This window comes from Pezoporus flaviventris, unplaced genomic scaffold (genome assembly GCF_033815535.1).
Source record: "Pezoporus flaviventris isolate CSIRO_AGI_PZ_B2104156 unplaced genomic scaffold, CSIRO_AGI_Pfla_v1 ptg000031l, whole genome shotgun sequence".
Lineage (NCBI taxonomy): Eukaryota > Metazoa > Chordata > Aves > Psittaciformes > Psittacidae > Pezoporus > Pezoporus flaviventris.
The window spans coordinates 637,313-748,745 of record NW_026892579.1 but is presented as its reverse complement, the minus strand read 5'-3'; the positions used below and the strand labels follow the sequence as shown (position 1 = coordinate 748,745).

At 41.3% G+C, this 111,433-nt stretch overlaps 1 protein-coding gene across 2 annotated transcripts; it reads left to right on the top strand.

Moving 5' to 3' along the window:
- The first annotated feature begins 13,912 nt into the window (after positions 1 to 13,912).
- On the top strand, positions 13,913 to 72,484 carry RNF217 (ring finger protein 217). Of its 2 annotated transcripts, XM_061459997.1 has the most exons (7): positions 13,913 to 14,875; positions 47,786 to 48,019; positions 54,735 to 54,899; positions 61,164 to 61,365; positions 66,178 to 66,249; positions 68,361 to 68,430; positions 69,575 to 72,484. In XM_061459997.1, the coding sequence occupies exons 1-7, from the start codon at positions 14,216 to 14,218 to the stop codon at positions 69,603 to 69,605; spliced, it is 1,434 nt and encodes a 477-aa protein (XP_061315981.1). In that variant the 5' UTR covers positions 13,913 to 14,215; the 3' UTR covers positions 69,606 to 72,484. The 2 variants fall into 2 exon arrangements, with proteins under 2 accessions (XP_061315981.1, XP_061315982.1); XM_061459998.1 differs by having other exon boundaries at positions 68,361 to 72,484.
- The last annotated feature ends 38,949 nt before the right edge of the window (positions 72,485 to 111,433 follow it).

The following is a 111,433-nucleotide window of genomic DNA, read 5'->3' as shown; positions in this document are numbered from 1 at the left end:
TTAGCTTCAATGAGAAGTAATATGTGATTAAAGGTAAGTACATAATTTTGTGAATAAGAATTTTTTAATGACCCTTAAATCTACAGCAGTCTCATCAACATTATCTAAAGTGGTGGAACCAGAAATTATTTCTGGTAATCTGAGGCTAAATTACTTGAAAATTAAACTGTATGATGAGTAAGGGACAACGTTAACATGTAATTTTCTATACAAGTTAAAACTTAATTCTCTATACATGTTAATATAATTCTCTAACATGAATGTTAGAGATCTACAGTTTCCTCTCTTTCTGTCAGTCAAAACGGAACCTAAATCTTCACCTCACACACACAAAATCCTTAAGGGTCTTTATTACTGCTAAACTACTTGAAAATTGAACTTTATGATGAGCAAGGGACAATGATTCATGTTAGAGATCTCTAGTTCCCTCTCTTTCTGTCAGTCAAAACTGAACCTAAGTCTTCACCTTACACACACAAAATCCCTCAGGGCTTTTATTATTGCCCATTTTTATTACTTTATTTGTAGTTTTTATTTTCTTCTTAAAACTAGGTAGAAGTTACCTAGTAACTATATTTGCCCAGATCAAGATTTAATAAAACCCTCTTAAAAAAACTGATGGCCTCATAAAGTAGCAGTGAAACATGCAGAAATCGCATTTTTCATACAGTTAGGGTATACCATCAGTTTAACTGAGCAAATCCATACACAAAAACCCATGTAGCTTTAAAACATCCACAGCGCATGCTGTCGGCTCTCATCACCCTACATCTAAGTGTTGTATCCTGCAGCATCCCATCCACCAGAGCAGAGTCAGCGCAGACGGTAATGTCTCCCAGCACTGTTGAGTGAGTTGAGGGCTATGCATGGGCAGGTGGCCAAGTAGGTGATGCCCAGATTGGGGCAGCCACAGAGTCCTGGTCCCGTGTCCCAGCAGTGGGTAGAAAACACCCTGAATTCCAGACACAATAGTCAAGGTCCTGTATTTATGAGCAGTGAGACAACCTTTTCATAGTGCTGGCTTCTTATTCAGGTCAGATATTTTCAGGATGTTCACCATTTCCTTGTTGAAAGTAAAATGTGAGTAGAAAAAACCCTAATCTTACAACCTTTGATAACTTAACTCTCCATAATTATACTGGAGTTTCTGGGTTTTTTTGGTTTTTTTTTTCCTTTAAAATGTTAAGGCAGGACTAGTACTGTAGCTCTTGTCCTCTTTGTCTCCTTATCTCTAAGCTTTATGCACATTCTGAGATACAGAGATCTGTTAGTAAAACAAAAAGTTGCCACAGGAATTTTAAATTTATTCAGCATTTGGGTTTGTTTTTTTTTTTTTCAACAAAAAAAAAAAAAGAAAAAATAAAGAATATTTATACATTCAATATTTCTTGCCTTTGCCCTGGTATTCCACCTCTACCTTTTTTTCACGATGCACTCTGAAGAGAGGGGGAAAGAGCTGCACTACAGAATAAGAGGTCATTAGTATCTTTGGCTCTTCCTAATCTGAAATTTTAAATGGTTTTATTACTTTTATGGAGAAAATTTGCTTTTTTCCCCCAGAAACATCCTATTCTACAGCATTCTATTCCACAGGGTTGTACACTTTTACACTGGAAGTCTGACTTTGTTGTTCCCAACAGTATCTTTCTAGTAGCTCTTACCTTAAGAAAAAGTTGTTAGAGTTTCAGCCCAAATATCTTTAAGCAAGTCAAAAATGTTTATGAAATTAGATAAATTCAAGTATTTCTGGAAAGAGGAAAAACACTAAAAAATTAAGCAAGTAATAATTGCACAATCTCTTTGACTGGTATGACAAGGCATTGACCATTAGTTCTTTGTGTTTCTAAATTACTGCCATGTTGGAAATGCCAGACTAGGAAATTGGATCTGACTTTCCATATCCTGAGACTGGCAAAAGGCAGAATACAGCACCATCATTTGATTTCAGTAAACTTTACTTAATCACTGAATGCCTGCTGTATCCCTTCTATGTCCTTCTGAAAGACTGTACAAATGGCAGATACAGATGGAATGATATATGTGGAATTATGGGTTTGGAATAAAACATAAAATCTTGCTGTTTAGACAAACTCCTCTCTGAAGGCAGAGATACTTTAAAATAGTCTATGGTCCATTGTGCAACAGTAACAATGGTTCTGAGGCATGAAGGGGGATCTAAACCTAAATGCTCCCAAAGCTTAAAGCTCTTAACATACAGCATTTTGGATCAAAACTAATGCTACAACAGAAAATTGCTTTTGCTCTTAATCTTGTGATTTCTGATCAGATCCAGCTCTAAACACATGCGACCTGGCTGCCAGCTGAAGGAGCAGTCAGCCCTTGAAGGAGCGTATTCCTGGTTTGAAACCGCACGGACACTCACATGTATTGTGCTTTCTTAACAACTGCTCTGTTGCTTTTACTATCACATACATTTAATAAAATTGCTTTTTAGCATAAGCTGCATGTTTATTTTACAAAGAGCCCTAAGTTCATTAAAGATTTCCTTGCTAGTCAACTGATGTGTTTCACCAGTGATTTTGATTACAGATCTCAGAGCCAGCAGGGAAGCGGTTTCAGCCCTGTGGGTATTGACTTGATAGGTGAAGGAAAGCTCTCACACCGAGTTTTCATATATTGTTAATAATATAATCTAGAAAATATTAACCATAATACTATATATGTTCTAAATGCATTGTAAAGCAAAAGTTAAACCTTTCTATGTTTGGTTTCCTCTAGACTACAACCAAAGCTATTTGAATGCTTTAGGATTTGACCCTCCTGTCTGCAGTGGAGGGTTTTTTCCCCAGCCCAGAAAAGAACAGATTTAAAACACTTAAGGTGGTTCTTTACTTTGGTGCAGAGCTTAAAGATGATCAGTGGAGGAACAAAAAAATGTGAGTACTACAAGGAAAATCTGCAAATCAAAAATCCGTAGCAGACAACACCACAATCACTTAATATATGGCAATATATCAGCAAGGAGAATAATGTCCTGGAAACCTCCATGTTTAAAAATTGAGAAATAAAATTGAGAAACAAAGAGATCTGCACTGATAAAGTTACAGAAGTGGTGATTCAGGAAGCAAACCTGTGCAGGAGTGGAGGCAGGACTTCCAAAATACAGGGGCAGAGCAGGCAAGCTACTTGTTTTCCTCCTGAATTCTCTGCAACAGGATTTCCTCATCACACCATGTGGAGCCATGTAAATATGCCCCCTTTGGCTATGTGACAGGAATCATTTCCTCCACTGTGCTTGTGGGGAAGGAAAGCAAAAAAAGAGAGGTCAGGATCTTGGGGATTTGTATTAGCAGATAGCACTTAGTCAGGAAAGGGATAAAGATTACAGGGGAAGTGGTGCTATTGGTCTGTAATCCTTTTCTGTCACACATACTTTTAATATTAATCATAAGAAATATATATAAAAAATTAAGCTTTATCATTCTCCACTTTCAATTTGTAATCTATGCTTAATGCAGGGCATAAAGATTTCAAAATATACCTAGAAGAAGCCCACAAGCTGAAATTTTATTACCATCCAGAAATGTGAAAGTAAAAAATTATCTGCCCAAGTTTTCAAATGTTTCTGTGCGTATCTCCACCCCAAAGAAAGAAACATGGGAAAACAGGTGTTTAAAATCATGGGAACTGTATTGGCATATTCTTTGCTGTGGTCTCTCTGCTCTCACGTACTTAAATGCTGAATTACAGCTTAGATTAGATAGTCTACCTTCAGTATTACTTCACATGGTACCACACAACCAAGCAGAGTTAAAATGGTATGACTATGTGCCTAGGGCATTTTTTCCCTTTCTGAACTGAAAGTTCAAGACATCCGTTTTTAGCAGCCTAAGAACCATGGACCTTGACTAAATGAAAGCAAGGCAACAGCTGTGCTGGAATCCTTTATGTGCTGTAACCCCATTCACATGAACGCAGTTTTGCCAGTTCAAAGGCTTAAGCTTTCTTAACAAGAAAGTGGAAAGACTGCTCCAGTATAAAAGGATCCAATATACCTACATCCACACTAGGGACTGCATCCCCAGCAAAAAAAATCGCACTGCAAGCAAAGCTTTAACCTAGAAGCACATCAGGTTCCTTCACCGTCTGTTTGCAGGAGGTGCTGTGATTTTTCTTGATAACACTTCCGTGTATATCTCAGTACTCCAGCAGAGCTGGGACCCTAATCCATGCCTAACACAGTCACACAGAAAAAGCCCAGCCTCCTTCAGCAGAGCCATGCCTAAGCATGTGAAGGACTTGGCAGTCCTAGGGGAAAGGTCGGACTTGAAGATCTTAAAGGTCTTTCCCAACCTAGTTAATTCTATGATTTGCTAGTTAGTCACTGGCTTTTAGTCACCCTATTTGTTTCCACCCTGTTCATGAAATTATTGAGCAATGCCAGGACTCGCATTAATCCCTACTGAACTCTACTGGAAAGGGCCCCACCTGATGACCCTTTCCTACTGATAGATACTACTTAAACTCCGTTACCAGTTTTTCATGTATTTTACATGTGTGCTACTTCTGTTGCAATCTGATGTGGTTTAAAACAAGAATATCATGCACCATTAAGATAAACCCTACACCCATTTTTAAATACATGCATACTTAGTCAATTCTAGACATTTTAGACCAATTTCTTGTCCTGTTGATATGACTATGGAAGTCATATCTAGAAGTACATGATGTTAACATAACTGATAAATGATTTATTTTAAAACCTTCTTGTTCTGGGCATTGTTTCATTGGCATTGATGCAAGTTATACCAGTTTACCTTTGCTGGCTCTGAATTTCATCAATTTAATTTCACTGATTTAAAATCATGCTGTTAGTGCTGTGTTCAGATCAATCCTTAGCTTACAAAAATTTACCATGCATCTTACAGTTGTGTCCTGAAGGAACCACAGACAGATGTTTCCACTGGAAAACTGTAAGTATTCAATAAATGCACTTCAGTAGTATTGGCAGCATAAAGAAAGCCTACAGCCATTTCACATAGGAGCTGCTTAAACAGTAGTCTTCTAGTATTAGACCCTTTCACATGCAAAAAGTTCGTAAGTGATAAAAATATAAAATTTCTGATTGAAATTGTTGATCCTCCACAGTTGCTCTCTATTTTTAAAATCTCCCTCATAAGCAGATCAAACCACTCCAAGTAGCTGGTGAGGTCACACTAAGTCAAGCAATCACAAGTAGTCAAGTACCTCCTGATCTAATTAAAATAAAGAACAACCTTTAATGCAATTTTATTTAGTAATTTTTCTAAAATTTGACACTGTTGTGTAAAAGTGGCACTGCAGAGTATGATGATGAACATTTTCTCCATGAGTATAATTCAAATTTATCAGAGACTTAAAGTTATGCCAATGCTTTTTATTCTGGTGTTACACTGAGTGATTTAGATTTGGTTCTTGTCCTCATGAACAGAGATTCACGTAGCCATCACAGCTGTTGGCTTCCCAGCAGACACAGCATGTGAGTGCCTCCTTGGGAAGGCTCTTGTGATAACTTGGTGTCCTGGACTCAGCAGTAGAAGTCATTTTTCTCCTTCTCAGTAGCTGGTGCCATGCTGTGGTTTTGACTTTCAGCCTGGGAGCAGCGCTGATAACACCGATGTTTTTTGTTACTGCTCAGTAATGTTTAGTCTGACCAAGGACTTTCTGAGTCTCATGCTCTGCCAGGGAGGAGGTGAAGCAGCGAGGAAGCAGACAGGACACCTGACCCAAACTAACCAAAGAGGTATTCTATACCACAGCACATCATGCCCACTATATAAACTGGGGGCAGTTACCCAGAAAGGTTAGATCACTGCTGGAGTCAGAGTGGGTATCAGTCGGCAGGTGGTGAGCAGTTGTATTCCCTTCCCTTGTTATTTCCCTTATCATTATTATTATTGGTGGTAGAACAATGGTTTGTATTATACCTTAGTTACTGGATTGTTCTTATCTCAATCCGTGGGAGTTACATTCTTTTGATTCTCTTCCCCATCCCTCCAGGAGCCAGGGGAAGGAAAGGCAGGGCAGTTAGACAGAGGGCTGGGTGGCTGAGTTGCCGACTGGGCTTAAACCATGACACTTGGCATTTCTGAGATTTCTTTCTTATGTTGCTGATAAGCAATACCAGATCCAAAGCACAAACTGCAGGGCTTTTGCCACAGCCTTAGCTTGCTGGCAGTCTCAGATTCTACTCTGACAGCCTAAGGATTTTTTCCTTTCTGTCCAGGCAGTATCTTCAAATGTTGCATTTTTTTCCCCAGTTACGCTTCACTAGGATAAGAGATTTATGATGCCCTTTCATTACTCCAGGGATTGTTTCAACATCTCTTTTTCTAACTCCACCCAGCACTTAATCTGCACACCAAGCAACTAGCCTTATTGTTAGGTAAAACACACTAATGCTGCTTCTAAAATGACTACTAACCCCAACTTTTGTAGGGAGAGCGCAAACCATTTCTCACCTATATTTATCAAATTCCCATCTGAACTTTTCTTTACAAACAGTTTTCTCATGCAGTCTGTCGACTGCCCTGGCTGGCTTGCACTTTTTAATGTTATTATTTTGGGCCTGTTTTAAAACAAGACATGTTAGATAAGAGAATACAGGAAATGATTTCTAGGAACAGTTTTTTCAAGGTTACCGAGTGCTACATGGAAAAAGACATGTGATGTCGCATGCAGTCTTTTTACTGGCATGTGTACAAATATATGACTGGTTTCAGCTGTATACAGTCATTCCTAAGGCAAAATGCATGCCATCTAGCAACACTTTTTTGAATGTGTGCAATGCAGTTTTTAAGAAACAGCCTTTAGCTTAACTGTGGGGGCTCAAAGAATGCTCCAGGCAAACAAACAGCCCATAGCAAAATAGTTAAAATACCTTTCAAGGAAGTCATTTAACTGATTCTCTGTTAATTGCTGCGTCTTAGCAGCCCTTCAGACATGGCACCTGACACTGTGTTGTATCATATTAGATGTGTATTGCAGCAAGTAAACTGTTAAATTGCATCAACGCAGTTTGCTGCCTGTTTCGATTCCTGATGCTTCTCAATCCCCATTGCAGCCAAACTATCTATAATCAATACAACATATAGAATAATCAATATACCACTATTTTAATTTTGCAGAACCACAATTCAGCCTCCTTGTTTCATCCAACTGTGAAGACGCGCTCAGCATGATACATCTGCAATGAAGCTAGCCTCAGAGGCTGGAAAACACAGTGGGTTGCAAATTAGTCAAAGCCATAGAATTAATCTTTATTTTGGCCTGTGATGGTATGAAACTGGCACCATCTTACTCTGCATAATGACTTACTGAATATAAGCAGATATTACTACTTGTGTCAGTAATAAAACTAAATTTGTGGACAGGAATCAGATTTTATCATGGCTTTTCTTTTTTTGGTAGAATTGCCATGCATGTCCTACCAAATATTTGCTTTGGTACACTAAGAAAAATCCCACTGGAAATCTGGATATATATATTATCCAAACAAGGAAAAAAGTTTATATTCCTGCCTTCTTACACAAAGAGAATGTGAAGGTGGATTAAGTTCCTGGTGTTAGCTTATGCATATAAAACCCTCATAGCACACACATGCTATTCAGTAATGGTTACAGCCCAGCAGAGAAATTCCTGTGAATGCTGTGTGTTCCCTAGTCAAGCAATGTAAAATTAAGGAGATGTATCTGAACACACGATTTACTTTTAACTATAAAATGTGCTATTGATTAGCTAATTTCTCATGATGTGCTGGCTGTGGAAAGGACTCTGTTTTGCCTGTGATATGGCAAATCCTCAAGTATCAGCCCAGACTGGGGATTCACTGGGCCATGCAGTGCTGCAGCTGCAAACACTCTGTCACACACAGCTTGTAGTCTAAATAACTGAGACAAGCAAAAGGTAAAAGGGAAACAGAGGTATAACAGTATCTCATCCAAGGTCACATGGCTGGACAGTCAAAGAGCTGAGACTAGAAAGGGGGACCCCAAGCCCCCACTGCAGTGCCCTCTCCATGAGACCATGCTGCAGTCCATGCTTGGCTCACAAAAGCAGCATGATTTGTTACAGCAACTCCTTGCAGAAGTGGTAAGTCTCAACAGAGTCACCAAGCATGTAATGGGAGCCTCTGCTGATAACAGCGGGATTTGTTGAATTACAGATGCATAAGGAAGACTTCAAAATCATCCTGAAATTTGGCTTTAAGAAGCAAAGGAGCATAATTAAAAAATAGCTCATTTGAATAGTTTATGTATCCCCACTGCCTTATCATTTTAATTACTTGATTATTTTCTGAAATCCTTTTAAATTATTAACATTGAAAAAAACCAATCCTCTAGTACAAAATGATAAAAGCATAATTTGATAATCCTGTAATAAGGATCAACAATTGTTTTAACGAATGTTCAACTGCTTTTCAAGCCTGAAGCTAAGAAGGAAAAGATAGCAATTTGCACATCAGAGAATTACTCACAATATGTTTGAAAACATAGCTGCTAAGTCTTTATTTTACAAAATATTCTATTTGTGTGTCATTCTTCATAGTTAATTAAAACAATAATAACTATAAAATATATTTGCCCTTCAGGAGAATTACTCTTGCTGGGCTATTGTCAGGTAATCCTGTGGCCAGCTATTACTATAAAATAACTTCAAAGGCATATTAATAAAAATAATGCAGTAATGAAGGATTCTTTCTTTGGGAGAGTCTAAAAATGCTGATGTAGTTTGGAACGGTCTCATGCCTGTACTGCTGCTGGCGGTGGTAAATAACTTCAGCTTCCTCAGAATGACTCTATCGCATCCAGAATGTGCATTGAGGCATTTCATTCCAGGTTAATGCTGATATATTGTTTGGGTGTGGTTTTAAGATTAAGCTGCTTGTGCATCTAGCCCTCAATGACAAATGGGATTCAGCAAGATGAGGAACAGAAACATGGTCCTGAGTCTGTCTACAAAGCTAAAGGCTAAACACAGAGCACTGTGGTATTTTAGGAAGAAAAGATGTGATAGGAAAAAAGATGCTAAAAAAAAGTGAGGCAGGCAGAGAATAAAAAAAAAAACAACAAAAAAAACCAAACCAACGGTGTTAGAGGTACACAGAAGCATTAAGGAGGATGTATTGAGGTTGTAGGTACCCTTTAAAAGATGACGTCAGACATAAGATCTGTTCGGAAAGATCCATAAATTTTAGAAAAGCATTTTCTGTCCTTAGCCCAGATATGGTTACTAAGCACATATGTGGTCCAAAATGTTTGATTCATTTAGTCAATGCTCTCTCTGCTTAAAGAAACTCATATACATTAATATATCTATCTTGCAATTGCAGTGAATTGTGTCAATTGACTGTGGTGGCTCAAAGCTTTCTAATGAACACATATGCAAAAGCTATTTATTGGAATTTCTGGAGATATTTCAAGATACATAGTTATATTTTGAAGGTTGTTTCCATAGTGCTAGATAAAATAATGGCACTGTTTCCAAAATAAATACTGTAACAATGAAACTAGGCACATAATCCTGATTTAATTAGGATGTTCATAAGAAACTATTCTAGTGCATACCTTTTTCTAACCTGCCCTTTCTGGAGAACATACATGACTTTTTCACCTCACAAGATGAAGAGAGACCCAAGCAAATAACTATAGTTTCCTTCTAGCTGCAGGAACTATTCAAACCAAGTACTGTCAAGGATACTCTCTTTTGTAGGGTATAATTCAGATGCTAGGATGCTTTTCCTAGGTGAGTCATACAACTATGTCTTCTTTACCACCAAAATGCCCATGCATCCATCTAAATTCAGAATTGTAGATGAAGGAGAAGCTTTAAGAGTTCTGTTCTCATTGGGCGGTCCCAGGAAAATGTTATGACTGTTATACTACTGCTACAAGGTTTTGTCACAGAAGGTTATAGATTTTTTTTGTGCATTTTTCAATCCAGCATAGACAGTTTATGACTTCTGAAAGCAGAACCAAATCCAGAGTGTAAGTGGCATATACAGGATGTATTCTGGAGAATGTAAAATGACATATGTGGAGCATATAGAATAATGAGAATTACAAGTGTTGAGGGGAAAACATGAGAACTTGAATTTTTATTTCATTTTCAAGATAAATATAAATATTTGGTTAAAGACAATTCAGAAATGTGCTCAGAATACTTCTGCAATGGTAGGCAAAACAGAAAATGAAAATTCTAAATACTTTGAAAAAAAGCAGTAGTAAGGTAAAAAAACCAAGCCCCCCTAATTAATTTCTACACCCATTGACCCAGTATCATGCTGCCAGTTACCTACTGCTATACACAGGAAAATAAGAGTTCAAATTTCCTCAGAGGCCATCAGCATGAGCACAGAAGAATGAATGTTAATTACTCATCCTAAAAAATATTAATTATTTTTAGTACAAGTAATTTTCATGAAGTCTCAAGAACTACAGCCTTGGGAAATTGAGTCCTCCTTTTGTATGTGTATACACACACACACAAAGATATGTATAGATACATGTACACAGCTGACAAAGACAGTTTACCCTGCTTTAGCTCTGCTGTATTGCTAAAAGTATCCAACCAGTATTTAAATTTACCATAGAACTGCTTCAGGGATTGTGCATCGCAATTTGCTTATATGATATATAGCCTAGTACTTTCTTTTGCTGGAGTTTTATGTAAGCTTGTGCTCTTTGATTAAAGGAAAGAAAGGAAGGGAGGAAAGAAGGAACTGGGGGGAGGGAAAGGAAGGTTGGGAAGTCTCAGGCAATACTGTAAAATTTTGCAAAATAGGAAAAACTGAATTCATCAATGCAATAGCCACCACAACATCTTTGTTCAGTGTGAATAAAAAAAAAAAACAAACAACAACCAACCCTAAATTCATGCATTACCAGAACTGTAGCAGTCAATTACATTTATTTGTGAAAAAACAAGGGCCTGCCATGGATCTCAGCTGAGGAATTTAAGTCAGGCATGAGTAAAAGGACCATCCATAAACATACCTATTCAAACCAAACCCTCCAACAGTTTTAACAAGAAAGAAAAAAATGATGGACTTTGCCGCTTTCCCAGAGGTAAGCAAATCCAGGTTCTGGTGGATGATGGTGGACAGAGCTTTCCAAAACTGGGGATCCCTTACAGAGAATGAATCCCTGCCAGCTGGTTCCTCATACTTCATTTGCAGAGCTCAAATGTGTGAACCTCTGTGGAGCTCAATTTGGCAGTATATCACAGGGAGAAAAGTAATCTTTTAAGCAACTAGACTCCGTTCCACACAACTGTGCTCAAACACGATGAAGTTCTCATAAACCAAAGCATTTGGCAAGAAAAAGGTTTCTCTCTGTAGGGTAATTTTTTTAAATCTGTTATCTCATGCAAATCTGGTAATGCTGCTCTCTTCCATGAGTTTGTTTAAAGTCTAGATGTGCTCTACAGAGAGTATAAAATGTATCTAAAATTGCATTTTTAGAACAAAGGTTTTAGCAACAGACTCACTCTGGATGCAAATCTGACTCATGGTTTCTCAAAACCTGGGCAACAGCCAGCCTAGGATATATCGTCAGTTATCAGTCAGCTTGTTTGGGAACCACACATTCAGCTCTGTACAGGCTCCCTCTTCACACACCCAGGCAAATACCAGCAGTGTACTGAGCAACAGTACCAGAATCCCTTGCTGACCACTTGTTCTCTCACCAGCTTTTGTGGGAAACAGATCAGTGCCATGCAACATGTAGTGACAGGATGAGGGGAAAAGGCTTTAAACTGAAAAAGAGTAGATTTGGATTAGATATTGGGAAGAAATTCTTCACTGTGAGAGTGGTGAGGCACTGGAATAGGTTTCCCAGAAAAGCTGTGGCTGCCCCATCCCTGGTAGTGTTTAAGGCCAGACTGGGTGGGGCTTTGAGCAGCCTGGTCTAGTGGAAGGTCTCTGTCCATGCAGGGGTGCTGGAACTAGGTGATCTGTAAGGTATTTTCCAACCCAAACAATTCAGAAAGAATATACACAGAGTATAGCCAAGACTTGTTGCAAAGCATACATATGTCTAGCAGCCTTGTGGCAGGGAGTGCTGGGGCCCCTCAGGGGCTGCTAGCAGGACTTCACCACCCAGGGCTAGTCCCATTGTCCAAGCCAGAAGTAGGGTGATGTGGGGAACTGGGGCGAGCATGCCCCGTGAACAAGCTGTTCATGGTTGGCACCAGCAGGGGCTGTGGCTGGGTACAGGGAATTGTGTAACTCATATTTGCCTAATGCTTCCCCTCAGCTAAGCACAATTAGCATTCCCGGCCTGAATTCCCCAGGACTATTTTTCCCCTGCTGTGCTTTAGCACACACATTTCTGAACTAACACCTGAGTAATACTGCTTGCTCTTGCAACAACATTATCTTTCAAGATTTTTCTTTATGCTCCAGCTTCTTGAGTGGCAGCAGTGTAGGAAATTCTGATGTTCACTCATTAGAAGTTTTACACTTTGTATTTTCAAAGTAAGCTTTGGGAGCATACACTCTAGAGACTCAAACAACAAAAGCTGAATAAATGTATTGTTAAAAAGAAAGAATCCATCTACTTGATTTTCCTGCAGGGGTAACTACAGTCTTCACACTAACACAAATTCATTCACACTGACTTTCAGATCAGCTTGGGTCTGGAAGAAATACAGCATTTCCAAGCCAAAGAGCCCTCATGCCAGCAGATGTTGCAAGTTGCCACACAGAGAGCCTGGGGTACCTCGACTTCCAGCCTTGGGCAGGGCAGGCTCCCCTGTGGCTTTCCAGGGAGCTCAGCACCTTCCCAGAGCACATATGTACTCCAGTGCCATGCAAATCACTCCTAAACTGGGCTGGCCCCATTCAGTGTCTTTGACACCCTGTGCTCCAGAACAGATGGGGGGCTGCCGAGTTCAAGCATGGAGCCAGACAAATGCATAGAATGGCTCCAGATTCGATGGGGCCTTCACAAGCCAGAGGTGATCTCTCTGCCATCTCTCCACTTCCAGACATCCTCCTTACTCCAGTCAGCCCAGCCCCTTGCTTTCCCAAGCAGAGGAATTTATTAACTTCTGATTAACACTCTAGACAAAGGTCAGGATGGAAAAACTGCACAGTCCCCTCTTAAGTTACTCAGTTGCTGCAGGATCAGCTCTGTGACATCTGTCATGATGCAACTGATGATGTGAAAGTCTGGAGATACTGTCTCCAAGTAAACACACTGACGTGATGATGTAACTGATGATGTGAAAGTCTGGAGATTCTGTCTCCAAGCAAACACACTGACGTACACGCAGGCTCTCAGAGCAGAATGCACAAACATTTCTCTGATCCCCTTAACTACATGTACATGAACAACCAGATACCATTTTGTACCCATGTGGACCCACCTGGTTTTAGTTGTTTACTTTTGTGAATGTCACTGTATCGCCTCTTTTTAGCATGTAACTTACAGCGGCGCTGTCTCTGCTCGCTACGTCTAGTTTTTTGGGGGGACAGTTTTTAAGCAGATGCTCACAGTTTGCTCAGAGGGCATTACTCTCGGAGCACAAAAGCGTTATGAAGTTTAAACCGGTGTTTGCCTCCCAACACCCCCTCTTACTTCTCTCTCGGTGCGTTCGGGCAGCAGACGGCTTCAAGGGAACGGCGGCAAACGCTTTCCCCCGCAGGAGGGGGCAGAGAAGGAGGACAGGCGAACTCCGCGGCCGCAGATACCGGCACCCTGCGGCGGGGCGGGCCCAAACTCAGGGCCGGGCGGGGCCGGGCGGGCGGCACGCGGTGTTTACGGTTGAATGAGGGGCGAGGCCAAGGAGAGCTGCGTCAGAGCGGGCTGCAGGCGGGCAGCGGGCGGCCCCTGCAGACGGGGGGTGGTGACGCGAGGGGTGGGCCGGACTGCCGCAGGCGGGTGGCGGTGAACGCGAGGGGTGGGCCGGACTGGGGCGGCTGCGAGGCGCGGCTGGGCGCGCTGCCCCGCAGCACTAGCTGGGGCTGCCCGCGTCTTCCCCGGCATGGGGACCGGGCTCCGGCCGAGACCCTGCGGGCGGCGCTGACCTGAGCGGCACCCCCTGCTCCCTTTCTCTACCCCCGCAGTCCCGCGGGGCGTAGGCCTGGCGACGGCGGCTAGCGCCCGCGGGCGGGCGGCGCGGGGCTCGGTGCTGCGGGCCGCGGGGCTCGGGACCCGGAAGCAGAAGCGGGGCCGGGAGGCGGCTGGATGGGAAGGAGCGACGGCGGGCGGCGATGGGGGAACAACAGAGCTCTTTGAGTGCCCCGCGGGGGGCCGCCGCCACCACCGCGCCGCCGAGCCCGGCCGGGCGCCCTTGGGAGTTCAGCCCGGACGACCCGCCTCAGCCGCGAGAGGCTGTCCCGGGTGACGAGGCGGCCGAGCCGGGGCGAAGTGGGGAGCCGCCGCCGACCGCCGACCGGCAAGGGGCTGAAGAGGAGGAGGAGGAGGCTGTGGCCGGGCCGGAAGAGCAGCCGGCCGCGGAGGAGCCGGCGACTCTAGCGGAGGAGGGGCCGGGGCCGGAGAGGGGCAACGGCTGCCGCCGCCCCCCCCGGCGGCAACTGTACTGCACAGTCTACTGTGTGGAGAACGACAGGCCGGCGGCGGCCCCCGTCTCCACCCGCGGCGGCACGGACAGCGACAGCCCAGGTACGGGGCAGCCCCTGGTGCGGCGCGGGGTGGCGGCAGACGGCGACCCGCTGTCGGCGGGCGGCAGCATCGAGGTGGTGGACTTGTACCTGCTGCCCGAGCCCTTCTCCGGGCTGATCGCGGGCGAGTTCGGGCCGCTGCTGGTGCTGAGCTGCCGTGTGTGCCTGGAGGAGAAGCCCATCAAGCCCCTGTCGTGCTGCAAGAAGGCGGTGTGCGAGGACTGCCTAAGGAGGTACCTCAGCTCTCAGGTACGGCGCAGCAGGACTTCGTAAGTTGTGCTGAGGGGGGGAAACTGTTGAGGGGTGCAGGCGCAGCCCCAGCTCACCCTCCTGCTGCCGGTTGTCGGGCGTGAGTCTCCGGCAGCTTGGGCAGCGGACCTGAGCATCGCTCCGCGGCCTGCCCGTTCATCCCCGGTGGCGTGGCGTGGGGTAAGAGGAACCTTTCCCTTCCGATCGGAACGCGTTTGGCAGCCGCCTGCTTGCATGTGAGCTGTTAGTTTAACGACCATTTGTTCTTCAAGTGTTTGCGCCTTGTTACGTAGCCAGTTGGTTTAGTGGTGGCTTTTCTGCCTTGTCTTGTAAAGGTTTTTTTTTTTTTTCTTTAAATTATCAGATTATTGCTGTTACGTGGCTGGCACCAGTTTCCTTCAAAGAGGAGTGTAAGGAATGATAAGGAACAGAGTTTGGGAGGGTTAGCAGCCGTCTCTGAGGTGACTCCTGAAGTCAGGGGCTGGGGATTTTGGCTGTGCTGCCACTTGTACGTGCGGGTGTTCGCCGTGCCCTTGATGCAGCTGCTCGGCCTGTTCCTGTGAAAATATATCGCGTTTGGTGTTATGCCACTTATGTAGTATTAAAATAGTGGGGGGCTCTGTCTGACTCTTCGTGAAGGACCACGGTTACTACAGTAAACAAGAACTTCTTTGGGGGAGAAGAAGCAAAACCAAACACATTAACTTTTCCATCTTGGGCAGGTAGCTGCTCATCTTGGGTAAATAGCCACTCACGTATAGGCTGCTTATATCTTCATCACTGTTTTTCAGTCAGAACCGCTGTTTCAGACTGAAATGAGCAGCTTGAAAGCACAGTGCTGTCTCTGTCAGTGGTTTTAGTAGCCAGTTCAGCGTCCCAGTGCACTTGTGCAACGTTTTTTGCTGCTAGTGTAGGCATGCCCTAAACCTAAAGAGCAGTGGGACAAGTGTGGGTATGTGGGGAAAAACAAAGCCAAACAAACCCTTTGCTTATCACCTTTGTTATTCAGCAGAGACTTTTGGGGTGTGCTTGTTGGGGTTTGTTGATAGAATGATTTTTTTTTTTTACACCTGCTGGGGCTGGGACGTGTGCTGGGCAGTCTGTGCTCCCACTGGGATTTGTGTGTAGGGACAGGATGGATAGTTACAGCTACCTCAACACACTATAAATAGTTGTCAGGCTGCTCCGACCAGGGGACATTTCACTGCTTGGAAGTTGTACTTGCTGACTGAAGTGAAGCACGTGCTTCTCTCAGGGCATTGGTAGCCTATGTAGCATTTACTAGTGCTGGTTGCATTTGTTCTGGTTCATTGTAAACTCCCTGGTGTTTTTATGGACCACCTTCATTATGTTCAGATAACAGGAAGTGTTTAATGTGGGAGCTGATGGATAGAAGATGTAGAGTTGTGCTTTGTATGTTTCCTGTGAGGGTGAAACTCGGCAGCGCTTAATAAGCTTCTTCAGGGCTTCGTACACAGAGCCCAGAGTGGTTTGGCTTGTAGTTAAGTGGTGGACTGGAAACTCTCAGCAAGTTTTTAAGAGTATATTGTCTGTGCACTTTTGTGCCACCTTTGTACTTGCCACTGAAGTCATGTTTCAGAATATTGTCTTGCTTTGAAGCTGGAAATTGCAAAGTGGTGTGATGTCAGGGTGGTCTCTAGCTTCTGCAGGTTCCTCCAGCTTACAATGATGAGGTTATGTGATCCGATGGCTAAAGCCATACCAGAAAACTCTTCTGCCTGGTTTAGGCGGGCCTCCTGGGAATGATCCAGCAGCTTGGTGGCTGAAATAGCTGGTTGGCCTGGGAATCAGGTATATGCCGGTGGGGCTAGCATTGGCCAGCTGTGGGATGCGTATGCAGGGATGCCCTCTTCAGGGAGGCTGCTACTATTGCTGAACACTCTGCAAAGCTTATCCCAGCAGCTATTAAAAGGTCTGCTTGGCAGATAGCCATATGGGTACTTGTTTCTATACATAAAAGCTGGAGCAGGGATACTGATATGGAGGAGGGGATGTCTGCAGCAGAGATACTGATCTTGAGGAGGGAGATTCACAGAGCACTTCTGTGAGGATGTTATTCCAGATGCTGGTATGACCAGGCAGAATTTTAGTTGTTTGACAAATTTTTTCAAGGAAAAGGGAAACAAATAAGTAACAGTCCAATGTGTTCTTTCCCTATCTTCCTTTTTTGAAAAGAACAAGAAAGTGATATTTCTTTGAGAAGAACAAGAAGTGATGTATCCTTCCTTTGTGCACTGGAAGGATCCTGTGACTCATCCTGAGGAGAGAGGAAAGACTTCTCTATGCCAGTTATATTAGAGGAATTTCTGGGAAGGCTGTGTGAAAAGGCAGCATAGGATAGAAATAGTGGCCTTTCGTCTTTGAGACTTAGCACATTGTGTAGGGGAAAAAAAAAAAAATACCTGAAGTTCAAAAGGTGCAAATGTTGAAAAGCTGTTTCTGTTTGAAAATGTTAACAGATCTTACGTTTGGATACATTCAGCTTGATTTAGGGATGTACCTGAAATTGAAAACAAAACCAAACAAAACCCAAAGCAGCAAACAGCAGTATGCATTGTTTAGATCTTTCTTCAGAGAAGTAGCAATCTCTGCCCTTCATTTGAGAGGACATTGGCCAAATGTCTCTGGAGGAGTGGTCTTTCATGCTGAAAATATTGTGTATGTTGGCAGAAGTATAACACTTAAATAATTTGTGTATTCTTTCATGTCTGTGTGTGTTTTCCCACTGAAGAAAGCTGGATTGTTGATGATGGTTTCATTGTGATTTCTGAAATGATGCTTCATGGAGTAACAAAGTAAAACCCCTGTTGACTCACTCTACCCTCTTCTAAGCAAACATGGAATAGCATCAGAACTTCTGCATTGGAGCCCTTTATAGATCAGAAAATCAGCTGAAGTTTTAGGCATTGTTGAAAAGATTATCCAGGTGAAAATACTGCAACTGCAGAGTTCACTGTAGTGTTACACTGGCATGATGGAAAATGAGAGTAATTGATTTAGGAATGTTGCATTTGAAGGTCTTAGAGTTCAAATCCAGTCTTTCTTATCACTGGGCACCATGCTGCGTAATCTCTTTCAAAGATTTAATGGCTGGAGCAGAAGCTTAGCAGGTGAGCCTGGAGCGCTCAGGCTGATCTGAAGCTTGGCTTTTGGTAAATCATGTAATTTTACCTCTGCCTCAGTTTAGGCCAGGAGAAAGAATAGCTAATACTCGCAGACCCCTCAGGGCTTTTCAGGGTCTGATGACAGTTGTCTACCATTCACCAAAAAAAAAAATTCTATGACTTTATTCTTTGGACACAGAGAAATTGAAGGAGGGGTAGGTATAGGTGGTAGGTCAGCGTGAAGGAGGTGGTGGCTTTTGCACTTCAGGATCTGGTGTGGGTCCCAAAGAGCCTGTGTCAGGTCCCAGCAAGCTCTGTCTCTAGGAACTGATGCGGTCCATTTACAAATGTAAAATGGATAAGGCTGAAGAATGTGTTTGAAATGTCAGTGCTCTTCCAGGACCATGGTGCTCAGGGAGGCCATCTTCATGGGCTCTCAGGTGTGTGCCCAATGAGATTGGGGTCAGAAGGGTGGAAGAAGTGTCCCCTTCAGCTGGGAGCAGTGTGCTTCTATGCTTGTGCATCCAGCATACAAACTGGGGATGGGATTGATGAGGGGTATGATGGGGAGGGGTGGGCAGGTGTGATACTGCATTTTTATGTCCCTCACTTCCTATCTTCGTGTGCATTTAACACTGCACCAGACCCGAGTTATTCCAGAAGCTGTGTGCATGCATAGGTTTGTTAAATGAGTGATTCACTTCCTAACCTCTCCTGCCTGCTTGCATGTCTGAGTCAGAGGGAGTTTTGCTTTTTGTTTACTTGTGTGTCCGGGGCAGGGTATGTTTGGAAATTTCCTTTAAAAATAAACAAATAGGTATGGGAAGAATTTTGACTGAAGAAGAGAGGGAGAAGACCTAAAGTTTACCTAGGTTTTTATATGTAACTTGCACTGGACTGGTAAAGAGGCCAAGATTTAAATGTGTTCTCTCATCTCTGTAATCTACAAACCTGACTAGTGCTGTTCAGAACAATCTTGCTCCTCACTTTTTAGCAAGTATTGACTAGACCAAAATAATATGTGCTGTTTCCTAACATCTATAAAGTACACTGTGTTCTATAGTAAATATTTGAAGCCATATATAATTGTATCTGTACTTGTTTCACTTTTCTATGAAACTTTTACAGCCATTTTATAGGAAACTGGTTACTTTACTGCCTGCTTTTTCTTCATGCAAATTTGGAAACTTGATAATCCTGTTTTGACCCTATTTCATTAGTGATGCTTTATTTTTTAAATCTTACAATTCTCTTGGAGCAATCATTCTTATATTAAAGGGGTTAATTTAAAACAGCGTACTATATGCCTGATCAGATATTATGCTGCTTTAACTATAGGTAGGACCTCTAATGAGATTAGTGGCTATGAGTAAATGGGAGAGGAATGTTGGGGGCAGGGAAAGGCTGCATCCACTAGTGTTTGTGTATGGCTGGTTTTGGTGGGACTAAAATCCTGCCCTCCTCTCCTGAGCATGAAATGTGGAGATTGTCTTCCTTCTGCCCAGGACCCGTTACCAGTCTTCCTGTTTCAGTAGCTTGAGGTCTTGGTTTTGACCCTTTTTCTGTGCATTACCTCTTTCTGAAAGACCTGGAGAGAAAGAAGCAGCAGGCTGTTACAGTCAGAATTTTTGTGGTGAATGTGATTATAAAGCCATGTAGGGAAGAGAATTTGGGGGCAGTATGTATTGCCTAAAACTAGTACCAGCTTGGAACCAGTGACTGACACCTGTGTGCCTCTTCAGGTGTCTGATGGTATCATATAAATGATACACCTTCAAAGCTGTAGTCTGGTTGCTGATGAAAACCAGCCAGCAGAAGTATAGGCACCAAGGTCTGAATCATCTAATGGTTAATGAGCTGCATGTGCCCTGAGTCAGACCAGAGCTCAGAAGGCCCTCTGTCATTCAGTGAGGGAGAAACTTTGTGTTTGCAAGGTTATTAATACAAACCTGTGCTCTAATGCTAGCTAGCAAGTTACTAGGACGGCTGCAGAGTGACTGCCAGGAGGTGATGGCGCAATGAATGACCATCCTCCAGCTACACTGCAAGAACACAGATGTTTCCAAAGGACGAAAAGAGCTGCAGGAGAAGAGAATATATTACCTGCTAGATTACAGGGTTTCTAAACTGAACCAGCCACTTCAGCCACTGTAAGATGGCTGTGTTTCCCAAGTAGGAGGAGAAGGATGTGGCAGATAGACCCAGTCCATAAGCTGCAAGCAGCTTATAAGCTGCAGCAGCACCTAAACTTCACTGTCATTTTCAACAGCTTCTGAAAGCCTGTCCTGTTCTCCTGATGTGTTGCATGCAGTGCCAGTGCTGAAATATTGCTGCGTAGCCAGCTGCCCGGGGGTTTCTGTCAGTTCAGGATGACACTCAAATACCTTTAAGATTGTAAGCATTAAGGTTGACTAGGCTGCATGTAGCTGGCTTTTAGTCCCTCTTAAGTGTTTTGTGTGGTATATTTGTAGCCTGTGTAGAAATAGCTGCAGTGGATAGCTATGACTTCCTCTTGTTTGGATGAATCTGCCAGACGTAGAGCTGGAATATGTGATCATCGTTTCTTATTACGGGATAAAGGGGGGAAAGTGTGGCTGTTTTTATAGCTTAGATTTCCCTGAAAGCTCTGTTCTTTAAAATCAGAGATGTTGGAAATAGAAAAATGGTGTCACCTTTGAAAAGTTGCAGGGAGAGTTTCACTAATGGGGGGGAAGCCTGCATTACTGGGGTGAGGATAAATAGCATCATGAAATTGTTTATGTAGGTAGGAAGGGGTGAGAGTAAATGGCAAATCCTACAATGGTACCATGAATTTGTTGGTGTTAATAGTAAAGCTGATGGAAGGGGAAAAGACTTCCTATGAATGTGAAATTTCAGTTGGAGATGGAAAACTGATTTTGTTTTAGCTTTGGTTGAAATCCAATTTTGAACATTCAGACTTCTTGTGAAGTCAAAGCCCTTCTTGTCAGCTGCCTCGTGTAGCCAGTGTGTTACACCTTGCCAGTGTGTCGGTGGTGTTGGTGTTGGGTACCATGTCCAGGCTGAGCCACGAGTAGATTGTGGCGTGCCTTTGCTCCTGCTGCTCCCACCAGCTATTCCCAGGAGCTACCAGGCACAGGTCTGAACTCAGTCCAGGGATTTTAAAGTGAAATGAGTTGAAAATCAAACTGTTGGGTTTTAATTGCCCAAACAAAGAGAAATAAAGGAGTTAAATGGGTGTTGGGAAGGCCTTCAGCTCACCTCTGCCCCGTTTCTCTTTTTCTCCACCCAGAACAACTGTTCTTCCAACTGCTCTGGGGCCTCTTGGCCCTTCATTCCTCTCTTCTTCTTGTACAAATATCTTGCTTCCTGCTGTTTAAACCAGCCAGGCTCGAGGAAAGTGCGTATCTTACATGGCCAGGATGTGAGTACGTTGTCAAAATTATTGAGTTGTAAGGGATGTAATTTCTTCAAAAGAATTTAAACTGGTGAAGAAGGGCATTATTTACCCACCCACTTGTGCTGGTTATCAGACTTACAGTCTGCTTTAGCTCCTTACACTTACGTTTCTCTTGCTCGCTGTCTCTCTTTATTTTTTTTTTATAACTTGTATATAAGAAAGTCCTCTTCTAAAGGATTTTATTAGCCAAGTACCTGTCACTTTTTCTATATGAGAAAAAGTCATAAGTTTGTTGAATGAAAAAGAGGCTGTATAACTTTTGAGTCCATTTTTAAGTACTTGAAAAAATGTTTGGTATGGCAAAGAAATGAATTTTATTTGGAAGCTAAAGTGAACATAAAAATAACATTATTCCTGTTGAATAGCCAGTTATCGAGTGTATGTTGTTCCGCTATGGCACACGTACATTTATTGTATAGGTTAGTAGGCCTTGAGAGAGCAGTTGTTTAAAGTAAGTGAAATAGGAAAAGATTAGTATGAAAAACAAATTCAAAGCTTTACTCATAGAGAAGAAGACTTTAAGAATTTCAGTGCAGAGGTCAGAAGTTTAACAATAGTTTAAACCACATTTGGAACTGAACGTGAAGTGGTTTAGAGACCATATTTACCTCAGCAGTTACCTCACTGCTTCAATTCAAGATTGGTGTATATTTTCATTGACAAGCTTTTGGGGAAGTACGGTTGCTCCTGTTTATTATCTTAATTGTGAGACAGGCTGTGCCCTTCCTAGATTACAATTTCATGAAAAGATAACGAAATTTCTAAAGCTAGCCCACTTCCTTTTCCATACGAGCTTGCTAGTAGACTGTAGTGCACTTGTAAAACTACAAATGTCTGTTTTATAAGAAATACCAGATTGAAATAATAATAGCAAAAGTACCTTTCCCCTTCTGTGGACTCTTTCCCAGTGGTGTTTTTAAATACAGTATAAACTATATTGCATTTTGTATTAAAAAATAGAAGGAGCAAAGTTTAACTTTCTCAAGTCTAGTCATGCTGATGCTACTGTATTGTTTTCTACCACTGAGGTCATACGAATGGCAACAAAGGCAGGTGCCTCTCCAGTTTAATTGGCTTGGCTCCCTGATTTCACAGGAGTAGTGGTGCATCGGCTCAAGGGCTGTAGGATGGAGATATAAATGATCCTGCCCCTTTAGCTTGTAGGAAAGGGAAGTTCTGTCCAAATGGTTTCAGCTGTGATGTGACTCTGTGGGGTTACTAGCACAATACGAGGAAGGAAGAAGAGTGAGGAGAAGACTGGCGGAATGGGAAGGGCTTGATGATGCTGTAAGAATCTGTTTGTCCCAGAAGGTGGGCTTGCTTAGGATAAGCTTTCATTAAAAACAAAAAAAAACCCCAAAAAACACAGAATCATGAAGACTGGTGGCTTCCATGTGTCAGGTGGATCTTATGCCTCTGTTTAAACCTGCAGCTGAATACTGGCCAGTTTTTGTGGTAAATAGTGGCCAGAAAGTAAAACAGGACTACCTCTATTTCTGGCATTGGATGGGGGTAGGCAAGAAATAAATCTAACCTGAAAAAGGAAAAAAAAAATAACAAAAGGATTTTTAACACAGTTTAAAGTGTAGAATTTCCAGGAAAATAATGGGTTAGTGTTTTACTGGACTGCTGGCGGACTTTTGTACCCTATGGGCAGCAGAGAGGGGTGGAGTAGGTGTGTGCAGTGTGCTGTCTGTAATGTGATTACAGAGATGCTGTGAGAAATGCCACTTTCCTGAACAAACAAAAAGAAGTGCTTTACTGTTGTCAGTACTGTTGCTGCCATGTGGGAGCACAGAAATGGTGGGGGATGGCTTCCTAATGCTTTTGTCTATTTTAAAGTCACTTGCTATGCAAGTGTGCTTTGGGGAGAGGACACTTAATGTCTTTCCATTCCAGCACACCTGTGCAGTGCCAGGTATAATTTGTCTGCTTAGAAGTACTCCTTTAGAGGCCTTATGGAAGAAGTATGTAAACTCCTCACTGCTTTAGCAAGTGCGTGTGCAGCTGAATGGTGCAATAGTTTGGAAACTCTGCTTAGTTAACTTTATGGTATTAGCATGCAGATTAAAAAGGGGAGGGAATGTGCAACTTAAATGTTTTTTTTTGAATGGATGGATCCATGAAAGAGCAAATGTGCCACGTAGTGTTTAGATGCCAGTGTTGCATACCAACTACAGGATGTAGATGTTGGGACTCCAGGCAGAATTGTGGTGGTGGTAATATATTTTATTGTGGTAAATTAATCCTACTCAGATGAAGGCAGAAAATCACCAGTAAAAGACTGGGCAGTCTGTATCAATATTGTTGCTGTTAGTGACATATACAATGGCCATCTGTACCTCAAAGTGAGGCTGAAGGGAAAGACATTGTTAAATTTATATATATTTCAAAGTGCGCACGTATCTTGGTCGCCATTCCATAACTTGGAAAATGGACCCCGTTTTCGTCACGGAGGGGCAGTAAAAGTTAAGCAACCTCGGAAACTTTCATCCATTTGTATAATTGAAAATAGATTCAACCTCACTTCTGTTGTAGTTCTCAGTAATACTTAAAGAGTAATTTTCAAACTTCTGAAGATGCCTGTTCTTTCAAGGCATTATCTGGAGTTGCTAGTAATTTAAAATGAGTTACATCTTCCCAGTCTCTAATATTTAAACCTTCCTTGGAGTGAGTTCTGATGATTACTGGTGGATATTGCCAAGTGTGCTTGCCTCTGCACCAGGTATTTCATGTAAAGGCTTGATTTATTATTCTTTTTTTGGTGGTGTCTCTGATGCAGTTGATTAGTGTGCTGAAGGGTGGTGGTTTATGCCCAGCCAGGCATGGCTTTCTCTGCTCATGGCAGGGAAGTTGGAACTGGATGATCTTTAAGGTCCCTTCCAACCCAAACCATTCTATGGCTCTGCAAAAGGAGGAGGCTTATTCAGCTCCCTCAGCAAAGGCAGAAGAGGGTGAGCAAACTGATAAAAAAATCCTGCCTGAAGTATCCCAGAGTGTGGTGCTTCATGAGGACCTCACCCAAGCCAGGACAGGTAGTCAGATAGGGCCAAGCCAGCACTCCTGGTAAATTAAGGATCTAAAATGAGTTCTGAATCTCATTCTTTTTCTTCCTGTATTAGAAAAAGCAGACCTTGTCTAAAGCTTTAGACCAGTTTTTAGACAAGTTTAAAGCTGTAGAAGGTCTACAGGCATTTTAGCTAGCAGTGCTGCTGACCCCAACCTGCAACTTTTTCCCCGCCATTCATGCATTGTCTGATCTGCCAGCAGGAAAAAAAAAGAATAAATCAATCTTTTTTTTTCCCCTTTTTTTTGCCTTATCCAGTTCCTAATTGTCTCGTACATATTGTGTAAATGTTTATTCCACCATGAGGTGGTACTGAATGAAGTGTCCATGACAAGGCAGTGCCTTTGTTTTGACAGCTGTGACAACCTGTCAGAAGAAAACTATTGAAAAGGCAGAGTAAGGGAAGGGGACAGACCATGTTCCAGATGATAGCACATGTTGGTTTTCACTGGAGCTCAATGAAATCAAACCTGCAGTTTGGTCCTATTGCTCTATCATTTCCTCTTTCACAATCCAGATGGAAGTCACTGCTTGTCTAGTGCCTGAAGATGCTCGTCTAAGTGTCTGCACCAACAGGTCTTGGGTAGGCATAGTGGCATCGTCCAGAGTCTCTGAGCTGCTCACAGCACTGAGGTTCCCGGTCCAGCCCAGGCTGGTACCTAACTCTGCTGCCTGTGGCATTATTAAATAAGAAGTTCTTGACTAGCTGGAATTTTAAAGCATCCCCAAGTATTCTGTAACATGGAACAGATTATTCCTAAGGCAGTTTTACAAATTATTCATGTGAATATGCTTGCAGATGAGGAACCTCTATTTAGATCTTGCTTGTTTTAGCAGCTTTAATTTGCTGCAGCCAAAGAGTGCCAAGTATGATCATTATTTTCATGAAAGAGAAATTCTTTCTGCACCGGAGAGCTCTCAAAAGAGAACTCCTTACCTGTTTGAATAGCAAGTGAAGAGATGCAGAAGGTTATTTGGTTTCTACTGTGTGGGTTGTGGGAATTACTTTGGTTTGGGGGGTGTGTGTGTTTTTCTGCAAAGACACAAAATGCCTAAAGACTTTTGGGTTCAGACTTAAACGGGGGAAGTTTAGGTTAGATATAAGGAAGAAGTTCTTTACTGTGAGGGCACTGGAATGGATTGCCCAGGGAAGTTGTGAATGCTCCATCACTGGCAGTGTTGAAGGCCAGGTTGGATGGAGCCTTGGGTGATATGTTTTAGTGAGAGGTGTCCCTGCCTATGGCAGGGGGTTTGGAGCCAGATATCTTAAGGTCCTTTCCAACCCTAACTATTGTATGATTCTATGATTGTTATTAAATACTTAAAAATGCACAGCAGAACAAGGTGCAGCACTATTGTGGAAGAACTGGTGTGCATCATCTGAAGATCCTTCCTGGTGAAGGTTCTTTTTGAGCATGGTTATGTGGTCTCTTGTACAAGTACAAAAAAATAAAGTTGTTTTGAAGACGACAACCAAAATGAATTCATTACTATTCCAGTATATTCTTTTCCACTCTAATTGATTTTTTAATGTTTCTGTAGGTGTATTTTTTTACAATTTAGGTGCCTGTTTCTACAATGATGCAGATTTTTTTATTAAGCTGTATGTAACCCACATTTCTAGCATGTGCATTGTCATGAATGGGGTATAAATACAGCTTTCAGAAGCTAGAAGCATGTTTCTTGGTGAGGAGCATTGGGAGATTTGTTTACTCTGGTTTGAGGAAAAGAGAGGAGACTCAGGAGGGGGGTCCTCTGTCCTTGCCTCGGTAATGAGCTGGCACCAGATGGAAGTTTTCTGATATTAGCTTACCATCTAGCTTCTCTATTGAGTTCTGGTCTAGGAGAAATTTGTTTTATCAGAGCTTAAGGTGGAAAGAGAGAGTAAAGAAGAGGGGGTTTTATTATTATTTTAATTTTTCAAGTAGGAGCTTGCCCAACTGTTGGAACATTAGTAGGAGGCAAGATACCTGGGTTAATGATGACAGATGATGCAAATGTGTAATAATTATGGAACCACTAAAAAGGTGAATGCAATTTAAGGATGTAATCAAGAGACAAGAGCAATGAGGCTGTTGTATGTGGCAACCTTTATTTTGGATCTTGGGCAACAGCATTTAAGAAAAACAGCAGGAACCAGGGAGGACTGCAGTGAGAAAAGAGCTGTTGTGCACATGCAGAATCGTTTATTTTAACCTAAGGAGAACTGGGAGGAGAAAAGACTGCCCCCTTCAATTCAAGAAGGGTTAAGTTGAATAGGCAGCTCTAAAGGAGTTTTGGCACAACACAAACTATAAAAATTGCAATGGATCCAGTTAGGCTAAAAATCAGTGTGAGCCTGTATATTTAGGATATAAAGGTGAGACATAGGAGAGCCCTTCTAGTCTAGGAATTTGATAAGAACGGTGCAGTATCTGAGCAGTTCTCAAAGCCAGCACCTTTGGTGCTGTCACTGCTGTGTGGAACCATTATGCGCTGAATTTGTCCTGGTTGGATGGGAAGGCCACCTGCGCTTCTCAGAGTGCACTCTGTTGAGAAGCTTGAGTCCAGGGTGGAAATGGTAGAAGAGTTTATTGTCTGGTGTTACAATTTTTTTTTAATCATTGAAAGCAGCAAGGGATTTTCTAATATCCAGTGTGTACCTGCAAGCAATGCACTTCAAACCATACTTTGTGTCTGGCACTTTTTGGTTTGTAAGGAACCTGAAGTCAAATGCCTCATGCTGTTTTTAAGAGAAATGGCTTTAAAATAAATTTAAACCTGTGTTTTTGAGACTGTTTGGGGTTTTGGGGGTTGTTTGGTTTGGGGTTTTTTGTTGTTTTTTTTTTTTGGGGGGGGTGGCTGGTATTTTTGGTTTTAGTGTTTTGTGGTGTGATTGTTTTGTTTGGGTTTTGTTATTGTTTTTTTCTGTTAGACTGATCTGGCAGAATTGGAGCAGTTTCCAAGTGGTTCCCTCTGTCTGCTGGCAGAAGAGAGACTGGCTGCATGGCTGTTACCTGAGTTGACCTAGGCTGTAGAGGATGCCTTTGTGAAATAACTCTCCTGAGGAATTCATGCAGGCTGTTGTATAAAGAAACTCACAAGAGAAAGAACAATTAGCAGAGACAGGTGATTGTTCTAGTTTCCACAGACTGCTTTTACATGAAAACAATGAAAAGAACAGATGGTCAAGGTACCAAAGAAAATGTATGTAACACTGAAAAATAGTCGCTGAAATTTGGTGGTATGGGTGGTAGGGTTTGTTTAAATTTTTTTTTTGTGTGATATTATAGTTGGCAGCTTTATGAATGTGCTGTAAATTACTGGAAGGTGATAGCTGGTTGTTGAACTTCCTGGTCTTTCTGTTAGTCTTCAGTTTAGCTGAATGTTTCACTTGACAGGCTGCAGCATTGTCATTCTGAATTTATCTCCTGATGTCTTATTCTAAAGCTTTTTTTCTTTTTTTTTTTTTTCTCCAGTTTCTGATACCAATATCTGACAAGTTTTGTGGAAGGATTTTAGCATCCTTAAAGTACATATGTTGGTGGCCACGTAGTCTTTCGGTAGTTTGAGGTGGTTGCAAGGAGATTCATTTGGGAATTCGGTGGAATCCATCCTGGCTCTGTGCCTGGCCTGGTGTACATAGGGAGGGCTTTGCTACTGAGATGCAATGAGTGTTGTGTTTCTGTAGTCATCACAAAATATACTTGCAAGCTACCTGAGTAGACTTCTAGTATATGCAGAAGCTAGATCCACAGGGAAAATCAACAAATCTTACACAGAGGTAGAGGGTGGGTAGCCAAGCAAACATGTTTTCTGACTTGGGTGTGTTCACACTTTTGAAGACTGTGTAACATTAATGAACATTTTTATTCAATCCTTGTTAAGTTAGGTTTATTCCAGGCTAAACTGGTTTGCAAGGTTTTAGTTTCAGTTAGTGTCTCTGAGTTTACTAGTGAAGTCTGTCTGGGAACATAAATTTCATGCTAACTGATTTAATTTTTTAAATATTTTTGGTTCCAAAATCAATATTGGGCACTAGTCCAATCATAACAAGGCTACTTCTGAGTTTGAAAAAACCTTACACAAACATGAAGTCTGATATATGCTGACACCAGCAGGCATTGAAACATTAAAAGTATTTCTGGAATTCTGTGATTTTTTAAAGGAATCACTTCATGTATGTAAGCCGTGTGGAAAAATGGATGAGGACTATATCTGGAATATATCAAATAATATATATATTGTGTAACAGTCTGCTGAGATACTTGAAAATCACAGAAGTACTGCCCAAGGAATAAGAAAAAGCAGATGACATAAAGTAAATGGCTGGCTGATATATATTTCAGATGGGTTATAAAGCCTTTATATATGGCAGGAAGTTGAGCTTCTTCAAAAGGTATATGCTTATCTAATGAGTGCTGGAAAGATCCTGGAAAGTGACCTCTGTACCAGCTTCCAACTTTTGCTCTTTTTCTTCTTCCTTTTCCTGGATGAGCTTCCTTTCCACTTTCAGCTTTTTAAAATGGTATTTCCTTTCCATAGCGATCCTTTTGCGTACAATATTTGCAGTAGAGCTCTGCAAAGGTAGGTGTTTATACAAATTAGGTGTTTATACAAATTTAAGACTAACCTGGTCACATTATGGATTATTCATCAGTGCCATTAAAGTGAGAGTTTTGTAGTGGAAAAAGTCTAACAGCTGTTGTGTGCTGTGTGACTTGGGGGTGGGGAGAGGAATTGTTGCTCAGCCATGGACTCTTCTTATCTCTTTCATACTGTTGGAGTGTTTGTCTTGTTTTTCTTCTTGACAATGTATAATTGACAGGAGAGAAAGACTTGCTTGCTGGAGGATCATTGTAATCAGATGTCACATCCTTTTGTCTGTCCAGCTGCTTTCGAGCAAGTATGATCTGCATAGCAGATTTCTTAAGAGGCCAGCCTTTACAGTGGTGGTGTCACTCCATGGTGTTAAACTGAGACACTTAAGCCAAGGTTGAACTTTTATGACACATCAGTTACAGCTGGTTTAAGAAGCTCTTCACCATTACTTGCTATTCCTGTACACCTTTGGAGGGGCAGCTGAGCTGTATTCACAGCAGTGAAATTACACCTTTTTGTTGTGGTTTTTTTTTTTTTCCCTCTTTACTACAGCGTCGTGGGGAGCGTTGTTACTTGCGGCTTGCAGAAGTTCTGGACTAGCCTATGTTACACTTAATCAACTGTGATTTCAGCATGCTGATTTTGAAGATCAAGCTCAATAACCTGTGCTTCTACTATACAGATGTTTTTGGTGGTGAAGTGGATCAGTTGAAAGTTTAAAATCATAAAAGCCTGTAACAGAACATTATCTTACTGTTGCATTGATTGTTACAAAAAGATTTTTGGAAGACACCCCCTCCCTCAAGTAGCAAATGAGTTATTGATTTTGTTCTCCCATTTCTTGTCTCAGGCTCTAGAAGTGAGGAGAAGAGGGTGGAGTCTGCTTTTCCTCCTTTTTTTTTTCCCCTCCTGTCTTTTTCTTTGAACATAATTTGGTTGAGTGTAGGAAGGGCGTTGGGAAAAGGAGTTAGTTTCTCTCTGAAGCAGTAGAGTTGCTGTTCAGTGTTTCACAGGTGGCACTGTTATGTGTGATGGCATGGGAGAGGTTTGCTCAGTTGCAGCTTTCATGTATCAGTTAAACCTGTATGCTGTGTTGGAGGTAATAAGAAGTAGTTTGATTCTGCCTCGGTGTTCAAGTGCTTGTGCAGGAAGTGACTAATACAGCTGGGCAGGTAGGGCTGCACTAAAGAGACCAGAAAGAAAATGGGCTTTATTTAAAAAATTGCAGCTGACACAACCCAATTTAGACAATGTGTCACTAAAGAATTTAATCTTGCTTTTAGTCTTGCATACTATTGCTTCAAGTACAATAGTCTGTAGGGTTTAGGATTTAGAAAAGTTAACTGTATATTATCATGTCTTGGGTTGTACCACAGATCCATTAATTGTGCTAATACTACATGTTGCAAACCCAGCCAAACAGGAAACTGCTGCTCATAGCTTTTTCTATTAAACTGGAAAAATGCAGGATTAGGGTAGCTTATCAGTATTAGCTGTCCTATAGTGACCACAGTGGAAAAAACTTGAACTCATGCCTAATTGTAACACCAGATTAATCTATCTTAAAATATCCTATTTTCTCCAAAAAGTTGAGGCAAAGATGGTGGGGTTTGGTATGGTTTCATCTGAAATTAGTTGTAAACTTGTAAAAATCTAAAAATCCTTTTTTCTTGAAAACTGTAAATTGTTGAAATTTCCTTGAACCTGTAAATAATGTACCAAATGACGCTGGCTACTGTAACAACACAAATATTTATGATGATAACTAAACCTTCACACTGCAGTTAAACTACAGATTGTTCCATAAAAGAGGCAGTGTATATACTTTGCATAGCTTCATTGGATTTTTGTGTTTGGACTCTTGCTGTTAATTTCATTGTGAATTTACACACCTTAGGAAATACTCCTGGAATATGGGCATAATTGTGATGCTTCCAACTTAGTGGAAGTTAAATAAAACAGACCCAGTCCCTTCTCATGGGCTTTCCACTCCAGTTTTTTTTTTTTAATTGGTTGATTTTGTTGTGTTTTTTTTTTTTTTTTTGGGGGGGGGGTGTGTGTTTTGTTTTGTTTTTTTCTTCTTTCCACTTTTCTAGTTAGATCTCTTGAGCAGTTTCAGCTGGTTGGCCAGGGTTCCTTTGCTGTATTGCACTCAAATTTGTGGCTCAATGGGTTTTTACTTTCCAAGGGTCTCTTAAATGTACTTCTGTTGCGCAGTGTGTATGCAGTTTGTCTAGTCCCTTACAGGACATTAATCCACCACCTTCCATCATAAGATGCTTATTTGCTGTCATAGCTAAGGAGGAAAATTGTTAATGTCCCATACAAATTCAGGAAATACATTCTTTTTTTTTTCCCCTTAAGTATTCTCATGTATGTCTGTCTTCCTTTGTGTTTGTAAACATTATACAGAGTGAATCAAATGATACATGGTGAAAAACTGCAGTTAAACATGCAGTTAAATATTTTTTCATTGGCTGGTTTAACTCTTTAGTAATGCTGCCAGCATCAAGCTGTCTCAAGTCTTGTGAGACTTGAGCAAGATGCACTTTTTGTCCATCCTGGCTATTTTAGACCCCTGTAATACCCCGTGGTGGCATTTTCTGTGTGTGTACGTGTTCCTTTACTGCTGGCCAGGGGGAGTGGGTGAACCAAAATGTAGCAAGCACAGCGGGATGGGGTGGCAGAAGAATGAAGTTGAATGGGATAAGAAGCCTTGTCTGTGGATGCAGTGCCACAATGTGGTAGCTGAAGGCAGTCTGCGTACCCATGGCAGTCCTCTCAGGCTTCTGATGTGGAGGATGAAGAAGGATAAGAACAATCTGGTGTGAGGAGGCCTAGTGCAGAAGGACCAGAGATGTGGGAAGCAGGGGAGGGGAGAGACAGGGTATCTGCTAGCTGGAGCAGGCTGCCTGCATGCTACAGGGATCTGCTTGCTGTCTGCCTTCTGCCTAGGATGAAATTTCTCCTAGGCAAATCTCTAGCAGCTGAAGAGCATAAAATAACTGCCTAGTCCGGCTAGTGGTGAAGTTCAGATGTCAGGCTTTTTTCCTCTATAGATGTCAGTCAACTTCCAGCTTACTGAAAGTGCATAGAAGCTGATATTCTTTCATACATCTGGTTTTGAAGAGGATTATTACAGCTTTCATGAATCTAGGAGCTGTGAGATGAGAGACAATAATGCAATAATTAAGGTAGGAAAATGACTTTTTTTTTTTTGGCAGTATTAGAACCTTCCAAGGTAATTCTAGCAAAGTCCCCTAATTTAGACTTTTCACAGATGACCACTTACTGCAGTGACTCAGTTTCTGAACTCACCTTTGCACTCAGTCTCTAGAAGCTGTTCTTTATGATAATTCAGTGACATTAGGAAAAAGACATTCTTATTTGCAAGACATTCATATGTTGTAATGAGAAATGAAAACCTTTATTTAGAGGTTTAGTGCGCAGAAATTGCTGAGGTTGCACATTAAAAAATGCTTTTAAGATCTCTGTTTTATCATTCTTTCTTTGTGGTGAAAGACTTGCTAGCCTGTTCTGTCTTACTTAAAGCAGTTTTGTAAATGAGAAATCAAACAACTGCAACTTGCACAAAGCCATTTGTACTTTGGAGACTTGGCACACAAGGTACAGAGTATATGGCAATCAGCTCTGGTGTGGGGTTTCTTTTTTCTGATTTTAATGATGTTTACTGTTTTCCTGATGTATATGATTTCGTAAAACTACCTCCTGTATAAGTTGTTTCTTGTGCAAAACTTACATCATTGTTCTGCATGTGAAAGCATGAGATGTAACTGATCATTTGGGTGAATCCCTGATCAGCTGAAGTCTGCAGCGCTCTCACATACAGTTTGAGTAGAAGTCTTTTCTTTAGTCTTCTACAAGTCTTAGCAAACTTACATAAAAATGCTTGTATTGGGCATGTATTTCAGTAGAGGTTGAAGGCAGACTCCAGAGACCTCATTATTAAAAATGGCTTTATAATTAGGATGCCATATACATCACCATACAACAAAGGATTAATTTTTCCTTTAATAAAAGTTGTTTGATTAAATCTAATTGATTTCATAAAATGTTCTTAAACTTTCCCTTGACACTGACTTATCATTGCTTGAAAGTGACTTAAGCATTTAAGTGTAAGCATCCTTTCACTTTTTCAGATTTCTCATCTTTACCCGTGACCCAATTTTAAAAGATTAGTACAGATTTTAAGAGGTTTGTTTAGCTGCTTTATTTCTTGCTGTTTGCATAAATTGCCCCAGCCACAAATTAAGTTTGACAAAATAACAAAAAAAATAGTTTTTTGTATGTTCTTTCAGCTGTTTCACCTATATTATCTTCAATTTGTGCAGGCAACACATAGGGTATGGGAGGGAGGAAAGTCAAAGAGTGGCTTTCATTCAGTTAACCACTAAATTTCAGAGGTGTCATCTTAATGTTAGTATCATTAGTTATTTCATACGGGAAGTCTAGTAAGCCTTTGTAGGAAATGATGGAGTTGCACAGCCACACAGTGGGACATCAGCTGATCATGCAGGGCAGGTAGGAGCACCAGGGACTAGCTCTGGACGGATGCTTCTGTCATCATTCCCTGTCCAGTTGGGAATAAGAGTGTGTGAAGGTCACTGAGTCTGATCTCTTGCTGCTGAGGAAAGTGCTGAGACTTGATTTAACAAGTGCTGGAAATCTTGACCATTGGGGGAAGTCCTTTATTGGGACTGTCAACCTGGTTTTCTGTCTTGCTGGTGCTGCCAGAAATTCTTAGCTTTCATGATACTTCTGGTTCAAAAGCCTGTAGCATTTTGGATGGTGATATAGAATCAAAAGTAGGCACACGTGGACAAAAATTCCCAAATTGCTGAATTTATTAGGAAATTAACACAGCCCCATTTGTTCTCATGCGGTGATGGTTTGATTGTTTTAGTAAAATGCCAGTAGAATTCAGAACTCAGTTCTACATGCCACCCATTTTCCTTACTGCAGGCAGCATTTTGGTGTAAATGCTTAACAAAAACATTGCTTATCTTGGTGTTTGGGTGTGCTCTCCAAACCACAGAAGTCACAAAACCAAGTATTACTCCCTTTCTTTTGCACAGAAAATCGATATGCTTTGAGGCAGTGTTTTTTTTTTTTTTCTGTGCAGTTCTCAGCTGCAGCTCCCATTGTTTTGTACAGGTTAAAAGGAGACTGCAAGTTTGAAGCCTTCCCTGGATGAAGGTATTGGTCAGCAAGAGCAGTTCAGAGGGTAACCAGCCTGTGTATGTATGTTACTGAAGTGGAGGAAAGTAAGTGGATTCAGAAATTTTCAAAGAGAAGACTATTTAGTCGCCTCATATGTGAGGCTAGAAGATATTATGTTCCAGGATAAAACTGCAAGAGGGAAAAGATGTGAGTTGTGGGAAAAGCAGGGACCTCCTGGGAAGCTGAAGCGAGTGCCACCTCTTTGTTTTGCCTGAATTTTCCCTTCTTGTCATTTTCTTCCCAAACAAGCTAGAGGAATGGTGACTGCTTTCCCCTTTCCAAGGTGAACCCCTGCAGCTAGCCAGGTCTCTACAGAAGCGTGTATTGGTGGCAGGTGTTCATCAGTGATTGTTTAACCGTAAAGGGTATTTGCGATTTGCAGTTACTAGTTAGAATTATTTGCTCTTGAAAAGTTACTGCTCTTGGAGTATTTTTTCTAAAGACAAACAAAAAACCCCTAAGCCAACCAACCCCTCGCCCAAAAAAACCCCAAACCAGAAAACCACACAAAGCAAGACACCAACCAAACCCAAAAAAAAAACAACAAAACCCAACCAAACAAAACATAGTGTTTGGATAGACAAGTCAGTGGTATTTACTGTAATGTGGTGTGGTTCCATTTCAATGAAGGTTATCGGTAATGTGCTAAATCAGATACTTTTAAAAAGTTTTTGGCTCCTTGCTAACAAACATTTTATTTATTTTCTTGTCTTTTGTCACAAAAGCTGTCAATCTTCTCCTTTTGTTCTTTCAAAATCTGGACTTGGAAAGATGTGTGTCCTTGTGTACAACCCCTCTCAAATGTTCTCTGTTACTATGCTTTGTAATGATTCTTTTCTTCTCCTGTGCTGCTTCAGTTCCTCTCTCCCACTGAGGACTATATATGTTCTTTGAAAATAATTAATGAAACTAGAATTTCCTCAACTAGTACTGAGTTCAATTACTACTGGATTCTGTGGGTTCAGAAGTGGAGATGGGTATAGTTGACTTGATACTTCCCTCACCTCGCTTCACCTGCTCACTCTCTGGTCCCCTCGCTGCCATCCTTACTGGTGATGATGGTTGGAGAACACTGATACCTACTGGCAGGAAGAAAACTGCTTCTTTAAATGCTTAGTGTGGCAACCCAGTTTCTGGAGCCCTGCAACAGTTTAGTGCTGGCAGAAGTGATGTTTCAAGGTATCTAATAACCTTTTCATCACCTTACAAACCCTCACAGTCAAAAATCCTTTATTTTTGGTTTGGTTTGGTTAATTTTGGGGCCGGAGGGTTTAAACAAGTTTGAAATAATTTTGCTTATAAATGGTGATTTTCCTCTAATTGTAAACATTTTTTTTCCTACCATAACCATTTTGGAGTCCCTAGAGGTGGTATGTTAAGTTAATGATGTGTCCTGTTCATAGTTTATCTTCTATAGTAATTTTTTTCTTATAGTCAACTGATTTATAGTGTTTTGTAGCATGTGTGACAGTTGTTGGTAGAGTTCTCCTTGCTTCTTGGTCTGAACTTCCTGAGGGTACCTATTAACTTAGTTGTTTCATTCCAGGTAGTGCATTTCTTCATCTTAAAAAGCCTAGTTACTTCATAATTATTCCTTTGCTTTAGCTTGACTCTTCTCTCCTTCAGGGAGAGATCTGAGAGGAGAGCAGATATAGTGCCAACAGAAATGTAGAAAGTGTGAAAACCATCTGCAGGACCATGGGCAGATGCCAGATTCAGACCTGAAGCTCAGTGAAGAATTTCCATGTATGCCATTGTGCATTTTAAGTACTTGTACAGAATGGGAAAATATACGTTAGTACTCATACACCTAATAATCACCTAGCTATGCCAAAATACAGGCTGCTTTCTGAAGAGCTGTAATTCTAGGATATGGGTGTGGAAAACACTGATGCATGGACTTGCATGAAGAAGGAATCTGGTGCAGCCCTCCAATCCTCGTACTGTAGTTGCCATTAAGTTTTTACTGAGGGGAGCTGCTGAGCATATTTCAGACTTGTAGCTTCCTACAAGTAAACAAAGTTAATGTGAGAAGTACCTGAAGATCTGAAGGTGTAGATTGACATGACGGGTAAAGACAAGTCGTGGTCAGCTACCTCAGAGCCGCTCTCCTTGGCTCTGTATTTCCCACTTTTCTCTTGGGTTGTGATCTAGTGATCGTATGTCACTAGTGATCATAATTCAGCTGTCTGATCAATTGGAAAACTAATTTAAAAACACTTTAGTCTCCTGTTAGCCTGCTGAAGCTTCTCTCCTTGCAGCCTTGTGATTGCTCTGTGAAGCAGAGAGGGAGAAGAGAAAGCTATTTTGACTTCTTCCATAACTTTTTCGCCATTAGGCAGGGTACGGTCAGATAAGGCAGTCTTGGCTGACTGTGACCTGATGAAATGGTTGAAAGGCTTTGAGACCTGCGGAGGGATACCTGGACCAGCTGTTATGTGAGCCGTCTGGCTGGATTTGCATCCCACATCTTTCAGACCTATGTAGGTGTTTGATCACATGACTGGAGATCTGGGGCTAAACTCCCAGTGGTGCAGAGTAAGCCTGCCATAGCATCCAGGAAGAGAAGTCTGTGTGGGTAGAAGTTGTCTTTAGTCTTTATTTTAGGCCAGTCTGTCTAACCAGCCAAAAAGGATGGTTGCAAGAAACCGGATTCAATGATTACAACAGTTAGTTCCACCTTTCTTTTTGTATTCAGCACTTGCTGGGACTGTGATTATCATCAAAGAAGTGGAAGTGATCAAGAACAGGATGAGGCAGGGAAGATTTATTTTACCTTGTGTAGTGTTTGGTGTTTTTTTCCTCCTACATTCAAGTATTTCCAAAGCCTTGTCAGATCACAGCAGTATTTTTGTAACATTTGAATCTCTTCTTTGCTGTTAACACTGAAAATTTAGCCGGGAGTCTAACCTGAGGCATTTTAACTTACTCTGCCCCTATTCTTTGCTTCTGCCTCACAGCAAAAGCAGGCTGTCAGAGCCTGCATTGCAACAGGTTTGTCAAACCCATATCTATGTTTCAAACTAGTAAAGGGTTTGTAGTAAAGGTCATATTACATTGTTGTACTTTTTTTTTAACATAGGTTTACATGTACAAACAGCAGATGAATTAGCGTCTTTGGGGTTGTGTTGGTTTTTGTTGTGATTTTGTTTTGGTTTTTGAAGAGAATTTGGAACAAATGGTAAGTTGCAATGTCTTCTCTTGTGGCAAGTCTGGTGTAAAAATGAGCATTTTCGCAGCCTTACTCAGCTGATAGAACTACCTATATGAATTCAAATGAGCTTGCTTCACATTTTCTTTGCTTTATGAAAAAGTGGCATGTATTGTTCTGAATATATTGTTCTGAACACCGTTACGGTGTGTTTTTCCTGGTATAGAACATCTGCGTTGTCTTCCCCCCTTGTTTTGCTATTTCTCATGATTTTGTGATGTTGTAAAGGTTCTAGCTGCCTGTGACAAGCAATGTCTGTAGCAATTCATACACAAACGCTTTCAGTTAAAGTGAAGGCTGACTGCTTCAGTTGGGACACAATTCTGGCAGGCTCTCGGGGAGACGGACCTGGCAGTGTAACAATCCCCAAATTACAACCAGAGTTTGATCAGGAGGAGAATTAACTGACAGTTTGGCTGTTAAATACGCTGTTTAGGAATAACGGCATGCTAGCTGAGTGCAGGTCTACTGGATTGGATTAGATTAGTTGTGGGGCAGAATTTTTCTTTCCTCTTTCATAAGAGGATTTTTCTTCTGTGCCATAGTTTTTTCCTGAGGTATCTTACATAACAGTTTAACTGTTTGATGATGGGTAGTTTGCTCCTATATGGGGTGAAGCTTCTGTTTCACTTTCACTTCTGCTTCTCTGATTACAGATCAGAACCACTGCTTAAGCTTCTGCCTCAGCTCCCTGGAGAAGGCTGTGCTATTTGCACTTCCTGATTTTGTGCCTTTGCTTCCTGTTGTGGCTGTATCCGTCATTGTGTTAAATGTGCATTAAAACGAGTTTAAACTTAAATACATTATGAGAAATAGCTTCATAAAGGCATGAGAAGTTGGAGCTTTAGTATAGTATCTGGGGTTCGTCCAGATGATGGTATGTGGAAAGAAGCTTGGAAGTCCATTTTGCATTAGCCTTTCCAGGAATTACTTATCCCTGAAAATTAGTCAGTGTGCACACCTGTCAATTAAGCTATATAGAAGTTACCAATTTGTTTCACTTTGTGTAGCTTTAATAGCATAGCTTTTCACCAAAAGGAGCCTTGTTTATTGTGGATAGGTCTGGTAGGATGAGATAGGTCTCTTTTCAGGAAGCCAGAGCAAAATAACTAATTCAAGTCTTTGCTATTTTCTAACAACATGATTTCATTTAAAAAAATATTTAAATTACCTTGTTTGTTAGGGAAACCACATGAAGGTATTTTAATCTCGTATCTTCCACCTTGAACCTTAGAAATCAGGTATGTTACTATCACTCCTCAAAATCATCTGCCCATTAAAAAATACTCTTCAGGCTTTCTTCTGCTTTTGCTTGCACATGTTCAACTCTGCTGTTTCTTTATTAAATCTATCAAGTAAAGAGGGCACAATTTGGTTTCATGTCCAGTAGTCAGGAATGAAAATGCTACTAATACATGCATAAGAAAACTTGCCTACAGCCTCAGACCTAAAGATACGGTAACTAAATAGTTGTAGGTAGCTTTCTTAAGGAAAGCAGGACTCTTTAAGAATGGCTGTACAATGCCTGTCCTTTTTTCTAGAGGCCAGGCAATATAGATGATCAGAGTGGTGAAGAAAAAAGTTCTCACTATTTTTAAGTCATCATCCACGTCCATGGGAACTCTGTTCAGTTTTGTAGCCATTTTCTGGGATGGAGTAGTGAGACGTAAGAGAGCATACTTCTTTCCTACCTCCTTCTCTTGATTATGATAGCTTTTCTTTATTTCATGCTAAACGCTACTTTCAGTTGGGAAAATACTAAGCACCATGAAATGTTTCTGTAGGTAAACAGTAAAACGTAACAGCAGCCACTGCTGGTGAAACCAAAGGTTTGATTAACTATATTACTCATTATACCAGCTGGGCTTATCTTCCTTAGAGGCTCACTAATACAGATTACTGAATAGGGTTTGCAAATATATGGTGATTAGGGCCTTATTTTATTTGAAAGAGAATGCTGGTTGGCAAATGCACTCAAGCCTTTTCCAGCTTTTGTGTCTGGTTGGGATCCTGCCTGTTAAATAATAGAAGAACATAAATAGTTACAGAATAAATTGTCACTGTTGTTGATGGAGTTTGCTTGACTCCACCTGAATTATGAAGTGGTGTTTCTCAATGAAGATTGAGACTGTATTTTTACTCTTCGATAACTGCTTGTGGGTGCTAACTGTTTATCCATCTTTAAGAAAAGCAGGGGAAAGGATTTGGTTGTGATACTAATTACTGTTAATAGTTAACAGTATTATTCCGTTGGAATTGATCTGAATCTGGGTTAAGCCTGTCTGAACCCAGTAGAGGTTGGAGTTCGACTGTTCGGGGCTTTCTGCTGTAAGTGGAGAAAACATTTTTCAGCATTGCTTCTGTAAGAGAGTCATCACCTGATTAATATGCTTAGCTGGAAAGTGAAAATACGATTATTTTTTTTTTTACTGTTTTCTGAGGTATTTAAATGAATTGCAGTAAGCATTCACATGACTTTCCTGCTTTTGAGAAGTCGGGCATGTTTAAAGTGAGGGGTGCTGCCCCATGGCAGGGGGAAGGCTGTCCCATGCCTGCATCCCATCCCATTTGACCTGTTCACTCTGACCTGTTCACTCCTTGCCTTCCTTCAGCCTGGGCTCTTGCAGTTTCTCTGATTTACCAGAGTATTTGTATGGGCAGGATAGACCTGGATTAGGCTTGGCTGGTAACAAATTCAAACGCAGATGATGGTTTCTACAAGTTTTATGCTGACAGAAGGTAGCAGGCTGTTCCCCTCTGAATGTAAGGCTGTTGAGTAAAGAGTTAACTAATAGATTTTTAGCTCATTTATTTTACAGGAATCAGCTGTTTGAGTTGGCTTGTTTTAGTTCTGTGTTACTTAGCTGTGACATTTTTATTCCTGATGCATGAAGCCAAACAAACCATTACCTTACAGAGGGGTCTTGCTTCTTTGCTACTTGTATTTCCTAATGCTGCTGAGCCCCAGCGAGTGGATTCACTGCCTGGCCAGGTTATTTGAACATACGATAGTATGCACATGGTCTCGCGGCCCTTACTTCCTTTCTGTAATCCCTTCCCACACCTGCTTGGCTTTAATGTGGTCTTTTGGTCCCACTGCAAGGCAGGTGCAATTTCTTGTTTTCCACCCCAAAAAGGGCAGGTATGCAGCTTGGTCTGTTGTCCTCAAAGCTCTTTATTCATGAGCATCTTTGGGTCTTTTAGTGAAAGTGCTTTCTAAGGAATGGAAAAATTACCACATCCATACTTGGCTAGCACTGGTAATATGCACACCTTGACAAAATGAGAAAGCTCTTGTGCATTTCCTTGTTCCCTTTAATGCATGTTGAGAGACCTGTGTTTTTGGGTCAGATTTCTCCAAGGTTTGCAGTTTCTGCCACATTTCCTCCCAGGTTACCTTCCTCCACCGGGATTTCCCCCTCCCTCTGCCCCCACACATGGCCTGGAAGGAGAGATGAAAGATCTTTATCTTGCACGCTCCAGGGCTCCCAGGATTGTGAAAGCTTTCTGCCAGCCTCTCTCTCCCTCCAACTCTGGCATATTTCTTTGTCAGAGAGTGTCTCAGTTCAGTGGGCAGCCACCTGGGTGTAGAAGCCCTGATTTTGTACTGCCATGGGACTAACATTGCCTCTGCTGTAGGCTTTGGCTCACCATGGGTACCAAAGCACAGAGCACCTCCATATGTGCTGATGAAATGCACTAGGTTTGATGAGGAGGAGCAGGCAGGGGCATGAGTTAATGCAGCATAGTTTTTGTAAACCCATTACTGAGGCAAAATCGTTCTCTTTTTTTAGTTCACTTGGTGCTAGAGAAAGTAACAGGAGATGAAAGGGTAGAGGGGAGGAGCTTATTCAGGTTAATATTATGAAGAATTTTAGTATTACTTTGTTTTCCTACAAGTAGTGTTCTATAAATCCTGTCCCTTTGAACAGATAATAAAATCTGAATGTTCCTGTTGATATGAAGTCCATGTGAGCAGGTTAACGCCTAGTCCTGTGGAAGGAAGTGAAAAGGAGCAGAGCTTTATATCAGCATGTTGTCAAATCAGAAAGCAAATGGAGAGGTCTATAAGAAAAAAAGGTTTTGGTTGAGCTTAGGTGTATTCTGAAGAATATCTTGCTAGTTTATCCTCACAGGTTTTTTAGGAGACCCCTGTGTGTACCTGTGGAGGGGAAAAGAAGAGTTTGAACAGGAAACAGACACCATGGTTCAGGGTTTTGCTCAAGGCTGCAGAGGCCAGTTTTGCCAGTTAAGGTTTTGGTTAGTTTCTGGGACTGAAGCTGCTCTGGTTACTGCCCATGCAGGGGATGCTGGCTGTGGCCCTGGCTGTTGTATGGTTGTAGCGCCCATGGGGATGTGGATTTGTGTGAGGACCACTTTCGGGAGTGCCCTTGGAGTGTTACCGGTGAAGCTGGAATCTCAGCCTCTGGCTGACGTTGTGAAAACTGGATGAGCTGTGAGAATTTAAATTGATGTTGCATTTAAATGTGTTGTAAGGCATTCAGAAGACATGCTTTTGGAGCAGAAAGGTCAAACCTTTGATGTACTGGTGGTGGCTGGATTGAAATTATTTATGCTGTCATTCCCTCAAAAGCTTCTTGCTTTTCACTGCCTTTCTCCTGAAGGATGAGATACTAACATATTCTCTGAAGGCCCTGAGGCTTTGCTTCTTGCTGTGTCTTTTTTTTTAATGTTGACAATGTGATAATGCGAATCTCATTAACAGTGTGACTAGAAGAGGTGATGTCTGCCCAAGCCTGCAATGTTTGGGTCCAAGTAACTTCTCAGTGTCACACAGCAGGAACTGCTACGTCACTGTCACGACTTTATCCAGATGTGTGGTACCAATGTGAGAGAACAAAGCTGATCCTCAAAGGACATTCTGATGGATCCTTTCGCTGTTGGTCTATGTGAGCTTGTGGCACAGAAATCTGGTATTTTTTAATTTAGTGGAAGCCTCTGGTTGTACTTTTATTTATAATAAATGGCCATAATTTTAAATAAAACTGAAAATGGACGAGTCACAAATAGGTTTGTTGTTTTTTTTTTTTGTCTCTGTATGCCTGTCAGACACTGGTGCTGAGAGATGTTAGATTTCTTGGGCTACTTTGTATCCCTGAGGTGAGGAAAAGTGCGATTTCTGGGTTTTTTTTTTCCTTTTTTCTCCTTTACCCATCTTAAAGGTGCTGTTGACATTTGCCACCTTCTTTGAATTGCCTCAGTCACCTTCCTCATTCTCCACTGACTACAAAGAAAGACTGGCCATTCTAGTTGTTCTGATGGTCACTCAGATATTTCCTGATATAGCAGAAAATATGAATTAAAACTAAGAAAAAACCACAAGAAAACAAGACTAACAAACACTCCCCCCATCTCCTCCACCCCCAGTTATTAATGAAGTGCCAGTATGCAGGAAATCGTCATGATTTTGAGCTCTTTCTTGGATCCTTTTGAGGCCAGAAATATATGGGCTAGTGAAGCCCTTTACTCCTGAGCAGGGGAGCGATGGTTTTTGACTACGACGAGTTTTCAGGAGGTGTCTGGCAGAGAAGACAACTCTGGTGGGGCAGCTTAATGAGAAAGAGGTTCAGAAAGTAATTTATTGCAAGTCTGCTGTATTGAGAAATGAATTCAAGGGAAAAATACCCATGGAGTATGGTTTGTGAAGTAGTACACAACAGGCAAGAGCTTGTGTGAAGATGTCCAGCAGAGGAGGTGCCACACAAGAAAGCCAGTCTGTTTTCCTGTTTGGTGATGCATCTTAAGGAGTCCCTAATCTAATTATTGTTAGTTCTAGTTGTTCATTCTTGCTTGTCTTGCAGCACCATTTGACAGTAAGAAGGAAGGATGGATGGACTGAAAAAGAGAATCTGTTTCATAGGATTTCTTTTTTTTTTTCTTTTTTTTTTTTTAAAGTTGGTACTCAAACCACAAAAACAGTCACAGAACCACAACCTTAAGGGCAGGTGCAGAATGCTTAGTAAAAGTTTGCACTGACTTTGGTTTGCACTTGTTGAGTCATGTCTACTTGGATTTCATTTTGTTAGTACCTACCACTATGGAATCCTGAACCATGGTAAGCCCTTCAGGTATTTTCCATGGGTTGGTTGGTTGGTTTTTAGAAAACAAGTTCAAAATTGTGTTCTCTGCTTGCCAAACCTACAAGAAAAGTAATTTTTGCTGGTAAGTTGCAGATCAGTGAAGAATATTGCCAGTAAACTAGAGAGCAATTGGATTTTACCTTAAATAAAGGGAACTTTAATCCATTTGTTTCTTCCTCTGTAGAATATGAAGGTCCTGTAGACTGGACTGTCCCTTCACTTACATCTGTGCGTTTCCAAAATACTATTTTATTTATGTGTAAATAACATCCTTCGTAGTTTACAGGGAGAATTTGATGCACTGGTAGAAATTGAATTTCTCTACAGAGGTGAAGATTAGACAGGGCGCTGTTCACTTGCAGCATTAATGTGTGAGAATTAAGAACAATTCAGCATGTACATCTCTGAACTAAGAGTAAAGTTTTAGTTAAAAATAATACTCATTTGTGTTAAACTAGAATGACCTCTTTAAGGAATGTAGCTGTAGTACAGCTGCCCAGGTACACCCTGCACAGGTTAAATTATGTCTAGCTTGGGCCAGGCTAAATGACAGCTAAAAATCAGTGCTTCTCTGGTGTAGTTTGAACTTTGTTTTCTGTGTAACTAAGATTTCCTTTAAAAGAAAGCTCGGGGGGGGGGCAGAAATAGTTTTCTGACTTTAAGTACCATGCCATCTGTTTGTGTTTTCCATTGCTGGTACCACTGTGTTTTGGGGCAGTAAGGAGACTGGTGTAGAGTCTGGTGTGTGTGTTTCCCAGTGCCCTCTCATCTCCCATTTTTCAAATAAAATGTCAAGCACTGGGGGGATGAGGAGCATGTATGCGTTGCTCTCCTGATAGTTTGAATGTTAGCTTTCTGTAGGGTGAAAGTCACAAGAGCCTGCTTCCTGTCTATGAATTGGAAGCAGAGCTAGTCCCTCTTGAGATGCTTTACAGAATTGAAGCATATTTCAGCATAAGAACTAGATGCTACCTGACATTTAACACCATACTGCAGCTCAGCTGCTTTTAGACATATCTGAGTCGTTCCTCATGCTATGAAAATACACCATGCTGTTTTGTGCACTGAGAGTTCTGAAGTTCTCAATACACAGTGGTATTTTGAAATTCAAAGATTTCTTGAAACTCAGGGGTTTGACATTGTGATAAGCTGATACTAAAGGATAAGGCTCTTCGAAATAATAATTACAAAAATGTGGAAAAGAAGAAATCCGGTTATTTTACCTATGTTGTGTTTTTGGTGTGTTCGTTTTTTCTCTCTCATTCAGCAGCACCTCCTGGGTCTGCAGCAGTAGGTAGCCTAAGAGGCTACCTCTAAAGCTGTACTTAAATCAATTGCTGATGCTAGGGCACAAAGATGGACTGTTCAGTAAGACAAGACTCCATTGAAGTTACTGCTAATAAGCAACCCAGCTATGTTCACTTCAGTCCCATTCAAAACACAGGAAAAGGATCAATCTTTGCCAGACTTGAAAGGCTGAAATTATTACAGAGGATAAAAACGATTTACTTCAAGTGGGTGTAAAACATATTTTCAAAATAAATACTGAAACCACACTTGCCTCTTACAACATATTAATCACAATCTGTGTTGACATGAAATATAGAAAGTGTTCAGCTTTGTATTCCTTCATTTTATAAATGCAGGTTTATTCTAACTAGCATTTAACGTAAGAAGTGCTTCTTAAGCGCCAGCTTAGATGCCAGATACAATGTGCCTTCTCACTGTGAAGTGTTACTCCATTGTAGCTTAGTTTTCTTAGCAAAAGGGCTTGCCTCATAGTATTTCCTTAATGCTTAAAAGCCCCCAAACCCCTGAAGTAGTCATAGCTGGGATTAATACGACTTTTTGGTTTTGAACTGTTGTACGTACACTTTTTTAAAAAGAAGCAGTAGTGAAATAGCTTTTGATGCTTCTGTAGCAAATTGTTTTCTTGGTTTACTATGTTTAAGTGCTGTAGTGCTGGATTCATCATCTATTGCTTTATAAGCACAGCTCTCTAAGTACTGGGTGAGCCTTCTGACAAGAGTCACTCTAGTGGTGTCATATGCTTGAGTTCAGTGTTCACGTGCTGCTATAGGTGAAATAGTGTCCTGCAGGTATAAAATGTGGATGCTCCCCAGCATAGTTATGTAGCTTGTGGAGTTTTGTTTGTTGTTGTTTGTGGGTTCTTTGCTTGTTTGTTTGTTTTTGGTTTTTTTTGTTTGCTTTGTGGTGGAATTTGGGAGGGGTGTTTTTTTGTTTTTTTTGGGGGGTGATGGGGGTAACACCATAGTACCTTTGCGTGATACTCCTGTACTTACACTGGTCCATGTAAAAGCCAAACTGTTTGAGCCTGGCCTTGTTTGCACATGGTAGAGCTCTGCTCACGTTTTAGAGCTGGAAATTAAATTTGGGAAAGTTCCCTCCTAAAAATGGGTGTATTGCTGAGGGAGCTGCCTCTCCTCTGTACTGCAGGCAGATCTGCCTCCATCTTCACCTGCCTGCATCCTGAGCTGGGGCTGCTCACTGCACAGCAGCAGTGATTGCTTGTTGAGATGTTTGCCACTGTGTTCTGGTCTGGGGTGGGCTGCCACCATCCTCACCCTGCTTTTCTCCCTTTGTTCTGCTTATCTACATTACTGAGAGGACAAAGCTAATGCCATAGGATTTTTTTTATTATTATTATTTTTTTAAGTCAGATAAACCTTGGGTTTTATACCATTTTATGACTCTTCTAATCCTCTGACTCCTGACTAGATTATCATTCAGTTAGACCCCATATGGTTCCATTGCTGAGGTAGCAATGACAGGGTTGTGTTGGTTTAGTTTGTTTTTCTCCTGCTTTCTTACCTTAAATATAGTATTAGTGGGATCTATGTGTTTTCTTACACCATTGTGCAGCAGCAAGATCTGCATCCAAACCTGAGGTGTTCCTGTCACGTTTAGCGTGTTGTTTGGCAGATTCCCGTAATGGAGTATGTTAAGAGAATAAGCAGTCCACGGAGATCAAACTTGCCAACCTTGAAACAGTAATTCCTAGAAAGAGATGCTGATTGCACTATGGAATGCCTTTTTCTCTGCACAAAGATGCTCTGTAAGGAAGAAGTTGGGCTGGTGGTCAGCTGCACTTGTACAGTCAGTTTCATTCAAGATTACTTGAGGCAGACAAGAAAATGCTCAAGCTGGGTCCTTGCAGACTCTCAAAATCCAGCAGAGTTTGTTAGCTTGGGCTCAGTGCCAAGCAAATGCAACTCTGCAGCTCCCAGACCAAGTAGGATCTGCTGTTTTGGCATGGAGTCCCAGCTGTTAAAGCCTGCCAAGCGTGAAGGGTGCAGACCTGGGTCCAGCACTGTGCTCAGATAAGGGAACTTTCAAAAGGCGTTGTGGGTATCTGACTATATGGATCAGCTTGGGACCATCAGGGCTCATTAGATCAACAACAGTCTTGGCCCTGTTAACCTTAAGCTTGCGTCTGTGCCTAGTCTTTTTTAAGGTTGGGGTTGTTTTTTGTCTGGGGGGATTGTTTTTTAACTCTAACTCCGAGTTCTGGGGACATCTATTAGCTTGGTCAGCTCCAGGCTCAGCTACCACTTTATGTGCATGCAGCATAGCATGTAAGGAGCTTCTTGGAAACAAGACTGCAGAGACACTGAAGTTGCTGAGCAGGAACCATCTCAGGGCTAGCATTGAGTCAGAGCTGCTAGTTTGATGATCTTAAATTGACTTTAATTTCTCTGAGCTGTGATTCCCAGCACCTTTTGCAATGAAACAGTATACAAATGTTTCCACTGCCTGCTTCCACACAGCCTGTGTGAGCCATAGTAGTGGAGTACTGACTGTTACATCCAGAGCATGGAGCACTAGGTGGCTGTTGCTAGTTGAGACCTGTGTATTGGTTTTACTATGGTACATACACTGAGACCATACATTTAATAATTGCAGTTGTCATGAGGTAAATATCTTTTCAGTTTGGATTTGAAAATACTGTTTGGAAAAACTGCAGTGTGCTTGGACTAAGTCAAAATAATTTTAAGATGATATGCTTGATAGTCTGTGGATTGTTACAGTACTTAAAATTAAATTTCCTCACAGAATTCACAAATACTTGCTTCACTCTGCCAAGCAAAAGATCTTTCAGCTTTTCTGGGTTTTTTCATATGCAGGTGCAGCTGGGACAAGCGGATATAAAATGCCCAATCACAGAATGCAGCGAGCACCTGGATGAAACAACTGTCCTCTATAACCTGCCCCATGACGACATCATCAAGTATAAGTATTTCCTGGAACTCGGCCGCATTGACTCCAGCACCAAGCCATGCCCTCAGTGCAAGCACTTTACAACCTTCCGGAGGAGAGGCCACATTCCTACCCCTGCCAAATTGGAGAACAAATACAAAGTGAGCACACTTGCCAAGCCTTGTGTTAGATGGCACCGCAGAAGCAGGGCAGCATTTTGTGGGCATTAAAAGAGCTTTCTTACATCACTGAGGCTACATGTGAGCTGTGATTAGGAATATGAATCCACAGTACATCATTGATTAAGCACTTAATAGATTTCTAACAGTTCAAGCAGTGGAAATTCAGCCCTTATTTCTTGGGCAGGTGGTGTCATTTTATCCTGACATGCATGTCAAATTAAAGATTGTTCTCTCTCTCACATGCAGACAGTATGGTCACCATCAGAAGAGGCTGGGGAAGGGAAGTTATCACTGTATCTGATAATTTTAGACACACAGCTCTAGCAAAGATAAGTATTCCCTGAATCTCTGGGCAGATAATTCTGAGCATTTATGGTGTTGGTTTGCTCCTTCCCTAGTAACAGAGCTGTTGTCTGTCCTGCTTCTTGGTTTTGTTTTCTTCAGTCCCATACCAGAGGTTATACATTACTGTAGTCTCATCACTTACCTATTTCTCAAGTTTTCTGTATTGTTAAAAAAAAAACCAACCCTAAAAACCCCCCAAAAGTTTTATAACATTTCTTTTAGTAGATTTTCTTCTACTTTGATTTCAGTCAAAGGTGAAAAGCAATAGATTACGGTTAGAAGAAGCTTTAAGCTGCTCAAGGTCCATCTCTGTTCCACAAGGCAACAGTTCTGTCTGCAGCATTGTGCTCTCTGTTATATTTTTCCATCTGGTTACTAGATTTGTTGTGTTTAATTTCACAATTGAGCTGTCCTTTCCTGGACAAACCAGTTCTCCCTAGTAGGAGTTCAAGATAACTGTTTAGATAGCCCTAATTACACAGCATAAGATTCAGCCCAGTATGGAGATTAAATGCAGAAGGTTGTGCATCCAGTGGAATTGAAACCTTGGTATAGCTAACTCTGAGTCATGACCTACTGATGTGTATCTGCAGTGCATGAATTGCATGCTGTGCTGTCTGCTGGACTCAACATTTTCACCTTTTTGGCATCTTAGATGGAGGTGGAGAAATGCCCACAGCCATTCTTCTTCACCCATCCACTTAGCATTCCCTCAGATGCAGACAAGGTGTAGAGTCCACAGTAGATCAGAGATGGTAATTTTCCTGCAGCAGCCTTTCTTAACGTGCCAGAAGCTGTTACTGTCCCACCAGTGTGGGTCATATGTGGTCTGGTGCAGCCTATCATGGGCATGCCAACTTTAAGAACATTCCTCAAAGTGCAAAATGGGGTGTTCTGCCCACCAGTGCTCGTTTGTGTGTTGAAATGCTGTAGCTAAAATGTTTCCACTGCCTCCCTGCAAATCATAATCAGAAGGAATGGGAGGCTGTGTGATCCATGAAATAGTGCAAGCTAGAAGCAGTTCCCTGGTCCTGTGGTGATGCATTATGTGTAGCTCTGATCTGCAGAACTCGGATCTCCTGGGAAAAGGCTCTGGCAAAATGTGTCCTTTGAACTGTGTGCAGGTGTTGCCTGGAAGAATGTCTAGTTGGTGCTGGTCATAAATATAATTAGGAAAATGCTGACAAGCAGTATTGGATCATCACAGTCCAGTGCTTCAGCCTACTCCCTAATCCTGTATTGTTTTCTGGCATAGATACAGTTTTAGTGACTTATTTTAAGCTTTGGCCTCCAATCAGGAGACTTGGAGACACACCATACATAATGCCGTTGACTCCTTTGAGAACTCACCCAGAACTAGTCTCGAGGAGAAAAGAAAACGTAGAAAGAATCGCGCCCCACCTATTCCACCCAAGGAGACCTTTTGCTGTGCTTTTTGCAACTGGATTTGCCTATCTCACGTTGGCCTTTTTAGTCATCAGCGCGCTTGTAGTAAGCGTGGGTAAAGCCCTTCCCAAATCTTCGTTTGCGAAGTCAAGCCATGATGATGAGCACAAGGAAGAGTTTTACTGCAGGGATAAGGTTTAAAAAGAGGGCTATATATGAGATTGTGCATATGTGAATAATTACATACATAGGGACCTTTATTATCTCTGTTTTCTTAGGTTCTCATGTGACTGATTGTATGTGTCTTGTCTGTACCTTGAACTACAGGCTCTTTGGACATAAAGACTCTTCTGCATATAGTGTAGGAGACATTTGACTTGAGAGTACGAGACTCAAATATTCACATGCAAGCAATATAAACAGCAATTGCACCAGATAAATTCTGCACCAGCACTGGAAGTGCTGCCTTCAGAAGAACTGAGTCATGCGGGGGGAAAGTTTATGCATAAGCCTACCATTAGGATCACTGTGCACGAGGGCTCAGTGCCAGCATGCTTGTTCTCCTATATACTGAAACAAGAAAATACGTAAAATCTAAGTGTACATTTGGACAGATACTTTAGAAATGTTTTTAAGGCATTCCTAAAATTTGATACACTATATGAATTATAAATAACATCTAAATTTAAAAAGGTAGCAAAGTTTAGATAGATTAATTTTCCTTACCTATAGCTGGTTTATGTCAGCTGTACAGATCTAAGCCCAGTAGTTCAGATAGCTGCTGCTGTTTTTCATTTTAGAGATCAAGTGCTGGTGTGCTAAGCCTAGAGAGTTAGCTGGTACATATTTGTTGAGAGAGGAGGAAGGTGGGAGAAAAGGAAAACTTGCTATCCAAACCTTCTTTCTTCCGTTAGTGCCACTTAGGACAGCACAGTACAGCAGTGTGACTGTTTAGTTTCCTATATCAAATATTTGTATCAAAAATGGATCCAGCTTTAAGTAAGGAAGTATTCCTACCCCCTCTCATATGACCTCAATTGGGAGTGTAAGACTTGATTGTAGATAAAATAATAAACCATTGGTCAAAGCTGGTATGCCAATGTTGCAAAGGAAATGGGTAAACATTGAAAAATTGGTAGTTCTGTTTCTATGCATGGAACAGGTACGTGTTTCACAAGAGCAAGTATGTTGTCTGCTTTTTTTCGTGGGGGTTGGTGTGGGACTTCTGGGTTTTTCCTCTAAGCTATGGATTTCATCTCTTGTTTCAGTGTTAGGTCTTTGACTTGTTACCTGCCATGAAGAAGCAATTCTTGATTCTTGAACTCTTATTCCTGCCTCATCAACCTGTGAGCTTCGTAATGAAGCTTTTGTCCACTTCTGTCAAGAGATACAAATGACATAAGAAGGGCTTGAGTGCTTGGCTCCGGAAACCTCAATTTTTTTTTTTCAGTGCAGTTGTGACATAAACTCTCTTCTGTTTGAACTACTCAAGAGTTTCTGAAGCTTGTTGCAGGTGCATATTCCTACTAGTTCTAGGGCAAATATGCTGTGATAGAGGATCTGTGAAGTTTGTATCAATTCCTGCTTTATAGATCAGATGTTAACCTTGAGGAGCAGATATCTGCCTTGAGCCTGAACTGCTGCGGACGTGGGGATTTGCCGTGCTCTCCTCCTTTGTCCTCAGCTGTTCATTCCTGCTAGCTTGCTTTTGCTCATGTTGATGTTTCGGTGTCACACTGGGAGCTGGATCAAAGATCAGCTCCAATGGGATACAAGATTTGTTTGTTTTGTTGCTGCTTATATTCAGCTGGTACAAGATGGGGGACGGGTTGGTGATGAGGAGGCAGCTGTTTTGGCAGGAGCCCATATTTATTTTGGAATGATGTGGCTGTGTAGTTACAGTTAGTGATTGTAATTCATTGTAAACAGGTAGTTGCATGATTAATTTGATCATCCTTTTATATAACTAGCATTCCACTAAGCAGCAGAAAATCTCACACGGAGTTTTTTGCAGTTTCAGGCTCTCAGAATATTTTTAATGTACAGTCAGTTTTGCTGTCATCGTATCACATAGAGCAGTGTTTGATGTTGAAGTTACCTACCAGTTTTGAAAGGTACTTTCCTGGAGGTGAGGAAAATGATAGAACTGTTTGCAGTAAAGTAGCTAGCTAAGAAAATGGCAATTGTTAGCCCCAGTTGTCAGTTTTTCAGAAAGCTGAGAGCCAAAAGGTTAGTACGAGAAGTTTTATAACCTTTTCTATTTCAAGGGCAACTGACCCTCAGGAGGCATAGAATTTTGTGTATGTATCCACCCTCTCAATTCTGATTAACTGAAATAGAAGTTGTAAAATAAATAGAAAAATGTTTGTGTGAGAAAAAACGCATCTGGAAACCCACTAAATTAATGCTCTGGGTTTTTTCAGATATAGTTTGTTGGCTTTGCTGGACAAAAATATATTTTACCATTTTAAATTATATATATAGCATTTCTGTGTCCTTTTGATGGTTTCATCCACTAATAGTGAAGCATAAAACAAATCTTACTTTACTATTTTCTTTCAGAAAAGTAGAGAAAGAATGGAGTAAGAATCTGAAAGAATGCTGTAATTGTTCTGTTGTGTCACACGCATCCAAGTTTGAATAGGATTAGGGGTTTGTTTTGCAGTCCCTAGTTCCAAGAAAAATAAGGTTCAGAAGTACTTAAAAGAATATAGCTTTTTTTGCCTGCTTAATGTATGTTCAGACAGTTTTGAACAACAGTCAAGTGGCCCATTCAAAATGTAAAAGCTATGTACCAGTTCAGTTTTGAGGACAGTGCTGTTGAGAGTGGCAGGTGGAAGAAGAAATTAGGAACTCCAAACCTGGTAGCAAAGTAGGCAGTTCCCAATAGTTTATTTGAGCTAGTCGGGGCTATTCATGGTAATAAATATTATTCTGAGTTCATGTGGTTACAGCCTCATCCTGTATTTCAGTACTTTATAACTAATGTATATGGAAACATCTGATGTCAATGCGTGTGTATAAAATTAAATATATATCCTGGTAGCTGTTATATTTCTTAACATTATATACATGCTGTAATAGATAGATTTGCAATGAATTTGTGTCAAATTTTCAACCAAAAACCCCAGCCAAACAAAGAAACTCCCACAAAAGTTATGTTTTAAATTATGCTGGCATTTTTTTTTTTTTTTAAATAAAAAGCTTTAACTTGCAGCGTCCCAGATCTGTTGGTTTGGGTTTGTTTTTTGTTGTTTTTTTGTTTGGTTTTGTTTTTTTTAACATTTGTGTTCTATCTCAAATATCTGAATATTGCAACTGATAAAAGCTTTCAGGTTACAGAACACTTAATTGTGGTGGCAAGCTCCATCTTTGGCTGCGGCATAACAAATACCCAGGTGAAGTTAATGACAGCCACTGAGTCAACTAGCATCATATAAATGCTCAGCTTGATCCATTTTGTCAATTAGGTTTTTAGTATGAAACATTAAAGGCAAAAAACTAAATGCTAACCCTGGTGTCTGGAACTTGAGGAATAGTATTAAGGGCAGCAGACGTCTTCATTTCTCCGTCATGCATCAGAGATGGGATCAGCTTTGTATTAGCACATGGGTAGATGGATGTAGCAATTGCACATATAAATAGTAATTTTGGCTGCCCCTCAACAAAAAGTAAGATCCTAATTTATGGGAGATCGGAACGCCTGCTTTGGACTCTCCCTGGAGCTGAGGCAGCATGCCACCAGTCAGGGTGTCTGAGCAGAGGGAGCAGCAACTGGAAGGAGTAAGGACTGCTGAAATACGTTTTGAGGGTTTCACATGTATCTCCACCCTAGGATGTAGTTTCTTGAGCAGCACCCCCACACCATGCATGGCCAGCACAGACACATCAGTGGTTCAGTGTCAAACTAGGTCTGGATACAGATACAACCAAAAAGCTTTATTTTTTGGCTGGCTGAATTCCTTAGTCCCATGCATCAGGTGGTACAAAGCCAGGGCAGTGCTAGGCATGGACTGCAACTGGAGCTGGTGAGCAGGGCTTAGCATTTGTATGAAATGTGCCCTCCCATCTTTCAGGCGGAGACATTTTGGTGCCAAACACAGTAGGAGTTAAGATGTTGCAGGAGCCTAGATGTGCCTGTGTCTAACGTGGCTTGGAGTTCTTGGTTACCTTAGTCATGGTCTGGTTAGGAGATCTGTCTCAAGTCAGATAAGCACCTGCAGTGTGCTTCTTACTATATATTTCTATAAACACAAAAGCTGCTATAATTTTTCCAAAAAACTGCTGGGCTCTGGAGGAGGACATGATGACAGTGGTGCCGGTTTGGTGCAATGATTTAAAACCCAGGGAGTGAGAAGAATGGATCCTTTCTTAATTTAGGAGCTTGGCTTGTGATTTTTGCTGTTAGGTGTGGTCTGTAGCAAACAGGCTGTTTGGCGCAGCCTCAGCTTGCCCTTGCGCAATCAGGACCATTTCTGATAAAAGCTCCATAACCCATCCTGGGCTGTGTGGAGACCCTTCATAAGACTGGGTACTCCCTGGTAATAGCCTTGGCAATGAAGTTTTTAACTAGAAGACTGAGATCCACTGTGCTGAAAACTGGCTGCTAATTTTCACATGATCTAAAACATGTATCAGAGGCAACTCAGTAAGCTTGCTGGATTTTGCCTTTTGGCATCTGAACTGGCCGGTGAATTCGGGAAGTTTAAACAAAGCTACTTATGCCTTGTCTGTTTGGGGCATTTCCTGGCTTTAGCAATTAGTTCTGTATTTTCTCCCTTTTAAAAATATAACAACCAATCAACTTCCACAACATCTTGTTTTTTAAAACAGACCCTTCAAAAGACATTAGACCTTTGCTGGGCAGCTGTTCTCTTAACTGAAGACCAGTGTTTTTAGAATGGGCTTCCCAGTTGGGTCAGCACCCAGCTTGCAAACATGTGGTGTTTTCTCATTTGTACAGATCCAGTGTCCGTCTTGCCAATTTGTCTGGTGTTTCAAGTGCCACTCTCCCTGGCATGAAGGCGTTAACTGCAAAGAATACAAGAAGGGAGACAAGCTGTTGCGTCACTGGGCCAACGAAATTGAACACGGGCAGAGGAATGCCCAGAAATGTCCAAAATGCAAGGTGAGCTGTTCTCCCTTGGCTTGCAGGTAGTGACTTCAAACTGTTTAAATATGTATATAAAGTATATATTTGTAACTTCTGCTCAGCATGGGAAATGGAATTCACACTTGAAGTGCGGATTCCTGTCAATTGAGAAAAACAGGTCATATATTTCACTTACTGGTTCCTGCACTGATTCTGCAGAATCTCTGGATATAAAAGAAACATTATGGAAATCATAAGAGGGGGCTTTGATGTATGCTTATAACGAATGTATGTTACAGAATAACTTATTCCTAAAGTAAAGCTTCAAAGAAATGGAAAGCTTTGGAGACATATGATGCCCTTTGTCATGTTTTCCAAAGATGCTGGGTGAATTCAGTTTCCGAGTAAGGCAAAAAGTACTTTATCAACAAGTTAACTAAAAACATCTTTAAGATTTGTCAAAACCAGAAGTTTTTAAGATTAAATGTCAGTTCTTCACAAACCTTCCTCTTGAATTAGTTTGTCAACACTGGAGTCCCACACTTTAAAAACGTCATTAATCTCTTCCAGGATAGGAAATATTTCTCACTACTCAAATGAGATGCAACAGCCTCACACACCTCCTGCTCTGGCTGCCCTTAGTGAAGGTGGCCATTATGGTTTTTTGCTATTTTTCTTTTCGCATCACTTATCTCCAGCTACTGACAGTGTAGTTACATCCAAATTAGATTATCCTTTTTAAATAAAGGGAGTACGCAGTCAGATAGTACCCTATCTGTTGCTCTACATCTGCCTCATGGAGAGGACAAAGTAAAGAAACTGGGGGATTTGATAGGAAATAAATACTGAAAGGGAAGATATACTTCTAAATGTCTGAAGTATACTTTTGTCTGCTTTGAGCCTTACCCTATGCAAGTAAAAGAATGTTTATCAGTTTACTAATTAACTTATTTTGGTCTTTGGGAATGAAATGCCTGTGGTGCCATAGCTTGAAAGGGAAAGATTTCCAAACACTGAGTAAAATTCTGAAAGCTCTGAAATCAGTAGCTGGTTGTTTACTCTTTCTCCCTCCTACACACATGACATTTAACAGCTTGCTGTGTGGTAAGAGTTGATAGGTTTGAGCCAGTTCTCAAAATGTTCACTTTCTGGACAGTCTTACAGCAAAATACTTTAGTGAACTTTGCTCCTTTTGGACTGGGAAGTAGTATGTGTTTTGGTTTTAATTCTTTGACTTCTGCCCAGATTCAGTTTTTATGACAATGCAAATGGTGTAGCTATTGAAATAAGTTGTCCAAAAAAAGAAAATGCATCAAGCAAAAAAGTATGAACATGTAAAAGCAGAGGAAAGAAGGCTGGTAGCTGGAAAGAGAAAGGGATAGCAGTTTTAGCTTCTAACGTGTTTATCCTTAATAAGTTTAAACTGCTGAATGTAAAACTGTTTTCACTGTCTTCGGAAGAAAAGGCTGGACACTTGAAACTTTCCTAGGTTAAGTCACTTATTTTGAAGCCTGAAGTTACATGAGTTTGGTTATTAATTTCAAAAATAATTTGTTTCTTAATCAAAAGAAAATAAATCCTCCAGCATGGTGGGAGACAGTATGGAAAGTCATGAAACTAGCATGGAAAAAGATCCTTTCTTAACAAGTCCTTTCTGGTAATGTGGTGCTATAAGTGAACATTAAAGAGGGAATTGAACCATTTCATAAACTGTGCTGCTGCCCCACTCTGATGTTTCTTTGGCTTTTTTTTTTCCTTCAGGGGTGAAAAAAGTTATTCCTGCTCACAACTTCCAGTATGTTTATATCAACACATTGTATTGGTTACCAAATCTGTAACTAGCAAGTAATCAAAAGAACCACTTACCGAGCAGTTAGTGGTCCCGTTGTTTTTCTTTTTTTCTTTCTTAATTGGTTGTTGGGTAGTTAAAAGAAATATATGTTATGCAGCATTCTTCATCAAAGCATCAATAGATATCTGTGCACGTGGGGATAAATATACCAACAATTAACAGTGTGTAGTCAGGGGGACTGGAGGTAATATTTTCTCTGCTTCTCTCTCCAGTCATTCCCCAAAATCTCTCTCAAAAAATAACATTGAATCAGATGTCTCTTGCATTTTCAAATAAAATAGAGAAAAGTGACAGAGAAAACAGACTTGATAACATGCTATTTGATTCGTTCTTGTTCCAGATCCACGTAAGCAATGTTTCAGGTTTTATTTTGGTACGTGCGTATATTGTACTCAACCTCTTTTGTGTTTTGGTTGAAAATTGCAGCATCCAAAACTGACAAACAGATTGAGGAAGAGTCAAGATTAAATTTTAAGTGTCATGATATTAGTATTCAATCTTTACACTAAAACTGAAGCTAGCAGAAATTAAAGGTAGAAACTTCAGAAGAGATAGAATTTCTTTAATGAGGTAACTTGAACAATTACTGGTAATTTCAAAAGTGTGATATAGCTTACAGTGTAAACTGTGACCATATTTTAGATACCTTCTACACTTTGAGTAGCCATACCATGGAGAAGTAGAATGCACCATTATTATCTTGTCTGGGCATGCAGATGAGAAAGCAGGAACACTCATATGGTGTGTGTATATGTATATATAGGCAGATCCTTAGGCAAGTATTAACAAGTTTTTCAGTGGTTTTGGGAAGTACTTTGAAAAACATAATCCTTGGTAATGTGAATACTAGTAGGCACTGTTAAATAAGCTTAAACTTGATTACCTTCTCCTGTAGGTCAGCACAGCTTTAGTGCATCTAGCAGGAATAGCTTCTATTTACCTCATCTCTCTAAGATATGCTCACATAAGCAAATACAAATGTTACACACTGCCAAAATACATGATTATAGATTCACGGTGTGACTGTATGTCAGTATGGAAATACTAAAAAGTGCTACTTTTTAAAACTGGATCTTAAGTTAATCTTGAAATATTTCTTCTTTTAATAGAGCCTTTTCCAAAGTTATTACACAGTAATACAGTGCAGACTATTTTTCTCAACAAAAGTTGTCCAAAATGTGGTCTTGTTCTAGAGGGAGCTGGCTAATGAGTGAAAAATTGCTATGTGTTAATAGATGCCTTTTCATAAAATCTGTAACTTGATTTGGGTTTCCCCACTACTGTTTTAAGGTGTTACTTTTTACAAGATCTTGCAAAAATGCGCTTGCAGCAAAATGCCTTTTTTCCACAAGGGTTTTTACAGTACAGCAAACCAAGGAAGTACTTCATGTTTGTGTTATCTTACCACAGATGTCAATATCAACACTGTCTGAGGAAACACTAAACAGTGGCTCTAGCTTAGAAAGCTTCAAACAGAGGCAGAAACTTAGATGTGGATGTCAATACAAATAAAGGAGTATGTAGGATTCCCTGTTCTGATTAACACGAGTGTTACCAAATAACTTGGGGCCTAGTTCTTGAAAGTGCTCTGCAAATTATTTCTCATCCTCTGAAGGGAGGAGGGTTCTTGCTTATATATGAATGGATAAGGCCATGCACCAGGTTTTCTTCAGGAGTGGAGAAGTGCCCACACTCATCCTCAGATCTCTTGGAAATGATTTCCCTAGAAGATTTCCATGAAAGGGCATATAACATGCAGAGGGGGTAAAGTGAGGGTCTGAAATAGCCACTGAACTACCTCAGTTGCTTCCTTAAGACTCTTAGCTCTGTGTGCTTTGCCATCAGTATGTAATTTTTCACCCTTCTTGTTCTGGGAGCCATTCTTTGATTTCTGAATGACTAAACCTTTCCCCATAAGGTGAGGGTATGTCCTTGGGTTTGAGCAGACTCTGGGAGCAGGATGAAGCCAGTAACCCTTCCTGGAGCTTGGACACAGAAACTGGGCTTGCAGTCAGTTATTCTCACATCTTACTTCCTCAACCCCCACCGTGCTGCTGGGGAGCCTGAAGTTACAGGGCTGTGAACCCCACACGGCCGCAGCTATCTATAGCAAGCGGCATTCCCAGCCCTGTACATTTCCCCTGCTGCATGCCACGGTATTGCCAACAGAGCAGGAACACTCATGTGATATCTGACCCATTGGTAATTGCTTTCCCACCCTATAGATTTGTAATCCATCTCTGTCAGTGGATTATTCTAAGAGGAAGGAAACATGTCCCTGTGAACCGGAGCTGAAGTTTAATCTGGTGAGATGTCATATTTTAGGCTTGAAAGCAGCCTGCCTGAATCATACAATGTTCATCTGGCATTGTCAGTCTGTGTCCCTATGATAGGGAGTTCAAGCCCCACATCCAAGGTTGGTTTTTATTTCATCTTTTTAATGAAGTCTTCCCTTCTAGAAAAGGGAGAGATTTTTGCAACAAAATATATAGGCAAGTACAACCACATGTTCCAAATATGTGCCTTTTGCAGACAGTTAAATATGGGCCAATAAGTATCCACTAAAAGGTTTTTAATGCTTTTAATGTGTAATTGCAATATGTGTCCATAAGAAAATAAATCCTATATAAACCTCTTTATGTTTTAAGAGGGCAGTATGTGTGGGGGATTTAGAGCAGAAACAAGTAGATTCAGAAGCAAGTGAAGAGTGGTGCCTGGCTAACTGGAGCTGGGATGTAGAAAGTAAGGTTTTATAGCCCAGTCATCTCTTTTGTGAATGTCTTTCCCATCGTATGTGCAAAAGAAGCATTTGAAAGTGTAGAAATAGGAATTCTGAGATGACTAGTGTTGGCACAGGAATGTTGCCAGGTATATCTGTAACTACTGCTAACTAAACCTGCCCTGGAATCTTTTACCAGTAGCATTGCTGGTGGAAAACATCACATGTATAAAGTGCCATTTTCAGTAGCTGTTCAGGTGAGCGAGACTTCTCTGTTCCCAGATGAACCCTGATTAGCACAAGAGAAAAAACACACTTGGCCATCTCAAGCATGTCAGAATCCCAGGGAGTCACAAGCCTCTTTTGAGGTGAGAGGCTTCCCTTGTACCTGAGCTTTCAGCATCTCTGGTGCTTGCAGGGCCCCTGAATGGTGATGCCTTGTCTCTACCCATACCTCCCTGCAGAATAAATACCTGTAGATGCAGGTAGGAATTTCAGGGGCATTCATTCATCCATCACAATTTTCAACAAATAAAATTCCAATGGGGTGTAAGGGGAAAAAATATTCCCAGGGAGGAGTGGTGAAGCATGGAACAGGTTGCTCGAAGAGAGTGGGATGTACCCATACTTGGAAGTTTTTAAAATCTAGTGGGAGGAGGCCTGGAGCAATCTGATCTGACTTTGAAGCTAACCCAGCTTGGAGTTGGGGGTTAAAATAGCTGACCTCTGAGGGTCACGTCCAACCTCAATTATTAGGTAATTTTATCTTCCATTCATTGTGGGGTATGATCCTGGGATGGGGCGGGGGGGTGGTCTTCAGCAATTTTGTGAGCTAGGGAATGTGTGTTTACCACCCTGTTAGCTATATTTTCAGTTGGCAACATTTAGTAGTAGCTTGTAATCGTAGTAGATCCAGCCTCAGGACTGCCCTCTCGCCTAAGACTCTCAGAACTATTAACTGAAAACCAAAGCCTTGCTAAGTCTGTGCAAAGTAGGTAAATGTACCAGTTTTGCAGAAAAGTACGTGGAGATACAGGAATGGAGCTGTTTATGCAGGCAATCAGCAGAAGGATGTATGTTGATCCTAGGTAGCCCAGCTTCATGCTGTTCTGTGGGCATTATGACAGCTGGGTGCAATTCTTTAATACAGTTTGTGGAAATTTTTTTTTCTTTTTTATTTTCAAATTAAAAAACCAACCCATACTTTTTAAATCATTCACTCTAATAGTGCTTTTTCTGGTGTTACAAAATGCAGCATCAATTCATGGTGGGAAAGAGAGTGGGGCCACAGGTGGCAAAAGAGGCAAACCCATCTGTAGAGGGGTCAAATTGAGTTCATAACTTTATTTACTGTGATGGTTTTATGTTTAATAAGGTTTGGTGCTGATGTGTCTACTTACAGTAATAAAACCTAATTTTTTAGTAAGGGCAAGGATCACTCAGATCCTCATCTGATACAAGGAGTGTTTAAAGAAGAAGGAAGTTCATATACAAACGCTTGTGTTGAAATCTGGAATCAACTACAGCTCATATTTGATGTTCTAAAACATGCCTTAAAAAACCATTGTTGTCTTAGGACAGCTGAAGTATTTAATTAATGCTGGTGAGGTAAGCAGGGGATTGGCTGCAGTGTCTTTTCATCCAGTTCATGGACTGAAGGGGGTAGTGCCTACTTCCCTGTGCTTAGAGAGAGGGGGAAAAAGTAACCTTTTCTCTTCTGCTGGTACAGATCCATATCCAGAGAACAGAAGGGTGTGACCACATGACCTGTTCCCAGTGTAACACTAATTTCTGTTACCGTTGTGGGGAGAGATACCGCCAGCTCCGGTTCTTCGGAGATCACACGTCAAACCTCAGTATCTTTGGATGCAAATACCGCTACCTCCCCGAGAGACCACATTTAAGGAGATTAGTGCGAGGCTCTGTCTGTGGTGAGTGGATAAATGTTCCTTGTGGAGAGCTGCACAATGAGGTGATTGACTGTGGGAGTCAATAATAGTTAAATAAAACCTAGTGCTTTAATGTATTGGAATGGCAGCCTGTTGTTCAGTTATGTAAAAGGTGGTTTGTTAAATATATTTAAATAGTATTTGCGTTCCCTTTTTTGATGGACTATATATGTGTATAAGTATCATGTTCTCTTCTGCTTCCTAACATTTTTTAATAATACATAAGCAAACTGGAAAAATACTGTCAATATGAGTGTTGCTTGCTGTGATTGTTACTCTAAAAGCATATTAAAGATACAGAAATGAACAGGAAAGTGGATGAAAATTCAAAATGATTGGATGTACCTACTCTGGTAAAATCCAATGCATGAGAAGATCTGGTATAGATTAAAGACAATGCTGGCACTAGAGCACATGGGTATAAACAGTTCATTAATAAATTTAGGCATACAATGCAAGAACCATTTCAAAGCACTTAGTAAGGTTGCAGAAGAGCTTTTAGTAAAAGCCACTATAACAAACAATGTGTTTTTTAAAATGGTTCTTCGTACGTTTGATGGAATTACTGTGATAGCAAAGGACTGCGCTCAGAGGTATTACCGAGTCAGTGCTCTTCGCGTGCAGAAACATTGGTAATCTCGTTCCAAGGTTAAATCTCCTATGTACAATGGAGATACAAATATAAAATTAGTGGGTTTTATCACATATTTGCAAAAAATAACATTCCTGTTTACTTAATTTTTGCAGTGGTTTACAGTAACATATCTAAATATGCAGTTGGCATGTTTAAATGCCATATACAAAGTCTAAAATACAGGTGCATGTACACTTTATGAATAACTGCCAAAACACTGCAGAGTGCTAACAGAACTCACACGTGAAAATGAAAAAATAAAAATTCCCTCAGTTTACATGAGATTAGATTTCAGGAATTGAGGTCACTGCTCTTCCTCCATTGGGTTAGATTTTCGCTATGATTGGCCTATGTGAGCTGGTCTAGGGTTTTGTACTTTTTCCAGACAAGCACACGTGGGTATGGACACATCTTTTTAAGAAGGTGGTGTATTGTTGTAAGACTATATCCCATGACATTTTTCTTTTGAGACGGTATAATCCCTAATTGTGGTACAGTGTCAGGTCAATTTGTGGATTCTGCCATCTTCAATGGTGGAAATGATTGTTTTAAATACTTCCTTAGCTAAGGTTTGTATCTGAACCTTTGCTTAATAATTATCAATAGATACATGATTCACCAATTTATACAGTTCTTAAGTTTTGGCTTCCACATCATCTTTGGTAAGGGCTATAGGATTTCAGTATGTGTTGTGTGGTATCTTTGTTTTATAGACCCTCCATCAGATTCTTTGTGGTGGTCTTTGATTATGTTTAGTATTATTATTTTTTTGTTTGTTTTGAACTGGAGCTTCCTAGTCTTAATCATTTAAGATCAAGTTGAAACCCCAGAAGTGTTTAATTCCAGTTAGGGATCACACCTAGGCTCAGAGGTGTCCTGTTAGCTGCAACCATAAATGTAAATATGTTAAGGCTTTATAAGGCAGGAGGGGAGCATTCTCAGTAGAAGGTGTCACTGTACAAGCCTGAATTTTGTTTCCATTCTCAGACTCAATGAAAGACATTAGAAGAGGAGATAGTAGCAGAGAGGCCATCAAAAGCATCTTTAAATTTTAGTAACATGTAGCAAGAAATAAAGGTTGGATGTCTTATAGTAAAATCCCTCTGCTAGTTAGCTAAGTAGTGGAAATTCAGAGAACATTATCTTGGCTGTCAGTGGGAGACTGGTGAGGTGTTGCTACACATTTTCTTCTGTGACTCTTCTTCCTTTCTTGCTATGGAGAATAAATACTTAAGTAAACGTAGTGATTTTGTAGCCTTGTGCAGGAAAGGGTTTTTGGCTTGTTTCTATCAAATCTGGGTGAGTGGGGCATGTAGAAAGGAAAGAACACTCCATGGCAGGCTGGCATGCTATCATAGTTTCTGTTGAGAAGCAAGGAGTTGTGCCTACAATCACAAACTGTTCTGTAATAAAAATAAGAGAAAAGCATTTGTGGCAGCATAAATTTTTAAACATACTTTTCTTCATAAATCAGTGTTTTTTGTAAAGGTAATGAACATAACAGTGAGAAGAAGAAAGCCTGGGAGCAGAAGGTCTCTGAATTTGATGACATTTCGCTCTCTTCTTTAGCAAGCATATTTTTTTTTAGAGAAGCTTTGTCCTTTGACCAGTACAATAAGGTGAAATTGCTTTTATCCTTCAGTTGCAGCAGATGTAGAGATTCCATTCTCATAGTAATTATTTGGCTAAACTGTTGAAGGCAGAATGTTTTCTTATAACTGGAGTTGGTGATGAATTGCACAGAAAGGAGAAACATGTTCAGTTGTCTTAAATGTACTTGAAGTCACCTATAGGTACTCGATAGGACTCTAAAAATGGATGCAAACTTGTGTTAGAACTTAACATAGATATGACTAGTTTGATGTACAAATAGGTAGTTTTAGTGGCTCTATTTCTTAAACATAAAATTATATTTGGACTTGAAAATCAGAACTTTATCATATGCAAATTATAAAATTGTTTTAGAAAATTACTAATTTTTTTCACCTGGCAAAGGATTCTCTAGGGATTTATGGGTGTTTATATATATTACCTTAAAATGCGCAACCGAACCCAGGGTTATGCAAGAGAAAAATATTCCTTCATGTTTCTTTAAATACTTTCTCATTTTGCAGAAAAACGTCATCCTCTATATCACAAGTAATGCAGCCCCTCTGAGACACCAGCAATTAATTGTAATTTGTGCAAGTCTTGTTCACCTTTTGTTAACTTGCTCTTAATTTTAGTTTACAAAGCCAAAGAGAGATAAAGGATTTAAATGTGAGATATATAAGGAGAAAAGTATTTTGTTTTGTTTTTAAAATTTAACCTTTAGAAAGAATGCATTGATAACCAAAAGAAGATACTGTCCCATGACAATTAAAAGTCATTTTATCCTGTACAGTCTTGGAACTACGCAATACTTGTAACTTCATATACACAAGGCAGAAGGAAAAAGGCACTCACTTATGCTTTATCTCTGAGTTAGTTTATGAAACTAAGTTTATGTAAGTAAACAAGTCCTTAAACTGCATTAGTTTAGGAACCATTCTTTGTCTCTGCAAAGAAATTACTCCACTCAAAAGCTAGTTTAGCTCTTTCTGCAGGCTTTATTTCTGTGTACCTAACCACCAGTTTAGTGCTTCAATATTTTTGTAATTTTGGTACTAAACATCATAGTTTTCCAACATTCTAATTATGTGGTTATTGATAGTTCATACCTTAAAATAATTTTTTTATAAAGTTTACTTTGAAATAGTTAAAGGCTTTGGTAATGTTTTTAATTGCTCATTTTTGGAGTTTTCTCAAGGTTTTCCATCACTCTACATTCCTTCTCCTGTCTATACTTGACTGTTTTGCTTGGACAACTTCTGTGTGTATAGCACGCAGCACAGTGGAGTCCCAGGCAGGTCCACCATTATGATGCCTAGCAACTAGAGTAATGCCAATAACATTTGCTGATATTTTTCTTCTAGGAATTAATGCTTTCCACCCACAACACTTCTATGAAATATAAAGCTATCAAAACAGACCATGAAAAGGACCTTTTACCTTAAAATGTTGTAAATTTTTCCAAAATACCTCATTTTTCCCTCAGACTGCCCAAATTAGTGGCTCAGGTTGTGGAGGGGTTTACATCATTACTGAATGAGGTAATCCTTTCAGTGCAATCTGATACAAGTGACTTAAGGGAGGGGAGGGAAGGGAGAGGTAACAAACTTGCTTTTCCTCTCTTCTTAGAGGTGACCTTTCAAATGCATGTATAACTTAAGAGAGCTGCTTCATTTCAAAGGCTTGATCAGACTGCTGGTGTATCAGTAAAAATGCCTGCCCTGCTGCATTTTCAAAGAGCTGAGACAAGTGATGTCTTTGATCCAGCCACTCAGCCTACACAGCCTGGGAGACACTGCTGTTCTGTTCAAAGCATGCAACTTGGGAAAGATAACTTGGACTCAAAGTTCAGTTTCAACTTCAGTGTTTCAGGAGGAGCCTTGCCTTCTCTCCATGCATTTCTACAGATCACGAGCTCACCAGAAATAAAGAATATGAGCATTCTTTATTTGTTCTTAGTCGTATACTAGCCAGCGTCCTGCACAACCTCACCAACTTACTCATGTAAGAGCAGCATCATACCCTTTCAAATATTGATCCAAAATAGACTTGGCTGTGGATTTAAGCCTAAATCAGAACTATATGTGAGGACCTCACCGTAGCATTTTAAAGTGAGCAGAAGCGTATTTAGAGGTGATGGGCTCATCACCTTGAGCTAACCTAAATTCTCCAAGATGCTGGTTTGGTTGGCATCTTTCCAGGGTGGTTGTTGTGCAGAAGGATTCCGGAGAAGCCAAAAGATAGTAGCTCTGTAGCTATCAAGTTCCTGTCAATGCCTGAGCGATTTCAGAATGGAAAGAGAAGTAAATGCGAGCTGTGAATGTACAAAATGAGCTGTGCTTGGATTGTTATGGAGGGTGAAGAGGACAGAGAGAAATGCGTGCGGGGAGCTGGCTGAGGAGTGGTAGCTCTTAGCTGGGTTTGTAGGATGAATTTACAAATAAGAATCCTAATAAAGTATCAAAAACCAAACCTACTTTTGGGAGTCTGAGATTGAAATATTTATGGATGATTGGAAAGGGAAAAATAAAATGCCTACTTTGAATTATTCAATGAATTTTGCATTTCAGCTGGAAAACTGCTCATTACTCCCCTAATACTGGTTCTGGGACTGGCATTGGGAGCCATAGCTGTTGTAATAGGTAAGAGCTACATATGTGAACAAGTCTAATTCTGATTTTCTCTATGACATCTCAGTACTTTAATCTCAGAGATTGACACAAGGTACAAATTTTACAGATCATGTTTTAGTATAAAGCACATGACATTTTTTCTAAAAACTTTGTCTTTAGAATCTTTTTTCTTACTTGCATTTTATCCTACTAGCTGTATTATCTTTTTTTCCCCAGTTATTTGGTTTTCTGAACTAAAATCTTTTAACTAGTATAGCTAAACAAGTGAAAAGGCCAGAATAATTTAAACGCAGCCTTGGGCACTCGCTGACTTGGACCCTCCCCTTAATCACCCTAGTGAACCACAATTCTAAGGTCTTGGTCATGTGCATGGTAAGATTTTTGGGGCACTAGGCATAGTCCCCAGAGCCCTCCAGCTTGAAGATTGCAGCAACAACAATAAGGCAGCAAATTGAAATGAATCAAAATCTGATTCAGTGCATAGGCTGCTAAATTGAATTCCATCACAAAAAAAAAGAAAGGTACTGTGAACTCATATAGTATCAAAGCTCTGTTAATGTGGTTGCATTAATGTGGATGTAGTTATTCTAGCTCTTTGCCTGGCTTAGCTGAAGTCTTACACAGAAATTAAAAAAGCCATAACGATAAACGTATAATTTTGTACATGTAATTGCATTTCCACTATTTGTGTTGGCAATAATCTTGTTAATGAGGGATCTAGCTGCTTTACCACTCTTCACCAAACTACTTACTCCATTTAAAATTTGTAATTGTGATGCCTCAGGCCTGGGCACCTTTTATTTTGATACAGTAAAGCCAAAATATACCAGGACAGTTACATTAATAAGATTGCGCATAACCAAACAGCATATAACCCAAATATTACTACAGCTTTTGTGGACTACATATAGCCAAATAAGGAATATTGATATTAATTTCAGTATTTAGGCTAAGAATACACATCTCCTTCCTGTATCAATATTGTGTTGGACTCACTGAAGAGAGATAGCTCTATAAAGATACAGATAGATAGGTATCTGTCTTAAATATTTATTCTTTTTAGTGGCATTTTATTGCTAAAAGTATATGTAGTAAAAACTTCTTAATGCCGGTAAAGCTTATTTTGTTCAGCAGTCTGGTATAATCTATACTGGGAGAAAAACACTCATTTGCTTATGTTAAAAATTAAGAGGGTTTTGCAGTAATACAATAGCAATAATTGCAATAATACCCAGTGTGCCATTAAAGTCCCAATCTAGGCATGACTGGATAAGATATGATCAAGAACAAAAGACATCAATTATTTATAGGAAAGATTTGGTTTTGAGGTAATTACAGCAATTTTGTTGTTAACACAACTGTTAACGTAATGTCAGCATCATAGCTGACAACCATTTTACACCATTTACAAGGCTGTTGAGCAAAGGAAGGACCCTAGTTACTGTAGTAGCCTTTTGTCATATGTTGTTACTGTAGAGGTGTCTGAAAAGGAAGTCTTTCACCGTTTCAGTCAGCTGATGGCAAGAGAAATGGTGAAGTGCTTCTCATTTGAACTTAAGAGAGTCCCTCTTATGACACTATTTTGCACTTGAGTAAGTCTGATTTATGTATTTATTTTTCCTTTTACAGCTTCCTTTCTCCCAAAAGACTTTTAAGAATAAACAGTTCCTTGCCCAGGCAAGGATAAACATTTGGTATTACTTCACAATAGATGCTTATAAAAATAAATATTATTTAAAGGGGCAAAAAAAGTAAAGCTATAACATGCTGCCTCTATGGCCAATGAAACTGGCTGAAAACTAGTTCAGTTAAATCAGCCTTGGATTTAGATCAAAGAATTCCCAAAGCGCTTTTAAAAGTTTTAAGTTTGTATCTTGCACAAACCAGCATGGTTCAGGAGTTAAATTTGGCAGAGATGGGAGTAGGGTTAGCAGGAGTTTGTTGTAAGCAAAGTGTAACTTGACTCATTACTGAAGAAACTGTTGCAGGCTAGTGTTTCGGTTTGTCCAAATTCTCCTGAGACATGGAAAGTTGCATCTGAATGTGTACATTGAAAGAACACGATGCATGCATAAAGGATTGCATTTAATTATGTTTTTCTTCTTTTCTTGTTTTGGCAGGTTTATTTGTGTTTCCTGTCTATTGCCTTTGTAAAAAGCAGAGGAAAAGGTCACGGACAGGTATGCCCTGGTAAGGATGGACCTTACTCAACTGAGCTGGTCCTTCAAGGGCTATACACGCTTTGTGCAACAGAGCAATACAGTGCTGGTTAACAGCATCAAAACAACAGCCCTGGAAGAACGGGGGATCTCCTGCTGTCTTCCCTCAGATAAAAACACTACTGCAGACCAGAAAGCCTCTTTGTTCTGGTGCACTCCGAACAAGATGAGCCCCCTGACTGCTGCTTTTTAAATGTTTTGGGGTTTGGGTTTGTTTTTTTTTTTGTTTTGTTTTTTTGTTTGTTTGTTTGGTTTTTTTGTGTGTGTTTTTTGTTTTTTTTTTTTATTATTACTTTGGAGGGTTTTTTTTGAGCCTAAGTTTCTGAACTAGACAATCAAAGTCTCTCTTGTAGCCACAACTTCTACCGATTTGGCCTGTGAAGAAAGCGTTTAACTGCTAACATGTGCTCCATTTAACTTCAGTGTCAGCCTTTAAGGGGGAAATGCTTAGAAGTGTTTGGACTCTTACTGTATACTGAGCATACTACTTTTGGTATTAAAAACTACTTCTGTAAATAACTTCCATCACACAGCATTCTGTTCAGCATACCAAAACCCCATCACATGCCAGAGCACAACAGCTGGTTTATCTTCCAAGTCCTAGGCAATAGTGTAGATTGCCACCGCCAAACTGCAGTGCCTCACAGCAAAATAATCCTTAGTATTGAAGGTCCATTATACTTACAAATATACTGATTGGGTTCAAGTCAGTGTTTATGGCAGTCTTAATATTGACTGGGGGGTGTGTGACAGATTTGTTAGAAGAGTATTGCATTCTGAAATCCTTCCAGTACAGAACAAAATTTGAGGGATTTAGATAAGAGGAAGTGTCGCTGGCCTGTTCTGTCCCAGATATCCCTGAAACATGTTTGCAGGGAAGCTGGAAACCTGCTCTTCTATTCTGACTTGGCATATAGTACACATGCTGCACACTAGTTGTGTGAAGATTGACGGTGAAACTTTATAACCTAAATAGCATGTTTTGTTTGTTTAAGTAGGCTACATAAGTCTTAGAGTATCCTTTGATGTCTCATGAGGAAAATCTGTGAATTTTGGGTAAGGGGAGTGGTCATTCATTCTGAGGAGACCATTTTGTCCTTATTCTCTGCTTCCAGTGTTTCTCTTCCTGGCACGTTACAGATCTGAAGAGAATAGTTATCCTTGCTCTTTTTTCCTAACTTCAGAGTGCTGCTGTTTGCTGCCAGACCTCTTTCTCAGTGCGAAACCACAAGAGCAATGTAATCCAACGTTAGGACTCGTCTACTGAGATTTTTTTCACTTTTGGTTAAAATCCAAATTTATCATACAAATATAATTTAAAAATAGAAGATAAATTTATGTAAGCAGAACACTGAAACAATAAAGGAAGTATCTACTTTAAAAATACAAGCTGGTCTTAAAGAAGATTGGATCTGTACTGTGAAGGTACTTTTTTTTCAGTGTGTGTGTTTGAAGTTACACGTGTATATAAATAGTGAGAGGGGGAAGCAGGGAGATGTCAGTGTCCTAAAGAATTTACAGACTTCAGAACCTGGGTCTGCAAATAGCGTATCATTTGAGAGGATGTACTTTGCACCACTTTCTTTGAAAACTGTTATTAAATCTGAATTTAGTTGTAATTTTTAAGCAAATGGTATTCTGCCCGCCAACATAATACTGTTACAAGATACTCACTTTGACTTCAAAGCCTCAGTGGAAGAAACCAATGTATCTTGTTTACCTGGAAACACAAATATCAGCTTACCGTAGCTGGCTAGTATGCTTGTTTTCTGTCAGCTTCTGGTTTTGTTTTCTTGGGGTTTTTTTCTTGTTGAAACAGTGCATGCAAGCACAGTCAACAAGTACTTAATATTTCCTTTTGAATTTAAGGGCATGTTGACTCTGTTGTCCTAACGGTAGAAGTAGTATCTTTTTAAAATGTGCAAATTAAGCGGGAAAGCAATGACATTTAGAAGTAAAGTTCAAAGCATATTGTCAATGCATATCTACTCATTAATTAGATTTCTTCTTCTGTGACATGTCAGTTTTTCTGTTTGTGTTCTGTCTGAGGTTGGAAGCTGCCTTAAAAGTCTTGGTTTGAGTGTGTTTTCTGAGGCTATACATATCAGTTGTCTTTGGCTTACTCAGGGATTTTTAATCCTCTCTTTAAATGTCAAATAATGAAGATATTTTTGTATTATTTAGAAAAACCTTCAAACCTCAGAGTGAGATATATATAGACAGATTTGGGTTTGCAATGCAGTATGTAATACGGTGTCAAACTATTCCACATGAGAATACTTTCGTACTTGAGATTATCTGTAATTAACTGTACAGTGGGTTAATTTCTTTTCTTTTCTTGGTTCTTTATAAATATGTGAGATATTCTTACAGTTTTTATAGCTGTTTTCGCTCGCTTTGTTTGCCATTTTCAGTTTCTGATGGGACTTCAGAAAGATTTGAAATTAAGATGTGAGAATAAAGTGCATTAAAGGGAACATATTAGATCTGCACTTATTTATATTCAGAAAGCATGTCATTGTGGGGGGAGGAAAGGAACACTCATCTCTGCTCCTACATTATCATTTCATCTAGGCCATTTTTATTTTATCCATACAGATTAAATCAAAGGGAAATGGTTCGTCATTTTTTACACGTAGCAAAAAGAGGCATCTTTGACCTTGAAAGACGAGAGAGTCTAATCTTCCTCTGTCAGTAGAAAAAATAATAGGAATGACAATAATACTTGCTTTTGCTTTTCTGTAGAATAGGAAAGTATTTCAAGAGGCAGTCAGAGTAGGAATATGGAAGTCTTTTTCCATTCCTATTAAAATATTCCCACTTGAATAGTACATAAATACAATTTTCCATTAAGTAACAAAAGCAACTGAAATAGTAGTTTAATACAAAACTTCATTCAATAAAATGCTAGCTTTTTCTCATATCCTGTATCAAATCCTACATGCATCAAAGGCATGTCATTTGTTTTACAAGAATTAAGTTATCAGTTTGAAAGAAATGGAATTAATTTAATTGAAAGGAAATTCAAGAACATTTTTATTATGTAAGTGTGTTTGGGGTTTTTTGTAACTGTCCTCTAAAGAAACCATCAGACTGTCCTACTCCATCTTTATTAGCAGAAAACTTCATCAGACAGCTGAAATAACCTGCGAAGGCAGATTTCACACTACTGTATGCTGATCATCACTCATCATCAGGTTTGCTTTCATCACGTTTAATATTTAAGATTGTTTATCCTTATGCAAAGTTGTTGCTCACTGATATCTGTATTTGAACTAGGAAATGCTTAAATCCATTCTACCTAGCATTCTGTTTCAAGCTTGCCTGGAAATGGCTCTACCCATGCTCTTGAGTCTCCTTTCATGCATGCGGTTGGAGCTGGTGCCCTCCTTGCAGCACCATGCAATGTGTGTTCTGTCCTGCCTGTGCAGGAGGGGACTGCTTTCCCTTTCGTCACTAATAGTAATTGGTTGTATTTAACTAATTGGGTCAGATTTCAGGGCTGCTCAGCCATGTCAGTAGCAGGGTGATTCTGACTGCTGTGGCATCTTGGAGCATAGTTAGGTATATTTGCAGAGCTTATCCAGGAGCTTGTGACTGGAAAATAATTGTGCTTTTCCTCATGTCAGCCTATTAGACCGTGAGAATACAAGCGAGAGGCAGAAGTGCAGTTCTGAGTAGCCTTATGCTGTATCTGACCCATCTGTTTTAGATCCATGCGAAACAGTCTTCATTTCTCACCACCTCTGTAATAAACAACATATTAATATTTTTCAAATGTTAATTAAACACAGTCACTTTGAGTGATCCATTATCTTCCTTTGGGGCAGTGCAAATGTGTAAGTAAGATTTTGTATTGCTTTAGTGTTAGTGATGCTGACTTTGTAACTCTTCCTGGTATGTTAGATGCTTTTTCATTTACATCTGTTTATTGGTTCTGAAAGTTTGATCAGTGTGAAGTTTTACTTTATTAAAAATATTAATTTGCAGGGACTATTGCCAATTAAACAAGAAAGTGTTTGGGATCACCATCTGGTATTCCTTTTAGCCATGGGGCTTTCTGCTCTTCCAAAGACTGCCATAGCTTGTGTGATGTGTAGGTAGGGCAGTAATTCTGTTAGAGCATACAAATTCTCCAGTGATTGAATGGTTTCTCTTGCCAGTTAAATATGAGAAATTGTGTAATATTCAATGGCCAAATAGTTTGCCATGCGGACTCTTTAATTATTATTATTTGGTTGTGGTGGTTTGTTTCTTGAGCAAACTTGGTATCATTTATAATTCTTGGGATGATTGTTGTGTAGGTCTGAGCTGTGGATGAGAACCATGGATTTATTTTTATAGTTTATATTAGAGTTCAGATTTTGCTGATGGAAAGAATCCTACCTGAGGAAGCTGTGGGAGAGAGAATTTCTTGGTTTCTTTTAATTTTGCAGCCTTATAGTTGCCAGCGAGTCAGCTTCGTTCCTGACATCTGTCATAGCCCTGTTTAAACCAGGGAAGCTGTACTCTTCTTTTTTTTTTTTTTTTTTTTTTTATGCTAGTGTGGAGTTTGGTCACAAACACTTCAATAAAAATATCTGGAAATGTGTTGAAGCCGTTGTGCATCAACTTGAAAATCTGGTTTGCTTCTGAGGAAGTGCCAATTACTATGGGGCCGGTCCTCTCACTCGCAGAGTGATGCTGTTTCTAGAGAGGGCAGGGAGTAGTGAAGAATTTCCAAATGAGATTCTTACTAAAGCAGATTGTCAGGGGAAGGAGTACTAGCTTTTAATGTCATAGAGACCTTCTTAATGCTTCAAGTCACTAGTAAAGTTAGAAACAACATCCACAGACAGTGTTAAATAACATACCTGAAAATTCTTTATTCATGTAACAGATACTAACATGGTGCAAGAATTGGAATTATAGCTCTTCAGTAGTTTTGGACTTAACATATAAACTTGAAAAAGAGGGCCCATCCAAAAAGTTACCTTGCTGATATATTTGATGGCTAATTTTGCTACTGTTACACGAAAAAACAGCTGCACCTTGGTTCAACTGCAAGACTAGAAGTATTTTCGCTTGAGTACTACTGAAGCTGTAACACAACACCCCCAAACTTTTTTGTTAATAAAACTAACAAATGCAGCTTATTGCAGTTACATACTGTTGCTTCCTGGCTGGCTCTTCCTTATCTCTCTGTGCATAAGGTCTCAGGGTCTATATGTTCTCTCTCCAGTAAGGAATGGAATGTTCACATTAGGCAATTAATTGCTGATGGTCCTCTTAGGCTGACAGTGAAATACCATGAGGTAGGGAAATCAAAACTGATCTTGGAGTGCATGCTTTGATTTCAAAGATAAAAATGTGTAGTAAGCTTTAATTATGTAATCCTTAGTAAAAATAGATAACATAAATTTTGAAGCATAATTCCAGCTGTTTATAAATACATCTGTTTAAAAAACAGTAATAGAGCAGTAATAATAGCAGTTAGCTTATTAAAAAAAACTCACTGTGCAGAAGAAAATCTTTTGGAGCTTTTTTGGCCAGTCATAACTTAAAAAAAAAACAAACAAAAAACCCCAAACAAAAAAAAAAAACACAAACCAGCCTAGCCTGAAGGGTTTTGAATGGATCAAAGTCAGAACTTTGACTTACTGTGTCAAAAAAAAATTGATGTTTTTAGCATAAACATGGATTTTGCACATACCTGGTGAAACACATGCTGACCCCATTCAGTGTTGAAAACTTGTCATTCTGAAAACAGTATTGTTGAAGTTTTAATCCACTGTCGCTGAGCATGATGTTACTAATACAATGCCACATTTACCTCATTTTTAGAAGGAAAATCTACTTACAGAATCCAGACAAGCTGTTCAGATGTTTTAAACCTGCCCTGTAAAAGTGCTGATGCAGTCAAGAAATATTTCCATGCCTTATGCAAGTTCCGGATAAGCAGATGGATTCAGTATTTAGTCATGGACTATATTTCGCATAAAAAAAAAAGCACTCTTAATAAGACTTCTTCATACCAATTTACATTCTGCTGCTTCATGTCCACAACTTTCAAGGGCAGGAGTAGATCTACATTTCACTGTGTTTACCATCTTGTAATAAAATGTTTACCATATTTCCATTTGTTATACACTTATTTCTAATGCTCTCCTTTTCCTTCCACATTTTGTAATTTGAAACTGACTTGTGAAAATGACTAAAGATGAAATTGGACCTGGAAAATGTGATCTCATAACAAGTTCCAGTAATGCTCTGCTGAGCTATACCAGCAAAAGATTGATTCTGTTGTATTGAAATTACTTGAATGCAAAATGCTGAAATCTGTTTTTCTTCAGGGGTTTTAATTTTGCTTTTTTTTTAAAATGTAATTAAAAGCACAGTCACCTTTGTTACATTACTGTCTGAGTCCAAATAACTTTTTAAGGTATTTGTTAACTCATGTGACTATGGTAGAGATGAGGATAATAGGTGCTGAAAAAAAGGAAACATGATATTTGAGGGGATTGTCCAAGCTGGACTTTATCTTAATTCCATGACAGTTCAATGAGAAATGTTCCTCTGCCCCCATTCCTTTTATATATTTTATGGTGAAGTATTCCTTTAGAATCTGGTTAATTTGAATAGCAGGAGATGAGGGTAGTGAGGTGATAGATTACATCCTTTTTAGTGTACAGACTTCTGGCACAATTAGAGTGCTGGCCAAAACACTGTAGATTCATTAAGAAAGCAATTTCTAACTCCACATTTGGGCTATATACACACTAGATGCATCAGTGATCAGAACTTTCTGTAGTGTGTTTACTTGATGACTAAGAAGTTGTAACTGGAGGTAGGCAATACCCATGTAATTAGTGCTTGAATTCCAGTATTCAGTGTGTTTTCTATAATGAGGAATTTTAAATGTGTGCCTTACTGCTTGAAACAAATGAAAAGTGTTTGCTCCCCTCCATAGAGCAATATGGGAATGCCAGTTCTGTGGACTCTTACCGACAGACCTGTTAAGCCAAAGTAACCAACACTGGTTTGTCCAGAAAGTTGAAAAATATTAGGGTAGAAGTTATCTTTTTATGATTGATAAAAGTAATCCAGCATGCCTGTTTTAACTCTGATGACCTTGATCTCATTTCTGCGTTTTTAACTTGCTGTTCACTCTTCCCTCCACCCCTCCATTTCCTTTCAGCCTTCTGCAGAAATGCATCATACATTGTCAGGATGAGTTTGGTCTTCCAGCATAACTAGCTAGGAATTTTCAACCACTTGAGGAAATGCAACTTTTTGGAGAAGAGAATTCAACTGAAGTTAGATTAGTCCACAACCTGTGGTACGTGTACCTTCAAACTCCAGGGCTTAAATGGGCTCTGTCAGCGCTAATTCATGAAGGTAGAAGCACTGAGAAGCTTGGTGCACGGAGGTGCACTAGGCTGAGACTCAGAGCAGTTAAACAGCATTTCAGTGGTATCCAACTTGAACTAACACATGCTGTTAATTTAAGTTGGTAATTCCTCTGGGGTGGGTATCTGCATGGACTAAACCATCAAACAGTCTTGGTGGAGCAGCTCTGGGATCAATGTGTGGTGGGAGGTGTGGTCTGAAGAAGTAGCATTTGTTTTACTGTCTTCAAGTAGCCTTATAATAGATTCTGTAGGGTATCTTCTAGGATTACTTCCTTTCCCAGAAGACTCTGGAATTTCACCTTTCATGATCTAGATTTTCTAAAGGATCTGTTTCTTTTCTTACTAACATTGCTCCAACTTTTGTCCATGTATTGGAAGTCAGGTGCCAAGAATAAGCTACTTCTCTAAACTTATCTTGAATTATATGAACTTCTGGTAGAAATTATCTTAAAAAAAGGTGTTATAAAACTGTCAGAAGGAAATGGAATTAATAAGGGGGGGGGGGGTAAGAGCAAAACTGGTGCTTAGAAGGTCTATTTCCTGCAGATTCATGATCACAAAATGGTTTTACTATGTTCAGTTTCTTCTGCTAAGAATTTGTGAAGGAAGAAAAGAAGAAAGGGGGGAGAAATGAAGATAAGAAGGGTATCTCTGAACCTTTTCTTCTCCTGAAATTTCAGAACTGTAGGCTTCCTTCCACCCCCACCCCAGTTCTTAAATGGTAATATAACTTGAAGTGTTCTTTATGAAGCATCACACACAAGTGTTTTATCAGGATTCAGCTTGCATATCTGAAGGTTTAGGGAGTTTGATTTAGAGCCATACTGCAATAAAATAATTGAATTATCACTTACAGATACCTTAATAACTTCTAGCTCAGTATTATTTTTAGGCATTAAGTCATTCTATAACCCACTGAATAGGAGGCACCATGTGTCAAAATGCTTTTTCAGTCTTACGAGTTACTATTTATTTTAAAGTTCTTTCCTTTAAATGAACTTTTTCTTGCAACCATCAGGCACACAGCCAAATTGCTGATAAGGATTTTCCATTATCTTTCTTCTGCACTTAGCTGATAACTACATTTTTGTTGCATAGATTTGCAACAGTGGTCTTCATGCTGTAATAACTTGATGAAAATATTTAGTAGTCTTGGGCAATATTTTACAAATAATCCATCTTCAAGTTGGTATTTTAGTTGTATACCAGTAATTACTGTTGAGTGTGCTACCATTGTGTCTGCTTTAGTTTGTGTCAGTGTTTCATATGGATTATTTCTTGCTACCCTCCTCAGAGTGCCTTTTAATTTAGGAGGTCTAGAGATGGTTCACTGAAGTCTTGTGTTCAGTCTAACACAGTAATGTCTGATTTTTAAACTTGTCCTGATGAATGTATAACTGAAATCCTGTTCTTTAAAAAGCTGTAGTAGACACAGGTTGTATATGCACATGTACATGCATGGATAAAAGGGAAGGTGTTCTGCCAATGTTTGTCCTGCTGGACAGGACCTTTTGAAAGTAAGTGAATTTTTTAACAGTTTTATTTTCAAAATGTTACCTCACTAGTATTCAGCAGTAGATACGTCTCTGTACTGCTTCACTTTGCTAAATACAATCACAGTCACGGTAGGCAGTTTAATTTAAAAGACCCTGCGATGAATCTGGTGTCTGTATTCAGAGTTAAGTTCCTAAGTCAAAATTTAGGGTACTTCATTCCCTTTAAAGGCATTCCTTTCACATTGATATCCCACGCCCCTGTTAGCAACAAACTGAAAAAGTGCTTCCCCATGATGAAATGGAAGAATGTAAAGTAGCATTTTAATGCACTCCACCTGTCTTGGAATCAATATTCAGAAATGGGGGGTGTGGGGGTGTGTGGTAGGGAGGTGGATGTAAGGAATTGTGGGAAGATGTATGTTGTAGAGTTTGTTCACTTGCACACAGGGGGTTTTACAATGTCATCTAGTAACGTCTACCTAATAAAGTTTTGAAAAAGAAAAAGAAAACTTGTTTAACTCTTTGTTTAAACAATTGTATGCATGAATGATAGTTGACAAGATCCAAGCAGTCTTGCTTAAATCTGTAATAATTTCTTATGGTTCTCCTATAATGACCTCAGAACCTGTGTGTTCACAAACACTTTATTACAGTCACTTTGGTCTTTAGCTGCTTTAACACTAAAAATGAAACCAGAAGTAAAAAGCCAGTTTACTATGATGAATGTTTTAATGGAAAATACTCCCTGACATGTGGTGTCATTATCTCTGGGCTACTGCTTTCACTTCTAAAAGCATCTTAACACGCAACACAAAATTTTACCTTCTCATGAAATGTTGAAATGTTAAAATATTAGCTTAAGATAACCCAATACAAAATGAAAAAATAAGCTGCAATCCAGTTTTCCAGTTGCGTTGTTTAGGACTACTTCCTATAGCTCCACCTCTTTCAAAGACAGTTTTTAGAGAAAGAAAGCGCTCTGTGGGTATAAACTTGAAATATGTACTCCATTAATAGGACCAGGTGCCCTTTCTTTGGAAAGAAGCTGTTCTCAGTTTCAGCACTTTGTGAATTGACCATATTGATGGAATGTTTTGTCTGATGTGTTGGGGATTTTAAACATTGCCTAATTATGAAATTACACATTCATGCACGGGCAGACAAGATAACACACTCACCTACAGTTTGTTTCTGTAGGAAATCAAGCTGAAAAACAACTCCCTGTGGTGAAATACACAGCAAAATATTGAGGCTTGTGTTAGCTGCCTCTGGCAAAAGACAAGCCTTTCAGCCTTCTCCCCAGCCCCCTCCCAAGCAGTCAGGATTTGCAATCCAATGTCAAGGACATCATGCCAGAGGTTCCTTATCTGCAGGAATTCTAGCATGCAGTCAGCAGCAATGGAAAGATAGTCAGGAGGCCAAAGAAATGGATATTCCTAGAGCTGAAACTGAAGTTAAAGGCTAACTTCTCACTTGCAGTCTTAAACTGTTTGACAAAAGATAGAAAAGCAAACTTTATGGTGTTTCCCTAAATAAATAGGACTAATGTGTTCCACAGAGATTACAGATAAGCATCTAATTTTTAGATGATTCCCTTCAGAAGACTGATGTGCTTTTTGCAAGTACTTGAAATAGCAGTTATAGGAAATAAAGATGTGCATTTTCTCTAAATCATTAATGCATTTTTGCCTGCTTATAAAAAATTACATGTAACCATTAATCATTTTCAAAAAAAAAAAAAATTGAATTCCTCATGTATTTGCTTAGCAGTTTGTCTTCAGCAGAAAAATGAGGTACCAGTGTGTTGGAATGTGGGATATTTGAAATACCAGCTAATGAGTACGGAATTAGAATTAGCAACCATGTGGATAAAGCTGCCATGCTTTGGAAAAGTTGATACGGCTTTTATGAAGGAGTCTTGCCTTACCAGCCACAGAGTGTTATTTGGCAGGTCAGCAAGTCCTAGAAATCTTTGTTGGAATTCCTTGCAATAGCCTCAAATGAAACCAAGTAGGCACAGGCGAAGAAAGAGGATCTTACATGGACCATCTGGACATCAAATGGTCAGAAGATACAGAACGGCTGGGGTAAATAGCTTTTGCTATGAAGAGAGAATGCCAGCTGAATGCTGAAGAGAGCTGTGCTTGGACTTGGCTCTTGAACTTGGCTCTTTGTCATTTGCAAATGACAAAGAAAAAGGTAAGTGATGGCGTAAGAAGCAATGCTGATGATGGAGAGTTAGCTAAGACAGTAAAGCTGGCAGCTAGTAACAACAATCAAATGGGTTTTGGACAACAGCCAACAAAATACAGAAGGGCACTTCAGCCTGGGAATCATAGAATCATAGAATCATTAGGGTTGGAAAGGACCTTAAGATCATCCAGTTCCAACCCCCCTGCTGTGGGCAGGAACACCTTACGCTAAATCGTATCACCCAAGGCCTCGTCCAACCTGGTCTTGAACACTGCCAGGGATGGAGCATTCACAACCTCCCTGGGCAACCTATTCCAGTGCCTCACCACCCTAACAGGAAAGAATTTCCTTCTTATATCCAACCTAAACTTCCCCTGTTTAAGTTTTAACCTGTTACCCCTTGTCCTGTCACTACACTCTCTAATGAAGAGTCCCTCCCCAGCATCCCTATAGGCCCCCTTCAGATACTGGAAGGCTGCTATGAGGCCTCCATGCAGCCTTCTCTTCTCCAGGCTGAACAGCCCCAGCTTTCTCAGCCTATCTTCATACAAGAGGTGCTCCAGCCCCCAATCACCGTCGTGGCCCTTCTCTGGACTTGTTCTAACAGTTCCATGTCCTTTTTATGTTAAGGACAGCAGAACTGTACACAGTACTCCAGGTGAGGTCTCACGAGAGCAGAGTAGAGGGGCAGAATCACTCCTTCGACCTGCTGGTCACGCTCCTTTTGATGCAGCCCAGGATACAGTTGGCTTTCTGGGCTGCAAGCGCACACTGCCAGCTCATGTGAATGATATGACTAATGCATAATGGTTACCATGTTTGTAACAAAGGTCTCTGTTTCTGTGATGCAGGAAAGAGAAAATAGTCACAAGTGGGAGCTGTAACAAAAAAAAAAATCTTGATGCAAACAGTAGAACACCAGTGGACTCTCTTGCTAAATGACACTGTAGATGCTGTGGGCTAAAGCAGAAATTTGAGTAGTATTCAGGAAAGAAATTTGTGGCAAGTCACCAAATACACAGATACCCTGTTTGGCTCAGGATGTCCTCAACTCAAAAATGTTTGGAGGCCTGAACAGTAGTAGACATCAGTATTTGTTTCCCATATCTTGCACCCTTTCCCAGACTTCTGGCTTTGCTTACTGTCAGAGGATGTTGATCTTCCTGAAGCGTTGTTCCATCCCTGTATTTCTAGGTCATCCTCTCTTTATTCTTGTATTGAAGGTTGCTGGGTAGGGAGAATGTCATAGTAGATCCCAGCAGTGATCCATGGCAATGGTAGGCAGATGTTGATAGGTAACGAATGAATTTGCAAAGTTGAGGGGTGGTGCAAGCCTGTCCATTTTGTAGTAGGCTGTTACCACCATCACCTCCTTTTGTTCCACCTGATCTAGGCAATGTTCTTATAGCAACCAAATTTCCACCTATCTTGTCCACTTACCCTCTTTTGGATGCACTTAATGGTCACCTCAGCAGTTCCCAGGCTGGTTTTCCTCTTTCTTAACACTCCCTACTGGAATGCCGCTGTGATCTGAAGCTAAAGTTTCTTTTTACAGCCCGGCAAGCGTGATGGATGTATCCAAGTCTGTGTTCTGTGCTGGCCCAGATCTTGCCTCCTTGACCAGCTTGCACATAAATAAATAACATTGCTTTTCTAATGAGACAGCTGCATTTTTAGCTGCCTGTCACCCACTTCCATCTCCCATCTATCTCATCAAACCTGCTTTATTTTGTAAATGATGGGCTTTATTTTGTCCTCTTTCATGCTAGAAATTGCTGGACAGTCTCCCAAATCTAGCAGATAGAAGGAAAAGTAAATCAAAATAAAATCATAGAGCCAGTTAAGCCTGAAAAGTGGCACTGTGACATTAAACAGGCCTTTCCTAGAGGTTGTACGGTGGCCTTGGCTGTAAGAGGAGCTGACTGGGCTAATGGCTCCTCTGCTGGGGTCCACACTTGACCGAGGTGGTTGTTACGTTGTGCCTGCCCCTTCCTGCTTAAACACTGATGTGGCACCTCTTCTTTTAACTCCTGTCTCATCAAATACAATTAATGGCAGGCTGAAGGCTCGTGCTGTGGCAGCACTCTCTCTCTGCCCTGGCCTCTGAGCCCTGACAGGCTCCCAGCTTCTTGCAGCAGCTCTCCTTAAGACTGCTTGATTGTAATGTTTTATTTTCAAATAAGATCCATTTGAACCTTTAGATTGACCATGTGTTTGTTATTTATTAAAAATACTTTCAAAAGCATGATTTCATCTGACTTACGAGGTGATGGACATGTCAAAGCTTTCCAATAATGCCTTTAATGTTTCGGACCTTCAGTGTCGTTGCTTTTCTCTCAAATGCCTTTACACCAGCACTCTGTCACCATTTGCGATATGATTAAAAACAAACCAACCAACATCAAAAAAACACACACCCCCCAAAAAAACAAAAAATAAAACACAAAACCAAACACAAACAACCCCCAAAACAGATTACTTAAATTACAGGCAACATGTAGCCTTCATTTAACTGTCATTTATTTATTCATTGTAATCTTGAATGAGCTATTTTGTGGCTTTGGACCTGAGAAATGATTGTACTGATGTTACCTTTCCTGTAACAATAAAAGGAGACAAGCTAGTGAAAGGCTGACTTCTTTCCCTAAATGAGCATTTAGGGACTAAATATCATTGTTAGAATTAAAAAAAAAACCTCATAAAATTACCAGCCTTTGCTGGAACTGCTTGTCACCCTGATCAAGGACAAATGCAGCAGCCATCTCTGCCAAACCTCTTCATTCAGCTGACAGCCTGGCAAATGAGGAATGCTCAAAAAAAGGTGGCTTAATGTGAGCTGCAGTTATTGCTTCGGTTGTGGCAACCTGTCCTGAGCTGCTGCTTATTCCCTCAGCTGTGCGATGGGTAAATGTGGGGTATGTGTACAGGAACTCCAGGAAGTGGAAGCATCCTGGACTTACTGTGGGGGGGGTGCCAGCTCAAGAGTTACTGGATCAGTGAAGTCATAGCAGACCTCTGCACATCCCCATCTTGCTGTTGGAAGAGGGTATGGGACCCACTCCTGTCAACAGACGTAAAGGTAACATGTTACTGAGTATCATGTTTTGCACCATCATTCTTCCAGAGAACTATCTAGATATGAAGAGAAGTATTTGAAGTAGCATATGAAGATATGTAAGAAGTATATGAAGTAGTATATGAAGTACATAAGAAGCATGTGAAGACATGAAGTATCCTTCAGCATAGAGTTTGTCTACTGTAAAGTCAGCTAACAAAAATCTCCTAAAACAGATTTTATAAAAATGCATTTATGTTACTCAGTTTATGAAGCACATGCATGGTCATATTACTGTGGTGTGAGAGCTTGCTCTATATTTTAAAAACATATAAGTAATATATATTTTAATATGTAATATGTAAAATATATGCAATATTTAATAATTTATATATTGTAATCTTATACATAATTATAGCTGTATTATTATATAGATAGATAACAACAGCAAACCAAACGCATTATTCATTCCTTGCTAGTTTGTCACGTTACAGAACAGAATGATTTAACTGCTGCCCGTTTCCTTGTCCATGTACACTTCTAAGGGTTTTTGCTAATTTGCTTATCTCAATGGCATTCTTTGGCACTGAGTTACCTACATTCCAATGTGGAAATGTATTTCTTTGCTTCAGTAATGGCCTTGTTATATAATTATTATCTACTGCCTTTAAGGTAAGACCAAGGAACGGAAGAGAGTTGTGGATGTGACTTTGTGTGTATGGAAAAGTGAAAGAAGAAACAGGAAGAGGCTTTAAAGCTGCGAAGATTATGGCAACATAGGATTACTAGGAAAGGAAAATGACTGCTGTGTAGGCACATCTGATGAGAATTGTACATTGTTTAGGTTAGAAACTGACCACATTTAGACTGATACACATGAAAACTCTTTGATGAGTCTCCGACAACTCATTGATGAAATGCAGTCCAGTCATTGTTTGGGCTGGTTCCTGAGCTTGTTAGTTGTAAAATATTTAACATTAGTCATTCCATGTACAGAAAAATTACCAGTCACGTTTCTCATTGATTTATTTCCTGTGGCACTCCACCATAATCTGCCTTCACCTAGTCCATCCCCAAAATATCACCTGATGCCTTCTCCCCTGTCTAGCTGAGCAAGGAATAGCCCATACTCTACCTTCTTCTGAAGTATGCTAGTGCCAGCTGACCATCTACTAGAGCTATGCTGATTACCTGACCAATTTTCAAGACAGGTTGGGCAGGCTGGGCACACACCAAGAAACTGCTACTTAGTGCTTCACTCCTTGTCCTACCTAAAGGATTCTCACTTCAGCTGCTCTTGCTGAGGTTCTGATTTTCAAACAGCGTAAGAGAACTTTACATCTTCAAGTGCCATTACACACGTTACATTCCTGAGGTGAGCAGCTCCAGAGAGGAGCCTCCAAGCCCAAAGCTTGGGGAAATGCCACGTCCAGGAGCTTCAGTTCTGAGCTGCGAGAGCCACCGAGGGAGCCTCGAGTCCTCACCAAGCCTTTGCTGAGGAAACAAAACACAAGAGCCTGAGAACAACAGCACTCCACCGGGAGCCCATCTGGCCCAATGCTCTCTCTCCAGTGGCACCCTGTACATGTCTAAAGGAGAGTATATGAGGAGTGCAGGTCTACTTCTGTCAGGGTCCAGAGGGTGTGCATAGGCCTTAATGCCTGGGACCGGCCTGCCTTGGGACTTGCACTGCAGGTAGCCCCTCAGACCTGCCTCAGAGCTTGTCATGCAGAATTATAAGCGTAACATATCATAGGTGTTCTGTTCTATTCTGTTCTGTTGCGTTCCATTCTGTTCTGTTCCATTCCCTTCCCTGCGCTCACAATGAGTTGTATAATGTTGAGACCATTATTTACCTGAAATGCCAAGGAGTTTCCAGCACCAAAACCACTTTCAAAGACACAAATCAGAAAGGTTACAGGTGGAAAGAGTATTTTATTTATTTATAAATAAAGTTATTTTAGTTTAGCTTAGTTTAGTTAATTTTAGTTTCGGTTATATTTTCTTTTTCTAAATCTTTCAGAGTGGCGCCGTGGTAGTGCAAGAGCAGTGCAAGAACCCAGCCAGAACGGGCCGGGGAAGACCTGACAAGGGGCGGTGCTGAATGCTACAGAGGACAGCAGCGAGTCCCGGGGCCACGCTGGGGGCCACCCTGGGAGTGCAGAAGGCTGCCTCCTCCCCCCGGATGCGGGGCACGAGGGCCAGCTGCGTGGAGCACGAGCCGCTGCCTTTGCGCTACAATAGCCCAAAGGAGCCCCATGAAGGGGCTGTGCTCGGCTGCGGAGGAGGCAAAAAACCCCGGGGACACTTGCTGGTCCACCCTGGGGAGAAAAAAAACCTTTCCCCCCCCCCAGCTGCAGGACACGAGGGCCACCGTCGTGGAGCATGAGCACCAGGCGATAACACAGAGCACCAGGACCAGAGGGGCCCTGACAAGGGGTCGTGCTCAGTGCTCAGAGGAAGGCAAAAAACCCCCGGGGACCGGTGCCAATCTGCCCCGGGGGAAAATTCCTTCCTGACCCCAGAGCTGGCGATCGGCTACTCCCTGAGCATGTGAGCAAGACCGGCTCCTGGTCCACGGGCTGGTTATGCCTCTAAGGGGACAAGGGGACACTGGCACTGCCTTTCTGCCTGCGCCCGGAGCCATCTCAGGGGCTTCCAAGAACAGCAAAATGCCGCTGGCTTGATCAACCCTAGGGACAAGAACCCTCCCTGTGCCTGGCGGTGGGAGCTCCAAAGCACGGGGAGGAGGGCACCGGGCCATAAGTGGATCCTATTTCTTATGGCTACTGCCACTATCTCCCCAAAAGATGAGAACTGCGATCTCCCCAAAGACTGAAGCAGGATTTCCATCCATCCGATAAGCTGTGAGTGTGCCCCCTCCAGGAGCCGGAATTGCAGCAGAGAACCCCCAGCAGCTTCGAGGAGTCTTCCCTTCTCTGCCCCTCCAAGTAATTCCACCAGTGCCTCAAGGAATTCCTCTCGGGTGCCTTCAGGCTGCTAGCTCTGTCCTGGTGGCAAAGCCGGGCACTCTGGCAGTGGGACACGGGAGGACTCTGCCTTATACTGCCCCAGAGCATTGTGATGCTGCGTTGGTGGGTGCTGGCACTATGACACAGGGGTGATGGGGGTCCCATAGCCCTGGCACCGCAGGCCTGCTGCTGCTGCCCCTTCACCCTGCGTGCCTTGGAGAAAGGCCTTTGGGATGCTGGCCCTGAGGCAGTGCCTGTGCCCAGGAGGCCCAGGGGGATCTCCCTGCCCATGGCAGCCACAGACTGGGCACCGATGCAGGGTGTGCCTGTAAATTAATCTGTATGTTCATACACTATCAGTAAGGGCTTTTATACCACGTACAGTCATTTGACTGTGGCAAAACCAGAGGTGAAAGAAAGGGGGTTTGGTTCCCTCTACATGAACTTTGCAGAAATGTAGAGTGTACAGGATTTCCTCACCATTCCTTACCAATACACCAAGTGGCATCTGCCGCTGCGCTGCTTATGGTGAGGTTTTCTTCTTGGAAAGGTGACTTTCAGAAATCTCTTCTGTGTTTGTTTCACAGGGTGTTTAGATATTTGCTTGTGTTTATTAACATTCACGTGTCTAGTTTGGGGGGTTACCTCTTGTATTACTACTTGAATGCAACCCTTTACTGACTGATGCCTAATTCCATGCTCCTGGTAGCTCAGTATTTGATCCTAATTCGGTTTAAACCGTGTGGACTGCGCAGCTTTGCCCTGCAACACGCAGGAAAACCAAGTAACTGACTCAGTTGTGTAGAACAGTTTTAAAACCCTCAGGTATCATGTCAGGGTGCTGTACAGAGATTGGCAACAAATCCCCCCAGCACACGCGTTCAAATCCTTGAAGTGCAGAATGACCGCTGGTCGCTCTCCCATAGGCTTATTTCTTGAGTGCTCTATCAAGGGGACTGGCCTCCCTTGGGACCTGCACTGCAGACAGCCCCTCAGACCTACGTCAGACCTTGTCATGCAGAACTGTATTCTACAGCGCCATCACAGAAGGCCACCAAATTGTCAGACAGGTTTCTCCTTAGTGAAGCCGTGCTGGCTGTCACCAACCGCGGCGCTGTTTTCCATGTGCCTCAGCATGCTTTCCAGGAGAACGTGCTCCAGGACCCTGCCAGGCACCGAGGTGCCGAGGTGAGCAGCTCCAGAGAGGAGGCTCCAAGCCCGGAGCGAGGGGAAACCCCGCGTCCAGGAGCCTCAGTTCTGAGCGGCGAGAGCCACCGAGGGTGCCTCGAGCCCTCGCGGGCCTCGCCCAGGAGCCGGCAGCTCCGCCGAGGCGAGCGGGGACCCACAGGGGGCGGGGCCAGGAGGGACGGGCCCGGCCTGAGCGGGGAAAGCCCGCCCCAGGGAGCGCGGGAGCCCAGCTCGCGCTGCGGAAGCCAACCGCCAGCGGGACGGGGAGCGCTCGTCTCAGGGCCGGGACCCGGTCCGGGAGCTCTGCTCTGGCTGCCCCGGCGGTGGCAGCGTCGGCACCAGACAGAGCCGGTGAGAGGGGAGGCTGCAGCGCAGAGATCGGGGTGCAGAAAGTGCCTGCACTGGTCCCGTGAGGCGCGGGGGCACAACGGGCAGGGCTCCACTCGGTGCGCCCTGGTGGAGGTGCTCCTGCAGCAGGGGCTGAGCTGCGGGACGCTGTCAGTAGCTGAAACGTGTCAGGGGAGCTGAGAGGGAGCTGGGCTCCTTGCGCCGGGCCCAAACCGTGCAGGGGCCAAAAGCGTCCACTATAGGGCATACAGAAAAGGAGGAGGGCATCAATCCGGGAAGCTGGGAGCTACTAACAAAAAAACCCCAAACCCACAGAGACCAAAACAACGGAAAAATCAGGAAGAAGTGATTGTGCTGCGGTAATCAGCGCTGATGCAGCCACACCTCGGGTACTGGGTGCAGTTCTAGGCCCCACCTTTTAAGAAGAACATGAAGGTCCTTGAATGCATCCAGAGAACGACAACAAAGCTGGTGACAGGGCTGGAAGGCATGTCCTGTGAGGAGCGGCTGAGGAGGCTGGGTTTGTCTAGTTTGGAGAAAAGAAGGCTGAGGGGTGACCTCTCTACAGCTCTTCCCAAGGAGGCGAAATGGAGAGGGAGGTGCTGATCTCTTCTCACTGGGATCCATTGATAGGACATGTGGGAGTGGTTCAGACCCCCACCAGGGGCGGTTTGGAGTAGACATGAGGAAGCATTGCTTTATGTAGAGGGGAGCCAAAATCTGGAACAGGCTTCCTAAGGGGGTGACCAATGCCCTATGCCCATCAGTGTTTCAGAGGCATTTAGACAACAGCCTTAATAACCTTTTGGCCAGCCCTAAAGTGGTCAAGCAGTTGAACTTAATGATCATTTTAGGTCTCTTCCAACTTCCAATTTTCTTCTCCCTACTTCCTTGTTTTCCTAACAGTACGTGCTGAGCAAATTCTGGATGACATTTCTTCCCAGCCCTGCACTAGCAGAAAGGATTGAATGGGTATCACGTTCCATCACAGACATTGGCTCTGTCACTTTGTGGGAAGGAGGCCTGTGCCTTCTAATGAGGGTGAGAGATGTAGATTGTCTCTGGATCATTTGAGCATCCGAACGGATTTGTGAAGAACACGTGTGAACTGGTTTTTGAAACGCTTCTGTATTCATCCAGTTTATTTGGGTTTCCACAGGATAGCGAAAGACCACATCTCTGACTTCAGAGATCAAGCCCTCAGCCTGAAGCAGGATGGGCTCCTGAGCTAAAGGGTTGCAAATCTTGTTTATGTGGGCAATACCTGCTCATTTCCTTGTGATTTCCACCCACTCCCAATCCCCCTCCCCCTCTCCCACATACTGGTGTTTAAAAATACTGGAGTTGTTTCTGTGAACAGCTGTCCTGGGTTCAGCAGCAGCAGTCATTTTTCTCCTTCTTGGTAGCTGGTGCAGTGCAGTGTTTTGACTTTCAGCTCGGGAACAGAGCTGATAACAATGATGTTTTGGTTTGGCCAAGGACTTTGTGAGCCTCATGCTCTGCCAGGGAGGAAGGGAAGCCAGGAGGAAGCAGAGACAGGACACCTGACCCAAACTGACCAAAGAGATATTCCATACCACAGCACGTCATGCCCAGGATGCAACTGGGAGTTAGCCGGAAGGGCTGGGAGTCTGCAGGGTTGGAGGAGGTATCGGTCGGAGCTTGGTCGGGCTTGGGGGGCGAGTTATCGGTCAGCTGGTGCTGAGGTGTTGTATTCTCTTCCCTTGTTATTTCATCATTATTATCATTGGTGGTAGCAGTAGTGATTTGTGTTATACCTTAGTTACTAAACTGTTCTTATCTCAACCCATGGGAGTTGCATTCTTTTCGATTCTCCTCTCCGTCCCTCTGGGAGTAGGGGTAGGGAAAGAAAGGGGGGAGTGAGTGAACGAGTTACCTGACTGGGTTTAAACCACGACAGTTCTTTTTGGCGCCCAACGTGGGGCATGAAGGGTTGAGATAACAACAGATCTGACCGGATTAATAGTCACTTGTCACAATGCTGATTTATTGGCTCTCAGAGTTGTTTCTCTTGATCTCACAGCTTCAGAATGTTGTAACTTACGTAGAGCCGGTATTTGCTGTGTTAGTGTTTATCAAGTGTGGGGCTTGGGCTAAGGTCCTTGTCTCACTGTGCTTTACGGCAATGGCTTGTAATACGGGTGGGCTCCAGCAGCAGGGTGGGACGGACGTGGCCGTGGACTTGCACCTGGCCGTCCGGCTGCTCTTCACCGTCCTGGCCCTCGCCCTCGCCTCCGTCTTCGTGAGGCCGCGGGGAGCCGAGGGGGAGCGGCCCCGGGAGCCGGCAGCAGCCGAAGCGGCTCAGGAGAGCGGCCCCGGGCACCAAGCGGCGGCGGGAGCGGGGCCGGAGGCCGCGAGGGGACGGCTGCCGGTGGAGGAGGTCGGGGCGGTCGAGGAGCGGAAGGAGGCGGCTGCTGAGCAGCGGGAGAAGGCAGCGGAGGAGCCGAGCCCCGCGGCCGAGCCGAGCCCCGCGACGGCCAAGAGCATTCCCCGGCAGCCGCCCGCCGAGCCCCAGGAGGATGCAGGAGACCACGCAGCATTTCCCAGCAAGGCAGAGGAGGAAGAGCTGGACTCAGAAAAACAGAAGCTGGTGGTGGGAGAGCCGGCAAGCACAGCAGCTACACCAGCCCCAGTGACAAGTACAGCAGCATCAACTGAGAGTTCTGAGGGCTCTGAATGGCCTTTGGGTGTCCTTGGGACCTGCCTGCTGATTGTGATGGGGATCAGCATGTTGGCACACACAGAGTGTGTTCTACCCACAACCATTTTGTCTGATCTCAAAAGTTAAGCAGAGTCAGGTTTGGGTCTTGTCTGGGGTTAGACAGCAATGCAGGGAGACCAAGAGATTTTCCCCAAGGCTGGACAGTCATGAGTGGCAGGGCATGTGGGACAGTATGGGCAAATCTAGTCCACTGGGCCCCTCCAGTGCTTTGGAAAAATCGGAGATGGAAGGCAGCTGTATGGAGTCCCCAGCAACAAGCTGCAGAAACTGCTGAAGGGGACAGTGAATTATTTTGAGCCTGGTGGGCCCATGGCACTTCAGGCCATCAGAGCAGAGATGCAACACAGAGATGGACTCATGATCGAGGGGTGGACTTAGCAATGGACACTATTGCCCAGGTTATTCACGAGTGTGAACACTGCACGCAGTCTCTCCTGCTCTGACTGTTGCAAGAGATGGAGCCTGCCATCATGGACCAGATGGACTCAGCAGCTTTATAGGGACTGGTCCATGCACTAAGATAAGAGTATATTGAAAATGTGGGATCTGAGCATGACGTGAATAGTATGGAATAAGGGGTGGATAATGTCCTGGGTTCAGCAGTAGCAGTCATGTTTCTCCTTCTTGGTAGCTGGTGCAGTGCAGTGTTTTGACTTTCAGCTCGGGAACAGAGCTGATAACAATGATGTTTTGGTTTGGCCAAGGACTTTGTGAGCCTCATGCTCTGCCAGGGAGGAAGGGAAGCCAGGAGGAAGCAGACAGGACACCTGACCCAAACTGACCAAAGAGGTATTCCATACCACAGCACATCATGCCCAGGATGCAACTGGGAGTTAGCCGGAAGGGCTGGGAGTCTGCAGGGTTGGAGGAGGTATCGGTTGGAGCTTGGTCGGGCTTGGGGGGCGAGTTATCGGTCGGCTGGTGCTGAGGTGTTGTATTCTCTCCCCTTGTTATTTCCTTTATCATTATTATCATTGGTGGTAGCAGTAGTGATCTGTGTTATACCTTAGTTACTAAACTGTTCTTATCTCAACCCATGGGAGTTGCATTCTTTTCGATTCTCCTCTCCGTCCCTCTGGGAGTAGGGGGAGGGAAAGAAAGGGGGGAGTGAGTGAACGAGTTACCTGACTGGGTTTAAACCACGACAGCAGCATCTGAGGAGGCTGGGTTTGTCTGGTTTGGAGAAAAGGAGACTGAGGGGTGACCTCATTGCTCTCTACAGCTCTTCCCAATGAGGGGAAATGGAGAGGGAGATGCTGATCTCTTCTCACTGGGATCTATCACTTCGAGCAATGTAGAGCTATTTCAGCTGCTCTGGCTATTGATTTGTCTTTATTTGGAGCTCAGCTGCAATGCATCTCTAGAAATGCTTACAGTATGTGGAATAAACAAGAGGAGGTGGAGGTGTGTGCCCATCTACATGGATACGATATCATTGGCATGGTAGAAACGTGGTGGGATGTCTGATATGTCTGCAGTGTTGGAGTGGGAGGTTATAGGCTCTTTAGTAAAGACACACCTGGCAGATGGGGAGGGGGAATTGCTGTTTATATCAGTGATAGACTGGAGAGTATGGAACTCTGTCTGAGGACATGTGATGAGTAAACAGAGAGCTTGTGGGTCAGGGTCAAAGGGAGAACGGTGATGGGGGACATCACTGTGGGAATCTGTTACAGACCACCCGATCAGGAGGACTCTGGATGAAGTGCTGTATAGACAGATAGGAGCAGTCTCAGGCTCGCAGGCCCTTGTCCTCATGGGGGACTTCAACCACTCTGATATCTGTTTGAGGGACGGTACAGCTGGGTACAAGCAATTCAGGAGGTTCCTTGATTGTTTGGAAGACAACTTCCTTCTGCAAGTAACAGAGGAGCCAACAAGGAGAGGTGCCGTGCTTGACCTTGTGCTCACCAACAGGGAGAGGCTGGTTGGAAATGTGACGCTCCAGGGCAGCCTTGGCTGCAGTGATCATGAGATGCTCGAATTTGAGATCCTCAGGACAGTGAGAAGAGTGTGCAGCAAGCTCACTGCTCTGGACTGCAAGAGAGCAGACTTTGGCCTCTTCAGGAACCTGCTTAGTAAGGTTCCATGGGATACAGCCCTAGAGGGCAGGGGGGCCCAAGACTCTTGGTTGGTATTCAAGGATCACCTGCTCCAAGCTCAGGAGTGTTGTATCCTCACTAGAAGGCAGGAAGGCCAGGAGACCTCTGTGGATGGATAAGGAGCTGCTGAGAAAACTTGGAGGGGAAAAAAGAAGCTTATAAAAGGTGGAAGCAAGGACAGGAGGCCTGGGAAGAATACAGGGATGTTGTCCAGGAAGTTGGGACCAGGTTAGGAAAAGTAAGGCCCAGTTAGAATTAAATCTGGCAAGGGATGTGAAAGATAGCACGAAGGGATTCTATAGGTATGTAGCAAACAAAAGACAGACTGGGATAATGTGTGCCCTTTCCGGAAGCTAACAGGAGAACTGGCTACTCTGGATTTGGAGAAGGCTGAGGTTCTGAATGACTTCTTTGCCTCAGTTTTCACTGGCAAATGCTCTGACCAAACCTCCCAAGTCTTGGAAGGCAGATGCAGGGACTGTGAGAATGAAGACCTTGCACCCACTGAAGGAGAGGATCATCTTAAAGAACCTGAATGTGCACAAGTCTGTGGGACGTGATGAAATCCATTTGTGGGTCCTGAAGGAGCTGGCGACTGAAGTTTTTAAGCCACTGTCTATCATATTTGAGAAATCATGGCAGTCAGGTGAAGTTCCCGATGACTGGAAAAAGGGAAATATAACCCCCATTTTCAAGAAGGGGAAAATGGATGACCCGGGGAATTACAGAGCAGTCAGTCTCACCTCTGTGCCTGGCAAAATCTTGGAGCAGATTCTCCTGGATGGCATGCTAAGGCACATGAAAATCAACAAGGTGCTTGGTGACAGCCAGCATGGCTTCACTAAGGGGAAATCCTGCCTGACCAATTTGGTGGCCTTCTATGATGGGGCTACAGAACTGATGGATGCAGCAGAGCAGTTGACGTCATCTCCCTGGAGTCATGCAAAGCATTTGATGTTGTTCCACATGACATCCTTGTCTGTAAACTGGAGAGGCATCAATTTGACAGATGGACCACTCGGTGGATAAAGAATTGGCTGGATGGCTGCACACAAATAGTTGTGATCGACGGCTCAATGTCCAATTGACCAGTAACGAGTGGTGTCCCTCAGGGATTGGTGTTGGGACCGGTCTTGTTTAACATCTTTGTCGGTGACATGAACAGTGGGATTGAGTGTGCCCTCAGCAAGTTTGCTGACAACACCAAGTTATGTGGTTTGGTTGATACCCTGGAGGGAAGGGATGCCATCCAGAGGGACCTTGACACACCTGAGAGGTGGGCCAATGCCAACCTCATGAAGTTCAACCAAAGCCAAGTGCAAGGTCCTACGCCTGGGTCGGGGCAATCCTGGGTACAGCTACAGGTTGGGCAGAGAAGAGATTCAGAGCAGCCCTGCGGAGAAGGACTTGCTGTTGGTTGATGAGAAACTTAACATGAGCCAGCAGTCTTTGTTTGCAGCCCATATCCTGGACTGCATCAAAAGAAGCATGACCAGCAGGTCAAAGGAGGTGGTCCTGTCCCTCTACTGTGCTCTCGTGTGGCCTCACTTGGAGTATTGTGTATAGTTTTGGTGTTGTCAACATAAAAAGGACATGAAACTGTTGGAGGAAGTCCAGAGAAGGGCCACGAGGATGATCAGGGGACTGGAGCACCTCCCATATGAAGACAGGCTGAGAAAGTTGGGGCTGCTCAGCCTGGGGAAGAGAAGGCTGCATAGAGACCTCATAGCAGCCTTACAGTATCTGGAGGGGCCTGCAAGGATGCTGGAGGGGGACTCTTCATTAGGGACTGTAGTGGTAGGACAAGGGGTAATGGATTAAAACTTAAACAGGGGAAGTTTAGATTGGATATAAGGAAGAAATTCTTTACTGTTAGGGTGGTGAGGCACTGGAACAGATTGCCCAGAGAAGTGATAAATGCTCCATCCCTGGCAGTGTTCAAGGCCAGGTTGGACAGAGCCTTGGGTGACAGGGTTTAGTGTGAGGTGTCCCTGCTCGTGGCAGGGGGCTTGAAACTAGATGATCTTAAGGCCCTTTCCAACCCTAACTATTCTGTGATTCTACTCTAGGCCACCACACAATGATGTGTTATAAGACTTTTGTCTTTAGAATTTCAGGATAAAGCGCAGATTTTTACATGTGCATATGTAAGGGTCTCCCTTTAAGTTCAGCATGAGCTTTCATTTTTTGAACATTAGTATGAAAGCACAACAGTGGTAATTGGATCACTGAAAGTGTGCCAGCTGCATGTTGGATAGTGTTGCTAGCAGCGGGTATGAAAATGTATGAAGATGAGGAAAAAAGGTACATAGACAAACACAGGATAAATTCTGGAGCTAGGAGTAGAAATCAAAAGGTACTGATAGTTTTGACCTGATATTTCCTGGCTATGGATACTATTTCTTCAAGCATCAAGTCTGAATATATTAAGAATCTCCAGCAAAAGTTTTCCTGAATTGGAATTTTCTAATCCTTTTGTGGTGCTGTGTGAGTCACCAGCCAAACAATTGCTAGAGAAGAATATAAATGAGAAATTGCTAATTAAATTATATTGCTTTCCATTTTTTTTAAATAAGAATAGCTTTTGTTTAAATTAAAAGAAAAAAGTGAGATATTAAAAAATATGAGAAACTAATTAACAGACATCTTTCAGTCATCACTGTTGGACAGCCTAAAAAAGCCATAAATCTTCAGTCATGGATCATTTCTGAATTAGATTATTAGATGATTAGATTTATTCTGTAGATACTCTAGCCTTGAATATTTCAGAGTCAACGGTGTGTTTTTATAATTCAGTTTATCATTTTATTTAAGTCAGAAGCAGGGATTTCTGGATGAATAAGGCTTTGATCTGCATAGATACTTGAGCAGTTGGGCTACCTGTGATGTTGTACCGTGTACTTGTGTACAGGTAAACATCTGTGTACAACTATTGTGTACGTGTAATACTTAAATATGCATGTAAAGACTAAACAAAAATGATGTCAAATGCATTAAGGGGCCTTCCTTCATCATTTTTCTGTTGATGTAAACTTAAATGCTACAAATAAACTTATCAATATATATTTTTCAACTTAAATTATTTTTCTACCATTATAACAGTTTCCCTGATGAGATTTTCCTGCACTGGGGAAAGAGTCAGTTTTCAGCTATCTCACCTGACCATGTTTAGTTAAGTCCTTGCTCCAGTTAAAAGAACCAGCCAGAAATGGTGACTAGGGACTTAAGATACTCAGGACAAAGCAATAGAACAGTTATGCTGTGATAGCTGTGCCAGTGTAAGTGCTTATTACAATCATTTTGTTCTAAAGTCAAGTTACTTTACCTTGGAAAAAAATCCCTGCCTTTGCTTTTTTGGAATACCAATCTTGAAGGAAACGCTCACCCACATGTTCCTTTCCTGCTTAGTAACAGTGGAATTACTAGTTGACTATAACCTTGTGTGTTATCCACAAAATGTTGGTTCATCAGGAGCCGTGCAGTCCACCGAAGTCTGTCTCCTTACACAGATGGAGGCTAAGACCAGTAAAGTACAGAATTCACTTTCAAGAGCCTTAATATAGTTCAATATAACTATATATGGAAAAAGCTTTCTGATTCAGTCTGGTTATGCTGGCAAGGCTGCGAAGCCTTAGGAGACAAAGCACTTCATTCTGCTAAATCTTTCATGTCCATGCCCACTTATTTTATTGATAGCCCACCATGCCAGAAAAAGGAAATGACTGAGTGGGTTAAGAGGCGTGACATTAGATTTATTGTGTGTTAGTGGTTTACATCATGTTTAAGTAATACTGTATGACATGCTCTTCTGTAACCAGGCACTTAATGAATTTGTGCAGGAGTTAACGAAAGTCAGAAATGACCCAGTAGAGGAACAGCACATCAAGCTTATTCATTATTATAAATCAAATTAAGGCATTTTTATGAGACATTTTGCATGTTATGAAAAGGAAAAAAAAATGCAGCCATTTCACTGAATAAGAATATTGCACCCTTTGCTCATGAACAGAAAACTAAATTGGGGTAGACATAATCACTGGAGTACTGTTCAGAAGTGCATTGAAATGGGATATGTCTGACCTTAGTGGATTTGATGAATGTGAGGTATTTCCGAAAATGTTTTGTGTACTTGGAAACCTAGCATCAGCCTTATCTGTTTGAAGAATGCCTCCCAAACTCATTTTAAAGGGGAAGGAACTGCTTGGAAAATGGGTGGTAGAAGCATACAGCTTTGAATGATTTTTGCAAAATAACAGACTATCGTTATGTTTTCAAAATTGATTTTAGTCTGATGAACACTCTCAATTTTATTGTGCATGAGTTCAAAGGTGGTTGAAGTTAGGATTACCTCCCAGTTTGTAACTGCACCAGAAAGATGTATTCACCCACCACATGATCCTGCAGACCCTGCAGAGAGTTTTATCAGGGGCAACATACTACATCTCACACAGCCCTCAATATGTCACTGCCTCAGCATAGAGGCTCTGGGTCTCTGCAGACTTGACGTAGTTTATCACAAACAGGTATTTTTGGCTGGCTGGTTCACTTCTGGTCTCTGAACATGTATCTAAGCAAGAGAGCCAGAGCATAAATACTGCATCCTGAAAAGCCTTAGATATCCATTGACATAGTTTGATATGGTGTGTACAGACAAAAGATCCTCCACATGTAACTTGTGATAAGCCATAACCAGATGTGCTTGAATGGTTTGAAATCTAAACAAGTCTCATTCCATCTCATCCTGAAGAATTAGGATCTTTCTAGAGTGACTTGTAGGAGCCAGGAAGGGCTCTTAGCTGGGAGATGTCTAGCACCAACTGGGAATAAAAAGTGTAAGAGTTGAGGCCAGCTGAACATGGCCCATTGTTCTTAAAACATAAGGAAGAAAATGATATATCACTCCATTATTTATTCTAGAAATTGCCTTGGTGGCCAGTATTTTTTAGGCTGTGTTCAGATGTTATGTCTAAAATGATAGTTTTAGATAACTAATAACAACTTACAAATAGCAATCTTTGTGTGTCACTTGTATTAATCTGACTAGTTAAAACTACTTTAATTGAAACATCATTGCATGTAGTAGAGGCCAATGGACCAGTGTTATATACTCGTAATTGAAAGTTTCAGCATGTCTGAAATACAGCTTTCAGCCGGAAGGTGACAGCAGTTTGATGCTGACTCTTTGAAGTGTTGTCAGGCACTAAGCATGCAAATTTCTATCATCTGGATGCAATTTTTTAATATTTATTTTATTTTTAAAGATTTATTAATTTGACCTGAGAGACAATAAGGCAGATGATTACCTGAATGGAAACATTCTGTTAAAGAGATGAATCAAACTCTGTAAAAAAATCAAACTTTGTATTGTAAAACACCCTAAATATTTTCTTCCGGACAGTATTTTGAGAATGCTACCAGCATTCTCAAGCTGGTAGCTTCCATTTGACAGTAAAGAAAAAGGAAAATGGTTTAACTATTCTGCAGAAAGAAAAAGGATATTTTAATAACCAGATTGAGATTGTGGATCATAATTATTTTTTTCAATTTCAACAAATGCATCTTTTTGTGACCTCTCCTCCCTCCCTCCCCCCCCCCCAATTTGACAGACCCAGACCACTTAGATTTTTGTAAATGTGTCTCTCCACTGATGATAAATATCATCTTCTTTGCTATCAGAGGGCAGCATATTTGCTTCCAATCTTTGGTCACTCACAGGTAATTTTTATATTAGATTTTCATTTCCTTTCTACCTCTCAATGGGAAGTGACCAATATTTCACAATAGACTGTGAACATCAGGACAGCATGGGCAGAACAGCGTGGGAATGGCCACCCTGAGGCAGATTTCTGGTCCTCCACAGACTATAGTGTTCAACCAGGGAATGGATTACCAATTCACTCACAACAGTCTTTCTGAATCAGTAACTTCTGTACTTGAGAGCTTGTATCACAGTCTGATAGTGTATAATTTGAGTAGTGTAAGAACTTGTTAAGCACTCTTGAAGACTGCAGGATCTTGTGGAAGAGAAGTGGTATTTTCATATTTTGTTGACCTTATGGGTATCTTAAAATGAAATTTCCAAATCACTTCTGAATAAGTATGAATTTTTGTAATAGCAATATGGTGTGGCAAGGAAGCTGCACAGCTCAGCACACACGACATGCATCAGTATGTCTTCATGATTGTTTGGAATTCGGAATTAGCACTAGATCCTGATAAGAAGTTTGTATGGGAATGGATGGCGATCTATCAGCCTCTGCTTACTGCCTCATGTCATTCATGACATGTGTGTCCTTGCTGTCTATCTCATTGTGTAAATTTCTTCTTGTTCTCCTTCATCCAAGATGGCTTTTCCAAGCTGAGGACCTAGCCTATGAGCTGGTCACATACCAGAAATTCTTCCATTGCTTTGGCTAACCTTATTGTTCTCTGTTCCAGTTCTGTCAGGTCTTTTTTGAGATGGGTGGTATAGTACAGAAGGTGAGATGGGCACACAGTCCTGAATATCTGGGAAAACATGGAATTGTATAATGGCTTAATCATGCCTCATATGATTAGCTTTTTTTTTTTTTAATTTTAATTTTATAAGCATATATATATATATGTCCTGTCTTGTCAATATTACAATTTGAAGAATAGCTCTAGTAGATTACAACAGTTATTCTGTTTTAGAATACTACCTCCAGCAGCGAAGAGCCCTCTCAATTATTGCTTCCAAAAGAGCCTCAAGAAACTATGCACTGAGCAGATGCTAAATAATCTGGCATGAGAAAAAGTCTTACCTCTAAAGACCAATAACTAATATATTGATACTTGCCCAGATGGGAAAGGGCTTGGGTCCTTCCCTTTTTCACAGTTCTAGTATTCTTGTATATTCAACCAGTTTTCAAACCCCACTTATTTCTTACCTACAGGGATAAGCAGTGTTTTAGTTAAGTGATTCAAAATGTTCCCCTTTTTCCTATCCACCAATTTCTTAATGCAGCCTGAGAACTAAAGGGCAGATTTTTTCCAGAAGGAAAACTCCCTGCTTGTCATTTTCTCCACCCACAGTAGGAAGTTAATCAATCAGCCTGCTTACTGACACTGTGGACGTATATGTATAGCCAAACTTATAGACTGAGCTATTCGTTTTGCTTTCATATTTATGTAAACTGTAAAATAACAAAATAGTGTATTTCTTAAATGCAGGTTATTTTCTCCTCTATCTTGAATATACATGCATTATTACATGTTGTAGTATGCTTTATGAAAGTGTATGTTACTATATGTATTATATATGTATGCATATAATTTGAATGCTGTAAAGTATTGAACATTTTTAGTTAGTCCTGTTCACCCAATTGTACTAGACTTATGCATTTTGTAGGTTCATTATGTTAATTCTCACACACTGGCAACTGACAAAGCTATATTGAACTGGACTTGCAGCTATGCTGAGGCATGTATGCCAACAAATCCTTCCCACCCTAGGTGACCTAAGATTAGGACAGTTCTATTTATTAGCCAAGAATGGAAGTTTACATGTCAGAGCCCATTGGAAGTGCTAGCCTGAATCAAGGGTCCCATCCCAGCTAAGCAGATGGGTGCTAAAAGGGAGAGTTGGCCAGGAAAGCAGTAACAATTGAGGTTTTCCTCAAAGAACAGACAGCAAAGTTCTTTCAAACAAAAAGCAGAGTAGCAAAGCCTCAGAAATTGAACTTGTCATTACTGCATGCTGTTTTCAGCACAGCAGATGAAAAACTGGAGCTAACTGAGCAGTTGGAAGCAAGAACTGTTTTCCAGGAAAAACCTGCCCTGAAAACTGCTTTGTGTGCATGTTGCAATTTGATTCTAATTGTGCTCTGACAGGCCTGTATCTTCAGGCTCTTGGGCTGGGGCATTTAATATAGAATCATAGAATCATAGAATAGTTAGGGTTGGAAAGAACCTTAAGATCATCTAGTTCCTAATTATAATTAATATAATTTAATTAGACTTTTATGAGGCAATTTAAAAATACAAAAGTAGCAGATAGACACTGGGTTTAACAGTAGTGAGATTATTGAGCCAACATGTTTTGCAATACTCCAAAAATTGTGTAACTTAATAGCTTTTTTTGAACATGGTTTCTGATGCCAGCCTATCATCCTGATCAGAAGTTAATCAGGAGTAAAGTTGTTGCAGGCACATAGCTGAGACACTTCTACCATAGCACAGATGTCAGAAAGTGTAGTTAAATCCCTTTCCCAAATTACAAGTCACAAAGCATGGCACATAATTTCCCATGTGCACAGACCGGTGCGCACTCAACACCTAGGTCTGCACTTCAGTGTAATTCTCTTGCAGCTAGACAGCTTCCTAACATCTTGAAGGTGTCCTCAAAACAGATGCCTTCTGTTCTTCCCCTCCTTACATTATCTTCCTTCTGCACTTAGCTTAACTTTCACAGTTTTTCCTCTATAAATCTATCTTGATGCACATTTTTCTCCCTGCCTCTGAAAACAAAGTACTGCCACCAAGGGCATATGTGCTCATGTGCAAAGGGAGGAAATGGCTCTCCACTAGGTTATTCCCTTGGTGCTGTGGCAGAAGAGTGATGACATGCCCTAATCTGAGAAGGTGTCAGGCTACCATTTCTTTTGCTCCTCCAGCTCTGGAATTCCTGTGCATCCTGTATGTCATCCTGCCTGACTGTACTGAAGGCTGACAAAGTGCTTGTTCTGTGCATGCTGTTGCTCAATATCTTTTGTAAGAATCAGGAGTGTGCAGGTCTCCTTCCTTGACTAGAAACACCAAATGCTGGTGATGCCTTGGGCGCTAAATGGAGGCTGGACGTATATTCCAGGGTGCAGGAATGGATTCCACTGGCAGGGTATGAACCCAGGGGTGTTTCTGAGACACAGGAGCCCCATGTTTGCTAGAACAGATGAATGATAGAAGTTCATTCACCAGGTCTGTGGGGAATTATTCCATATTCTCGAAAGGTATCTTGCCACAGAAAATATATGGGACTCAGTCAGAGATCAATATGATCAGACAAAAGCCATTTATTACAAAGCCTTAACCCCTTAAATACTGTTTCTTACATGCACTTACAGTAATTTGGCATATTATGGTTGGATACATGTCTTGAAGACCCTTTGTAACTAACATATAATTGGTTAAGCACAGGTGTGGGAACTTGACCTCGAAAACTTGCCAACAGTCCACAGTTCTCATTAGCTCGGTGAAATCCAGCTTCTTCTTATCTTGCTTGTTTAGGCTTCCTCGGGCCTCTCACGGCCTTGCTGTATCTTTCAGGATTATTCAGAATTTATGTAGCAATTATCCATTCTCCTGTGAGAACACTGCCTCCACAGTATCTATAGACTTTGTTAAGCATACAGCCTAAAACATTCTGTGCTGAAAAGAAGACCTGAACAGGATGCTTACTGCAGCTCTCAAAACAGCCCTTAGAAAGACTGTGATGAGTAATCAAGAGGAGTTTGTAAAGGCACAGTATGTTGTTCACGTCTATCCTGAAGCAGAGCAAGCCAGTGGAGAGCTTTTCTCTGAGGCCTAAGAAGCGCTATGTGCAAAAAGTTAGCAGCAGGAGCACCTAGGTGGTACCCTTCTTGTAAATTCTCTAATGAGCAGCCACACTACAGCAAAATGTGGGCTTGCCTGCAAATTCTGTCTCCATCCTCATTAACACAAGTACATGTAAGTGCATTGTCTCACCTCATAGGATGCTGTCTTTTACCACATCAAAGTGCTAATGACCAAGCATGAGTCCACAGCCACATCCTTTCTAATTACCAAGACCGTTCCTCTTGTAGTGCTGAATTGCCCTAGTATTGCTCCCTGTCCCATATCAAATCAATCCTACGGCTTGCACCATGCTAACCTAAGCTAAGAACCCCCTGAAGAATCTTGCACTTGCTCTTGCCTAACTCTGCTCATGGCGATGCTAAGCCAAGGGCGAAGAGTCAGCCACATTCTACTGCTCTGATTAGCTAATTTTATCCTGGACTTAAATATAAATGAAAGTTTTGCAAATGGTGAGGATGTGATGCTGATTTTGGAAAGGACATGGTTGTGGGGTAGATACACTGACAGGGATGTATATGGGCAAAAGAAGCACACTGGAGACCGATATGTGCCTAGTTGTCCTTACCTGCAGGGTGTAAACACCAAGTGTGTGGGCATCTGAGAGGAGGAGGCCAGATGAACCACTGGCAGATAGACGCATTTAAGACAGTTTTCAGTGCTAAAGTTACACAAGTGAATGGTAACGCTTAATCTTCAAATATCTATGACATCAAATGATAAATGTTTCCTAAGAAAATGAATACAATTTAAGCTTCAATTTAAATTGTATTTCAAAAGGCAACCTGTTTTTAAAGTGGTTTTAGCTTTGCTCAAGTGTGTAAAACATTTGGCACCATCAAGTGGTAAAACGGTGTACTGCTTATTCATAGGAGTCTCAATAAAGGGCACAATTTATATAGTTTTATGTTAGAAAGGAACCTAAAGAAATCTTTTAATAGGTTTTACTCAGGTTATTTGAAAAAATTCCTGAGGTTTTCTCAAGAAAAGTACTGAATTTAAATATTAGTGTTTCAGGTTGAATATATCATAGTAATCAATGGTGGTATTTTCAGTCTAAAGTACTGAGGTTGAGTTTATTTACAGGTGATCAACATGAAAACAATGTTCATTTTAGGATAAAAGCAGATCTAGGCTTTTCTGTTATTCTCCTTTCTATGTGATGCCTTAAAAATGTCAGTTCTATAAAATGAGAGCAGAACTAGTAACCTGCACTGTGACTAGGCTTGCTTAACTTTTCCTTGCTGGCCATTGAATGGGTTTGAATGGGGCCAGATGCTGGTAGAGGCAGTCAAAATGAATAGAAATGAAATACAGAATTTAAAAGAGCACAATTAATTTGGCTCTAGAAGAATAACAACAACAAAGTCCTTTGCTAGGCCAAACCCAATTCTGCAATCTGAGGACGTTTTAAATTATGCAGTAATCATACATCATTTCAATTAGTACCAGCCTTGCTACAGATAACACGTAATATATGCATAACTTGATTGAAGAAATAATTGATCTACTTGTGGGGTAAAATGATCTATAATTATCCTGGTTGACTGTTACATAAATGTTTGTGATTTTGTCAATGCGTGCTTATCAAATAAGGATAAAAAAAGATCTTTTTATTCTACAAAAAAAAAGAAAAACACCTGTTCCCATTAAAATAACTTTTTTTGCAACTTAAAAATTTATTTTAATGAGAAGCAGACTCTAGTGAATGAGATCACACAACTGAAGAGAAAGAAGACACAGGCAGACAAGCGAATCTCTGAGAAGGAAATTGAGGTAATTTGTGCCAAGCAGGAATTCAAAGAGCAGCAAACCAACCTGAGTTAACAGTGAACAGAAAATCCTTATTTTACATACAGAGGTATTTTTCCTGACATCACTGAATATCTCAAAGCATTCTTTGGATTGATTCCTCATGTTTATCTGAGGAGAAATATCTGATGCAGAAAATATTTTTCCATTTTGCTGTGGATAGAGAAGATGGAATTCAACTAAACAGAAAAGGAAATTATTACTGTTACAGTTTGAAATCCTTTCTTCCAATCTACTCTTCAGTCACACTGGCATAATATTTTACTAACATTACTCTTTTCAGGTATCTCTTAGAATTCCAAAAAGGGGAAGGGAAATTTGAAGGGCCTTTTGTAAGATCTTGACCAAATTTCAGGAAGTTACATGCAGAAACAAATCCTCTGAATTGTCTTTTTAAGTACTGGATACACTTGACTGCAGTAGCTTGACCAGGAGGAAGAAGAAATGTGAAGGAAAGAATAATGTGCTCACAGTGAAAAGGGCCAGTGATTCTAGCAGTGGGGAAGTGCATGAAACCCCTCTCTCAGTTTGTCCCTGTGTTAGATGCTAGAATCCCAGATACAAATGAAGATAACTACATGGTACTTAATAAAATGGCACTCCTTAATGATTAATCAAGACTGAAACACATAAGGGTTCCTTTGTTGAAGTGTCATTCAAGAAAGACAGACACCTTTCAGAAAACACTGGGGACAGAGACAAGGGAGATACACTGAGTTTTATGAAGCCTACAACAATTCTTTTGTGTAATTCACTTGTATAGACCTCAGCCACTCATTGCAAGAGAGTGATTGATAGCAGCAGTCTGCTCTCATCCTCCAAAATGCAGCACACACTTAGCGGGGAAGAGAAGGGGTTGCGGCAGGCTTTGTTGTCAGTGGGGAAGAAGATCCGGGGAATGGCAGTGCAATGCTTTGCAGGCAGAGGCGTCTCAGCTCCACCCAAAAGCCAAGCCACCTCTGAAACAGGAGCCATGTATCTATCCCATATTAACACAGCACTGAACCCAAGCTAACATACTTTGCCTGCAGCTCAGTTTGCTGGCTGGGGTTCTGTGTACAGCTGGCTTGTGTCCCTGTGAGCTGGATCACAGGCAGACTGCGCGGAAAACCAAAACACTTCATGTCTGCCTCAGAAAGCTTTGGTAGGCATACTCGGAATAACAGAGTGTTTAATTTCACACCTTGAAAAGAAGTCTGCTCTACAGATGATGTATCCTTTGGCTTTATCCTCATGTCATCTTGTCTCTCACTGAATTTAGAATTTGCAACACCAAAGGAGCATGCAGGGATGTCAATTTATCACATGGATAAAACCATGGCTTAACAAGTAGAACTTGCTTTAAAACAGAACACAAAAGTACACAGACATGTAAAAAAGTCTGTGATTTAGTTTTATTTATAAATTAGGTGAAAACCAAGGAACCATTAGAGACTTGCTCTGTTTCTAACCACTCATTATCAAACAAAAGGTGAAATCAGAATATGCAGCAGATTTTCTATAAGCAAGCTACCTCTTTTTCCAGCGTTCTGACACCCCTAGGGCCAGCTTACTTGTAACACATAGCCATACTGGTATGTTTTACACATAAGCTTTTGGTTAGCCAAAATTTGAATCCTCATGTTGATGTTACTTTGCCTCCTTGTAGTGTACCATTACCATTGCTAATGGGCAAAACAACAAGCAGCCATTGAACAGCCACTTTTTAAAAAGAGGAGAGGTATTCTGAAATTGAAAATGGCTGTTCTTGACATGGAAGAGGAGATGTTTTTTAAAACTGTTGGTGCAAGTGTTTTGCATAAAATTGGAAAATCTTAGAAAATCTAATCTTTCAGTAAAGTGTGATTCATATCTTTGCATCATGATGCTAAATGAATGCATATGTAAGGACAGAAAATAGAGTTTATATAGAATTTGTTTCTTTCTGTTGGTTAAAGTCACTTGTTAAAGAATTAAATTTGTCTTAGATAATAAATAGGCAGGAATGTTGTCAGGTTGGTTCAGCCAGTCCCGGTCAAGTAGCAGATTGCACTTCCACTGCAGTCTGGAGGCGTAGGATTTAAGCCACAGAAATGGGCATTATATCCAGCAACACAGCAATAATTAAATGTGCTAGGCCTTCCATCAGTATCAAGAGCACTTCAGAGAAAGAACTGCTTTAAGAAGTTGAATTAAATGCTTCCCAGCAATAGCTTGTGTACCAGTTTCCCAGAGCATTGAATACATAGATGGATGCTTTATATTCCAATAAAGAATTTAAACAGTCTTAGTCAAGAATTCCACTTCTGAGCTACATGTGAAAAATAAATTTTATCATTGCTTTTATGACAGCTTCTTATCTTTTAGATATAAAGAGAACATTCTAGGAAGACACAAGTAACCTCATCAGTTCTGCTGAGTTAAAATTAAATCACATTGGATCTGTCATTATTATTTTAACTGCATCAGAGATTGATTTGCCCCATTAAAATGTTAATTGTCATAATATAGATTCACCAAGCTGGCTTCCTTAATAAAGTGTTATTTTGCATTATTTCTCAAAACTAGAATTTTATTATACAGCAGGATTGGCACATAACTAGATAAAGGACAGAGAGGTGGGCTGAGAACTGGCTTAACTACTGGACTTGAAGAGCTGTTAATAACAGCACGAAGCCCAGCTGGAGACCGGTTACCAGTGGTGCACTGGGCTGCATGAGGCAGAGCAGAGCCAGCAAGTCAAGGAGGGTGATCCTTCCCCTCTGGTTAGCATGGGTGAGGCCATACCTGGAGAGCTGGGTCCAGTTCTGAGCAAACATGGACATACTGGAGCAAGTCCAGCAATGGGCCATGAGGATGAATGAGGGATTATTTGCGGAATGGCTGGGAAGGCTGGGACTGTTCAGCCTGGAGGCTCAGGAGGGACCATGTCACTGGGTGTAAATACCTAATGCTTCCAGTATCACTGGGGCAGCCTCTGGGCTTTGCATGTTACTGTAGGACACAGCAAAATCCTGAATAAAATGTCAGTTAAGAATGTGTGCATGGGACAACACAGAGGAGCTCCAAGGGGACCAAAAAAACATACCATGTGAACCAGAGGAACCAGCTGATGAGCCTGTGAATCAGAAACTAGTTTTAAGTTCACAGAGGGTGGCTGGGAGGCAATACCTCCCTCTGCCCACAGTCGTGGGGAGCTTACAGCTACCTCTGAGTCTATTACAGGGTGCAGGCTGGGGCAATGTGTGTTTCCTTATCGTCAGGTCAATGTCCTTGTACGAAGTTTTTGTCTGCATGACAGTTGTCCAGTGATTTATTTCTGATGTGTGTAGTAGCAATTTGTCAGTAGATGGTATGTCTATGTGGTAGTACTGAGGAAAGCTATTTACCTTTTGGGGAGGTGGAAAGCTTTGGGGGTATAAAGCCACTTTTTGAAGCTGCTAAAAGTTTAATTGCTGGTCTGAACAAAGCCCGAGTCATTCAGCATGAAGGACCAACAGTTTCCAGGGGTATTCCACAGTTCTTTGAATGTTTGCACTTATGTGAATTACTCAGCACAGTTTTTCCTCATTATTTTCAACAGAACATTAGTAAGAGTTTAGGATACTCAGTATCATGCAGAATCCTGCTCAGTGTCTAGGTGCTAAATGCATGCAGTTACTCCCTAGAAGCACAGAGAGACCCACTAAAATCTGAGACTAGATTGAATGGTGTCACTTTTGTATTGGAGGACAAAAAACAGTGTCACACCATAAACAAGATAAAATTATTTGATGCCTTTTCCTGTTGTATTGTGAAAATGGTGTGATCTGAAGTGTACAGTAACAGATAAGCATTTCAAAAATTGAATAACTTGGCTTTTGTTTTATTCTGACTTCTCTGAAAACCAAACTGCTTTTACTTTCAGCACGACGGGAGAGACAATGACCTTTCCCAGCATCCTGGGTTCAGCAGTAGCAGTCATTTTTGTTCTTCTTAGTAGCTGGTGCAGTGCTGTGTTTTTGACTTTAGTCTAGGAACAGTGCTGATAACACATGAATGGTTTTAGTCGTTACAAAGTAATGTTTACTCCGATCAAGGACTTTTTCAGTTTCATGCTCTGCCAGTGAGGAGGGGCATGGGAAGCCAGGAGGAAGCAGAGAAAGGACATCTGACCCAAACTAGCCAAAGGAGTATTCCATTCCACAGCATGTCATGCCCAGTATATAAACTGGGGGGCAGTTACCCGGAAGGCCCATATCGCTGCTCGGGTCGGCAGGTGATTAGCAACTGTACTTTCTTCCCTTGTTATTTCCCTTATCATTATTATTATTGGTGGTAGCAGCAGTGGTTTGTGTTATACCTTAGTTACTGGACTGTTCTTATCTCAACCCATGGGAGTTACATTTTTGATTCTCTTTTCCATCCCTCTGGGAGCTGGGGGAGGAAGAAGGTGGGGGGATTGTGTGAGCAGCTGCGTGGTTCTGAGCTAACGGCTGGGCTTAAACCACGACAACAACTAAATTGCTACAACTTAATCAAGACCTTCTATGACAGAAAACGAGGTCTGAATTACGTCAATCTCTTGAAACAGAAAAGAGGAAAAAAATCTTTCATAAGGCAAACTGAATGAGGAATCTCACCAAACCAGTGATACATGTGGAACAATCTGAAAATGGCTCCAGCTGTACTGTAGGTAGAAAATGAATCAGCTACTTTACAATTAAATGACATCATTTCAACAGGCTATTAAGTTTCTAATCACATTTACCCTTAACATGCTGATTTCCTAACTCTATGTTAAAGGAGAATCTTAACTTGTAAATGATGGATTTCTTTACCTGTGTAACATGCCATGAGATGCACATGTTACTGTGTATCTCATAAAGATAATAGGTTTGTTTACCTGAAGATATTTATGTAAAACTTAGTATCTTGGGATACTTGTATAAGTATCTTAACAAACTTACTATAAGAACTTTATGGTAGAACTAGTTTTGCTGTTTGCCGGTACTTGTTAGGTAAAACACTGGTTGGATTTTCTTTACAGAAGAGTGCATTTTTGGTGTGGAAAAATAAGTAATATATATGAATGTAAAGAATAAATCAAATACAGCAACTAAAACATTAATAGAATTTTCTATTCTTCAGTAATTTGAACAGCATATGTGTCCTGGGTTCAGCAGTAGCAGTCATTTTTCTCCTTCTTGGTAGCTGGTGCAGTGCAGTGTTCTGACTTTTGGCCTGGGAACAGAGCTGATAACAATGATGTTTTGGTTTGGCCAAGGACTTTGTGAGCCTCATGCTCTGCCAGGGAGGAGGGAAAGCCAGGAGGAAGCAGAGACAGGACACCTGACCCCAACTGAGCAAAGAGGTATTCCATACCACAGCACGTCATGCCCACGATGTAACTGGGAGTTAGCTGGAAGGGCTGGGAGTCTGCAGGGTTGGAGGAGGTATGGGTCGGTGCTTGATCGGGCTTGGGTGGTGAGTTATCGGTTGGCTGGTGGTGAGGTGTTGTATTCTCTTCCCTTGTTATTTCCTTTATCATTATTATTACTGGTGGTAGCAGTAGTGATTTGTGTTATACCTTAGTTACTAAACTGTTCTTATCTCAACCCATGGGAGTTGCATTCTTTTCGATTCTCCTCTCCGTCCCTCTGGGAGTAGGGGGAGGGAAAGAAGGGGGGGAGTGAGTGAACGAGTTACCTGACTGGGTTTAAACCACGACAATATGCTTCTAAGATTTTTAATTGTGTTTCTACATAAACATTGTTATTAACAGTTATAGCCCTATAAGTAAATTGGGTGCTCAGTTTTTATTATGCCTCACAGAAACTTAGGCTGCTTTAAAAACCTCTGTCTATATTTGCAGAAAAGTACATGTCCTAATTACACTGGGTTTCATATATTGAGAGAAATTTCTCAGTTGTTTCATGCATTTGTTGCTGGAGTTGGTTTGGGGGCTTTTTGTGTTGAAGCTGAGAGCATTTCTGAGCTCAAACCTTGTCATGAAGGGATGTCTGTTTATTTGAAATGATATTGGTACAGGATTTCATTCTTCTGACAGCCTCTGTTCTGCTTTTGTAAGTGGCAAATTCCAGCCCAAGGAGATGTCAAATCACAATGAAGAGAGGCTTCCCTAGAAAAAATAATGATAACGCATGTTTTACAGTAACTCAAATTCAAACCCCCCAGCATGTGCATATTGAAGCAGAACATCATTAGATGGATACAAATTAAAGCTGCCTTGGCCTCAATTTTCTGTTAGAAAAGCAAAGTTGAGAAATAAGTACATTTGACACTTTGCTATGTTCTGCAATATTTTAAGGAAAAGGACTTATTTTATACTTATAAATGTTCTTTTTGTTTTAACAAAACTGCATAATCAGTTTCTTTTGGACTTTTTTTTTTTTCTTCAATTAAAGTACTACCTGTTCATATAACTTCACAAACAAATGTGCAATACTTTTTTCATCTGCCTTTTCTCTCTCTTGTTATTTTTAATACTACAGGCCTTGAGAAGCTATGCGTCCCCAGTGTGTCCTGGAAGGTATATACACAAATTAGATATGGTATCTGACTGACAAATACATGGGATAATCACTCATCATGAATGCAGCATCGCTAACACAAGTATTCTGGACCCTTCCACAAGTGAAGTTAACATGGACTGGTAATGAAGTGGGGAAATTATGTTGGAGTGAGTAAAACTTAGAGTAAATCTGCACTGTAAACTATATAGCCCTAGAGGGCAGGAGGGCCCAAGACTCTCGGTTGATATTCAAGGATCACCTGCTACAAGCTCAGGAGTGTTGCATCCCAACTAGAAGGAATTGCAGCAGGAGGGCCAGGAGACCTCCTTGGATGGATAAGGAGCTCCTGAGGAAAATTCAAATGAAAAAAGAGGCTTATAATAAGTAAGTGGAAGCAAGGACAGGCAGCCTGGGAAGAGTACAGGGATGTTGTCCAGGAAGCTAGGGACCAGGTTAGGAAAGCTAAGGCCCAGTTAGAATTAAACTTGGCTAGGGATATTAAGGATAACAGGAAGGGATTCTACAGGTAATAGCAAATAAAAAACAGACTAGGGAGAACGTAGGCCTTCTCAGGAAGCTCTCGGAGAACTGGCTGCACAGGATTTGGAGAAGGCTGAGGTTCTGAATGACTTCTTTGCCTCGGTCTTCACTGGCAAAGGCTCTGACCACACCACCCAAGTCTTGGAAGGCAGAGGAACCTTGACACGCTTGTGAGGTGGGCTGATGCCAACCCTATGAAGTTTAACCATGCCAAGTGCAAGGTCCTACACCTGGGTCGGAGCAATCCCAGGCACAGCTACAGGTTGGGCAAAGAAGAGATTCAGAGCAGCCCTGTGGAGAAAAGCTTGGGGGTGCTGGTTGATGAGAAAATGAACATGAGCTGGCTTCAGTGTGAGCTTGCAGCCCAGAAAGCCAACTGTATCCTGGGCTGCATCAAAAGGAGCGTGACCAGCAGCTCGAAGGAGGTGATCCTGCCCCTCTACTCTGCTCTCGTGAGACCTCACCTGGAGTATTGTGTGCAGTTCTGGTGTCCTCAACATAAAAAGGACATGGAACTGTTGGAACAAGTCCAGAGTAGGCCCACGAGGATGATCAGGGGACTGAAGCACCTCCCGTATGAAGATAGGCTGAGGAAGTTGGGGCTGTTCAGCCTGGAGAAGAGAAGGCTGCATGGAGACCTCATAGCAGCCTTCCAGTATCTGAAGGGGGCCTATAGGGATGCTGGAGAGGGACTCTTCATTAGGGACTGTAGTGACAGGACAAGGAGTAATATGTTAAAACTTAAACAGGGGAAGTTTAGGTTGGATATAAGAAGGAAATTCTTTCTTAGGGTGGTGAGGCACTGGAATGGGTTGCCCAGGGAGGTTGTGAATGCTCCATCCCTGGTGGTGTTCAAGTGCAGGTTGGACGAAGCCTTGGGGTTGGAACTGGATGATCTTAAGGTCCTTTCCAACCCTAACGATTCTATGATTCTATGATTCTATGTATCATCACCCTGACTTCCAGAGACTATTAGGATACTGACCTATGTACTGGAAAAAAAGTTCATTTTTACTTAAACTGCTAAATACACAGGACAGAATAGGCCCTGTTACTATTAATCTGTATGC

What these genes read in the sequence shown, in the direction of transcription:
- RNF217 (XM_061459997.1), top strand. Translation starts at nt 14,216, where the DNA reads ATGGGGGAACAACAGAGCTCTTTGAGTGCCCCGCGGGGGGCCGCCGCC. An exon ending in GGAGGTACCTCAGCTCTCAG is followed by an intron (nt 14,876 to 47,785) that starts GTACGGCGCAGC and finishes TTTCATATGCAG; the next exon opens with GTGCAGCTGGGACAAGCGGA. An exon ending in AGTGCGAGGCTCTGTCTGTG is followed by an intron (nt 61,366 to 66,177) that starts GTGAGTGGATAA and finishes TTTGCATTTCAG; the next exon opens with CTGGAAAACTGCTCATTACT.